This window comes from Apteryx mantelli, chromosome 30 (genome assembly GCF_036417845.1).
Source record: "Apteryx mantelli isolate bAptMan1 chromosome 30, bAptMan1.hap1, whole genome shotgun sequence".
Taxonomy (NCBI): Eukaryota; Metazoa; Chordata; class Aves; order Apterygiformes; family Apterygidae; genus Apteryx; species Apteryx mantelli.
The window spans coordinates 6,580,035-6,714,569 of record NC_090007.1 but is presented as its reverse complement, the minus strand read 5'-3'; the positions used below and the strand labels follow the sequence as shown (position 1 = coordinate 6,714,569).

The 134,535-nt window shown below is 58.8% G+C and overlaps 6 protein-coding genes across 9 annotated transcripts; 3 read left to right on the top strand and 3 right to left on the bottom strand.

The window, feature by feature from the left end:
* Window positions 1-60,825: 60,825 nt before the first annotated feature.
* EBI3 (Epstein-Barr virus induced 3) lies at window positions 60,826-62,173 on the bottom strand. The gene is made up of 5 exons (XM_067313097.1): window positions 62,056-62,173; window positions 61,842-61,959; window positions 61,553-61,725; window positions 61,097-61,260; window positions 60,826-60,978 (listed from the first exon to the last, which is right to left on the bottom strand). Exons 1-5 carry the CDS (start codon window positions 62,171-62,173, stop codon window positions 60,826-60,828), a joined length of 726 nt encoding a protein of 241 aa, XP_067169198.1.
* A 2,288-nt stretch (window positions 62,174-64,461) lies between these two features.
* On the bottom strand, window positions 64,462-74,551 carry ANKRD24 (ankyrin repeat domain 24). Its single transcript, XM_067312758.1, has 19 exons — window positions 74,516-74,551; window positions 71,912-72,042; window positions 71,675-71,763; window positions 71,177-71,241; window positions 70,794-70,851; window positions 70,646-70,716; window positions 70,316-70,422; window positions 70,050-70,237; window positions 69,391-69,419; window positions 69,133-69,225; window positions 68,343-68,447; window positions 68,140-68,184; window positions 67,881-67,979; window positions 67,709-67,781; window positions 67,421-67,542; window positions 65,915-67,339; window positions 65,159-65,296; window positions 64,975-65,040; window positions 64,462-64,737 (listed from the first exon to the last, which is right to left on the bottom strand). The coding sequence occupies exons 1-19, from the start codon at window positions 74,549-74,551 to the stop codon at window positions 64,660-64,662; spliced, it is 3,018 nt and encodes a 1,005-aa protein (XP_067168859.1). The 3' UTR covers window positions 64,462-64,659.
* A 910-nt stretch (window positions 74,552-75,461) lies between these two features.
* Window positions 75,462-83,462, top strand: SIRT6 (sirtuin 6). Of its 3 annotated transcripts, XM_013951993.2 has the most exons (8): window positions 75,462-75,586; window positions 76,923-77,050; window positions 77,431-77,613; window positions 80,168-80,227; window positions 80,832-80,927; window positions 81,905-81,985; window positions 82,335-82,458; window positions 83,009-83,462. In XM_013951993.2, exons 1-8 carry the CDS (start codon window positions 75,521-75,523, stop codon window positions 83,342-83,344), a joined length of 1,074 nt encoding a protein of 357 aa, XP_013807447.1. In that variant the 5' UTR covers window positions 75,462-75,520; the 3' UTR covers window positions 83,345-83,462. The 3 variants fall into 3 exon arrangements, with proteins under 3 accessions (XP_013807447.1, XP_013807449.1, XP_067168958.1); XM_013951995.2 differs by lacking the exon at window positions 80,832-80,927; XM_067312857.1 differs by lacking the exons at window positions 80,168-80,227; window positions 80,832-80,927.
* Window positions 83,463-84,335: 873 nt separating this feature from the next.
* Window positions 84,336-89,705, bottom strand: CREB3L3 (cAMP responsive element binding protein 3 like 3). Of its 2 annotated transcripts, none has more exons than XM_013951988.2 (10): window positions 89,609-89,705; window positions 87,974-88,098; window positions 87,509-87,764; window positions 87,045-87,160; window positions 86,437-86,568; window positions 86,212-86,318; window positions 85,935-86,003; window positions 85,679-85,763; window positions 85,043-85,139; window positions 84,336-84,968 (listed from the first exon to the last, which is right to left on the bottom strand). In XM_013951988.2, the coding sequence occupies exons 2-10, from the start codon at window positions 88,094-88,096 to the stop codon at window positions 84,640-84,642; spliced, it is 1,314 nt and encodes a 437-aa protein (XP_013807442.2). In that variant the 5' UTR covers window positions 88,097-88,098; window positions 89,609-89,705; the 3' UTR covers window positions 84,336-84,639. The 2 variants fall into 2 exon arrangements, with proteins under 2 accessions (XP_013807442.2, XP_067168866.1); XM_067312765.1 differs by having other exon boundaries at window positions 86,437-86,565.
* Window positions 89,706-92,379: 2,674 nt separating this feature from the next.
* Window positions 92,380-104,587, top strand: MAP2K2 (mitogen-activated protein kinase kinase 2). Its single transcript, XM_067312749.1, has 11 exons — window positions 92,380-92,524; window positions 94,309-94,519; window positions 96,295-96,441; window positions 97,138-97,215; window positions 97,730-97,781; window positions 97,881-98,005; window positions 99,877-100,090; window positions 101,229-101,293; window positions 102,225-102,286; window positions 103,051-103,096; window positions 104,144-104,587. The coding sequence occupies exons 1-11, from the start codon at window positions 92,439-92,441 to the stop codon at window positions 104,252-104,254; spliced, it is 1,197 nt and encodes a 398-aa protein (XP_067168850.1). The 5' UTR covers window positions 92,380-92,438; the 3' UTR covers window positions 104,255-104,587.
* A 5,711-nt stretch (window positions 104,588-110,298) lies between these two features.
* Window positions 110,299-134,015, top strand: ZBTB7A (zinc finger and BTB domain containing 7A). Its single transcript, XM_067312977.1, has 3 exons — window positions 110,299-110,384; window positions 126,811-128,015; window positions 132,404-134,015. Exons 2-3 carry the CDS (start codon window positions 126,826-126,828, stop codon window positions 132,849-132,851), a joined length of 1,638 nt encoding a protein of 545 aa, XP_067169078.1. The 5' UTR covers window positions 110,299-110,384; window positions 126,811-126,825; the 3' UTR covers window positions 132,852-134,015.
* The last annotated feature ends 520 nt before the right edge of the window (window positions 134,016-134,535 follow it).

Genomic DNA, 134,535 nt, shown 5'->3' with positions numbered 1-134,535 from the left:
GGCAGTTCCTTGCTAGGCGCCCAAGGAACACGGCGCTTTGCCTGACGGCGACGGCACGCGCAGCTTTGCTAGGCGCCCAAGGCAGACGACGCTTTGCTAGGCAGCGAGGCGGCGAACGCACAAAGCGATTTGCTCGGCGGTCATTCGCTGCCTCGCACAGTAGCTAACCACTGGGCATGTTGGCTGTCTCACAAACAAGCAGACTGCTGCGTCTCTTCGCTGCCTCGCCAACTAGCAAAGTGCTGCCTCGCTTCGCCTCCACGCCAAAAAGCCATCCGCGATGCCACTGCGCCACCTGGTGCACAAGCAAAGTGCTGCATCTCTTCGCTGCCTCGCACAAGGAGCAAGCACTGTGCATGTTGGCTGTCTCACAAACAAGGAGACTGCTGCATCTCTTCGCTGCCTCACCAACAAGCAAAGCACTCGATCTGCTCGCCGCCTCGCCAGCATGCAAAGCGCCGCGTCTCTTGGCCGCCTCGCAAACTAAACGCTGCATCTGTTCACTGCATCGCCAAAAAGCAGAGCGCTGCGTGTATTCGCTGAGTGGCAGAAAGCAAAGCACGGCGCCTGTTCGCTGCCTGGCCAACAAGCAAACCGCTCCATCTCTTCGCTGCCTCGCAAACGAAGGAAGCGCTGCGTGCCTTCGGCGCCTAGCAAAGCAGCGCGTGCCTTCGCTGCCTCGCCGCCTAAGAGAGCGCTGCGTGCCTTCTCGCCCTCGCCGCCTAGCAAAGCGCCGTGTGCCTTCGCCGCCTCCCCAATCGCTTCGTGCCTTCGCCGCCTAGCAAAGCGCCTAGCAAAGCGTCCTCAGCCTTGGCTGCCTAGCAAAGCTCCACGTCGGCTCGCCGCCTAGCAAAGCACTGCGTGCCCTCGCCGCCTCGCACAGCGCTGCGTCCTTGGGCGCCTGGCAAAGCGCTGCGTGCCTTCGCCGCCTCGCCGCCTAGCAAGGCGCCCTAGCCCGTCCACCACGATCAGATCGCTGCGTGCCTTCGCTGCCTCGGTGCTTAGCAAAGCGCCACGTGCCTTGGGCGCCTACAAAAGCGCCGTGTGCCTTCGGCGCTACTACGGCGTTTGCTAAGCGGCGAGGCGGCGAAGGGACGCAGCGGTGTGTGAGGCGGCGAAGGCAAGCAGCGCTTTGCTGGGCGGCGAGGCGGCGAAGGGCCGAAGCGATTGGGGAGGCGGTGAAGGGACAGGGCGCTTTGTTGGGCGGCGAGGGCGAAAGGGACGCAGCGCTTTCTTAGGCGGCGAGGCGACGAAGGCACGCGCTGCTTTGCTAGGCGCCGAAGGAACACGGCGCTTTGCTAGGCGGCGACGGCACGCGCAGCTTTGCTAGGCGGCGAGGCGGTGAAGGGACACGGCGCTTTGCTAGGCGGCGAGGGCGAGAAGGCACGCAGTGCTTTCTCAGGCGGCGAGGCGGCGAAGGCACGCGCTGCTCTGCCAGGCGGCGAAGGCACGCAGCGCTGTGTGAGGCGGCGAAGGCACGCACGGCTTTGCCAGCCGCCGAAGGCACGCAGCGCTTTGCTAGGCTGCGATGCGGCGAGGCGCCCAACGCAGGCAGTTCCTTGCTAGGCGCCCAAGGAACACGGCGCTTTGCCTGACGGCGACGGCACGCGCAGCTTTGCTAGGCGCCCAAGGCAGACGACGCTTTGCTAGGCAGCGAGGCGGCGAACGCACAAAGCCATTTGCTCGGCGGTCATTCGCTGCCTCGCACAGTAGCTAACCACTGGGCATGTTGGCTGTCTCACAAACAAGCAGACTGCTGCGTCTCTTCGCTGCCTCGCCAACTAGCAAAGTGCTGCCTCGCTTCGCCTCCACGCCAAAAAGCCATCCGCGATGCCACTGCGCCACCTGGTGCACAAGCAAAGTGCTGCATCTCTTCGCTGCCTCGCACAAGGAGCAAGCACTGTGCATGTTGGCTGTGTCACAAACAAGGAGCCTGCTGCGTCTCTTCGCTGCGTCGCCAACAAGCAAACCGCTGCACCTCTTCGCTGCCTCACCAACAAGCAAACCACTCGATCTGCTCGCCGCCTCGCCAGCATGCAAAGCGCCGCGTCTCTTGGCCGCCTCGCAAACTAAACGCTGCATCTGTTCAGTGCCTCGCCAAAAAGCAGAGCGCTGCGTGTATTCGCTGAGTGGCAGAAAGCAAAGCACAGCGCCTGTTCGCTGCCTGGCCAACAAGCAAAGCGCTCCATCTCTTCGCTGCCTCGCAAACGAAGGAAGCGCTGCGTGCCTTCGGCGCCTAGCAAAGCAGCGCGTGCCTTCGCTGCCTCGCCGCCTAAGAGAGCGCTGCGTGCCTTCTCGCCCTCGCCGCCTAGCAAAGCGCCGTGTGCCTTCGCCGCCTCCCCAATCGCTTCGTGCCTTCGCCGCCTAGCAAAGCGCCTAGCAAAGCGTCCTCAGCCTTCGCTGCCTAGCAAAGCTCCACGTCCGCTCGCCGCCTAGCAAAGCACTGTGTGCCCTCGCCGCCTCGCACAGCGCTGCGTCCTTGGGCGCCTGGCAAAGCGCTGCGTGCCTTCGCCGCCTCGCCGCCTAGCAAGGCGCCCTAGCCCGTCCACCACGATCAGATCGCTGCGTGCCTTCGCTGCCTCGGTGCTTAGCAAAGCGCCACGTGCCTTGGGCGCCTACAAAAGCGCCGTGTGCCTTCGGCGCTACTACGGCGTTTGCTAAGCGGCGAGGCGGCGAAGGGACGCAGCGGTGTGTGAGGCGGCGAAGGCAAGCAGCGCTTTGCTGGGCGGCGAGGCGGCGAAGGGCCGAAGCGATTGGGGAGGCGGTGAAGGGACAGGGCGCTTTGTTGGGCGGCGAGGGCGAAAGGGACGCAGCGCTTTCTTAGGCGGCGAGGCGGCGAAGGCACGCGCTGCTTTGCTAGGCGCCGAAGGAACACGGCGCTTTGCTAGGCGGCGACGGCACGCGCAGCTTTGCTAGGCGGCGAGGCGGTGAAGGGACACGGCGCTTTGCTAGGCGGCGAGGGCGAGAAGGCACGCAGCGCTTTCTCAGGCGGCGAGGCGGCGAAGGCACGCGCTGCTCTGCCAGGCGGCGAAGGCACGCCGCGGTGTGTGAGGCGGCGAAGGCACGCACGGCTTTGCCAGCCGCCGAAGGCACGCAGCGCTTTGCTAGGCTGCGATGCGGCGAGGCGCCCAACGCAGGCAGTTCCTTGCTAGGCGCCCAAGGAACACGGCGCTTTGCCTGACGGCGACGGCACGCGCAGCTTTGCTAGGCGCCCAAGGCAGACGACGCTTTGCTAGGCAGCGAGGCGGCGAACGCACAAAGCCATTTGCTCGGCGGTCATTCGCTGCCTCGCACAGTAGCTAACCACTGGGCATGTTGGCTGTCTCACAAACAAGCAGACTGCTGCGTCTCTTCGCTGCCTCGCCAACTAGCAAAGTGCTGCCTCGCTTCGCCTCCACGCCAAAAAGCCATCCGCCATGCCACTGCGCCACCTGGTGCACAAGCAAAGTGCTGCATCTCTTCGCTGCCTCGCACAAGGAGCAAGCACTGTGCATGTTGGCTGTGTCACAAACAAGGAGACTGCTGAATCTCTTCGCTGCCTTGCCAACAAGCAAACCGCTGCATCGCTTCGCTGCCTCACCAACAAGCAAACCACTCGATTTGCTCGCCGCCTCGCCAGCATGCAAAGCGCCGCGTCTCTTGGCCGCCTCGCAAACTAAACGCTGCATCTGTTCAGTGCCTCGCCAAAAAGCAGAGCGCTGCGTGTATTCGCTGAGTGGCAGAAAGCAAAGCACAGCGCCTGTTCGCTGCCTGGCCAACAAGCAAACCGCTCCACCTCTTCGCTGCCTCGCAAACGAAGGAAGCGCTGCGTGCCTTCGGCGCCTAGCAAAGCAGCGCGTGCCTTCGCTGCCTCGCCGCCGAAGAGAGCGCTGCGTGCCTTCTCGCCCTCGCCGCCTAGCAAAGCGCCGTGTGCCTTCGCCGCCTCCCCAATCGCTTCGTGCCTTCGCCGCCTAGCAAAGCGCCTAGCAAAGCGTCCTCAGCCTTCGCTGCCTAGCAAAGCTGCACGTCCGCTCGCCGCCTAGCAAAGCACTGCGTGCCCTCGCCGCCTCCTAGAGCGCTGCGTGCCTTCGGCGCCTGGCAAAGCGCTGCGAGCCTTCGGCGCCTGCCAAAGCACTGCGTGCCCTCGCCGCCTCGCACAGCGCTGCGTCCTTGGGCGCCTGGCAAAGCGCTGCGTGCCTTCGCCGCCTCGCCGCCTAGCAAGGCGCCCTAGCCCGTCCACCACCATCAGATCGCTGCGTGCCTTCGCTGCCTCGCTGCTTAGCAAAGCGCCACGTGCCTTGGGCGCCTACAAAAGCGCCGTGTGCCTTCGGCGCTACTACGGCGTTTGCTAAGCGGCGAGGCGGCGAAGGGACGCAGCGGTGTGTGAGGCGGCGAAGGCAAGCAGCGCTTTGCTGGGCGGCGGGGCGGCGAAGGGCCGAAGCGATTGGGGAGGCGGTGAAGGGACAGGGCGCTTTGTTGGGCGGCGAGGGCGAAAGGCACGCAGCGCTTTCTTAGGCGGCGAGGCGGCGAAGGCACGCGCTGCTTTGCTAGGCGCCGAAGGAACACGGCGCTTTGCTAGGCGGCGACGGCACGCGCAGCTTTGCTAGGCGGCGAGGCGGTGAAGGGACACGGCGCTTTGCTAGGCGGCGAGGGCGAGAAGGCACGCAGCGCTTTCTCAGGCGGCGAGGCGGCGAAGGCACGCGCTGCTCTGCCAGGCGGCGAAGGCACGCCGCGGTGTGTGAGGCGGCGAAGGCACGCACGGCTTTGCCAGCCGCCGAAGGCACGCAGCGCTTTGCTAGGCTGCGATGCGGCGAGGCGCCGAACGCAGGCAGTTCCTTGCTAGGCGCCCAAGGAACACGGCGCTTTGCCTGACGGCGACGGCACGCGCAGCTTTGCTAGGCGCCCAAGGCAGACGACGCTTTGCTAGGCAGCGAGGCGGCGAACGCACAAAGCCATTTGCTCGGCGGTCATTCGCTGCCTCGCACAACAGCTAACCACTGGGCATGTTGGCTGTCTCACAAACAAGCAGACTGCTGCGTCTCTTCGCTGCCTCGCCAACTAGCAAAGTGCTGCCTCGCTTCGCCTCCACGCCAAAAAGCCATCCGCGATGCCACTGCGCCACCTGGTGCACAAGCAAAGTGCTGCATCTCTTCGCTGCCTCGCACAAGGAGCAAGCACTGTGCATGTTGGCTGTCTCACAAACAAGGAGACTGCTGAATCTCTTCGCTGCCTCGCCAACAAGCAAACCGCTGCATCTCTTCGCTGCCTCACCAACAAGCAAACCACTCGATCTGCTCGCCGCCTCGCCAGCATGCAAAGCGCCGCGTCTCTTGGCCACCTCGCAAACTAAACGCTGCATCTGTTCAGTGCCTCGCCAAAAAGCAGAGCGCTGCGTGTATTCGCTGAGTGGCAGAAAGCAAAGCACAGCGCCTGTTCGCTGCCTGGCCAACAAGCAAACCGCTCCATCGCTTCGCTGCCTCGCAAACGAAGGAAGCGCTGCGTGCCTTCGGCGCCTAGCAAAGCAGCGTGTGCCTTCGCTGCCTCACCGCCTAAGAGAGCGCTGCGTGCCTTCTCGCCCTCGCCGCCTAGCAAAGCGCCGTGTGCCTTCGCCGCCTCCCCAATCGCTTCGTGCCTTCGCCGCCTAGCAAAGCGCCTAGCAAAGCGTCCTCACCCTTCGCTGCCTAGCAAAGCTCCACGTCCGCTCGCCGCCTAGCAAAGCACTGCGTGCCCTCGCCGCCTCGCACAGCGCTGCGTGCCTTCGGCGCCTGGCAAAGCGCTGCGAGCCTTCGGCGCCTGCCAAAGCACTGCGTGCCCTCGCCGCCTCGCACAGCGCTGCGTCCTTGGGCGCCTGGCAAAGCACTGCGTGCCTTCGCCGCCTCGCCGCCTAGCAAGGCGCCCTAGCCCGTCCACCACGATCAGATCGCTGCGTGCCTTCGCTGCCTCGGTGCTTAGCAAAGCGCCACGTGCCTTGGGCGCCTACAAAAGCGCCGTGTGCCTTCGGCGCTACTACGGCGTTTGCTAAGCGGCGAGGCGGCGAAGGGACGCAGCGGTGTGTGAGGCGGCGAAGGCAAGCAGCGCTTTGCTGGGCGGCGAGGTGGCGAAGGGCCGAAGCGATTGGGGAGGCGGTGAAGGGACAGGGCGCTTTGTTGGGCGGCGAGGGCGAAAGGGACGCAGCGCTTTCTTAGGCGGCGAGGCGGCGAAGGCACGCGCTGCTTTGCTAGGCGCCGAAGGAACACGGCGCTTTGCTAGGCGGCAACGGCACGCGCAGCTTTGCTAGGCGGCGAGGCGGTGAAGGGACACGGCGCTTTGCTAGGCGGCGAGGGCGAGAAGGCACGCAGCGCTTTCTCAGGCGGCGAGGCGGCGAAGGCACGCGCTGCTCTGCCAGGCGGCGAAGGCACGCCGCGGTGTGTGAGGCGGCGAAGGCACGCACGGCTTTGCCAGCCGCCGAAGGCACGCAGCGCTTTGCTAGGCTGCGATGCGGCGAGGCGCCGAACGCAGGCAGTTCCTTGCTAGGCGCCCAAGGAACACGGCGCTTTGCCTGACGGCGACGGCACGCGCAGCTTTGCTAGGCGCCCAAGGCAGACGACGCTTTGCTAGGCAGCGAGGCGGCGAACGCACAAAGCCATTTGCTCGGCGGTCATTCGCTGCCTCGCACAAGAGCTAACCACTGGGCATGTTGGCTGTCTCACAAACAAGCAGACTGCTGCGTCTCTGCGCTGCCTCGCCAACTAGCAAAGTGCTGCCTCGCTTCGCCTCCACGCCAAAAAGCCATCCGCGATGCCACTGCGCCACCTGGTGCACAAGCAAAGTGCTGCATCTCTTCGCTGCCTCGCACAAGGAGCAAGCACTGTGCATGTTGGCTGTCTCACAAACAAGGAGACTGCTGCATCTCTTCGCTGCCTCACCAACAAGCAAAGCACTCGATCTGCTCGCCGCCTCGCCAGCATGCAAAGCGCCGCGTCTCTTGGCCGCCTCGCAAACTAAACGCTGCATCTGTTCACTGCATCGCCAAAAAGCAGAGCGCTGCGTGTATTCGCTGAGTGGCAGAAAGCAAAGCACGGCGCCTGTTCGCTGCCTGGCCAACAAGCAAAGCGCTCCATCTCTTCGCTGCCTCGCAAACGAAGGAAGCGCTGCGTGCCTTCGGCGCCTAGCAAAGCAGCGCGTGCCTTCGCTGCCTCGCCGCCTAAGAGAGCGCTGCGTGCCTTCTCGCCCTCGCCGCCTAGCAAAGCGCCGTGTGCCTTCGCCGCCTCCCCAATCGCTTCGTGCCTTCGCCGCCTAGCAAAGCGCCTAGCAAAGCGTCCTCAGCCTTGGCTGCCTAGCAAAGCTCCACGTCGGCTCGCCGCCTAGCAAAGCACTGCGTGCCCTCGCCGCCTCGCACAGCGCTGCGTCCTTGGGCGCCTGGCAAAGCGCTGCGTGCCTTCGCCGCCTCGCCGCCTAGCAAGGCGCCCTAGCCCGTCCACCACCATCAGATCGCTGCGTGCCTTCGCTGCCTCGGTGCTTAGCAAAGCGCCACGTGCCTTGGGCGCCTACAAAAGCGCCGTGTGCCTTCGGCGCTACTACGGCGTTTGCTAAGCGGCGAGGCGGCGAAGGGACGCAGCGGTGTGTGAGGCGGCGAAGGCAAGCAGCGCTTTGCTGGGCGGCGAGGCGGCGAAGGGCCGAAGCGATTGGGGAGGCGGTGAAGGGACAGGGCGCTTTGTTGGGCGGCGAGGGCGAAAGGGACGCAGCGCTTTCTTAGGCGGCGAGGCGGCGAAGGCACGCGCTGCTTTGCTAGGCGCCGAAGGAACACGGCGCTTTGCTAGGCGGCGACGGCACGCGCAGCTTTGCTAGGCGGCGAGGCGGTGAAGGGACACGGCGCTTTGCTAGGCGGCGAGGGCGAGAAGGCACGCAGCGCTTTCTCAGGCGGCGAGGCGGTGAAGGCACGCGCTGCTCTGCCAGGCGGCGAAGGCACGCCGCGGTGTGTGAGGCGGCGAAGGCACGCACGGCTTTGCCAGCCGCCGAAGGCACGCAGCGCTTTGCTAGGCTGCGATGCGGCGAGGCGCCCAACGCAGGCAGTTCCTTGCTAGGCGCCCAAGGAACACGGCGCTTTGCCTGACGGCGACGGCACGCGCAGCTTTGCTAGGCGCCCAAGGCAGACGACGCTTTGCTAGGCAGCGAGGCGGCGAACGCACAAAGCGATTTGCTCGGCGGTCATTCGCTGCCTCGCACAGTAGCTAACCACTGGGCATGTTGGCTGTCTCACAAACAAGCAGACTGCTGCGTCTCTTCGCTGCCTCGCCAACTAGCAAAGTGCTGCCTCGCTTCGCCTCCACGCCAAAAAGCCATCCGCGATGCCACTGCGCCACCTGGTGCACAAGCAAAGTGCTGCATCTCTTCGCTGCCTCGCACAAGGAGCAAGCACTGTGCATGTTGGCTGTCTCACAAACAAGGAGCCTGCTGAATCTCTTCGCTGCCTTGCCAACAAGCAAACCGCTGCATCTCTTCGCTGCCTCACCAACAAGCAAACCACTCGATCTGCTCGCCGCCTCGCCAGCATGCAAAGCGCCGCGTCTCTTGGCCGCCTCGCAAACTAAACGCTGCATCTGTTCACTGCCTCGCCAAAAAGCAGAGCGCTGCGTGTATTCGCTGAGTGGCAGAAAGCAAAGCACAGCGCCTGTTCGCTGCCTGGCCAACAAGCAAAGCGCTCCATCGCTTCGCTGCCTCGCAAACGAAGGAAGCGCTGCGTGCCTTCGGCGCCTAGCAAAGCAGCGCGTGCCTTCGCTGCCTCGCCGCCTAAGAGAGCGCTGCGTGCCTTCTCGCCCTCGCCGCCTAGCAAAGCGCCGTGTGCCTTCGCCGCCTCCCCAATCGCTTCGTGCCTTCGCCGCCTAGCAAAGCGCCTAGCAAAGCGTCCTCAGCCTTCGCTGCCTAGCAAAGCTGCACGTCCGCTCGCCGCCTAGCAAAGCACTGCGTGCCCTCGCCGCCTCGCACAGCGCTGCGTGCCTTCGGCGCCTGGCAAAGCGCTGCGAGCCTTCGGCGCCTGCCAAAGCACTGCGTGCCCTCGCCGCCTCGCACAGCGCTGCGTCCTTGGGCACCTGGCAAAGCGCTGCGTGCCTTCGCCGCCTCGCCGCCTAGCAAGGCGCCCTAGCCCGTCCACCACCATCAGATCGCTGCGTGCCTTCGCTGCCTCGGTGCTTAGCAAAGCGCCACGTGCCTTGGGCGCCTACAAAAGCGCCGTGTGCCTTCGGCGCTACTACGGCGTTTGCTAAGCGGCGAGGCGGCGAAGGGACGCAGCGGTGTGTGAGGCGGCGAAGGCAAGCAGCGCTTTGCTGGGCGGCGAGGCGGCGAAGGGCCGAAGCGATTGGGGAGGCGGTGAAGGGACAGGGCGCTTTGTTGGGCGGCGAGGGCGAAAGGGACGCAGCGCTTTCTTAGGCGGCGAGGCGGCGAAGGCACGCGCTGCTTTGCTAGGCGCCGAAGGAACACGGCGCTTTGCTAGGCGGCGACGGCACGCGCAGCTTTGCTAGGCGGCGAGGCGGTGAAGGGACACGGCGCTTTGCTAGGCGGCGAGGGCGAGAAGGCACGCAGCGCTTTCTCAGGCGGCGAGGCGGCGAAGGCACGCGCTGCTCTGCCAGGCGGCGAAGGCACGCCGCGGTGTGTGAGGCGGCGAAGGCACGCACGGCTTTGCCAGCCGCCGAAGGCACGCAGCGCTTTGCTAGGCTGCGATGCGGCGAGGCGCCGAACGCAGGCAGTTCCTTGCTAGGCGCCCAAGGAACACGGCGCTTTGCCTGACGGCGACGGCACGCGCAGCTTTGCTAGGCGCCCAAGGCAGACGACGCTTTGCTAGGCAGCGAGGCGGCGAACGCACAAAGCCATTTGCTCGGCGGTCATTCGCTGCCTCGCACAGTAGCTAACCACTGGGCATGTTGGCTGTCTCACAAACAAGCAGACTGCTGCGTCTCTTCGCTGCCTCGCCAACTAGCAAAGTGCTGCCTCGCTTCGCCTCCACGCCAAAAAGCCATCCGCGATGCCACTGCGCCACCTGGTGCACAAGCAAAGTGCTGCATCTCTTCGCTGCCTCGCACAAGGAGCAAGCACTGTGCATGTTGGCTGTCTCACAAACAAGGAGCCTGCTGAATCTCTTCGCTGCCTTGCCAACAAGCAAACCGCTGCATCTCTTCGCTGCCTCACCAACAAGCAAACCACTCGATCTGCTCGCCGCCTCGCCAGCATGCAAAGCGCCGCGTCTCTTGGCCGCCTCGCAAACTAAACGCTGCATCTGTTCACTGCCTCGCCAAAAAGCAGAGCGCTGCGTGTATTCGCTGAGTGGCAGAAAGCAAAGCACAGCGCCTGTTCGCTGCCTGGCCAACAAGCAAAGCGCTCCATCGCTTCGCTGCCTCGCAAACGAAGGAAGCGCTGCGTGCCTTCGGCGCCTAGCAAAGCAGCGCGTGCCTTCGCTGCCTCGCCGCCTAAGAGAGCGCTGCGTGCCTTCTCGCCCTCGCCGCCTAGCAAAGCGCCGTGTGCCTTCGCCGCCTCCCCAATCGCTTCGTGCCTTCGCCGCCTAGCAAAGCGCCTAGCAAAGCGTCCTCAGCCTTCGCTGCCTAGCAAAGCTGCACGTCCGCTCGCCGCCTAGCAAAGCACTGCGTGCCCTCGCCGCCTCGCACAGCGCTGCGTCCTTGGGCGCCTGGCAAAGCGCTGCGAGCCTTCGGCGCCTGCCAAAGCACTGCGTGCCCTCGCCGCCTCGCACAGCGCTGCGTCCTTGGGCACCTGGCAAAGCGCTGCGTGCCTTCGCCGCCTCGCCGCCTAGCAAGGCGCCCTAGCCCGTCCACCACCATCAGATCGCTGCGTGCCTTCGCTGCCTCGGTGCTTAGCAAAGCGCCACGTGCCTTGGGCGCCTACAAAAGCGCCGTGTGCCTTCGGCGCTACTACGGCGTTTGCTAAGCGGCGAGGCGGCGAAGGGACGCAGCGGTGTGTGAGGCGGCGAAGGCAAGCAGCGCTTTGCTGGGCGGCGAGGCGGCGAAGGGCCGAAGCGATTGGGGAGGCGGTGAAGGGACAGGGCGCTTTGTTGGGCGGCGAGGGCGAAAGGGACGCAGCGCTTTCTTAGGCGGCGAGGCGGCGAAGGCACGCGCTGCTTTGCTAGGCGCCGAAGGAACACGGCGCTTTGCTAGGCGGCGACGGCACGCGGAGCTTTGCTAGGCGGCGAGGCGGTGAAGGGACACGGCGCTTTGCTAGGCGGCGAGGGCGAGAAGGCACGCAGCGCTTTCTCAGGCGGCGAGGCGGCGAAGGCACGTGCTGCTCTGCCAGGCGGCGAAGGCACGCAGCGCTGTGTGAGGTGGCGAAGGCACGCACGGCTTTGCCAGCCGCCGAAGGCACGCAGCGCTTTGCTAGGCTGCGATGCGGTGAGGCGCCGAACGCAGGCAGTTCCTTGCTAGGCGCCCAAGGAACACGGCGCTTTGCCTGACGGCGACGGCATGCGCAGCTTTGCTAGGCGCCCAAGGCAGACGACGCTTTGCTAGGCAGCGAGGCGGCGAACGCACAAAGCGATTTGCTCGGCGGTCATTCGCTGCCTCGCACAGTAGCTAACCACTGGGCATGTTGGCTGTCTCACAAACAAGCAGACTGCTGCGTCTCTTCGCTGCCTCGCCAACTAGCAAAGTGCTGCCTCGCTTCGCCTCCACGCCAAAAAGCCATCCGCCATGCCACTGCGCCACCTGGTGCACAAGCAAAGTGCTGCATCTCTTCGCTGCCTCGCACAAGGAGCAAGCACTGTGCATGTTGGCTGTCTCACAAACAAGGAGCCTGCTGAATCTCTTCGCTGCCTTGCCAACAAGCAAACCGCTGCATCTCTTCGCTGCCTCACCAACAAGCAAACCACTCGATCTGCTCGCCGCCTCGCCAGCATGCAAAGCGCCGCGTCTCTTGGCCGCCTCGCAAACTAAACGCTGCATCTGTTCACTGCCTCGCCAAAAAGCAGAGCGCTGCGTGTATTCGCTGAGTGGCAGAAAGCAAAGCACAGCGCCTGTTCGCTGCCTGGCCAACAAGCAAAGCGCTCCATCGCTTCGCTGCCTCGCAAACGAAGGAAGCGCTGCGTGCCTTCGGCGCCTAGCAAAGCAGCGCGTGCCTTCGCTGCCTCGCCGCCTAAGAGAGCGCTGCGTGCCTTCTCGCCCTCGCCGCCTAGCAAAGCGCCGTGTGCCTTCGCCGCCTCCCCAATCGCTTCGTGCCTTCGCCGCCTAGCAAAGCGCCTAGCAAAGCGTCCTCAGCCTTCGCTGCCTAGCAAAGCTGCACGTCCGCTCGCCGCCTAGCAAAGCACTGCGTGCCCTCGCCGCCTCGCACAGCGCTGCGTCCTTGGGCGCCTGGCAAAGCGCTGCGAGCCTTCGGCGCCTGCCAAAGCACTGCGTGCCCTCGCCGCCTCGCACAGCGCTGCGTCCTTGGGCACCTGGCAAAGCGCTGCGTGCCTTCGCCGCCTCGCCGCCTAGCAAGGCGCCCTAGCCCGTCCACCACCATCAGATCGCTGCGTGCCTTCGCTGCCTCGGTGCTTAGCAAAGCGCCACGTGCCTTGGGCGCCTACAAAAGCGCCGTGTGCCTTCGGCGCTACTACGGCGTTTGCTAAGCGGCGAGGCGGCGAAGGGACGCAGCGGTGTGTGAGGCGGCGAAGGCAAGCAGCGCTTTGCTGGGCGGCGAGGCGGCGAAGGGCCGAAGCGATTGGGGAGGCGGTGAAGGGACAGGGCGCTTTGTTGGGCGGCGAGGGCGAAAGGGACGCAGCGCTTTCTTAGGCGGCGAGGCGGCGAAGGCACGCGCTGCTTTGCTAGGCGCCGAAGGAACACGGCGCTTTGCTAGGCGGCGACGGCACGCGCAGCTTTGCTAGGCGGCGAGGCGGTGAAGGGACACGGCGCTTTGCTAGGCGGCGAGGGCGAGAAGGCACGCAGCGCTTTCTCAGGCGGCGAGGCGGCGAAGGCACGCGCTGCTCTGCCAGGCGGCGAAGGCACGCCGCGGTGTGTGAGGCGGCGAAGGCACGCACGGCTTTGCCAGCCGCCGAAGGCACGCAGCGCTTTGCTAGGCTGCGATGCGGCGAGGCGCCCAACGCAGGCAGTTCCTTGCTAGGCGCCCAAGGAACACGGCGCTTTGCCTGACGGCGACGGCACGCGCAGCTTTGCTAGGCGCCCAAGGCAGACGACGCTTTGCTAGGCAGCGAGGCGGCGAACGCACAAAGCGATTTGCTCGGCGGTCATTCGCTGCCTCGCACAGTAGCTAACCACTGGGCATGTTGGCTGTCTCACAAACAAGCAGACTGCTGCGTCTCTTCGCTGCCTCGCCAACTAGCAAAGTGCTGCCTCGCTTCGCCTCCACGCCAAAAAGCCATCCGCGATGCCACTGCGCCACCTGGTGCACAAGCAAAGTGCTGCATCTCTTCGCTGCCTCGCACAAGGAGCAAGCACTGTGCATGTTGGCTGTCTCACAAACAAGGAGACTGCTGCATCTCTTCGCTGCCTCACCAACAAGCAAAGCACTCGATCTGCTCGCCGCCTCGCCAGCATGCAAAGCGCCGCGTCTCTTGGCCGCCTCGCAAACTAAACGCTGCATCTGTTCACTGCATCGCCAAAAAGCAGAGCGCTGCGTGTATTCGCTGAGTGGCAGAAAGCAAAGCACGGCGCCTGTTCGCTGCCTGGCCAACAAGCAAACCGCTCCATCTCTTCGCTGCCTCGCAAACGAAGGAAGCGCTGCGTGCCTTCGGCGCCTAGCAAAGCAGCGCGTGCCTTCGCTGCCTCGCCGCCTAAGAGAGCGCTGCGTGCCTTCTCGCCCTCGCCGCCTAGCAAAGCGCCGTGTGCCTTCGCCGCCTCCCCAATCGCTTCGTGCCTTCGCCGCCTAGCAAAGCGCCTAGCAAAGCGTCCTCAGCCTTGGCTGCCTAGCAAAGCTCCACGTCGGCTCGCCGCCTAGCAAAGCACTGCGTGCCCTCGCCGCCTCGCACAGCGCTGCGTCCTTGGGCGCCTGGCAAAGCGCTGCGTGCCTTCGCCGCCTCGCCGCCTAGCAAGGCGCCCTAGCCCGTCCACCACGATCAGATCGCTGCGTGCCTTCGCTGCCTCGGTGCTTAGCAAAGCGCCACGTGCCTTGGGCGCCTACAAAAGCGCCGTGTGCCTTCGGCGCTACTACGGCGTTTGCTAAGCGGCGAGGCGGCGAAGGGACGCAGCGGTGTGTGAGGCGGCGAAGGCAAGCAGCGCTTTGCTGGGCGGCGAGGCGGCGAAGGGCCGAAGCGATTGGGGAGGCGGTGAAGGGACAGGGCGCTTTGTTGGGCGGCGAGGGCGAAAGGGACGCAGCGCTTTCTTAGGCGGCGAGGCGACGAAGGCACGCGCTGCTTTGCTAGGCGCCGAAGGAACACGGCGCTTTGCTAGGCGGCGACGGCACGCGCAGCTTTGCTAGGCGGCGAGGCGGTGAAGGGACACGGCGCTTTGCTAGGCGGCGAGGGCGAGAAGGCACGCAGTGCTTTCTCAGGCGGCGAGGCGGCGAAGGCACGCGCTGCTCTGCCAGGCGGCGAAGGCACGCAGCGCTGTGTGAGGCGGCGAAGGCACGCACGGCTTTGCCAGCCGCCGAAGGCACGCAGCGCTTTGCTAGGCTGCGATGCGGCGAGGCGCCCAACGCAGGCAGTTCCTTGCTAGGCGCCCAAGGAACACGGCGCTTTGCCTGACGGCGACGGCACGCGCAGCTTTGCTAGGCGCCCAAGGCAGACGACGCTTTGCTAGGCAGCGAGGCGGCGAACGCACAAAGCCATTTGCTCGGCGGTCATTCGCTGCCTCGCACAGTAGCTAACCACTGGGCATGTTGGCTGTCTCACAAACAAGCAGACTGCTGCGTCTCTTCGCTGCCTCGCCAACTAGCAAAGTGCTGCCTCGCTTCGCCTCCACGCCAAAAAGCCATCCGCGATGCCACTGCGCCACCTGGTGCACAAGCAAAGTGCTGCATCTCTTCGCTGCCTCGCACAAGGAGCAAGCACTGTGCATGTTGGCTGTGTCACAAACAAGGAGCCTGCTGCGTCTCTTCGCTGCGTCGCCAACAAGCAAACCGCTGCACCTCTTCGCTGCCTCACCAACAAGCAAACCACTCGATCTGCTCGCCGCCTCGCCAGCATGCAAAGCGCCGCGTCTCTTGGCCGCCTCGCAAACTAAACGCTGCATCTGTTCAGTGCCTCGCCAAAAAGCAGAGCGCTGCGTGTATTCGCTGAGTGGCAGAAAGCAAAGCACAGCGCCTGTTCGCTGCCTGGCCAACAAGCAAAGCGCTCCATCTCTTCGCTGCCTCGCAAACGAAGGAAGCGCTGCGTGCCTTCGGCGCCTAGCAAAGCAGCGCGTGCCTTCGCTGCCTCGCCGCCTAAGAGAGCGCTGCGTGCCTTCTCGCCCTCGCCGCCTAGCAAAGCGCCGTGTGCCTTCGCCGCCTCCCCAATCGCTTCGTGCCTTCGCCGCCTAGCAAAGCGCCTAGCAAAGCGTCCTCAGCCTTGGCTGCCTAGCAAAGCTCCACGTCGGCTCGCCGCCTAGCAAAGCACTGCGTGCCCTCGCCGCCTCGCACAGCGCTGCGTCCTTGGGCGCCTGGCAAAGCGCTGCGTGCCTTCGCCGCCTCGCCGCCTAGCAAGGCGCCCTAGCCCGTCCACCACGATCAGATCGCTGCGTGCCTTCGCTGCCTCGGTGCTTAGCAAAGCGCCACGTGCCTTGGGCGCCTACAAAAGCGCCGTGTGCCTTCGGCGCTACTACGGCGTTTGCTAAGCGGCGAGGCGGCGAAGGGACGCAGCGGTGTGTGAGGCGGCGAAGGCAAGCAGCGCTTTGCTGGGCGGCGAGGCGGCGAAGGGCCGAAGCGATTGGGGAGGCGGTGAAGGGACAGGGCGCTTTGTTGGGCGGCGAGGGCGAAAGGGACGCAGCGCTTTCTTAGGCGGCGAGGCGGCGAAGGCACGCGCTGCTTTGCTAGGCGCCGAAGGAACACGGCGCTTTGCTAGGCGGCGACGGCACGCGCAGCTTTGCTAGGCGGCGAGGCGGTGAAGGGACACGGCGCTTTGCTAGGCGGCGAGGGCGAGAAGGCACGCAGCGCTTTCTCAGGCGGCGAGGCGGCGAAGGCACGCGCTGCTCTGCCAGGCGGCGAAGGCACGCCGCGGTGTGTGAGGCGGCGAAGGCACGCACGGCTTTGCCAGCCGCCGAAGGCACGCAGCGCTTTGCTAGGCTGCGATGCGGCGAGGCGCCCAACGCAGGCAGTTCCTTGCTAGGCGCCCAAGGAACACGGCGCTTTGCCTGACGGCGACGGCACGCGCAGCTTTGCTAGGCGCCCAAGGCAGACGACGCTTTGCTAGGCAGCGAGGCGGCGAACGCACAAAGCCATTTGCTCGGCGGTCATTCGCTGCCTCGCACAGTAGCTAACCACTGGGCATGTTGGCTGTCTCACAAACAAGCAGACTGCTGCGTCTCTTCGCTGCCTCGCCAACTAGCAAAGTGCTGCCTCGCTTCGCCTCCACGCCAAAAAGCCATCCGCGATGCCACTGCGCCACCTGGTGCACAAGCAAAGTGCTGCATCTCTTCGCTGCCTCGCACAAGGAGCAAGCACTGTGCATGTTGGCTGTGTCACAAACAAGGAGACTGCTGAATCTCTTCGCTGCCTTGCCAACAAGCAAACCGCTGCATCGCTTCGCTGCCTCACCAACAAGCAAACCACTCGATTTGCTCGCCGCCTCGCCAGCATGCAAAGCGCCGCGTCTCTTGGCCGCCTCGCAAACTAAACGCTGCATCTGTTCAGTGCCTCGCCAAAAAGCAGAGCGCTGCGTGTATTCGCTGAGTGGCAGAAAGCAAAGCACAGCGCCTGTTCGCTGCCTGGCCAACAAGCAAACCGCTCCACCTCTTCGCTGCCTCGCAAACGAAGGAAGCGCTGCGTGCCTTCGGCGCCTAGCAAAGCAGCGCGTGCCTTCGCTGCCTCGCCGCCGAAGAGAGCGCTGCGTGCCTTCTCGCCCTCGCCGCCTAGCAAAGCGCCGTGTGCCTTCGCCGCCTCCCCAATCGCTTCGTGCCTTCGCCGCCTAGCAAAGCGCCTAGCAAAGCGTCCTCAGCCTTCGCTGCCTAGCAAAGCTGCACGTCCGCTCGCCGCCTAGCAAAGCACTGCGTGCCCTCGCCGCCTCCTAGAGCGCTGCGTGCCTTCGGCGCCTGGCAAAGCGCTGCGAGCCTTCGGCGCCTGCCAAAGCACTGCGTGCCCTCGCCGCCTCGCACAGCGCTGCGTCCTTGGGCGCCTGGCAAAGCGCTGCGTGCCTTCGCCGCCTCGCCGCCTAGCAAGGCGCCCTAGCCCGTCCACCACCATCAGATCGCTGCGTGCCTTCGCTGCCTCGCTGCTTAGCAAAGCGCCACGTGCCTTGGGCGCCTACAAAAGCGCCGTGTGCCTTCGGCGCTACTACGGCGTTTGCTAAGCGGCGAGGCGGCGAAGGGACGCAGCGGTGTGTGAGGCGGCGAAGGCAAGCAGCGCTTTGCTGGGCGGCGGGGCGGCGAAGGGCCGAAGCGATTGGGGAGGCGGTGAAGGGACAGGGCGCTTTGTTGGGCGGCGAGGGCGAAAGGCACGCAGCGCTTTCTTAGGCGGCGAGGCGGCGAAGGCACGCGCTGCTTTGCTAGGCGCCGAAGGAACACGGCGCTTTGCTAGGCGGCGACGGCACGCGCAGCTTTGCTAGGCGGCGAGGCGGTGAAGGGACACGGCGCTTTGCTAGGCGGCGAGGGCGAGAAGGCACGCAGCGCTTTCTCAGGCGGCGAGGCGGCGAAGGCACGCGCTGCTCTGCCAGGCGGCGAAGGCACGCCGCGGTGTGTGAGGCGGCGAAGGCACGCACGGCTTTGCCAGCCGCCGAAGGCACGCAGCGCTTTGCTAGGCTGCGATGCGGCGAGGCGCCGAACGCAGGCAGTTCCTTGCTAGGCGCCCAAGGAACACGGCGCTTTGCCTGACGGCGACGGCACGCGCAGCTTTGCTAGGCGCCCAAGGCAGACGACGCTTTGCTAGGCAGCGAGGCGGCGAACGCACAAAGCCATTTGCTCGGCGGTCATTCGCTGCCTCGCACAACAGCTAACCACTGGGCATGTTGGCTGTCTCACAAACAAGCAGACTGCTGCGTCTCTTCGCTGCCTCGCCAACTAGCAAAGTGCTGCCTCGCTTCGCCTCCACGCCAAAAAGCCATCCGCGATGCCACTGCGCCACCTGGTGCACAAGCAAAGTGCTGCATCTCTTCGCTGCCTCGCACAAGGAGCAAGCACTGTGCATGTTGGCTGTCTCACAAACAAGGAGACTGCTGAATCTCTTCGCTGCCTCGCCAACAAGCAAACCGCTGCATCTCTTCGCTGCCTCACCAACAAGCAAACCACTCGATCTGCTCGCCGCCTCGCCAGCATGCAAAGCGCCGCGTCTCTTGGCCACCTCGCAAACTAAACGCTGCATCTGTTCAGTGCCTCGCCAAAAAGCAGAGCGCTGCGTGTATTCGCTGAGTGGCAGAAAGCAAAGCACAGCGCCTGTTCGCTGCCTGGCCAACAAGCAAACCGCTCCATCGCTTCGCTGCCTCGCAAACGAAGGAAGCGCTGCGTGCCTTCGGCGCCTAGCAAAGCAGCGTGTGCCTTCGCTGCCTCACCGCCTAAGAGAGCGCTGCGTGCCTTCTCGCCCTCGCCGCCTAGCAAAGCGCCGTGTGCCTTCGCCGCCTCCCCAATCGCTTCGTGCCTTCGCCGCCTAGCAAAGCGCCTAGCAAAGCGTCCTCACCCTTCGCTGCCTAGCAAAGCTCCACGTCCGCTCGCCGCCTAGCAAAGCACTGCGTGCCCTCGCCGCCTCGCACAGCGCTGCGTGCCTTCGGCGCCTGGCAAAGCGCTGCGAGCCTTCGGCGCCTGCCAAAGCACTGCGTGCCCTCGCCGCCTCGCACAGCGCTGCGTCCTTGGGCGCCTGGCAAAGCACTGCGTGCCTTCGCCGCCTCGCCGCCTAGCAAGGCGCCCTAGCCCGTCCACCACGATCAGATCGCTGCGTGCCTTCGCTGCCTCGGTGCTTAGCAAAGCGCCACGTGCCTTGGGCGCCTACAAAAGCGCCGTGTGCCTTCGGCGCTACTACGGCGTTTGCTAAGCGGCGAGGCGGCGAAGGGACGCAGCGGTGTGTGAGGCGGCGAAGGCAAGCAGCGCTTTGCTGGGCGGCGAGGTGGCGAAGGGCCGAAGCGATTGGGGAGGCGGTGAAGGGACAGGGCGCTTTGTTGGGCGGCGAGGGCGAAAGGGACGCAGCGCTTTCTTAGGCGGCGAGGCGGCGAAGGCACGCGCTGCTTTGCTAGGCGCCGAAGGAACACGGCGCTTTGCTAGGCGGCAACGGCACGCGCAGCTTTGCTAGGCGGCGAGGCGGTGAAGGGACACGGCGCTTTGCTAGGCGGCGAGGGCGAGAAGGCACGCAGCGCTTTCTCAGGCGGCGAGGCGGCGAAGGCACGCGCTGCTCTGCCAGGCGGCGAAGGCACGCCGCGGTGTGTGAGGCGGCGAAGGCACGCACGGCTTTGCCAGCCGCCGAAGGCACGCAGCGCTTTGCTAGGCTGCGATGCGGCGAGGCGCCCAACGCAGGCAGTTCCTTGCTAGGCGCCCAAGGAACACGGCGCTTTGCCTGACGGCGACGGCACGCGCAGCTTTGCTAGGCGCCCAAGGCAGACGACGCTTTGCTAGGCAGCGAGGCGGCGAACGCACAAAGCCATTTGCTCGGCGGTCATTCGCTGCCTCGCACAAGAGCTAACCACTGGGCATGTTGGCTGTCTCACAAACAAGCAGACTGCTGCGTCTCTGCGCTGCCTCGCCAACTAGCAAAGTGCTGCCTCGCTTCGCCTCCACGCCAAAAAGCCATCCGCGATGCCACTGCGCCACCTGGTGCACAAGCAAAGTGCTGCATCTCTTCGCTGCCTCGCACAAGGAGCAAGCACTGTGCATGTTGGCTGTCTCACAAACAAGGAGCCTGCTGCGTCTCTTCGCTGCGTCGCCAACAAGCAAACCGCTGCACCTCTTCGCTGCCTCACCAACAAGCAAACCACTCGATCTGCTCGCCGCCTCGCCAGCATGCAAAGCGCCGCGTCTCTTGGCCGCCTCGCAAACTAAACGCTGCATCTGTTCACTGCCTCGCCAAAAAGCAGAGCGCTGCGTGTATTCGCTGAGTGGCAGAAAGCAAAGCACAGCGCCTGTTCGCTGCCTGGCCAACAAGCAAAGCGCTCCATCTCTTCGCTGCCTCGCAAATGAAGGAAGCGCTGCGTGCCTTCGGCGCCTAGCAAAGCAGCGCGTGCCTTCGCTGCCTCGCCGCCTAAGAGAGCGCTGCGTGCCTTCTCGCCCTCGCCGCCTAGCAAAGCGCCGTGTGCCTTCGCCGCCTCCCCAATCGCTTCGTGCCTTCACCGCCTAGCAAAGCGCCTAGCAAAGCGTCCTCAGCCTTCGCTGCCTAGCAAAGCTCCACGTCCGCTCGCCGCCTAGCAAAGCACTGTGTGCCCTCGCCGCCTCCTAGAGCGCTGCGTCCTTGGGCGCCTGGCAAAGCGCTGCGTGCCTTCGCCGCCTCGCCGCCTAGCAAGGCGCCCTAGCCCGTCCACCACGATCAGATCGCTGCGTGCCTTCGCTGCCTCGGTGCTTAGCAAAGCGCCACGTGCCTTGGGCGCCTACAAAAGCGCCGTGTGCCTTCGGCGCTACTACGGCGTTTGCTAAGCGGCGAGGCGGCGAAGGGACGCAGCGGTGTGTGAGGCGGCGAAGGCAAGCAGCGCTTTGCTGGGCGGCGAGGCGGCGAAGGGCCGAAGCGATTGGGGAGGCGGTGAAGGGACAGGGCGCTTTGTTGGGCGGCGAGGGCGAAAGGGACGCAGCGCTTTCTTAGGCGGCGAGGCGGCGAAGGCACGCGCTGCTTTGCTAGGCGCCGAAGGAACACGGCGCTTTGCTAGGCGGCGACGGCACGCGCAGCTTTGCTAGGCGGCGAGGCGGTGAAGGGACACGGCGCTTTGCTAGGCGGCGAGGGCGAGAAGGCACGCAGCGCTTTCTCAGGCGGCGAGGCGGCGAAGGCACGCGCTGCTCTGCCAGGCGGCGAAGGCACGCCGCGGTGTGTGAGGCGGCGAAGGCACGCACGGCTTTGCCAGCCGCCGAAGGCACGCAGCGCTTTGCTAGGCTGCGATGCGGCGAGGCGCCCAACGCAGGCAGTTCCTTGCTAGGCGCCCAAGGAACACGGCGCTTTGCCTGACGGCGACGGCACGCGCAGCTTTGCTAGGCGCCCAAGGCAGACGACGCTTTGCTAGGCAGCGAGGCGGCGAACGCACAAAGCCATTTGCTCGGCGGTCATTCGCTGCCTCGCACAGTAGCTAACCACTGGGCATGTTGGCTGTCTCACAAACAAGCAGACTGCTGCGTCTCTTCGCTGCCTCGCCAACTAGCAAAGTGCTGCCTCGCTTCGCCTCCACGCCAAAAAGCCATCCGCGATGCCACTGCGCCACCTGGTGCACAAGCAAAGTGCTGCATCTCTTCGCTGCCTCGCACAAGGAGCAAGCACTGTGCATGTTGGCTGTGTCACAAACAAGGAGACTGCTGAATCTCTTCGCTGCCTCGCCAACAAGCAAACCGCTGCATCTCTTCGCTGCCTCACCAACAAGCAAACCACTCGATCTGCTCGCCGCCTCGCCAGCATGCAAAGCGCCGCGTCTCTTGGCCGCCTCGCAAACTAAACGTTGCATCTGTTCAGTGCCTCGCCAAAAAGCAGAGCGCTGCGTGTATTCGCTGAGTGGCAGAAAGCAAAGCACAGCGCCTGTTCGCTGCCTGGCCAACAAGCAAAGCGCTCCATCTCTTCGCTGCCTCGCAAACGAAGGAAGCGCTGCGTGCCTTCGGCGCCTAGCAAAGCAGCGCGTGCCTTCGCTGCCTCGCCGCCTAAGAGAGCGCAGCGTGCCTTCTCGCCCTCGCCGCCTAGCAAAGCGCCGTGTGCCTTCGCCGCCTCCCCAATCGCTTCGTGCCTTCGCCGCCTAGCAAAGCGCCTAGCAAAGCGTCCTCAGCCTTGGCTGCCTAGCAAAGCTCCACGTCGGCTCGCCGCCTAGCAAAGCACTGCGTGCCCTCGCCGCCTCGCACAGCGCTGCGTCCTTGGGCGCCTGGCAAAGCGCTGCGTGCCTTCGCCGCCTCGCCGCCTAGCAAGGCGCCCTAGCCCGTCCACCACGATCAGATCGCTGCGTGCCTTCGCTGCCTCGGTGCTTAGCAAAGCGCCACGTGCCTTGGGCGCCGACAAAAGCGCCGTGTGCCTTCGGCGCTACTACGGCGTTTGCTAAGCGGCGAGGCGGCGAAGGGACGCAGCGGTGTGTGAGGCGGCGAAGGCAAGCAGCGCTTTGCTGGGCGGCGAGGCGGCGAAGGGCCGAAGCGATTGGGGAGGCGGTGAAGGGACAGGGCGCTTTGTTGGGCGGCGAGGGCGAAAGGGACGCAGCGCTTTCTTAGGCGGCGAGGCGGCGAAGGCACGCGCTGCTTTGCTAGGCGCCGAAGGAACACGGCGCTTTGCTAGGCGGCGACGGCACGCGGAGCTTTGCTAGGCGGCGAGGCGGTGAAGGGACAGGGCGCTTTGCTAGGCGGCGAGGGCGAGAAGGCACGCAGCGCTTTCTCAGGCGGCGAGGCGGCGAAGGCACACGCTGCTCTGCCAGGCGGCGAAGGCACGCCGCGGTGTGTGAGGCGGCGAAGGCACGCACGGCTTTGCCAGCCGCCGAAGGCACGCAGCGCTTTGCTAGGCTGCGATGCGGCGAGGCGCCCAACGCAGGCAGTTCCTTGCTAGGCGCCCAAGGAACACGGCGCTTTGCCTGACGGCGACGGCACGCGCAGCTTTGCTAGGCGCCCAAGGCAGACGACGCTTTGCTAGGCAGCGAGGCGGCGAACGCACAAAGCCATTTGCTCTGCGGTCATTCGCTGCCTCGCACAGTAGCTAACCACTGGGCATGTTGGCTGTCTCACAAACAAGCAGACTGCTGCGTCTCTTCACTGCCTCGCCAACTAGCAAAGTGCTGCCTCGCTTCGCCTCCACGCCAAAAAGCCATCCGCGATGCCACTGCGCCACCTGGTGCACAAGCAAAGTGCTGCATCTCTTCGCTGCCTCGCACAAGGAGCAAGCACTGTGCATGTTGGCTGTCTCACAAACAAGGAGCCTGCTGCGTCTCTTCGCTGCGTCGCCAACAAGCAAACCGCTGCACCTCTTCGCTGCCTCACCAACAAGCAAACCACTCGATCTGCTCGCCGCCTCGCCAGCATGCAAAGCGCCGCGTCTCTTGGCCGCCTCGCAAACTAAACGCTGCATCTGTTCACTGCCTCGCCAACAAGCAGAGCGCTGCGTGTATTCGCTGAGTGGCAGAAAGCAAAGCACAGCGCCTGTTCGCTGCCTGGCCAACAAGCAAACCGCTCCATCTCTTCGCTGCCTCGCAAACGAAGGAAGCGCTGCGTGCCTTCGGCGCCTAGCAAAGCAGCGCGTGCCTTCGCTGCCTCGCCGCCTAAGAGAGCGCTGCGTGCCTTCTCGCCCTCGCCGCCTAGCAAAGCGCCGTGTGCCTTCGCCGCCTCCCCAATCACTTCGTGCCTTCGCCGCCTAGCAAAGCGCCTAGCAAAGCGTTCTCAGCCTTCGCTGCCTAGCAAAGCTCCACGTCCGCTCGCCGCCTAGCAAAGCACTGTGTGCCCTCGCCGCCTCCTAGAGCGCTGCGTGCCTTCGGCGCCTGGCAAAGCGCTGCGAGCCTTCGGCGCCTGCCAAAGCACTGCGTGCCCTCGCCGCCTCGCACAGCGCTGCGTCCTTGGGCGCCTGGCAAAGCGCTGCGTGCCTTCGCCGCCTCGCCGCCTAGCAAGGCGCCCTAGCCCGTCCACCACGATCAGATCGCTGCGTGCCTTCGCTGCCTCGGTGCTTAGCAAAGCGCCACGTGCCTTGGGCGCCTACAAAAGCGCCGTGTGCCTTCGGCGCTACTACGGCGTTTGCTAAGCGGCGAGGCGGCGAAGGGACGCAGCGGTGTGTGAGGCGGCGAAGGCAAGCAGCGCTTTGCTGGGCGGCGAGGCGGCGAAGGGCCGAAGCGATTGGGGAGGCGGTGAAGGGACAGGGCGCTTTGTTGGGCGGCGAGGGCGAAAGGGACGCAGCGCTTTCTTAGGCGGCGAGGCGGCGAAGGCACGCGCTGCTTTGCTAGGCGCCGAAGGAACACGGCGCTTTGCTAGGCGGCGACGGCACGCGCAGCTTTGCTAGGCGGCGAGGCGGTGAAGGGACACGGCGCTTTGCTAGGCGGCGAGGGCGAGAAGGCACGCAGCGCTTTCTCAGGCGGCGAGGCGGCGAAGGCACGCGCTGCTCTGCCAGGCGGCGAAGGCACGCCGCGGTGTGTGAGGCGGCGAAGGCACGCACGGCTTTGCCAGCCGCCGAAGGCACGCAGCGCTTTGCTAGGCTGCGATGCGGCGAGGCGCCCAACGCAGGCAGTTCCTTGCTAGGCGCCCAAGGAACACGGCGCTTTGCCTGACGGCGACGGCACGCGCAGCTTTGCTAGGCGCCCAAGGCAGACGACGCTTTGCTAGGCAGCGAGGCGGCGAACGCACAAAGCCATTTGCTCGGCGGTCATTCGCTGCCTCGCACAGTAGCTAACCACTGGGCATGTTGGCTGTCTCACAAACAAGCAGACTGCTGCGTCTCTTCGCTGCCTCGCCAACTAGCAAAGTGCTGCCTCGCTTCGCCTCCACGCCAAAAAGCCATCCGCGATGCCACTGCGCCACCTGGTGCACAAGCAAAGTGCTGCATCTCTTCGCTGCCTCGCACAAGGAGCAAGCACTGTGCATGTTGGCTGTCTCACAAACAAGGAGACTGCTGAATCTCTTCGCTGCCTTGCCAACAAGCAAACCGCTGCATCTCTTCGCTGCCTCACCAACAAGCAAACCACTCGATCTGCTCGCCGCCTCGCCAGCATGCAAAGCGCCGCGTCTCTTGGCCGCCTCGCAAACTAAACGCTGCATCTGTTCACTGCCTCGCCAAAAAGCAGAGCGCTGCGTGTATTCGCTGAGTGGCAGAAAGCAAAGCACAGCGCCTGTTCGCTGCCTGGCCAACAAGCAAACCGCTCCATCTCTTCGCTGCCTCGCAAACGAAGGAAGCACTGCGTGCCTTCGGCGCCTAGCAAAGCAGCGCGTGCCTTCGCTGCCTCGCCGCCTAAGAGAGCGCTGCGTGCCTTCTCGCCCTCGCCGCCTAGCAAAGCGCCGTGTGCCTTCGCCGCCTCCCCAATCGCTTCGTGCCTTCGCCGCCTAGCAAAGCGCCTAGCAAAGCGTCCTCAGCCTTGGCTGCCTAGCAAAGCTCCACGTCGGCTCGCCGCCTAGCAAAGCACTGCGTGCCCTCGCCGCCTCGCACAGCGCTGCGTCCTTGGGCGCCTGGCAAAGCGCTGCGTGCCTTCGCCGCCTCGCCGCCTAGCAAGGCGCCCTAGCCCGTCCACCACGATCAGATCGCTGCGTGCCTTCGCTGCCTCGGTGCTTAGCAAAGCGCCACGTGCCTTGGGCGCCTACAAAAGCGCCGTGTGCCTTCGGCGCTACTACGGCGTTTGCTAAGCGGCGAGGCGGCGAAGGGACGCAGCGGTGTGTGAGGCGGCGAAGGCAAGCAGCGCTTTGCTGGGCGGCGAGGCGGCGAAGGGCCGAAGCGATTGGGGAGGCGGTGAAGGGACAGGGCGCTTTGTTGGGCGGCGAGGGCGAAAGGGACGCAGCGCTTTCTTAGGCGGCGAGGCGGCGAAGGCACGCGCTGCTTTGCTAGGCGCCGAAGGAACACGGCGCTTTGCTAGGCGGCGACGGCACGCGCAGCTTTGCTAGGCGGCGAGGCGGTGAAGGGACAGGGCGCTTTGCTAGGCGGCGAGGGCGAGAAGGCACGCAGCGCTTTCTCAGGCGGCGAGGCGGCGAAGGCACGCGCTGCTCTGCCAGGCGGCGAAGGCACGCCGCGGTGTGTGAGGCGGCGAAGGCACGCACGGCTTTGCCAGCCGCCGAAGGCACGCAGCGCTTTGCTAGGCTGCGATGCGGCGAGGCGCCCAACGCAGGCAGTTCCTTGCTAGGCGCCCAAGGAACACGGCGCTTTGCCTGACGGCGACGGCACGCGCAGCTTTGCTAGGCGCCCAAGGCAGACGACGCTTTGCTAGGCAGCGAGGCGGCGAACGCACAAAGCCATTTGCTCGGCGGTCATTCGCTGCCTCGCACAGTAGCTAACCACTGGGCATGTTGGCTGTCACAAACAAGCAGACTGCTGCGTCTCTTCGCTGCCTCGCCAACTAGCAAAGTGCTGCCTCGCTTCGCCTCCACGCCAAAAAGCCATCCGCGATGCCACTGCGCCACCTGGTGCACAAGCAAAGTGCTGCATCTCTTCGCTGCCTCGCACAAGGAGCAAGCACTGTGCATGTTGGCTGTCTCACAAACAAGGAGACTGCTGAATCTCTTCGCTGCCTTGCCAACAAGCAAACCGCTGCATCTCTTCGCTGCCTCACCAACAAGCAAACCACTCGATCTGCTCGCCGCCTCGCCAGCATGCAAAGCGCCGCGTCTCTTGGCCGCCTCGCAAACTAAACGCTGCATCTGTTCACTGCCTCGCCAAAAAGCAGAGCGCTGCGTGTATTCGCTGAGTGGCAGAAAGCAAAGCACAGCGCCTGTTCGCTGCCTGGCCAACAAGCAAACCGCTCCATCTCTTCGCTGCCTCGCAAACGAAGGAAGCGCTGCGTGCCTTCGGCGCCTAGCAAAGCAGCGCGTGCCTTCGCTGCCTCGCCGCCTAAGAGAGCGCTGCGTGCCTTCTCGCCCTCGCCGCCTAGCAAAGCGCCGTGTGCCTTCGCCGCCTCCCCAATCGCTTCGTGCCTTCGCCGCCTAGCAAAGCGCCTAGCAAAGCGTCCTCACCCTTCGCTGCCTAGCAAAGCTCCACGTCCGCTCGCCGCCTAGCAAAGCACTGCGTGCCCTCGCCGCCTCCTAGAGCGCTGCGTGCCTTCGGCGCCTGGCAAAGCGCTGCGAGCCTTCGGCGCCTGCCAAAGCACTGCGTGCCCTCGCCGCCTCGCACAGCGCTGCGTCCTTGGGCGCCTGGCAAAGCGCTGCATGCCTTCGCCGCCTCGCCGCCTAGCAAGGCGCCCTAGCCCGTCCACCACGATCAGATCGCTGCGTGCCTTCGCTGCCTCGGTGCTTAGCAAAGCGCCACGTGCCTTGGGCGCCTACAAAAGCGCCGTGTGCCTTCGGCGCTACTACGGCGTTTGCTAAGCGGCGAGGCGGCGAAGGGACGCAGCGGTGTGTGAGGCGGCGAAGGCAAGCAGCGCTTTGCTGGGCGGCGAGGCGGCGAAGGGCCGAAGCGATTGGGGAGGCGGTGAAGGGACAGGGCGCTTTGTTGGGCGGCGAGGGCGAAAGGGACGCAGCGCTTTCTTAGGCGGCGAGGCGGCGAAGGCACGCGCTGCTTTGCTAGGCGCCGAAGGAACACGGCGCTTTGCTAGGCGGCGACGGCACGCGCAGCTTTGCTAGGCGGCGAGGCGGTGAAGGGACAGGGCGCTTTGCTAGGCGGCGAGGGCGAGAAGGCACGCAGCGCTTTCTCAGGCGGCGAGGCGGCGAAGGCACGCGCTGCTCTGCCAGGCGGCGAAGGCACGCCGCGGTGTGTGAGGCGGCGAAGGCACGCACGGCTTTGCCAGCCGCCGAAGGCACGCAGCGCTTTGCTAGGCTGCGATGCGGCGAGGCGCCCAACGCAGGCAGTTCCTTGCTAGGCGCCCAAGGAACACGGCGCTTTGCCTGACGGCGACGGCACGCGCAGCTTTGCTAGGCGCCCAAGGCAGACGACGCTTTGCTAGGCAGCGAGGCGGCGAACGCACAAAGCGATTTGCTCGGCGGTCATTCGCTGCCTCGCACAAGAGCTAACCACTGGGCATGTTGGCTGTCACAAACAAGCAGACTGCTGCGTCTCTTCGCTGCCTCGCCAACTAGCAAAGTGCTGCCTCGCTTCGCCTCCACGCCAAAAAGCCATCCGCGATGCCACTGCGCCACCTGGTGCACAAGCAAAGTGCTGCATCTCTTCGCTGCCTCGCACAAGGAGCAAGCACTGTGCATGTTGGCTGTGTCACAAACAAGGAGACTGCTGAATCTCTTCGCTGCCTTGCCAACAAGCAAACCGCTGCATCTCTTCGCTGCCTCACCAACAAGCAAACCACTCGATCTGCTCGCCGCCTCGCCAGCATGCAAAGCGCCGCGTCTCTTGGCCGCCTCGCAAACTAAACGCTGCATCTGTTCAGTGCCTCGCCAAAAAGCAGAGCGCTGCGTGTATTCGCTGAGTGGCAGAAAGCAAAGCACAGCGCCTGTTCGCTGCCTGGCCAACAAGCAAACCGCTCCATCTCTTCGCTGCCTCGCAAACGAAGGAAGCGCTGCGTGCCTTCGGCGCCTAGCAAAGCAGCGCGTGCCTTCGCTGCCTCGCCGCCTAAGAGAGCGCTGCGTGCCTTCTCGCCCTCGCCGCCTAGCAAAGCGCCGTGTGCCTTCGCCGCCTCCCCAATCGCTTCGTGCCTTCGCCGCCTAGCAAAGCGCCTAGCAAAGCGTCCTCAGCCTTCGCTGCCTAGCAAAGCTCCACGTCCGCTCGCCGCCTAGCAAAGCACTGTGTGCCCTCGCCGCCTCCTAGAGCGCTGCGTGCCTTCGGCGCCTGGCAAAGCGCTGCGAGCCTTCGGCGCCTGCCAAAGCACTGCGTGCCCTCGCCGCCTCGCACAGCGCTGCGTCCTTGGGCGCCTGGCAAAGCGCTGCGTGCCTTCGCCGCCTCGCCGCCTAGCAAGGCGCCCTAGCCCGTCCACCACGATCAGATCGCTGCGTGCCTTCGCTGCCTCGGTGCTTAGCAAAGCGCCACGTGCCTTGGGCGCCTACAAAAGCGCCGTGTGCCTTCGGCGCTACTACGGCGTTTGCTAAGCGGCGAGGCGGCGAAGGGACGCAGCGGTGTGTGAGGCGGCGAAGGCAAGCAGCGCTTTGCTGGGCGGCGAGGCGGCGAAGGGCCGAAGCGATTGGGGAGGCGGTGAAGGGACAGGGCGCTTTGTTGGGCGGTGAGGGCGAAAGGGACGCAGCGCTTTCTTAGGCGGCGAGGCAGCGAAGGCACGCACTGCTTTGCTAGGCGCCGAAGGAACACGGCGCTTTGCTAGGCGGCGACGGCACGCGCAGCTTTGCTAGGCGGCGAGGCGGTGAAGGGACACGGCGCTTTGCTAGGCGGCGAGGGCGAGAAGGCACGCAGCGCTTTCTCAGGCGGCGAGGCGGCGAAGGCACGCGCTGCTCTGCCAGGCGGCGAAGGCACGCCGCGGTGTGTGAGGCGGCGAAGGCACGCACGGCTTTGCCAGCCGCCGAAGGCACGCAGCGCTTTGCTAGGCTGCGATGCGGCGAGGCGCCCAACGCAGGCAGTTCCTTGCTAGGCGCCCAAGGAACACGGCGCTTTGCCTGACGGCGACGGCACGCGCAGCTTTGCTAGGCGCCCAAGGCAGACGACGCTTTGCTAGGCAGCGAGGCGGCGAACGCACAAAGCCATTTGCTCTGCGGTCATTCGCTGCCTCGCACAGTAGCTAACCACTGGGCATGTTGGCTGTCTCACAAACAAGCAGACTGCTGCGTCTCTTCGCTGCCTCGCCAACTAGCAAAGTGCTGCCTCGCTTCGCCTCCACGCCAAAAAGCCATCCGCGATGCCACTGCGCCACCTGGTGCACAAGCAAAGTGCTGCATCTCTTCGCTGCCTCGCACAAGGAGCAAGCACTGTGCATGTTGGCTGTCTCACAAACAAGGAGACTGCTGAATCTCTTCGCTGCCTTGCCAACAAGCAAACCGCTGCATCTCTTCGCTGCCTCACCAACAAGCAAACCACTCGATCTGCTCGCCGCCTCGCCAGCATGCAAAGCGCCGCGTCTCTTGGCCGCCTCGCAAACTAAACGCTGCATCTGTTCACTGCCTCGCCAAAAAGCAGAGCGCTGCGTGTATTTGCTGAGTGGCAGAAAGCAAAGCACAGCGCCTGTTCGCTGCCTGGCCAACAAGCAAACCGCTCCATCTCTTCGCTGCCTCGCAAACGAAGGAAGCGCTGCGTGCCTTCGGCGCCTAGCAAAGCAGCGCGTGCCTTCGCTGCCTCGCCGCCTAGCAAAGCGCCGTGTGCCTTCGCCGCCTCCCCAATCGCTTCGTGCCTTCGCCGCCTAGCAAAGCGCCTAGCAAAGCGTCCTCAGCCTTCGCTGCCTAGCAAAGCTCCACGTCCGCTCGCCGCCTAGCAAAGCACTGTGTGCCCTCGCCGCCTCCTAGAGCGCTGCGTGCCTTCGGCGCCTGGCAAAGCGCTGCGAGCCTTCGGCGCCTGCCAAAGCACTGCGTGCCCTCGCCGCCTCGCACAGCGCTGCGTCCTTGGGCGCCTGGCAAAGCGCTGCGTGCCTTCGCCGCCTCGCCGCCTAGCAAGGCGCCCTAGCCCGTCCACCACGATCAGATCGCTGCGTGCCTTCGCTGCCTCGGTGCTTAGCAAAGCGCCACGTGCCTTGGGCGCCTACAAAAGCGCCGTGTGCCTTCGGCGCTACTACGGCGTTTGCTAAGCGGCGAGGCGGCGAAGGGACGCAGCGGTGTGTGAGGCGGCGAAGGCAAGCAGCGCTTTGCTGGGCGGCGAGGCGGCGAAGGGCCGAAGCGATTGGGGAGGCGGTGAAGGGACAGGGCGCTTTGTTGGGCGGCGAGGGCGAAAGGGACGCAGCGCTTTCTTAGGCGGCGAGGCGGCGAAGGCACGCGCTGCTTTGCTAGGCGCCGAAGGAACACGGCGCTTTGCTAGGCGGCGACGGCACGCGCAGCTTTGCTAGGCGGCGAGGCGGTGAAGGGACACGGCGCTTTGCTAGGCGGCGAGGGCGAGAAGGCACGCAGCGCTTTCTCAGGCGGCGAGGCGGCGAAGGCACGCGCTGCTCTGCCAGGCGGCGAAGGCACGCCGCGGTGTGTGAGGCGGCGAAGGCACGCACGGCTTTGCCAGCCGCCGAAGGCACGCAGCGCTTTGCTAGGCTGCGATGCGGCGAGGCGCCCAACGCAGGCAGTTCCTTGCTAGGCGCCCAAGGAACACGGCGCTTTGCCTGACGGCGACGGCACGCGCAGCTTTGCTAGGCGCCCAAGGCAGACGACGCTTTGCTAGGCAGCGAGGCGGCGAACGCACAAAGCCATTTGCTCGGCGGTCATTCGCTGCCTCGCACAGTAGCTAACCACTGGGCATGTTGGCTGTCTCACAAACAAGCAGACTGCTGCGTCTCTTCGCTGCCTCGCCAACTAGCAAAGTGCTGCCTCGCTTCGCCTCCACGCCAAAAAGCCATCCGCGATGCCACTGCGCCACCTGGTGCACAAGCAAAGTGCTGCATCTCTTCGCTGCCTCGCACAAGGAGCAAGCACTGTGCATGTTGGCTGTCTCACAAACAAGGAGACTGCTGAATCTCTTCGCTGCCTTGCCAACAAGCAAACCGCTGCATCTCTTCGCTGCCTCACCAACAAGCAAACCACTCGATCTGCTCGCCGCCTCGCCAGCATGCAAAGCGCCGCGTCTCTTGGCCGCCTCGCAAACTAAACGCTGCATCTGTTCAGTGCCTCGCCAAAAAGCAGAGCGCTGCGTGTATTCGCTGAGTGGCAGAAAGCAAAGCACAGCGCCTGTTCGCTGCCTGGCCAACAAGCAAACCGCTCCATCTCTTCGCTGCCTCGCAAACGAAGGAAGCGCTGCGTGCCTTCGGCGCCTAGCAAAGCAGCGCGTGCCTTCGCTGCCTCGCCGCCTAAGAGAGCGCTGCGTGCCTTCTCGCCCTCGCCGCCTAGCAAAGCGCCGTGTGCCTTCGCCGCCTCCCCAATCGCTTCGTGCCTTCGCCGCCTAGCAAAGCGCCTAGCAAAGCGTCCTCAGCCTTCGCTGCCTAGCAAAGCTCCACGTCCGCTCGCCGCCTAGCAAAGCACTGTGTGCCCTTGCCGCCTCCTAGAGCGCTGCGTGCCTTCGGCGCCTGGCAAAGCGCTGCGAGCCTTCGGCGCCTGCCAAAGCACTGCGTGCCCTCGCCGCCTCGCACAGCGCTGCGTCCTTGGGCGCCTGGCAAAGCGCTGCGTGCCTTCGCCGCCTCGCCGCCTAGCAAGGCGCCCTAGCCCGTCCACCACGATCAGATCGCTGCGTGCCTTCGCTGCCTCGGTGCTTAGCAAAGCGCCACGTGCCTTGGGCGCCTACAAAAGCGCCGTGTGCCTTCGGCGCTACTACGGCGTTTGCTAAGCGGCGAGGCGGCGAAGGGACGCAGCGGTGTGTGAGGCGGCGAAGGCAAGCAGCGCTTTGCTGGGCGGCGAGGCGGCGAAGGGCCGAAGCGATTGGGGAGGCGGTGAAGGGACAGGGCGCTTTGTTGGGCGGCGAGGGCGAAAGGGACGCAGCGCTTTCTTAGGCGGCGAGGCGGCGAAGGCACGCGCTGCTTTGCTAGGCGCCGAAGGAACACGGCGCTTTGCTAGGCGGCGACGGCACGCGCAGCTTTGCTAGGCGGCGAGGCGGTGAAGGGACAGGGCGCTTTGCTAGGCGGCGAGGGCGAGAAGGCACGCAGCGCTTTCTCAGGCGGCGAGGCGGCGAAGGCACGCGCTGCTCTGCCAGGCGGCGAAGGCACGCCGCGGTGTGTGAGGCGGCGAAGGCACGCACGGCTTTGCCAGCCGCCGAAGGCACGCAGCGCTTTGCTAGGCTGCGATGCGGCGAGGCGCCCAACGCAGGCAGTTCCTTGCTAGGCGCCCAAGGAACACGGCGCTTTGCCTGACGGCGACGGCACGCGCAGCTTTGCTAGGCGCCCAAGGCAGACGACGCTTTGCTAGGCAGCGAGGCGGCGAACGCACAAAGCCATTTGCTCGGCGGTCATTCGCTGCCTCGCACAGTAGCTAACCACTGGGCATGTTGGCTGTCTCACAAACAAGCAGACTGCTGCGTCTCTTCGCTGCCTCGCCAACTAGCAAAGTGCTGCCTCGCTTCGCCTCCACGCCAAAAAGCCATCCGCGATGCCACTGCGCCACCTGGTGCACAAGCAAAGTGCTGCATCTCTTCGCTGCCTCGCACAAGGAGCAAGCACTGTGCATGTTGGCTGTGTCACAAACAAGGAGACTGCTGAATCTCTTCGCTGCCTCGCCAACAAGCAAACCGCTGCATCTCTTCGCTGCCTCACCAACAAGCAAACCACTCGATCTGCTCGCCGCCTCGCCAGCATGCAAAGCGCCGCGTCTCTTGGCCGCCTCGCAAACTAAACGTTGCATCTGTTCAGTGCCTCGCCAAAAAGCAGAGCGCTGCGTGTATTCGCTGAGTGGCAGAAAGCAAAGCACAGCGCCTGTTCGCTGCCTGGCCAACAAGCAAAGCGCTCCATCTCTTCGCTGCCTCGCAAACGAAGGAAGCGCTGCGTGCCTTCGGCGCCTAGCAAAGCAGCGCGTGCCTTCGCTGCCTCGCCGCCTAAGAGAGCGCAGCGTGCCTTCTCGCCCTCGCCGCCTAGCAAAGCGCCGTGTGCCTTCGCCGCCTCCCCAATCGCTTCGTGCCTTCGCCGCCTAGCAAAGCGCCTAGCAAAGCGTCCTCAGCCTTGGCTGCCTAGCAAAGCTCCACGTCGGCTCGCCGCCTAGCAAAGCACTGCGTGCCCTCGCCGCCTCGCACAGCGCTGCGTCCTTGGGCGCCTGGCAAAGCGCCGTGTGCCTTCGCCGCCTCCCCAATCGCTTCGTGCCTTCGCCGCCTAGCAAAGCGCCTAGCAAAGCGTCCTCACCCTTCGCTGCCTAGCAAAGCTCCACGTCCGCTCGCCGCCTAGCAAAGCACTGTGTGCCCTCGCCGCCTCCTAGAGCGCTGCGTGCCTTCGGCGCCTGGCAAAGCGCTGCGAGCCTTCGGCGCCTGCCAAAGCACTGCGTGCCCTCGCCGCCTCGCACAGCGCTGCGTCCTTGGGCGCCTGGCAAAGCGCTGCGTGCCTTCGCCGCCTCGCCGCCTAGCAAGGCGCCCTAGCCCGTCCACCACGATCAGATCGCTGCGTGCCTTCGCTGCCTCGGTGCTTAGCAAAGCGCCACGTGCCTTGGGCGCCTACAAAAGCGCCGTGTGCCTTCGGCGCTACTACGGCGTTTGCTAAGCGGCGAGGCGGCGAAGGGATGCAGCGGTGTGTGAGGCGGCAAAGGCAAGCAGCGCTTTGCTGGGCGGCGAGGCGGCGAAGGGCCGAAGCGATTGGGGAGGCGGTGAAGGGACAGGGCGCTTTGTTGGGCGGCGAGGGCGAAAGGGACGCAGCGCTTTCTTAGGCGGCGAGGCGGCGAAGGCACGCGCTGCTTTGCTAGGCGCCGAAGGAACACGGCGCTTTGCTAGGCGGCGACGGCACGCGCAGCTTTGCTAGGCGGCGAGGCGGTGAAGGGACACGGCGCTTTGCTAGGCGGCGAGGGCGAGAAGGCACGCAGCGCTTTCTCAGGCGGCGAGGCGGCGAAGGCACGCGCTGCTCTGCCAGGCGGCGAAGGCACGCCGCGGTGTGTGAGGCGGCGAAGGCACGCACGGCTTTGCCAGCCGCCGAAGGCACGCAGCGCTTTGCTAGGCTGCGATGCGGCGAGGCGCCCAACGCAGCCAGTTCCTTGCTAGGCGCCCAAGGAACACGGCGCTTTGCCTGATGGCGACGGCACGCGCAGCTTTGCTAGGCGCCCAAGGCAGACGACGCTTTGCTAGGCAGCGAGGCGGCGAACGCACAAAGCCATTTGCTCGGCGGTCATTCGCTGCCTCGCACAGTAGCTAACCACTGGGCATGTTGGCTGTCTCACAAACAAGCAGACTGCTGCGTCTCTTCGCTGCCTCGCCAACTAGCAAAGTGCTGCCTCGCTTCGCCTCCACGCCAAAAAGCCATCCGCGATGCCACTGCGCCACCTGGTGCACAAGCAAAGTGCTGCATCTCTTCGCTGCCTCGCACAAGGAGCAAGCACTGTGCATGTAGGCTGTCTCACAAACAAGGAGACTGCTGAATCTCTTCGCTGCCTCACCAACAAGCAAACCACTCGATCTGCTCGCCGCCTCGCCACCATGCAAAGCGCCGCGTCTCTTGGCCGCCTCGCAAACTAAACGCTGCATCTGTTCAGTGCCTCGCCAAAAAGCAGAGCGCTGCGTGTATTCGCTGAGTGGCAGAAAGCAAAGCACAGCGCCTGTTCGCTGCCTGGCCAACAAGCAAACCGCTCCATCTCTTCGCTGCCTCGCAAACGAAGGAAGCGCTGCGTGCCTTCGGCGCCTAGCAAAGCAGCGCGTGCCTTCGCTGCCTCGCCGCCTAAGAGAGCGCTGCGTGCCTTCTCGCCCTCGCCGCCTAGCAAAGCGCCGTGTGCCTTCGCCGCCTCCCCAATCGCTTCGTGCCTTCGCCGCCTAGCAAAGCGCCTAGCAAAGCGTCCTCAGCCTTCGCTGCCTAGCAAAGCTCCACGTCCGCTCGCCGCCTAGCAAAGCACTGTGTGCCCTCACCGCCTCGCACAGCGCTGCGTGCCTTCGGCGCCTGGCAAAGCGCTGAGTGCCTTCGGCGCCTGCCAAAGCACTGCGTGCCCTCGCCACCTCGCACAGCGCTGCATGCCTTCGGCGCCTGGCAAAGCGCTGCGTGCCTTCGCCGCCTCGCCGCCTAGCAAGGCGCCCTAGCCCGTCCACCACGATCAGATCGCTGCGTGCCTTCGCTGCCTCGGTGCTTAGCAAAGCGCCACGTGCCTTCGGCGCCTACAAAAGCGCCGTGTGCCTTCGGCGCTACTACGGCGTTTGCTAAGCGGCGAGGCGGCGAAGGGACGCAGCGGTGTGTGAGGCGGCGAAGGCAAGCAGCGCTTTGCTGGGCGGCGAGGCGGCGAAGGGCCGAAGCGATTGGGGAGGCGGTGAAGGGACAGGGCGCTTTGTTGGGCGGCGAGGGCGAAAGGGACGCAGCGCTTTCTTAGGCGGCGAGGCGGCGAAGGCACGCGCTGCTTTGCTAGGCGCCGAAGGAACACGGCGCTTTGCTAGGCGGCGACGGCACGCGCAGCTTTGCTAGGCGGCGAGGCGGTGAAGGGACACGGCGCTTTGCTAGGCGGCGAGGGCGAGAAGGCACGCAGCGCTTTGCTAGGCTGTGATGCGGCGAGGCGCCCAACGCAGGCAGTTCCTTGCTAGGCGCCGAAGGAACACGACGCTTTGCCTGACGGCGACGGCACGCGCAGCTTTGCTAGGCGCCCAAGGCAGACGACGCTTTGCTAGGCAGCGAGGCGGCGAACGCACAAAGCCATTTGCTCGGCGGTCATTCGCTGCCTCGCACAACAGCTAACCACTGTGCATGTTGGCTGTCTCACAAACAAGCAGACTGCTGCGTCTCTTCGCTGCCTCGCCAACTAGCAAAGTGCTGCCTCGCTTCGCCTCCATGCCAAAAAGCCATCCGCGATGCCACTGCGCCACCTGGTGCACAAGCAAAGTGCTGCATCTCTTCGCTGCCTCGCACAAGGAGCAACCACTGGGCATGTTGGCTGTCTCACAATCAAGGAGACTGCTGAATGTCTTCGCTGCCTCGCCAACAAGCAAACCGCTGCATCTCTTCGCCGACTCACATAAAAGGAAAGCACGGCCTCTCTTCCGTGCCTCACCAACAAGCAAACCACTCAATCTCTTCGCCGCCTCGCAAACTAAGCAACTGATGCGACCCTTTGCCGCCTGCAAAAGCACTGCGTCCCTCCGCTGCCTTCACCGCCTAGCACACCGCGGCGTCACCTTTCCCCCCTCTCCGACTCTCATATCGCTTCGTCCCCTCGTGCTCGCCGTCTACCAAAGCACTGCGTCCCTCCCGCCCTCACCGCCTGGCAAACAGCTGCGTCCTTCAGTGCGTTGGTGCCTCGCTGCATGGCAGCCTAGCAAAGCGCTGTGTGCCTTCGCCACCTCGCCGCCTAGAAAAGCACCGTGTCCCTTCAGTGCCTCTCCAACTAGCACACCGCTGTGACCCTTCGACGCCTAGTAAAGCAGCACGTGTCTTTGCCGCCTCGCCGCCTAAGAAAGCACTGCGTCCCTTTTCGCCCTCGCTGCCTAGCAAAGAGCCATGTCCCTTCGCCGCCTCCCAAATTGCTTTGTCTCTTCGCTGCCTCGCCACCTAGCAAAGCGTTGTCTGCCTTCTCCACCCAGCAAAGCTCTGCGTCCTGTCACCATCAAGCAAAGCGCCATGTCCTTCGGCTCCTAGCAAAGAACTGCGTTCCTCCACCGCCTTGCCACGTAGCACAGCGCTGCGTCCCTTTTCTCCCTCGCCACCTCTCAAATCACTTCGTCCCCTTGCGCTTCGCCGCCTAGCAAAGCGCTGCGTCCCTCTCCCCCACCGCCTGGCAAACGGCTGCCTCCTTCGGCGCCTCGCCGCCTCGCCGCCTCGCCGCCTAGCAAATTTCCGTGTCCCTTCACCGCCTCGCCGACTAGCACACCGCTGTGACCCTTGCCGCCTAGCAAAGCAACGTGTGCCTTCACCGCCTCACTGCCTAGCAAAGCGCTGTGTCCCTTCGCCGCCTAGCAAAGCTCCGCGTCCTGTCACTGCCAAGCAAAGTGCCGTGTTCCTTCTCCGCCTCGCACACCACTGCGTCCCTTCGCCGCCTCACCACCTAGCAAAGCACCGTATGCCATCGACGACTACCAAATCACTTCGCGGCTTCGCTGCCTCGTGCCTTTAGCAAAGCGCCATGTGCCTTCGCCACCTAGAAAAGCGCTGTGTCCCTTCGGTGCTAATACGACGTTTGCTAAGCAGTGATGCAGCGAAGGCACGCAGTGCTTTGCCAGGCGGCGAGGGTGGGGAGGGACGCAGCGCTTTGCTAGGAGGCGAGGCGCGAGGGGGACAAAGCGATTTGAGAGGCGGTGAGGGGGGGAAAAGGGACACAGCGGTGTGCTAGGTGGCGAGGCGGCGGAGGGATGCAGTTCTTTGCTAGGAGCCGAAGGAACATGGCGCTTTGCTTGGCGGTGACAGGACGAGGAGCTTTGCTTGGCAGAGCTAGGCGGCGAAGGGACAAAGCGATTTGGGAGGCGGCGAAGGGACTCGGCACTTGGCGAGGCAGCAAAGGGTCTCGGCTCTTTTCTGGGCAGCGAGGCAGCCACGGGACTCGGAGTTTTTCTGGGCGGAGAGTCGGCGACGGGACTCGGCGCTTGGCTTGGCGGCGAGGTGGCGACGGGACTCGGTGCCTGGCTTGGCAGCAATGATGACTGCTTTTTGCTACTGGGCGAGTCGGCGAAGGGACTCGGCTCTTTGCTAGGCAGTGAGGTGGCGAAGGGACTTGGCGCTTTGCTAGGCGACAACGGGAGAAAATGGACGCAGTGGTGTGCTAGGCGGTGAGGCGCCGAGGCTGCAACCAGACACGGCGCTTTATGAGGTGTCGAGGCGGCGAATGACACAGGTACTCACTAGGCATCGAGGCAGCAAAGAGACATGGTGCTCTGCTCAGTGGGAGGCGAAGAAGGCACGCAGCGATTTGGTAGGCGGCGGAGGGACGCAGCGCTTTGCGTGGCGGCGAAGGGACTCGGCGCTTGGCTAGGGGGCGAGGCGGCAATGGGACTCGGTGCTTGATTTGGCGGCAAAGGGTCTCAGCGCTTTTCTGGGCGGAGAGGCGGCTATGGGACTCGGCGCTTGGATTGGCGGCAAAGGGTCTCGGCTCTTTTCTGGGCGGAGTGGTGGCGATGGCACTCGGTGCTTGGGGAGGCGGCGACGGGACTCGGCGCTTGGCTTGGCGGCGACAGGACTCAGCGCTTGGCAAGGCTACGAGGGGGAAAAGGGACACGGCGCTTTGCTAGGCAGCGAGGGGCCGACACGCCGAGGCTGCGACCGGACATGGCGCTTTACTAGGAGTTGAGGACACGAAGGGATATGGCGCTTTGCTATGCGGTGAAGGGATGCAGCGCATTGCTGGGCGGCAAGGGGGAAAAGGGACCCTAGGCGGCCAGGTGCCTACGCACCAATGTGACAAAGGGCCTCAGCACTTTGCTAGGCGGTGAGGCGGCAAAGGCAGACGGTGCTTTGCCAAGGGGCAGCAGGACACGCAGCTTTGCTAGGCGGCGAAGGGACTTGGCGCTTTGCGAGGAGGCGGGGGGATGCAGCACTTTGCGAGGAGGTGGAGGGAGGCAGTGCTTTGCTGGGTGGCAAGGGGGAAAACGGACACGGCGCTTTGCTCAGCGGGAGGCAACGAAGGCACACAGCAATTTGGTAGGCGGCGAAGGGACTCGGCGCTTTGCTTGGCGGCGACGATGACGGCTCTTTGCTAGGCGGCGAGGCGGCGCAGGGATGCGGTGCTTTGCTAGGCGCGAGTCGGCAAAGGGACTCAGCACTTTGCTAGGTGGCGAGGCGGCGCAGGGACTCGGCACTTTGCTAGGCAGCGCAGGGACGCAGTGCTTTGCTAGGCGGTGATGGGACTCAGCGTTTGGCTTGGCGGCGACGGGAGACGGTACCTTTCTGGGCGGAGAGATGGCAACGGGACTTGGCACTTGGCTTGGCGGCATCAGGACTCAGCACTTGATTTGGTGGCAAAGGGTCTCAGCACTTTTCTGGGTGGAGAGGTGGCTACGGGACTCGGCGCTTGGATTGGCGGCTACGGGACTCGGCGCTTGGACTGGCGGCAAAGGGTCTCGGCTCTTTTCTGGGCGGACTGGCGGCGACGGCACTCGGTGCTTGGGGAGGCGGCGACCGGACTCAGCGCTTGGCTTGGCGGCGACGGCACTCGGCACTTTTCTGGGCGGAGAGGCAGCGACGGGACTCAGCCCTAGGCTAGGCGTTGACGGGACTTGGCGCTTTGTTTGGCGGCAATGGGACTCGGCGCTTGGCGAGACGGTGAAGCGGCGATGGGACTCGACGCTTTGTTTGGCGGCAACAGGACTCGGCGCTTGGCTAGCAGGCAAGGCGGCAACAGGGATGGCCCTTTGCTGGGCGGCGAGGCGGCAACGGGACTTGGCGCTTTTCTTGGCGCCAAGGCAGCGACGGAACTTGGCGCTTGGCTTGGCGGCTACGGGAGATGGTGCCTTTCTGGGCAGAGAGGCAGCAATGGGACTTGGCGCTTGGCGAGGCGGCGAGGCAGCAATGGGACTCGACGCTTGGCGAGGCGGTGAGGCGGCAACGGGACTCGGCACTTGGCTTGGCAGCGACGGCACTCGGCGCTTTTCTGGGCAGAGAGTCGGCAACGGGACTCGGCGCTTGGCTTGGCGGCGAGGCCCCGACAGGACTCAGTGCTTGGCTTTTCCGTGTTTGGACTCGGCGCTTTTCTGGGCGGCTAGGCGGCGATGGGACTCGACACTTGGCTTCGCGGCAAAGGGACTCGGCGCTTTGCTAGGCGGCAAGGGAGAAAAAGGACGCAGTGGTGTGCTAGGCGGCGAGGCGCCGACGCACCGAGGCTGCGATCAGACACGGCGCTTTACTAGGCGTCAAGGCAGTGAATGACACAGCTACTCGCTAGGCTTTGAGGCAGCGAAGGGACAGGGTGCTTTGCTTAGCGGGAGGCAAAGAAGGCACGCAGCGATTTGGTAGGTGGTGGGGGGACGCAGTGCTTTGCGTGGTGGCGAGGGGGAAAAGGGAGACGGCGCTTTGCTCAGCGGGAGGTGGCGAAGGGACGCAGCGCTTTGCTAGATGGCGAAGGGACTCAGCGCTTGGCTTTGCGGCGACGGGACTCGGCGCTTGGCTGGCGGCAAGGCGGCGACGGGACTCGGTGCTTGGCTAAGGGGCGAGGGGCGACGGGAGACGGCCCTTTTCTGGGCGGAGAGGCAGCAACAGGACTCGGCGCTTGGCTAGGGGGCGAGGCCCCGACGGGCCTCGGCGCTTGGCTTGGTGGCGACGGGACTCGGCGCTTGGTGAGGCTGCGAGGGGGAAAAGGGATGCGGCGCTTTGCTAGGTGGCAAGGGGTCAACACGCCGAGGCTGCAACTGGACATGGCACTTTACTAGGCGTCGAGGACACGAAGGGATATGGCGCTTTGCTACGCAGCGAAAGGATGCAGCGCATTGCTGGGCGGCAAGGGGGAAAAGGGACCCTAGGTGGCCAGGCGCCTACGCACCGATGCGACGAAGGGCCTCGGCGCTTTGCTAGGCGTCGAGGCGGTGAAGGCAGACGGTGCTTTGCCAAGGGGCAGCAGGACGCGGAGCTTTGCTAGGCGGCGAGGGGGAAAAAGGATGCAGCGGTGTGCTAGGCACTGACGCGCCGACGCTGCGACCGGAAGCAGCGCTTTACTAGCCGGTGAGGCTGCGAAGGGAGAAAGCGCTTTGCCAAGCGGCAGCAGGACGCAGAGCTTTGCTAGGCGGCGAGGCGGCCAAGGCACGTAGTGATTTGGTAGGCGGCGGAGGGAGAGGGCGATTGTTCGCTGTCTCACAAACTAGCAAACCGCTGCCTCTCTTCGCTGCCTCACAAACTAACCAAACGCTGCCTCTCTTTGCTAACTCGCAAAATAGCAAACCACTGAGACTGTTCACTGCGTCGAAACAAGCAAACCGCTGCGTTTCCTCAGTGCCTCGCAAACTAAACACTGCGTCTGTTCACTGCCTTGCAAAAAAGCAGACCGCTGTGTGTATTCGCTGACTCGCAAAAAAGCAAACCACGGCGGCTGTTCCCTGCCTCGCGAACAAGCAAACCGCCATATCTCTTCGCCGCCTTGCAAACAAGCAAACCAATGCATCTGTTCACTACCTTGCAAACTAACCGACGACTGCATCTATTTGCTGCCTCGCGAAGAAGCAAACCGCTATATCTGTTCGCCGCCTCGCAGAAAAGCAAACCACGGCGACTTCGCTGACTTGCGAACAAGAAATTCGCTGCCTCGCTTCGATGCCTCACAAACTACCTAACTGCTGCGGTGGCACACTTCCTCACAAACTAAATAACTGCTGCGTCTCTTCGCTGCCTCACAGACTAACGGAATGCTGCGTCTCTTTGCTAACTCACAAACTGGCAAACTACTGAGGCTGTGCACTGCCTCGCAAACAAGCAAACCGCTGTGTCTCTTGAATGCCTCGCGAACAAGCAAATTGTTGTGTCTCTTCGCTGCCTCGCAAACAAGCAACTGCTGCATCTGTTCACTGCCTCGCGAACAAGCAAACCACTGCGTTTCTTTGCTGCCACGCGAACAAGCAAACTGCTACATCTGTTTGCTGCCTCGCAAGCTAACTAAACTCTGTGTCTCTTTGCTGCCTCTCAAAAAAGCAAACCACTGCGTCTCTTCACTGCCTGGTGAACACGCAGACTGCTGCGTCCATTCGCTGCATCACAAACTAACTAACCAACCACTGCGTCTCTTCACTGCCTCGCAAACTAACTAACCGATACATCCATCCACTGCCTCTCAAAAAAGCAGACCGCTGCATCTCTTCACTGCCTTGCAAACTAGCAAAAAGCTGCGTCTCTTGGATGCCTCGCGAACTAACTAACCTCTGCGTCTCTTCACTATGTCACAGAATAACTAACCACTGTGGATGTTGGCTGTCTCACAAACAAGCAGACTGCTGAATCTGTTCGCTGCCTCGCCAACTAGCAAAGTGCTGCGTCTGTTCGCTTCCACGCGAAAAAGCAAACTGCGATGCCACTGCGCCACCTGGTGGACAAGCAAAGTGCTGCGCCTCTTTGCTGCCTCACAAACTAACGGAACACTGTGTCTCTTCCCCTCCTCATGAAGTAGCAACGTGCTGCATCTGTTCGCTGCCTCGCGAACAAGCAAACCACTGCCTCTCTTCGCTGCCTCTCTTCACTGCCTTGCAGACTAACCACTGCGACTGTTCGCTGCCTCTCAAAAAAGAAAACCACTGCCTCTTCGCTGCATGGCAAACACGCAGACCACTGCATCTATTTGCCGCATCACAAACTGACTAACCACTGCCTCTCTTCACTGCCTCGCAATCTAACTAACCGATACATCAGTCCGCTGCCTCATGAACAAGCAGACCGCTGCGTCTCTTCGTTGCCTCACGAACTAAATAACCGCTGCGTCTCTTCCCCTCCTCACAAAGTAGCAACATGCTGCATCTGTTCACTGCCTCACAAACAAGCAAACAAATGCATCTGTTCGCTACCTTGCAAACTAACCAACGACTGCATCTATTTGCTGCCTCACGAAGAAGCAAACCGCTATATCTGTTCACCGCCTGGCAGAAAAGCAAACCACGGCAACTTCACTGCCTCGCAAACAAGAAATTCGCTGCCTCTCCTCACTGCCTTGCAGACTAACTAACCGCTGCGACTGTTCGCTGCCTCTCAAAAAAGCAAACTGCTGCCTCTCTTCGCTGCGTGGCAAACACACAGACCACTGTGTCTATTTGCCGCAAGGCATCCAAGAGACACAGAGGTTTGCTTCTTTGCGAGGCAGCAAACAGTCGCAGTGGTTTGCTAGTTTGTGAATTAGCAAAGAGACGCAGCGTTCCATTAGTTTGTGAGGCAGTGAAGAGACGCAGCAGTTTGCGAGACAGTGAACAAATGCAGCAGTTATTTAGTTCATGAGGAAGCGTGCCACCGCAGCAGTTAGGTAGTTTGTGAGGTATCGAAGAGACACAGCGAATTTCTTGTTCGTGAGGCAGCGAAGTCGCCATGGTTTGCTTTTCTGTGAGGCAGCGAACACATATCACGGTTTGCTTGTTCGTGAGGCAGGGAACAGCTGCCTTGGTTTGCTTTTCTGCGAGGCGGCGAACAGATATAGCGGTTTGCTTCTTTGCAAGGCAGTGAATAGACGCAGTCGTTGGTTAGTTCACAAGGTAGCGAACAGATGCATTGGTTTGCTTGTTTGCAAGGCAGTGAAGAGATATGGCGGTTTGATTGTTCACGAGGCAGGGAACAGCTGCCGTGGTTTGCTTTTTTGCGAGTCGGCGAATACACACAACGGTCTGCTTTTTTGCAAGGCAGTGAACAGACGCAGTGTTTAGTTTGCAAGGCACCGAGGAAATGCATTGGTTTGCTTGTTTGTGAGGCAGCGAAGAGATGCAGCGGTTTGCTTCTTCACGAGGGAGCCAAGAGACACAGCAGTTAGTTTGTGAGGCATCCAAGAGATGCAGCGGTGTGCTTGTTTGCAATGCATTGAAGAAAAGCAGCGGGTAGTTGGTTCGCCATGTGGTGAAGAGAGGCAATGGTTTGCTTGTTCGCGATGCAGTGAACAGGTGCAGCAGTCTGTGTGTTCGCGAGGCAGCGAACAGACACAGCGGTTTGTATGTTGGTGAGGCGGCAAACAGATATAGCGGTTTGCTTGTTTGCAAGGCAGTGAACAGATGCAGCACTTTGCTAGTTTGTGAGGAGGGGAAGAAATGCAGTGGTTAGTTTGTGACGCAGTGAAGAGATGCAGCGGTTTGCTTGTTTGCGAGGTGACGTAACGGCGCCGCATTTTGCTTTACCACACAGAAGCAAAGAGGTGCAGCGGTTTGCTATTTTGCGAGGCAGTGAACACATGCAGCTGTTAGTTAGCTTGCAAGGCAGCGAACAGACCCATAGGTTTGCTTGTTTGTGAGGCGGCGAACAGATGCAGCGGTTAATTCGTTTGTGAGGCAGCGAAGAGGTGCTGCAGTTTGCTTGTTCACGAAATGGTGAATAGATTCTGGGGATTGCTTGTTTGCAACTCATCTAATAGATGCAGCGGACTGCTTGTTCACGAGGTGGGAAGAGATGCAGCAGTTACTTACTTTGCCAGGCATCGAACAGACGCAGCTGTTTGCTTGTTTGTGAGGTGGCATAGCGGCGCTGCAGTTTTCTTTATCATGCGGAAGCAAAGAGATGCAGCAGTTTGCTTGCTTGTGAGGCAGTGAACAGACACAGCAGTTTGCTTGTTCGCGAGGCATCCAAGAGACGCAGCGGTTTGCTTGTTTGCGAGGCAGTGAAGAGGCACCGCGGTTTGCTTGTTCGCGAAGCAGCGAACAGACGCAGTCGATTGCTTGTTAGTGAAATGTCGAATAGACGCAGCGGTTAGTTAGTTTGTGAGGTTGCGAAGAGGCACTATGGCTTGCTTGTTTGCGCAGAATCGAACAGGTGCAGTGGTCTGCTCGTTTTCGAGGCAGCAAAGAGACACTGTGGTTTGCTTGTCCGTGAGGCAGCAAACACATGCAGTGGATTGCTTGCTTGAGAGGCATAGAATAGATGCAGCGGTTAGTTAGTTTGCGAGGTTCCGAGGAGGCGCTGCGGCTTGCTTTTTTGTGCAGAATTGAACAGGCACAGCGGTCTCCTTGTTGTCAAGGAGGGGAAGAGACGCTGCTGTTTGCTATTTTGTGAGGAATTGAACACATGCAGCGGTTAGTTTGTTCGCGAGGCAGCGAAGATATGCAGCACTTTGCTTGTCCACGAGGTGGCGTAGCAGCATCGCGATTTGCTTTTGGAGCGGACGCGAACAGACGCAGGGATTAGTTAGGTTGCGAGGCAGCAAACAGACGCATTGGTTTTCTAGTTTGCGAGGTGGCATAGCAGCCCCGCAGTTTGCTTTTTAACTTGGAAGTGAACAGACGCAGTACTTTGCTAGTTTGCAAGACAGCAAACAGACACAGCGATCTGCTTGTTTGCGAGGCAGTGAACAGACGCAGCGGTTAGTTAGTTCATGAGGCAGCGAAGAGATGCAGCACTTTGCTTGTCCGCAAGGTGACTTAGCAACATCGTGATCTGATTTTTCACGCAGAAGCGAACATATGCAGCACTTGGCTAGTTTGCAGGGCAGTGAGCACACGCAGCTGTTAGTTAGCTTGCAAGGTTGAGAAGAGACGAAGTGGTGTGCTTGTTTGCGAGGCAGCGAAGAGACGCAGCTGTTTGCTTGTTCTTGAGGCTTCGAAGAGTGTCACGGATTGCTTGATCATGAGGCAGCAGACAGGTGCAGCGGTTTGCTTGTTCTCAAGGCAGCAAAGATGCGCTGCAGTTGGCTTGTTTGCAAGGCAGCAAACACAGGCAGCAGTTAGTTAGTTTGCAAGGTAGCGAAGAGATGAAGCGGTCTGCTTGTTTGTGAGGCAGCAAAGAGATGCAGCGGTTAGTTAGTTTGCGAGCAGCGAAAAGACGCAACGGATTGCTTGTTTGCGAGGCGTCGAATAGACCCAGCGGTTAGTTACTTTGCAAGGTTCCGAGGAGGCGCTGCAGCTTGCTTGTTTACGCAGAATCGAACAGGCGCAGCGGTCTGCTTGTTTTTGAGGAGGTGAGGAGACGCAGCTGTTTGCTATTTTGCAAGGCAGCGAACACACGGAGCGGTTAATGTGCTTGCGAGGCAGCGAACAGACGCAGCAGTGTGTTTTTTCGCCAGGCAGCAAAGAGATGCAGCAGTTGCTTATTGTGCCAGGCATCAAACAGACGCAGTGGTTACTTAGTGCACGAGGTGGCAAAGAGAAGCAACGGTTTGCTTGTCTGCGAGGCAGCGAAGAGATGCAGTCTTTGATTAGTTCGCGAGGTGGCGTAGCAGCGCCGCGGTTTGCTTTAGCACGCGGAAGCAAAGAGCCACAGCAGTTCGCTTGTTTGCGAGGAGGGGAAGAGACACAGCGGTTCCTTATTTTGCGAGGCAGCGAACAGACGCAGTTGTAAGTTAGTGTGCGAGGCAGCGAACAGATGCCGAGGTGGTTAGTTAGTTTGCGAGGCAGCAAACAAATACAGCGGTTTGCTTGTTTGCGAGGTAGGGAAGAGCTGCCATGGTTTGCTTTTTTGTGAGTCGGCGAATAGACGCAGCGGTTTGCTTGTTCGCGAGGCAGCGAACAAAGGCAGCCAATTGCTTGTTCGCGAGGCAGCGAAGAGACGCAGCACTTTGCTTGTCCACCAGATGGCGCAGCGGCATCGCGGTTTGCTTTTTTGCGCGGAAGCGAACAGACACAGCACTTTGCTAGTTTACAAGGCAGAGAACAGACGCAGCCTTCCGCTTGTTTGTGAAGCAGCGAACAGATGCAGCGATTAGTTAATTCGCGAGGCAAAGAGCACACGCAGTGGTTTGCCCATCTCTAAGCAATGCATCATCGTCTAGTTAGACAGAGTCTTACCGTAGTTTTTTGAGGTGGCAAAGAGACGCAGTCCTTTGCTTGTCCACAAGGTCGCGTAGCGGCACTGTGGTTTGCTTTACCACATGGAAGCAAAGAGACGCAGCAGTTTGCTTGTTTGCGAGGAAGCGAACAGATGCAGCGGTTACTTAGTTTGTGAGACAGCGAACACATGCAGCGGTTTGCTTTTTTGCGATGTGGCGTATTGGTGCCACAGTTTGTATGTTCGCGTGGTAGTGAACAGACGCAGTACTTTGCTAGTTTGCGATGCAGTGAACAGATGCAGCGGTTACTTAGTTTGCGAGGCAGCAAAGAGATGCAGTGGTTTGCTTGTTTATGAGACAGTGAACACACACAGCGGTTTGCTTTTTTGTGACGTGGCGCAGTGGTGCCGCAGTTTGCTTTTTCACATGGTAGTGAACAGGCGCAGTACTTTGCTAGTTTGCGATGCAGCGAACAGACGCAACTGTCTGCTTGTTTGTGAGGCAGCGAACAGACACAGCGGTCTGCTTGTTCGCGAGGCAGAGAAGAGGCGCTGCAGTTTGCTTGTTCACGAAGCGGTGAACAGATTCTGCGGAATGCTTGTTCGCAATGCATCGAATAGACGCGGCTTAGTGCTTGTTCATGAGGCAGGAAAGAGATGCAGCAGTTACTTATTTTGCCAGGCATCAAACAGACACAGTGGTTTGCTTGATCACAAGGCAGCGAACAGACGCAGCAGTTTGCTTGTTCGCGAGGCAGCGAACAGATGCAGCCGTGTGATTGTTTGCGAGGCAGCAAATAGATGCAGTGATTAGTTAGTTTGCGAGGCAGCAAACAGACTCAGCAGCTAGTTAGTTTGTGAGACAGCAAACAGATGCAGAGACTTGCTTGTTTGTGAGGCAGCGAACAGACAAGCGCTTAGTTATTTTGCAAGGCAGCACAGGTTGGACAGGCTGGAGAGTACATCTGGCATCTCTCGTCTAACCTTCTGCTCAAAGGCTGGCTTCAGAGCTCCTTCGAGTTGATCAGGGCCTCATCCAGCTGAGATATGAATATCTTCAGGGATGGAGATCCCCCATCTCTCTGGTCTCTGTTGCAGGGCTGCACCGCTCTCACAGGGAAAAAGTTTTTCCTCATATTAAACCAGAGTTTCCCCTACTGCTGCTCATACCCGTCACGTCTTGTCCTGCCCCTGTACGAGATTTGAATCGTGCCCTAAAGAGGGGAAACTTCCATACAATATATCAGCTTGCTTGTTTTTTCTCTTTAAAAGCCCTTTAAGAGCTGTATCATGAACATGGAGAGTGTGCAAAATCCCATTTCTTGCTATTTGTTGCCAGCAGGTCGAGGGAGGTGATCCTCCCCCTCTACTCAGCCCTGGTGAGGCCACATTTGGAGTACCGCATCCAGTTCTGGGCTCCCCAGTACAAGAGAGATGTGGCACTACTGGAGCAAGTCCAGCGAAGGGCTACGCAGCTGATTAGGGGACTGGAGCATCTCTCGCAGCTAACAGAGGCAGCGAACAGACGCAGCAGTTTGCGCAACAGAGGCAGCGAACAGACGCAGCAGTTTGCGCAGCAGTTCGCACAGAAGGGCGCGCGAAGGAACCTTCGTTTCTGTTCCCTGTGGTGTACGTTTCCTCAAGTATGGTTGTGACACGCCACACAGCACGTTCCCCAGTGGCTGTTGGAGTTGCTGTGTCAGAGGCTGGGACCCAGACTGACCCTCTGGCGGTAGATGCGGCTCTACAGGTCTCAGGCTGCAGGGAGTGCTTGGGGCCTCTCCAGGAGGCCTGGGCTGGCAGTCAGCTCTCCTGCAGGAGGTGTGCTGCTGTTGACGAGCTGTGTCGTCAGGTAAGGGAGTTACAGGAGGAAGTCAGTAGGCTGCACAGCATCCGAGAAGCGGAGCAAGAGATAGACAGGGTATTCTCGGAGACTGTGCAGCTTTGGGAGTCCCAACCCCCCACAGCAGTGGAGTTGCCAGAGGGCTCTGTGACGTGTGAAACGGTACATCATAACATCGTAGAAGAAAGCTGGAAGCTGGTCACTGCTCGTGGAAGGAGAAAGGCTCCTACTCCTCCCAAAGACTTGCAGCTGAAGAACAGGTTTAGTGCCCTCCAGGATGAGGAGGAGATGGGCATGGCTGCAAGGGATGTACCTGGGACAACAGTCCCTGTGCCCTGCCAGAACGCCCGGAAGAAGTGGGTGATTGTTGTGGGGGACTCCCTGCTGCAGGGGACGGAGGCACCTATCTGCTGACCTGACCTCATGTCTAGAGAGGTTTGTTGCCTGCCGGGGGCTCATGTGAGAGATGTCATGGAAAGACTGCCAAGGCTCGTCCATGCTTCAGACTATTACCCACTGCTGCTCTTCCATGTGGGTGCCAATGACACCAAGGGCAAACTGGAGACCATCAAGCAGGACTTCAGAGCTCTGGGGATGGTGGTCAAGGGTCTGGGAGCCCAGGTCATCTCCTCAATCCTGCCAGTGAGGGGGATGGATGAGAGGAGGAGGAGACGGACTTTCCAAGTTAACGACTGGCTGCGCCGCTGGTGTTGGCAACAGGATTTTGGTTTCTACGACCATGGGACCCTGTTTGAAGATCGACAACTGATGGCAAGAGATGGGATCCACCTCACGAGGCGGGGCACGCGGGTCTTTGCCAACAGGTTGGCCAACCTGGTAAGGAGGGCTTTAAACTAGGAAGGACGGGGGAAGGGGAGAGTTATAGTGACAGGGTAGCTGGCAAAAGACTGCACAAGTCGGGATGCCTCCAGCAGGTGAATGCAGCCAGGGAAGTGCGCATGCCATGTGGCTATGGAGGATCCTCTTTTACCCCTCCTGGGAAACCTGTATGCTTGATCACCTCTCTGAAATGCTTGTACACCAATGCATGCAGCATGGGGAACAAACAGGAAGAACTAGAGATATGTGTGCGGTCGCAGGGCCACGATCTCATTGCCATTACAGAGACATGGTGGGATAGCTCGCATGACTGGAGTGCTGTCATGGATGGCTACGTGCTTTTTAGGAAAGACAGGCCAGGAAGGCAAGGTGGTGGAGTTGCTCTTTATGTGAGAGAGCAACTGGAATGTATTGAGCTGTGTCTAGGGATGGATGAAGAGCGAGTCGAGAGCTTATGGGTAAGGATCAAAGGGCAGGCTAATAGAGGTGACACTGTTGTGGGTGTTTACTACAGGCCACCTGATCAAGAAGAGGAAGTCGATGAGGCCTTCTACAGACAGCTGGAGGTAGCCTCACGATCCCAGGCCCTGGTTCTCATGGGGGACTTCAACCACCCTGATATCTGCTGGAAAGACAACACAGCTAGGCACAAACAGTCCTGGAGGTTCCTGCAGAGCATTGGTGACAACTTCTTGACACAGGTGGTGGAGGAGCCAACAAGGAGAGGTGTGCTGCTGGACCTCGTACTAACAAACAAAGAAGGACTGGTGGAAGATGTGAAGGTTGGGGGCAGCCTTGGCTGCAGTGACCATGAGATGGTGGAGTTCAGGATCCTGCAAGGAGGCAGTAGGGCACTAAGTAGGATCGCAACCCTAGACTTCAGGAGAGCAAACTTTGGCCTCTTCAGGGACATGCTTGGAGGAATCCCATGGGTTAGGACCCTAGAAGGAAGGGGTGTTCAAGAGAGCTGGTTAATATTCAAACATCACCTCCTCCAGGCTTAAGAGCGGTGCATCCCTATGAGTAGGAAGTCAAGCAAAGGAGGTAGGAGACCTGCATGGATGAGCAAGGAGCTCCTGGCAAAACTCAACCAGAAGAAGGAAGTGTACAGAAAGTGGAAAGGGGGACAGGCCACTTGGGAGAATTATAGAAACATTGTCAGAGTATGCAGGGATGTGACGAGGAAGGCTAAGGCCCGTTTGGAATTAAATCTGGCTAGAGATGTCAAGGACAGCAAGAAGGGCTTCTTCAAATACATCAGTAGCAAGAGGAAGACTAGGGAAAATGTGGGCCCTTTGCTGAATGGGGTGGGTGCCCTGGTGACGAAGGATGCAGAGAAGGCAGAGTTACTGAATGCCACCTTTGCTTCAGTCTTTACTGCTCAGGCCAGCCCTCAGGAACCCCAGAGCCTGGAGGCAAGAGAGAAAGTCTGGAGAAAGGAAGACTTTCCCTTGGTGGAGGAGGAGTGGGTCAGAGATCATTTAAGGAAATTTGACACCCACAAATCCATGGGCCCTGATGGGATGCACCCACGAGTGCTGAGGGAGCTGGCGGACATTATTGCTAAGCCACTCTCCATCATCTTTGAAAGGTCATGGAGAACAGGAGAGGTGCCTGAGGACTGGAAGAAAGCCAATGTCACCCCAGTCTTCAAAAAGGGCAAGAAGGAGGACCCAGGGAACTACAGGCCAGTCAGCCTCACCTGCATCCCTGGAAAGGTGATGGAGCAGCTCATCCTGGAGGCCATCTCCAAGCATGTGGAGGAAAAGAAGGTGATCAGGAGTAGTCAGCATGGCTTCACCGAGGGGAAATCATGCCTAACCAATCTGATAGCCTTCTATGATGGAATGACTGGCTGGGTAGATGAGGGGAGAGCAGTGGATGTTGTCTACCTTGACTTCAGCAAGGCTTTCGACACTGTCTCCCATAACATCCTCATAGACAAGCTCAGGAAGCGTGGGCTGGATGAGTGGACAGTGAGGTGGATTGAGAACTGGCTGAATGGCAGAGCTCAGAGGGTTGTGATCAGCAGTGCAGAGTCTAGTTGGAGGCCTGTAGCTAGCGGTGTCCCCCAGGGGTCAGTACTGGGTCCAGTCTTGTTCAGCTTCTTCATCAATGACCTGGATGAAGGGACAGAGTGCACCCTCAGCAAGTTTGCTGATGATACAAAACTGGGAGGAGTGGCTGATAAACCAGAGGGCTGTGCTGCCATTCAGAGAGACCTGGACAGGCTGGAGAGGTGGGTGGAGAGGAACCTCATGAAGTTCAACAAAGGAAAGTGCAGGGTCCTGCACCTAGGGAGGAATAACCCAATGCAGCAGTACAGGTTGGGGGTTGACCTGCTGGAAAGCAGCTCTGCCGAGAAGGACCTGGGAGTGCTGGTGGACACCAAGTTAAGCATGAGGCAGCAATGTGCCCTTGTGGCCAAGAAGGCCAATGGTATCCTGGGGTGCATCAGGAAGAGTGTTGCCAGCAGGTCGAGGGAGGTGATTCTCCCCCTCTCCTCAGCCCTGGTGAGGCCACATCTGGAGTACTGTGTCCAGTTCTGGGCTCCCCAGTGCAAGAGGGATGTGGCACTACTGGAGCAAGTCCAGCAAAGGGCTACTAAGATGATTAGGGGACTGGAGCATCTCTCTTATGAGGAAAGGCTGAGAGAGCTGGGCCTGTTTAGCTTGGAGAAGAGAAGGCTGAGAGGAGATCTTATCAATGTGTACAAGTATCTGAAGGGAAGGTGTCGAGAGGATGGAGCCAGACTCTTTTCAGTGGTGCCCAGTGACAGGACGCGAGGCAACGGGCACAAACTGAAACACAGACATTTCCATCTGAACATGAGAAAAAACTTCTTCACTGTGAGGGTGACAGCGCACTGGAACAGGTTGCCCAGAGAGGTTGTGGAGTCTTCCTCTCTGCAGATATTCAAAACCCGCCTGGACGCAATCCTGTGCAACGTGCTCTAGGTGACCCTGCTTGAGCAGAAGGGTTGGACTAGATGATCTCCAGAGGTCCCTTCCAACTTCAACCATTCTGTGATTCTGTGATTCTGCGATTCTGTCCTGCACACAATTAATACTTTCTCTTTTAAAATTATTGTTTAAACTTGACTGCATAAAGGGAAATGATCATTTGCATTCTGTGAGGACTTTCTGCCCAGGTCAGTCTGCTGCTACTTGTCAGTTAGTTTTGTGCCACCTGATGTCTCCCTGAAGAGTCTTTGCCTGAGGGAATATGGCACAGAGGTGTGCCTGCTCCTGGGAGGCCTCATGCCCAGTTCCCTGTGGTGAGCTCCAGCAGCAAATGGATCCTGACTATCAACGAAGTAGCTATGAAGGAGCTAAACCATCTGTCTGCAAAAGGAGGAGGAAGAAGATCGAGGACAATCTACGCTTTCTGCTTTCCCCTGCACCCCTCTGAAGAAGGCTCTACCCTCTGTTTCTCTGGGTATTTTAAAGAACAGGGAAATCTCTTCCCCCGTTGCCTGCGAAGAGCCTCTCTCTGTCTCCACCAGTGGAAGGGGCAGGCGGAAGAATGGCACTGCAGGGTAGAGTCTTGCCTGGTCCCTTGGCTGAGGGTTGGTGTTTGCTCTCTGCCAGATGCGTTGGGCAGAGCAGGAGCTCCTGCTGGCTCAGGCCTGTCCTGAAGACTTTTTCGTAAGGAGACATGCAGCAGGAAGCAGTGGTTTTACCCTTCAGTGGTGTTAGTAATTCACCAAAGATGTCAGCATCCACCCCAAGAGCCAGGGAAATGAAATCTTTGTGCAGTATGGTGGCTCGTTTCTATCCTCCAGAGGTACCATTTTCTAGAGGCGAATGCTCCTGTCCTTCTACATCCTCTGTGAGTGAGACATGCTGAGACTTGACTTTTCTCTGATTAGGGACAACTCTTTCAAAACCAGAAGAGAAGGGCCCCCTCATCATAATTCCAGTGGATAAAACTGGTGAAGGTAAATGCAAAGTAGTTTTATTCATTTTTTGTAAAGCTGCCCTTTATGACCTTTCTCACTTAGGTTAATAGTGAGCGCTAGTTTGGTCTTCCTGCCCACCTCTAAGCAATGCATCATCGTCTAGTTAGACAGAGTCTTACCGTATACAGCAGGGGCATCATTTTGGCTTTGTATTTGTTGACTTCGGAAGCTGCAACTCTTCTCCAGCTATTTGGAAGCTTGGTTTATGCCTTTCGGTTGGTTTTTCTGCAGCTGAAATGTATTGTGTGTGTTCAGCTGAAAGAGAGCAAACATTGTGTTTTTAACACAACCTCAGGGTCAAAGGACAGTCACCCACAGCCCCGGCTGCTGCACAGTGCAGCGTTGGAGTGGGTCAAAGCCTCAGCGCAAATGTTGCCTCTCCTTTTCCAGTGCTCTGCTAACGGAGGGGCACCTCCCCATCCCAACATCAGTGTTCTCAGCTGTCAAAGTTCAGACCATCCAGCCTGTAGGGCCTTTTTACCTTTCCAGGCAAGCCTTCTGCAGTGGGTCCCCAGCCTCCACAGGAGCAGAGCAGGGAGCTCAGCCCCTTCCATGGAGATAGGACAAGGCCGTGCTAAAAACGGAGCCCAGGAAGGAAAATAGCTCCTGCTTCCTCCCCAGGGGCTCCCCGGACACCAGCGGTTACTTGGGACTGATCTAGCCAGGGAGATCAGCACCATCTCCAGCTCAGTAGCTCCTGCGTGCAGGGTTGTGTGGGATATGAGGCCTCTGCTCCAGGGTGCCGGATCCAGCCCAGGGCAGGGGTCCTGCCCCCATGCCAGTCCGGAGGAACAGACTCAGCAAGCCCTGCTGGGGCTCTGCACCCCAGATCTTCCTTGGCACAAGCTGCAGAGCACTGTGTCCCAGGAGTCTGGATCAGCCTCTCCTGACCCAAACCAGCTTGCAGCTCTCATGTGCTGCAGCCTCGGATTTAGCACTCCAAAGCCTTGGCAGGGCTCAGACCAAGACTCCAAGGAGTTCCTCAGGATGGGGCCAAGGCCCTATTATATGGTCCTGCAGCTCTCAGCACCAGCAAGCTTCACTCCTGGAGTGAAGCGCCAGGCAGGACTAGCTGGCACAAGGGTGGATTCTGCTCAGATGATTCACTAGAGCAATGCCAGCAGCACAGAGGTGGGAAGATCCCCTGTGGAGCATCCATGGAGACCCCAGCCTGCAGGGATGCATTGCAGGCAGCACTGGGAGGCCATGCCAGGCTGGTCTGGTGTAGCCCCCTGCCCTCTCCCTGGAGGGGCTGCAAGGACCCCCTTGGCCCAGACCTCACCATCACCCTCACCTCCTTGCTTGGCCTACACTGAGAAGGCTACTGTACACAGACAAGAGAAACCTGTGCTCAAATCACAGCAAGCCTTGGTTTTGCCCAGCTTTGGCTCAAGCATAAAGCCTTTCGCCAGCTCTCCCAGGGGCAAGGCCAGGAAACCTGCTCGCCGTGCCCAGGGAACCCAGCAGTGGGGCACACTAGCAGGGAGACAGCCCCAACCACCGTCCACGTGCCTTGGCCCTAGCGCACACTCTCCGCAGCGCATACACCAGACTAATTCACACCAGACTCCCTGCACTCCTGTCGCATGGCAGGCAAGTGCTCCTGGCCCACGGGAAGGAGCAGGTGCAGGCTGCCACCACCGGACTATTTAAATGGGGTTACAGCTTGCTTCCTGAGCCAGAGAAAAAGCTTGCTGCCAACAAACCGCAGGCACTAACAACATGTGACTTCATGCAAGCTGTTCTTCTAAAAGACAAGAGAGACATCAGAATGAGGCAGATAACCTCCTTCACTCTGCTCACAGGCTCTCCACAAACCCAAGAGCTAATGAATAATTCACATCCCAAAGCCTTTGACAGCCATCAGTTAGTAATGGCTTCAGGGGTCTCTATCTCTCTGTAACCACAGTGGCATTTCCCTTGCAGTTTGAGGTTCATTAAATGCTGCCCGACCATCGCTGCTCAACACTCACTGCTGCATGCTTTCAGCTTGGATCGCTTGTTGGTCACTACATGCTTACAGCCTCTATTTCAGAGGGTTCTTCACAGGTTTTGGCAAGAGTTAAAAGCTGATTGTCCTGGGCTGCTCAGTCATCCGCCTTGGAATACGGACAACAAAGCACACAGAGGACCTGTGACTTTGCTGTCAGCACTGTCACAGCAACAGCTTCTCTCACCTACTGGAAGCACAGACCTCAGTGTCACAGGAGAAACTACTCCAAGATGCACCAGTCTTTCAGCCTTTGCTCTCAAGTGTCCTGTTTCCTAAGCCACTTCTTGTTACAAGGTGCTACAGCATCTGTGAGCTATGACAAAATGCACTTCCACATGTTTGTTTCTGTGCCTGAATACTTTACTAGCTCTTAAGCTAAAACATCTGAAACCTGCACTCAAAATTTTGGCTTGTGTAAGTCTTACCAAGCTCAGTGTTATGGGACGGTTCCTGCAGTGTGTTCTCAAAGCTAAGATATGGCTCTTACCAATTGTTTTAAAGCGGTGGTTTTTCACCTCTGGAACACCCCTTTGAAAGATTTTGGTCAAAGTGACATTTTCTACCTGTTTTAGCAGCTGGGGAAAAAGTGATAAGATTCAGACCATACTAATCACTGGCATAAATGCTGTTTTACAACTTGCAGTTCTAACTATACGATTCAACTTAGCATTGAAGTCTAAGGCCATCTCCTATTTGGTGCTGTCAAACCAACAATAATTGGTTTTAAATTAAACGATCATTAAAACCAAAGAGCAGTTTTCCAAACTGATGATCGAATGCTTCTCCAATTGGAGGGGTCTTTTCCCTCCAGGACTCTCTGGGAACCTGAAGGAGATAACAGTGCAGGAAGGAGAGCTGGGGACTGCAGGAAGGAGGAGGGGGCTTGTATCATTTCCTGAGAAAGCTGGGATGGGAAAGGAAGTAGTCTCAGGAGTTGATGGGAATGGGAATGGGAACAGAGCTGGGAAAAACAGCTTAGAATTGCAATTGCAACTCAATTTTAATCTGGTGTGGGCTATGTAATGGGCTGTGTAATCTGGTATGTATAGCAGGCTATGACCAGTCACAGTTACAAACCAGAATTAACCCCCACACACCTCTGATGGCAGGTACCAACATATCCCTAGCTGGCAGATAACAGGAGTTTGTTAAGAATCATTTCACAGACCTCCTTCTGTGGCCTCATGGACCATGGTGCAGCAGCACTGCTTTGTAACAGTTTGAAACACCATAAACAAAAAAAACACCTCCAACTTTTGAAACTAAGCCTAGAGCTAAGTGCCACATCCAAACAGCAATGGAAGCACATGATGACAAATTCTGTAGGGGTGCATGCAAAGTGGAGTATTTGTAGTGGTGGATTCAGATGATGCTTCCCCACTTCTCACTGCTGATGTCTACAGTAGTGATGGGGCATACAAAATTGTTAGCTGTAAATCCCCACCTTCCAGCTGTGGCTTCTCTGCAGCTGCACGTTGTATCTAGCAAACGCCCAGTCCAACCCAGAAGCAAGCTGACACAGAGAGGAGCCTGCCTGCAGTTTCTCGGGCAGGGAAAGGGATCTGAATGGGACACAGGCAGCAAGGGCTGCTGGAGCTGCTTTGCTCTGCCAGGCTGGACCTCAGGCACATGAGCATCACCCAACTATGTGGTTCTGCAGCATAGTCAGAAACCCCAGCTGTGTCACCATCACCTACTCACTTGCCAGCACAACTCAAGCTTATTTAGATGGATTCTGCTTCCAGATGATGTACTTGTTCCCCTTTGGGGACATACAGCTGAATTCTCTGAAAGATCACAGAGTACAAGGTCTGGATGTTTAACTGTGTGTTTATAAACCTGTGCAGAAATCTGATAGGAGGATGGAAGGAGCCGGACCCAAATGTTACAAGCACACATCAGTATTACTCAACAGAGGACAGGTCCCTAGTGAGCAGTATCGGCAGTTGCCACATCTCACTTTTCAGAGCAAAACATGGCAAGGAAGTCACACACAAGAGAGCTACACTAATGTAACACTGAGATAAGATTAAAGCTAACAGGAAAAAAGAATCATTATTTCCAAGAGCTTTGTATTTCAGAAGGTTGTGTGGTGACCTCTGTGTTTGGATGCTCGGGCATTAAAGTATGTCTGTAGGCGAGCAAAGCTTTTCCTTCCTGCAGTTCTACAGCCTGCAGTTGGTAGGTAGCGTATGAGGAGTTCACAGATAATTTTTGCACAAGCATTGCCATTGCATTTTTCCAGCTATATCACTTTGGCCTCTCTACATAAATCTTTCCTTGTGAGTGTTGAAGTACTGCAAGGAGAAGACAGCAGGAACCACAAGAACAGTAGGGCAAATCGATCATTTTTTTGTTAAATAGTAGGAAATAAAAGTGAAGCAGAAGAAAGCCATACCTCTGTCAAAGGCCTTGGTCTTCTCTCTACAACAAATTCACAGAATCACAGAATGTTTGAGATTGGAAGGGACCTCTGGAGATCATCTAGTCCAACCCTTCTGCTCAAGCAGGGTCACCTAGAGCACATTGTACAGGATCACGTCCAGGCGGGTTTTGAATATCTCCAGAGAAGGAGACTCCACAACCTCTCTGGGCAACCTGTTCCAGTGGGGCTCGCTGTTCTGTGGTGCCTTTTTAAGCTTAGTTGGCATTGAGGGCAGGCTGTTATGATTAGCCGAGCAGTTGTTATATCTATGGGCCATCCTTGAGCTGTACTTTCTTTTACTAAACCCTTTTCCCCTGAATGTCCTCACTGTATGTGTAGCCATTCTCCTAGTCGGTTCCACTCTGCTTCGTTTACTGTCACTCCTCTTACCCTCGACAACTTGTCAACTATCCCGTTCCATTGAGCTGTCAGACTTGCATCTGAGTTGTCGGCTTTCACCCACCCTATCGCCATAGACTGTTTCCTTCCTTCTTCCAGCAACTCTTCCCAGTCTGCTTGTTGCCATACCGGCACCTATTTATTTGCCATTTATTAGGTTCCCAGAACCCTATCCAATCTGTGGCCCCCTTGAACACTGCATACGAATCGCTATGCACTGTTGTTGCTCCATTTCCTGTGGAAAGTCAGACAGCCTTGAGTTCTCCTACTTGGGCACTGCCATCGCCGCCTTCTATTATCGTACAGCCTGTGCCTATTTCTAAGGCAACTGCTTTATAGTGCCACCCTGTGGCTGTTCTGCGCGAGGAGGCATCGATGAACCATACCCCATGTAGGTCAGACTTTTCAGTGAGTGGTTCAGCTGCTGCAATGGGAGATGTTGGGTAGCCCGGGATTGTTTCTGGGACAAGGCTTGTTAGGGGTAATTGGTATTTGGTTATCTTTAAAGGGTATTGTTTAACATTAGTTATCTTAGTAGGCGGCAGCGCGGGGGAGGTTTGCAAAAGTTTGATATTAACTGTTCCAAAGCTCCACCGGAGACCGTTTGGGAGTATCCAAGTTCTTTAGCCGGGTGGGGCGGACAGCAGAGTCCCCCTTTTCGCTTGTTCCAATTTGTTCACTATCTGTTCTATGTCCTCTGTTTCCTGGTTATGTAGCATGGATCTTGGGACACCTGACGCCAGGCCTGTCGCCACAATCTGTTTCGTTTCTTCCTGTCTTCCTGTGTAGTCCCTATTTCCTTATTGTGTCGCCTGGAGGGGGTGGGGGGAGCACGCCCTCTCCTTGGGGCAGACGAGGCAGTAGCCCGTCTAATGCGCTTTTCCCGTGGTTTGGTATCCATCCCCATCTCTTGCGCTGCTCAATGCACTTCTGACAAGGTATGCGCCCATGTCGGTATTGGCATGGGAGGGTGGGGGGGGAGGGCATTGAGGTTCTTGTGGTGGTGTGCCTCTGCAGCTACAACGCGATCTTGTATTGCTTGTAGCTTCAGCTTTAACGCTGCAGGCAATCCCCATATTAACGGTGTTTGGCTGTTTGGGCTTACCGGGGCTTGCATGGGGATGTCAGAGGCTCTCATGGTCTCCAGTTTGCCCTTGGTGTCATTAGTGCCCACATGGAAGAGCAGCAGAGGGTAGTAGTCCAAAGCATGGACAAGCCTTGGCAGTCTTTCCATGACATCTCTCACACGAGCCCCCGGCAGGCAACAAACCTCTCTAGATAAGAGGTCAGGTTGGCAGACAGGTGCCTCCATCCCCTGCAGCAGGGAGTCACCCACAACAATCACCCACCCCTTCTTCCGGGTGTTCCCGCAAGGCACAGGGTCTGTTGTCCCAGTTACATCCCTTGCAGCCATGCCCATCTCCTCCTCACCCTGGAGGGCACTAAGCCTGTTCTTCAATTGCAAGTCCTCGGGAGGAGTAGGAGCCTTTCTCCTCCTACGAGAAGTGCCCACCTTCCAGCCACTTTCTACGGTATTATGATGTACCGTTTCACATGGCACAGAGCCCTCCAGCAACTCCACTGCTGTGAGGGGCTGAGACTCCTGAAGCTGTACAGTCTCCAAGAATACCCTGTCTATCTCCTTCTCATCCTCTCGGATGCTACACAGCAGAGGCCAGCATGAGCCCACAGAACCCAGCACAAGCATGGCACAAGCCTGTATGAGCCCGTAGAGCCTGGCACAAGCCCATATGAACCTGTAGAGCTTGGCATGAGCCCGTCAAGCTTGGCACGAGCCCGTCAAGCTTGGCACAAGCCCATACAAGCCTGTAGGAGCCTGCATCAGCCCACACAAGCCTATAGAGCCTGGCACGAGCCTGTACAAGCTTGTAAATGCCTACACAGGCTTTTATGGGCCCTGGATGGGCCAATACAGATCATAAGAACTAGTCCAGGCTAAAGAAGGCAGTCTGGGCCATTTGGGCCAGTACAGGGTATAGGGGCCAGTCTAGACTATAGGGGCTAGTCCTGGCCTCAGCAGCCACTCTGGGCCATCAGGACCAGTTTGGGCCATCAGGACCAGTCGAGGCCATAGGAACCAGTCTGGGCTACTGGGACCAGTCCAGGCCATCGGGACCAGTACAGATCATAGGGAGCAGTCTGGGCCACAGGGACCAGTCTGAGCTACAGGGGTCTGTCCAGATCATAGGGAGCAGTCCAGGCCCTGGGGGGCCATAGAGACCAGCCCAGGCCATAGGAGCAATAGGGAGCATGGCCCCCGCAGCAGGTACCCTCTCCCTGCCCCACATGCTCACAGCTGCCCCTGTGGTGGCCACCATGGACCAGCTCCAACCCCAGGACCTGCCGCAACCCCTTGGCTCTGGCCCCTGATGGTCATTTTGTGGAGAACATAATAAATTCAGGATGGGGACAGGATCCTCAAGCTGGTTTATTGCCCAATTCTGGTCACGATGTGGCATCCCAGCGGGAAGTGCGGCCACAGCTCCACTCAAGGGGTTCAGTAGGGCGAGGCCTGGTGATGCAGGGAGAGGGACACCGGTGATGGGTCACCCCTGGTGCTGGTGGCTCAGCACTGCTTGTGACAGGGGGACAGAGGCGCTGGGGCATGCGGGGTCCCACTGCGCCGCTGTCACAGCTCCATCCACGGTGTCCCCGAGGCTGGCCGGCTCCAGGCACTGAACTCCCCGTAGTCTGTGAAGTCCTTTGCGGCCACCTGGATGTGGTGCAGGGTGCCTGGGCGCAACCCCGTTAGGGTGAAGGATGTCTGCTCATAGGGCCCGATCTGGGGACAGGACAGGGCCAGTGTTAGAGGAGACCCAGAGGGACAATCCCTTGGCCATGCCTCAATTTACCCCATGTGCGAGGACAGTGGCACGGCCTCAGCGGGGGCCAGACAGTACCATTTGGGGGCTGGAGCCCTTGTCCCGTGCATAGCGGATGCAGTACTTGAGTGGGAAGTACTCAGGGAAGGGCCAGGACCCCGGTGGGCTCCACTCCAGCAGCAGCTTCTTGGTCTCCCCAGGGATGGGTGAGACCCGCAGGTCCTCGGGGGGGTCCGGCTTTACTAACGAGGTAGGGAGATAGTGACAGTGTGAGGTGCTGGCTGAGGAGTCCCTGGCCCATGGGGACAGGGGACTCCGCATCTGCCTGCCAGGCTGACCGCGCTGTGCACGCCACGCTGCAGAGCTGGACTGAGACCCAGCAACTCGTTGCACTGAGGTTTCTGCCTCTCAAGCAGAAAATGCCTGGCACGCCCCTCCAAAGAAAGCCCCAGAGCTGGATTAAACCCAAGCATCCCACTCGACTGAAGTGTGATGGCACGTGCTGGAGGGCATCCAGCCGCCCGCAGCACTCACTGATGTCCTCCACGAGGAAGGGGAGAAGGTGCGAGGCAGTGCCCAGGGGGTTCACGGCTGTCACATTCAGCACATAGGGGCTGAGGGAGAACATCTGGATGTTGCCGAAGGAGCAGCTGCGGGGCCCCGTGCGGACACACTCGCCACTCCCTGTGGCCCCCCACACGCCATGCCTGGGGGAAGAGGGAAGAGGGAGCTGGGGGCTGGCGGGCAGCCCCAGGGCTTTGCTTTGCCTGCCGCCCCACTTGTGACACAACTGCGGCAGGTCTCAGCTGGGCACCTGCCTCACCTGTACGTGGCGATGTAGTCAGTCTCCAGCAGCAGCTCAGGCTCTGCGGCCCAGGAGCAATTCACTGCCTGCGGGTAGCTGATGGCCCAGCACTCGATAGCTGGTGGCGCAGGGGGATCTGGGGCAGGAGAACGCCTGCAGTCACCCCGCTGCCGGTAGCCCCCCCAGCTGGTGGCAGGGGATATGGGGGTGGCAGGGTGTTGGGGTCACTCACAGCCCAGGCGCAGGCAGACAGTGGCCCAGGTCTCGCCGGTGCTTGGGTGGTGGCAGCTGTAACGGCCCTCGTGGGCCAGGCTGGCGTTGGGCAGGGCCAGCCCAGGCGCGGGGTGCATCCCCAGGAAGGTGTCCCCCCAGCACCACGCGGCCGGGGCCCCCGCCGCTGCCGGGCACCGCAGCAGCACCTCAGTGCCCAGCACGCCGTGCTGCAGGGTGCAGCCGCCTGGGGGACACAGCAGTGGCCACGGGCTGGACCCCCCCCCACCCCCAGCCCATGTCCCCTCCCCAGCCACCAGAACTGTCCCTGATCTTCTCCCCCCCCCCAGCCATTTTCTCCTGTCTCCTTCCCCGGTAGGGACTTTCCGAGGCGCTCTCCCCCAGCCGGGAGCTGGGGCAGGTCCCTGTCCGCCCTCCACAGTCCCCTCCCCAGACTCCTGGCTCCCCTCAGGGCCTACGGCCCTCAGCAGGAGTCCAGGCAGGGGCGACAACGCAGCCAGGGCAGGAAGGGCTTGTGCCACTTGGACACCCCCATCCCCTGTTCCTCCAACCCTGCACCCCCGATCCCTCCTTTACTCCCATACCCAGTTCTCCCAGCCCCCTGTCCCTCCGTCCACGGTCTCCCCCATGTCCCCAGTCCCCCCAGTATCCCTAGACTTCCATTCCCAGTTTCCCCAGTCCCCCATATCTCCATCCACAGTCTCCCTCATGTCCCCATTCCCCCCCAGCATCCCTAGACCTCCGTTCCCAGTTCCCCCAATATGCCTAGACATCCATCACCAGTTCCCCCAGACCCCTCTACCTCCATCCTTGGTTCCCCCATGTCCCCCCAGTGTCCCCCTACCTCCATCTCAGATCCTCCCAGCTCCCGTACCTCCATCCCCAGCCCTCCTTGTACCCCCCAGTCCTGCTGTCCCCAGTCCTCTCAGCTACTCCCATACCTCCAGCCCCAGCCCCTCCAGTCCCTCCATCCCTGCTCCCCCAAATTCCCCCCATCTCCATCCCCATCACCCCCCATGCCCAATCCCTAGCTCCCCGTACCTCCATCCCCGGCGCCCCCCGCCGTGCCATTGCAGGGAGCAGTGCAGGCAGGTGTCACGAAAGCCACCACCCAAAGCCACTTCATGTCGGGGTGACCCAGCAGAGCTGCCCAGTGCCAGGGGCTGGAGACCTGCGGGGACAGTGGGCCAGTCACTCCCAGGGTAGGGGACAGCAGAGACACTGTGGCCACAGGGCCCCCGACATGTCCCCAGCGCCCTCCTGCAGGTGCTTGTCCCCAAGCCAGAACCTCAAACCCTTCTGCCCTGTCACAGGGCCACCCAGCGCTGCTGTGCCTCAGTTTCCCCTCCAACCTCACTGCATCCCTTGGGGACAGGGTCTGGTTTCTCCCCGCAATGGCCGGATCCTGCTGCCGGGAAGGAGGAGGGAGCGGAGGCGGGAGCGAAAGCGCCCTGCATGGCTGGGGTTTCCCGCGGGGGCCTGCAGCCGTCCTGCGGTCTCGTGCCCGGAATTGAGGTTTCGGGTGATTCCGGGCCTCAGATGCAGCTGACAGGGCTGGAGAAGGGGCCAGTGGTACCCAGATGGCCACCACCTTACCAGGGTGGCCGGAGAGGGACTGTCCCCACACAGGGGTCCCCAGAGACCCCCTGAATCCCAGCCTGGGGGGAGCTGAGCTGGGTTCCCCGCTGTGACCATGCCCAGCACTGCCAGGTCGTATGCTGCCCTTGGCATGGCCCACCCCAAGCACAGGTCTGGCTCAGCCCCAGTGCCAGCGACCATCCCTGCTGTAGGGGTCGTGCCTCAGTTTCCCCATGTCTAGGATGAGGGGCTCCCCAGCCGGGCACCATGGGGACGTCCCCAACCCCAGTGCCACCAGGTCTCCCCCATGCCCCCAGCCCCACCAGGTGCCCTGGGCCCCCTGGCGCTCACCGCAGCATGGCCAGGCATCCGGGCCAGGAGCTGGAGGCTTCGTCATCGCCAAGGCTCGGGAAGCCACAGCCCTGGCCAGCCGCAGCCCACTTCCTCACGCAGGAAATGCTGTCCCTGCTGGGGGACCTGCCACCGCCCAGTCCTGCAGGCAGCCCTGCAGTGGAGCAGGACCCCCTGTGGGGACGCACTTTTGGCTCTGACCAAGAGGGTTTCCAACCTTTCCCATCCTGTCGCCCCACGAAGGGCGCCCCATTTCCCACTTGGCTGGCTCAGTCCCCTCCTGGGGGTGCCAGCACACCTGGGGACACCAGCAGAGGTGTGTCCAAACCCCAGCACCCCAGCCACCCCCTGTGCCCCCAGTACCCATGGCCAGTTGTCCCCATCCCTGTCCTTTTCCACCCCCAGGGACGAGCCGCCCTGTAGGCGTGAGTATAAATATTTTATTACTGCTGTGCTGGGGTGCACAGAGCCATGGGGACATCGCCACGGTGTCCCAGACCCCAGTGCCGGCTACAGGGCCAGGTAAGCGTGGGTGATGCATGTGGTCGGCAGGCGCCTGCCAGCAACAGGGAAGCAAAGGGGCGGCGTGGCTGCCGGGGTAAAGCATGGCCTGGCCCCCGGCCGGTGCTGCTGGCTGTGTCCCTGGCCCCCGTGGTGCTGGCTAGGTGGCCAGAGCTCATCTGCCCTGTTCCTGCAGCCGCTGCATCTTCAGGATCTGGCACAGGAGCCTCTGCACGTCTTCATCCATGTGGCCCTGGGGGCAGAGGGGACATCGCAGGGGACAGAGGAAGGGACAGCAGGCTCTCCGAGCCTGGTCTGAGCGCAGCCAGCTTGGCAATCCCTGGATCCAACCCCTTGCTACCTCCCCATGCAAGTGGGCACTGATGTGCCAGCCTGGCGTGCCCCCAGCCAGTACCCTGGTCCCCGCAGCTGTGTCCCCAGTCCCCCATGGCAATGTCCTCAGTCCCCCAAGGTGGCAGCCCCAACTCACTTGCACTGCGTAGAGTAGGTGGCTCCGGTACAGTGTGACAACCTTGCTGTGCCGCGTCTCCATCTCCTGCGAGCCAGGAAGAGCAAGCGGGCTCAAGCGCGGGGCCGGGGGCTCACGGGACCCCCAGCCCCCCTGCGCAGGCACCAGTGCCCCCCAGCCTCACCATCCCCTCCACAATACCCACCGCCAGCTGCGCCTCCAGCGTCCGGATCCTGGCCTGGAGCACGGCAGTGTTGAGGGGCAGTTGTGGGGCACCCTGGGGCTCAGGAAGGGCATTCAGGGCCTCCTTCAGCTTGAAGACCTCTTTGGAGAGCTCAGTGATCTGGCAGTGCAGAGGGGTTACAGGGGCCCAGGGACCCCCCCCAGCCCCATCTCCACCCTGGAATCCCCCCACTGCATGGGGGGTTGCCGGGTGGGTGCCCATGGCCGTGCCTGCTGCCTCCCTGCCAGGACAGGGGCAGAGCAGGGGGTTTCCCACCCCTCCGCCTCCCTCTGGGTTTCGGTCTCGACTTGGAGAGGAAAAAGGGAAACGGCCAGGAGAGCAGCATGCGCACGCACGTGGGAAGGGGGGGGAGGGCATGTGTCTGCATGCATGTATTTGCATGTATGCATGCACATGCATGTGCATGTGTGGGAGCATGTTTGTGTATGTATGTGTGTGCAAGTGTGTGCACCTAAACGTGTGTGTTTGCATGTGTGTGTGCATGCATGTGTGTGTGTGCATGTATGTGCATTGAGGCATGCACGCATACATGCATGTGCATACATGCATGCATATGCATGTGTATGTGCATGATTTTCTGTGCAGGCATGCACGCATGTGCATGTGTGGCTTTCTCCTGAGACCCAGCAAACTCAGTTCACCCAAGCTGCACCCTGACCAGCAATTCCCCCCGCCTGGGGCCTCACAGATCCCCCACTGGCCCCGTGCATCCCCTACCTTCCTGTCCTTGTCCCTGACCAGCCGGGCCGAGTCCTCGACGTGGCTGTGGAGGTCCTGGAGGCGCCGCGCCTCAGCCCGCGCCTCCTCCAGCTGCTTGTGCACCCCAGTCAGGCGCTCCTCGGCTGCCTGCTTCTCACTCTTCATGAAGAGCGCTTGACGCTGCACCCTGAACACCTCCTCACACGTCTTCTCATGCCGCCGCGCCAGCTCGCTCAGGCGCTGCGCCAGCGCTGCCGCCTCGGCCTGCAGCCCGGCCTGCACTGCCTCGTGCTCGCCCCGCGGCACCGCCGCCTCCCGGGCCCTCACCAGCTCAGCCTCCAGCCGGGCAGCTTCACGCCCCTTGGCCTCCGCCTCAGCCTCCAGCCTGGCCGCCCGCTCCTGCAGTGCCCGCGCCTGCTCCTGCAGCGCCGCCGTGGCTTGGGCATGCTTATCCTGCGCCACCCGGCCCTCGGCCTCTGCCAGAGCCTGCCTCAGCCGTGTCAGGGCCTCCTCGTGCTCCTGGCGCGCCACGGGTCGGGCAGCCAGCTGCTCCCGCAGGGCATCCAGCTCAGCCTCCTTGTGGCCTAGCGCCTCCCGCAGCCGCCCCAGCTGGGCTGTCACCTCGCCGTGCTGCCGCGTCAGCTCTGCCAGCCGCTGCTCCAGCGCCCCGGCCTCCGGCTCCGGGCCGCCCACCGCCTGCCAGTCCCGCGTCTTGGCCTCCAGGCTGCGGCGCAGGGCCTCTGCCGCCGCCTCCGCCCGGCCACAGCGCTCCAGCAAGGCCGCTTTCTCCCGCGAGGCCTCCTCCAGGGATGCCCCCAGCGAGGCCGTGGTCTCCTCGGCCTCAGAACGGGCCCGGGGCCCCCCGGCTGCCTCACGAGCTTCCAGTCGGCTTTGCAGCTCCCTCACCCGCTGCTCCCGCTCCTCCAGGGCCTCCCGGGCCTGCTGCAGTGCGGCCTTTGCCGCTGCCAGCTCAGTGCCGGCGCCCTCGATGGGCTCCACCACTGAGAGGATGCCCAGCTGCATCTGCTCCCGCAGCATCTGCACCTCGGCCAGGGCCGCCTCGTACTTGCCCCGGGTCTGGGCCAGCTCCTCAGTGAGCTGCTCCACAGTGCTTCTCTCTCCAACTGCGCCGCTCGCCTCTGCTGGTCCCGCGGCCTGGTCCCTCGCTGGGGTCACCTCCCCAGGGACGCCGCCTTTCCTCAGGGCTTCCTGCAGGGCGCGGATCTGCCCCTCGTACTCAGCCTTCAGCTGCTCGTGTGCCTCAGCCGACACAGCCTTGCCATTGAGCCGACCACCTTCCAGAGCCTTCAAGGCAGCCTGAGCCTCGGCGTGCTGCTCCTTCAGCTGCTTCAGTTCGCACTTGAGGGAGTCATAGAGGCTGACGGGCACAAAGTCCCCCGAGGTGGCCAGGTTGCTCTCATCCCTCTCGTAGTTCTCCAGGATCTGCCAAGGAGAGAGTGAGGCAACCCAAGGGTCAAGGGGGAGGCAGGAGGGATGGCTGGAGAGATGGGCTGGGCGAGTTACCTGTATTTTCTCCCTCAGCTCCTTGTTCTGCATGGTGAGGGACTGCACTTGCCCTTGCAGCGTGGCCAGCAGCTCCTCAGTCGAGGGGCTCAGCGTCTTCTTGGAGAGCAGCAGCTCTGCCCCTGGAGGGAGACACAGAGCGCGTGGTGCCGTGCCCACCCCACATCCCGGGGCAGCAGCCTCCCTCCCCAGGGAGATCTCCCCATGAAATGTCTCCTCCCCAAAGGATGCCCAGCCCCAGCGAGCACCTGCCCTTGCGGGGGACTCGGGGGGCCAGCACAGCCCTACCTGGGAACTCGAGCAGCTCTCCCTCCTCGTCCTGCAGCGTCTCGATGTCGTAGCTCGTGTTCTCCTTCTCGTTCTGGGCACAGAGCAATGGGCGTCAGCACCCTGAGCCCCCTGGGCCTGCAGCTGGCCCTCTCCCCGGCCCACCAGCACTGCCAGCACTGCCCGCTCCCACCTCCAGCGAGGACAAGCGGCTTCGCAGAGCCTCCACCTCCTTGCCCAGACGTTCCTTCTCATTGTCACGTGCTGCCAGTCGCTGCTCCAGCTCCTGGATCTGCAGGGGAGAACAGAGGCGTGGGGACCCCTTTGCACTGACCCAGCACCCCAGTGGAGTGCCAGACGCCAATGCTGGCAAAATCCAGCCAGGATAGGGACCCCTCGGAGAGCCATGGCCACCCGTTACCTCCTTGCCAGGCACCGCCCACTGGGCTCACCTGCTTCTCCATGGAGCGAATGGAGCCCTCGTCCAGTTCTGCCCGCTAGCAGGACACAGAGAGACGATGGAGAGGGTTAAATGCCGTCCCCATCCCCTCCATCCCCTCCATCCCTGAGGACATGGTGGCATCTGTCCCGTGATGCCAGTGAGGTTTTGCCCCAGGGAGCCCCATGGACGGTGAGGGGGGATGTCTGCCTGTACCTCCCGTCTCTGCTTCTCCTGTTGCTCCAAGCCCCTGATCTTCTGCAAGAATTGTGCCCGTTCCTGCCGCAGCCTCACGATCTCCTCGTAGGCATCCCTGTCCTCCTGCAGGCGAGCGGCAGTCAGGCTCCGGGGCATGGGCCCGGCCCCTTCCCTGCCACGGCCCCACTCCCGGCCATTCTCACCGTGTGGACCGGGGCAGGCTGAGCCCGGCCAGGCTTGGTGGCGGCCATCTGGGCACCGCGTCCCGCTGAGGGTGAGCCGTGCTCTGGGGTGTGTGGGGCACTCTTCAACACCAGAGAGAGAAGGAAAGGCTCCAGTGGGCTCCCGCTCCCTGACATGGGCACAGAACCCTGGGCCCAGCCCCTGCCCACAGTGGCAGTGCACGGCTCCCCGCCACACCGGCGAGGGGTGTTTTGGAGCCACGAGGTTGGTGGAAACGGGCTGATGCCCAGTGCCCTGCAGGCAGCAGGGGCACAGGGGACGGGGGGTGATACCCAGCCTTGCTGTTGCTTTGTGCCTCAGTTTCCCCTCTCTGCAAGGGAGGCTCTGGGTCCCCCCTGGGGCTGGGACTCATCTGCTGAGGTGCAGCCCAGGGATAAGGATGAAGCCTCCATAGGATCTGAGCCCAGTCAGGAAGTGTCTCCACCGTAGAGAGGGACACCTCACGCAGCCCCGGGGCGGGCAAAGTGTGGCACCCAGAGGAGTTACCCCAACCAGTCACTGGCCAACCCAGGACCATGGTTCGGCTGCCCTATGCCAGCCATGCTGGAGGGAACCCATCTCTCACCTGGCTCAGGGTGCCTGGGGGTGGCAGGGGGGCTTTCCTCTTCCTTGGGGTGCTGCTCTTCTCCCTGCCTGTGGACTGGCTGGGCGAAGATGTCTGCAGAGAGACCAAGGCAGAGGGGATGTCACATCCACTCCAATCTCTCTCCTTCCTAACCCATCACCACCCCTGAGATCCCCAGGGACGTCCAAGCGCTCATCCTCTCCACGCTAGGGCCCGGCAGCCAGGCCAGCCCCGAGGAGAGGCCAGGCAGGGCCTTACCTGGGATGTCTGCTCAGCCGACTCCTCTTCTGTGGTGCAGAAAGGGAGGAAAGGGAAACGGGGAGGTTAGAGGCTCCCAGGGGTGGGCGCAGCAGGCATATCCTGGCGTGGGTGCAGGGGCACCGCTGAGGGTACTCACACAGGGATGCACACTCACAGGGACATGTGCATGTATGTGCACGCATGGGGATGCACACGCGTGTGCACACCTGGGGCACATGCAGACATGGGGAGGTACACATATGCAATTGCAGGGATGCGCACCCACATACAGACACAGGGAAATGCACATGTGCATGCACATGCAGACATGTGTATAGACACATTTCCTGATACACACATGCGTGCTTATACTCCCATGCTTGCAAACACATGTGCGAACATGCGTGTCCAAGTGCATTAAGACACTGGGACAGGCAGATCCAGGCCCAGCACCACTTCCCAGCCCTCGGCTGGTGACAGCATGGTGAAAGTACCCCAAGCACATGGGGAAAGGGGACTTGTGTCCCCTCAGCCCTGCTCCAGGCTGGCCATACTCTGCCAGCCATGGGCAAGACCTCCAGGAGGTACCTGCCCCAAAGCACCCTGCAAGGTGAAAACACATACGTGGGGCAGTCCCCCGAGGACGGGGAGCACCTGGGCCGGTGCAGCTGCCTTACCACTGGCCCAGGACCGGCGCTGGGCAGCCTCCTGCAGGAAGTGCTGGATGAGAGCGTTGCCCGTGGCCAGGCTGTAGTGAGCCGCATCATGGCCCGTGGAGTCCACCACGGCCACCCAGGCACCCGCGTTGACAAGAACTTCCACAGTCTCCACACTGCCATTTTCACAGGCCAGCATCAAGGCTGTTCTGAAGAGAGTGGCGAGAGGAGAGATGAGGGATCTGGTCCCTCCATTGGTCCCCCATCCCCATCACAGGGGGACTCACCTCCCTTGCAGATCCCGGCTGTTCACGGCTGCTCCACGGTGCAGCAGGTACCGGCACAGTTCCGAGTGGTTCATCTTGGCAGCAAGGATCAGTGGCGTGAAGCCGTCCTGGGCAAGGACAGTGTGTTTTCACAGCAGCACCCTGAAGACCCCAGGTGTCACCAGCTGTTAGCTGCTGTGTCCCACCCCAGAAGTGGCTGCGTTTCAGAGAAAGCCCCAGCCTGGCCCTTGACTGCTCTGCACAGCAGCATCCCCTGGCCCAGTGGAGTTTAATCACTGCAGGAGGACTCAACCCCCATACAACAGCAGGTGCTGAGCAGAGGGATCTCACCTTGTCCTTGATGTTCAAGGGAGCCTTGAAATCGCAGAGGATCTCCGAGCATGAGATGCAGCCGCTGACAGCTGGGGAGAAGGACAGAGGCTGAGTACCGCCTCCCATGGGGACGTGAGTAGGATGTGCTGGCACTGTCCCCACTCACCTGCATGGTGCAGCGCTGTCCGGCCGCTGCTGTCAGCCATGTCCACGGGGCAGGAAGCCTGAGGGAGAGGGCCTGGGTTACCGGAGGACAGAGGACAGCCAGCTGGACCACCCAAGGGGCCAGGACTGTGAGGCGCTCTGGGCTCCTTGGTGGTGGTGGAGCATCACCACCAGCACCAAACCACACAGCGCTGGGCAGAACCGGGCATCGCTGTGCCAAACAATGCCACCGTGGAGGGACAGGAGCGCAGCCACCTTGGGGATGTGGGGAGGATGAGGCAGGATGGGCCTGCCTGTGTCCCTGGAGTGAGGAGCTGAGCTGGGCATGGCACAGGGCACGGCACCCTCCCACCCTCATGGCACCATGCATCCAGGCCCCGTTACCTGCAGCAGCTTGCTCACGCATTGTGGATGGCCATGCTTGGATGCCAAGTGCAGGGCAGTGTAACCTGGGGAGAGGGACAGAGAGATGGATTAGAGTCAGACTGGTGGAGCAGTGGCAGATGGACGAGTTGGGGGACAGACAGACAGGCACGCAGGTGGTCATCCACAACCCTGTGTTCCTGCGAGCCCTGGGGAGGATTGCTGGGTGGCTTGGGGTACCAGGAGAGCCCAGCACCCTGCAGGGCTGGGGCTGAGCAGGGACAAGGCACCCCTGGGAACAGGATGGGCTAGTGCTTGGGTCCCTGTTGGTGGCTGAGATCCCCTCAGGGCATTGATTTACAGCCTGTGTGGTCCTCAGCTCCGTCCCCATGACCTCAGCATCTGCCGGTGGGGTGGGAAGTATTGGGAAGTGCCAGGGCTCCCGGGTGGTCTACAGCATTAGCCAGGGAGGCAAACGCAGGGTTTGGCGAAGCTGGGCGCACGTGGCTGTGCCCTCACCTGAGCTGTCCTTGGTCATGGCGTCCACACCGTGGGCCAGCATGGCTTCGAGGCAGTCCACATTCCCCCGCATGGCAGCCAAGTGGAACCTGCAGCGAGGCCCAGGGCCATCAGCCCCATGTCCCCAACCCTCAGCGAGCCCCAGGGAGCATCACTGGGTGGCTCAAGGCACCAGGAGAGCCCAGCACCATGTGCTGGGGCAGACACGGCGACATGGGGACACAAGACAGCACTCACGCAGATTTGCCCTCTGAGTCCAATTTGGTGGCGACCAGGCCCTTGCGGACGAGGAGTGATGTCACCCTCCCAGCATCATTGTAGTCCACAGCTTGCAGGAGCTTCTCATCATTCTTGGTCCAGTCCTGGCTCTGCAACAAAGCCGAGATGGGGCCGTGACGGGCGTTCAGTCCCCAGAGGCAGCTGGGGTGCTGGGCTGGGCTAGTGTCCCCATCCTCATCCCCATCCCTGCTTTCTCCTCCCCATCCTCATGCCTTGGGGTGGCCATCTCCAGACCAACCCCTTTGCCAGGTGCCATCTGACCTCTGTGTAAGGAGGGTTTAGCTGACTGGGACAGGGATCCCCTTCAGCCCCCCTAGATTTGCAGCCCAGGAATGTCCTAGTTTCACTGTGGACAGGCTGGGCTTTGACTGGCCAGGATTCGGGAATGGCCTGATGCTGCTCCATCACTCCTGCCCTGGGACTTGCTCCTGCCACTCCGCTGACCCTGCTGCTAAACACAGCCAGCACCCGCGAATGCCTGAGCCCCAACCCTGCCCAGGCTCTCCCCGTCAGCTGTGCACCTGACCCCAGCCCCATGGCCACCCCACTTTGCTGTCCACTGGGGATGAGGCCAGCCACGTGTGGGGCAGTGAGGCAGCCCTGGCTCACTGTGCACAGCTGGGCAGCGACAGCGGGTCCCTGGGGATGGCTCCAGGCTCCGGGGTTGTGTGGGACACAAGGACACCCCCTGCTCCTGCCCAAGATGGTGGCTGGATGGGGGCCAGAGGAGTGACCCGCAGCAGGACAGGACAGGGCTGGGACGAGTGTGGGAAGCCCCAGGTTCACACCACAGCTGGGCTGCGGCCAGGGGAGGCAGGAAATGGATGTGACCTTTCAGAGCTGCTCGCATCCTGTCCGTCGCCAGCCCACTGCCCAGTGCCCAGCATGGGGCCTGTACCACAGCTCCCACCCTGGTCACCCTGCAGCCTCCCTGACCCTGCAGGGCTGAAGGACAACGTCCTGGGGTGGAAAATAAACCAGTCTCCCGGGATTACTGGGCAAACTGGGAGTGCAATGCCCCCCCACCCTTGCCGTGCAAGGACAAAGCAGCTCGGAGAGGACGCAGCTGAGTCCCGGGGACGGGGATGGAGGGGGCCCGGGGCAGGTGCAGTGGGGGGTGACACGGCCATCCCCGGAGGACAGGAACCGAAGGGGACCAGGGACAGGAGGCAGGGACGTACCGCAAAGGAGGCAGCGGCACAGAGGCAGATCTGCTTCATGGTGTCGAGGAGGAGGCGGCGGGCGGCCATGCATCCCTCGCCCCCTGCCTGGGTGAGGGCAGGCCGGGGCGGTCGCAGACCCCAGCTCACTCCAGCACCACCGCCCAGGCAGGGGGCCGGGTCCTGCCGCAGTGGGAGCCGGGACCCGCCTCCCTCCATCCCTCTGTCCCTCCTTCCTTCCCTCCTTCCCTCCCTCCTCATCAGCAAGAGCTCCAGGCATCCCCGCATCCCTGCAGATGGAGTGAGGACCACAGCAGGACCGAGCACTGCCAGGCGCTGGTCCCAGTTAGAAAGGGAGGGACTGGGGGGGGGGGAATCATCTCCCCCAGGGTGAGGCAGTGGTGCACACCCAAATCAAGGATGGGAGCATCCTGCTGTCACCCAGACCCTGCCCTCAAAGGAGGAGAACGTAGGACCCGCCATCCTGCCCTGGGGGGCACAGACCCCACCTCTCCCCACAGTCCTGGGGCCAAGGAGGGGGGACAGGACCCCTGGCTGTATCCCAAGGGATTGGAGACCCCCTTTGAGGAGGGATCCCCAAAATGCTTATTGTCCCCAAGCATCTGTCCCAGGGTACTGCAGCCGCAGGTGCTCGGTGCTGCACAAAGCGGGGTGAAAATGCTGGTCCCAGCCAAAGGGGGGGCAGCGCCGAGATAGGCTGTGACCTCAGCATGCCAGGAAGGGTTGGCATTGGGGAGGGAAGGGGGGTAACCCCGGCCGGGGGAGAGCAGAGCTGCAGAGAGGGGCCCCTGGACAGGAGCAATCTGGGGGGGGCGCTGGGGCTGCTCAGTCCTCCCCACTCACACAGTGCCCAAGGGAGCTGGGCATGTGGGGAAACTGAGGCATGGAGCATCCCCGAACAGGGCAGCTCCCCAGACCCCATGGGAGGTCACACTCGGGGCTTTAACTTGCACAAAAAAAGGAGCTAAAACATTGCCACCTCCCCCCAACACCTCTGTGGGCATCGGGGATGGTACTGTCACCCCTGGCAGGGTGACGACCACGGTCTCCGCTGCCCGGTCCATCCACAGAGGACAGCGGGTGCCCCGTGCTGCCGTGCCAGGCCCCGCGGCGCGGCGCTGAATAATTGATGAGTATCGACGTGCCGTCTCCGAGGTGGGAACCTGATCGCCAGCTCAGGAAACCTGGCAGCCCTCCCGGGCGTCCCGCACCCCAGGCCAGCACCTGGGACCCATCGCCCTCTCCCCAATGCCCTTTTCCCCTTCTGTGCCCCGGTGTCCATCAGGCACCCCATCCTGCCTCCGTGCCCGTGGGCTCAGCATCGCTTGCAGCCACTGGCAGCCCGCAGCAGGTCCCCCACAGCCCCGGGGATCACACTCACGTCCGACTTCTTGAACTTGGCCTTGAGGCTCTTCATGGCGGCTCAACTCTCTGGCCCGCTGCGCCTAGACGTGGGAGACCGCAGCACAGTGAGGGCTAGGGTCCCCATCACTGCATGGGGACAGGCATGTCCCCCAGGCCCCGCTCCCCCCATGGGGATGCGCCATCACCTCCCAAAACCAGCTCCCCCCTGCAGCTGCCCCCAAAACCAGACCCGCGCGTGCCAGGGGTGCCCATGTCCAGGTCCCACCAGCCCCCTGCGTCCCACCCATGCCCGCTGCTCCCCGCAGACCCTTCCTCACCCCGCAGCCGCCCTGGGCCAAGCTGCCCCTATGCTTCCTCGCCGGCTGATCAGTGCTGGGGGGGGAAACAGGCACCGAGGGGGAGTTGTGTTACGGCTGCAGGGGAGTTGTGTTACGGCCACCGCTGGCTCCGGTTACACCTCCCCATGCTGAGCAGGGCAGGCCCGGCAGGGCCCCCCAGGTCCATTCAGGGCCTCCCTGAGGGCAGCAGCCCCTGGGCCCCAGTCACCCCACTCATTGCTCACGGGGTGACACGGGGCAGCCCCTGAAACACCTGGTGAAGGCGGTGGCAGGAGGGCGGCAAGGACTGTGGCATGGCCGGAGGCGGAAGGGGCCTGGGGGCTAGCTGGAGCCCTGCGGGACCAGGACCCCCCATCCCTCCCTGGGGGCTGGGGACAGTGTGGGGCAGCACAATGTGGGGCAGCACAATGTGGGGCAGGGCTGTGCCCAGGCCTGGCAACCCCTGCTCAGGGCCTGTATCTGGGGAGGGGGGGAAGAGGCCTGAACAGGGGAAGGGCAAGAGAAGGGCAGGTGCCCTCCCTGCCAGGCACCAATATGGCGGCAACGCCCTCACTTTTCCCCGCCCATCCTGCCTCGCGCATGCGCGCTGCGCCCGGCGGCTTCGTTGCGCGCTTCCGCCCTTCCGCGAGAATTGACAACAATGAAAACTTTATTGGTGCAGGGAGGCGCGGCGGGGCTGGACCATGGCGGTGAATTACGCGGCCGGGCTCTCGCCGTACTCGGACAAGGGCAAGTGCGGCCTCCCCGAGGTGAGCGAGGCGCCGCGGGGCCTGCCCGGCCCGCCGGCTTCCCCCGGCAACCGGGGCCCCGGTTCCTTCCCACCCCGGGTGGAGCCTCCCAGGGTCCCCCCCGGTGTCCCCCAGCAGCGAGCCCTAGCCCAGCCGTGTCGTTCTCCCCCCCTACTCCAGCCCCACGGGCCCCCTCTGTGTCCCCCCTCCGTGTCTCCCCTCCAGGCCCAGCCCCACGGACCCCCCTTTGCGCCCAGGCCCAGCCCCGCGGCTCCCCTTCATGTCTGCTCCCCCCCCCCCAAGGCCCAGCCCTGTGGCTCCCCTTTTTGCCCCACCAAGCCCAGCCCCGTGCTCCCCTTCTTGCCCCCCCAGCAGGGATCCCCAAGCCCCATGGCCCCCCTTAGTGTCCCTTAGCAGGGATTGCCCCTCACCCCACCTACCCCCCCCAGCAGGATCCCCATTTGCCTTTCTCTCTGCCCCCCCCCATCTCAGCAGGGGCTCCCCCAGTCCCATGGCCCTGCTCTTGTGTCCGCCCCCACCCCCAACCCAGTCCTATGATCCCCTCTTTGTGTCCCCCAGCAGGGACCCCAGCGCTGGTGCCCCCTTGAGGTCCCCCCTATTTCAGAGCAGCCTGTTGCCTGCTGAGGGGCCCATCCTAGATGTCGCTGCGGGGATCCTAACGTTGTGCCCCAGCAGGGCACAGCAGTGCTCAAGAAGGTTTGGGGGAATGGGGATGCACAGGGGCCTGTCCTGAGTCTGCCTTGGTGCACAGGGATGGGATATGCGGGGGCCAGTCCTCGTCAGCCCACGTCCTCAGGGGACCAGGCTGGAGGAGCATCTTGTGGAAATGAAATTCTGTGTCCGTAACAATCGCCCATGCTAGAAAGCGGGATGGTCCTACAGCTACAGCGGCTCTGGCTCTTCCATCTCTGTGGCTTCCCTTTTCTTCCCTCATGGCTTGTGGCCCTGAGCCCTGTCCTGCCTGCGGAGCCCATGGCTCTGCCAGGGAACAGTGCCGGAGATCAGTGCATCTGGGCTGGCCCCAGGGTCACTCCCTTCCTCCTACTGCTCCACAGTGCCCTTGAGCCAAGATGCTTCTCTGGGTATCAGGTACCCATTGGCAAGGGCAATAAACATCCTCTTCTGCATAAGGTGTTTTAAGCCCTTATGCTGTGTAGGGACTGATTATACAATGCTGTTTCTCTCCAGTTAAATGCTTTTATCATTAAGCAATGTGAAATCTTGTTTCCCACCTACAGTTTTCTTTGTGGATAAGAAAGAATGGTTTACTGGGTCTCTGTGCCTGCTGTGGGGGTGCATAGCACCTCCATTCTCACTGTGGTTTGTTTCTTCTCAGATTTTTGACCCTCCAGAGGAGCTGGAGAGGAAGGTGCGTGAACTGGCAGACTTGATAAGGAGTTCCTCAAATGTAGTTTTTCACACGGGGGCTGGAATCAGTACCTCCTCGGGGATTCCCGACTTCAGGTAAGGACTGTGGGAAGGGGAGCAGAATAGCAGGTGAGGGGTGGAAGGCGTAGCACCTCCTCCTGGGCCTTTGCACTTCTCATAAAGGTCTGGACTGTGCTCCCTGCCACCCCGTCCTGCCTGCAGCAGGACCCGGTCCTGTATCCAGTCACCGCCTAGCAGAAACTACCCTTTTCCTCTTGCAAGTTGCTGTTTGACATTAAGCTGTACCCGCAGAAACCCTGCGTGTGTTCTCCTTGCATCAAGGATGGAAATCTCTGGTAACGAGTGACCTTCATTTAGCAGAGTCTTGCTCTTACCCTGTTGATAGGGCTCATGATGCATTTACAAGCATCTTCTTAGATTCTGCGATCATCACTTTTCTGTCCCCTCTGCCACAGGGGGCCGAATGGTGTCTGGACTATGGAGGAGAAGGGGCTCTCCCCCAAATTCGACACCACCTTTGAGAATGCCAGGCCCTCCAAGACTCACATGGCGCTGCTGGGGCTGCAGAGAGTTGGCATCCTGAAGTTCCTGGTCAGCCAGAATGTGGACGGCCTTCATGTCCGTTCGGGATTCCCACGGTACTGCTTCTCCCACCCTGCATCTGAGTCCCTTCTGCCTGTCCCAGCACCAGCCACCGCTGCATGGCTGTTCTTGCTGCCTGATTAGTGTGGTCACATATGCAAATACTTACCAATGCTCCTAACAAAATGAGCCAGCTAATTTTCTCTTGACACTGGGGCTTGAATGCCTTGCTTCCAAGAAATGTCTGGCTTAGAAGCTGTCTGCCCACTGATACAGGGAGGGGAAAATGGGATGCATTTGTCGGGGAAGGGGATGTAAACCAGCTTGAATTCAGAGAAGAGAGGTTATGGCAATAAACTGGAGGGTAATGAAATGAAATCAGCCTCAGGTGATGTTCTTTAGAAGTTCACCCAGCCAGGCATCAAGGGTGCTCACAAGCAGAACAGGCAGACAGTGCTGTAGCACGTTACCGGCTGTCAGCTGAGCTGTGGTAGCTGACTGAGCAGTCGAGCTGTGTTACACAACTGCCCGGGGATCATAGCCTGTCCTGCTGTGGAGGGAAACATCAGCTTCACGTAGGGCATGTGCTCCTGGCGGCAGAGGACAGGGACAGGCCTCAGGGCTGGGGTCAGGGCACACGGTCCCCTCCGCTGCCTCTGCTCCCTGGCAGCAGCACCCATCAACATGGGGGTGAATGCACAGGAAAGGAGACAGGAGCATCTGAAACGGCTCCAGCTGCTCGCAGAGATTTATATCCCCCTGTTCTACCAGCACTGCTAGAGCTGTCCCAGAGCACTGCATTTTGTGCTATTTTAGGATTTGCTTAAACTGAGTTTCTTGAGAGAAAATTATTAAGGGCAGTGCTGCCTTGGTGATGAAGCCATGCCTGGGTCCAAGATAGCCTTAAAAGGTACTTTGTCTCTAAGTAAATTTGCCAGACTCCTCCAGGAGGATGGCAGGGTGGAGAGAGTCCCGCAGTTAGAACTGATCTGACTTACCGGCCGTGGTCTCCGATTTCCTCGCCAGCTGCGGTGGGGTCAGGGATCCAGCATAGCGGCATTCCCACTGCTGGGAGCTGCGACGTGCGGGAGCCGAGGGTATGAGATCTCTGCTCCCTGCGTGGGTGGAGACTGAAGTGCATTTAGCTGCACAGCGGCCATTTCAAAGATGTCCTCAGAGGAACCCGCCTTTCCATTAGCGCTAGCTGCAACAGACCCTTCTCCCTTCAAGAAACTTCAGCCCACAATAAAACCCATTTCCAGCACTTAAGACCAGCAAGTGATTGTCTTGTGAGCCAAACTGCTTGGAGCTGCCGGGAAGGGAAAGGAAAGGGAGAGCAGCTAAATTTAAGTAAGAAAATGAAATGAGGGGAGTTGGGATGAGAATGAGGAGCATGAATGGGACCTTGGAGAAGATTCATCTCTCAGATGGCTTCAGCCAGCACTGACCAAGCAGAGAGCTGCCTCAGGGAGATATTTCTCGTTGCTCATTAGCCCTGAGTTCTGCTTCCTGCTCCTAACACCACACTTGTCTTTTCACATTGAACAACCATGATATAAAGAATAGGAAATAATCATGAGACCAGAACTGAGCTGTGCCCCCGTCAGCCTAGTGCCACTGGCTTGCACTCTGGTCTAGCACAAGCTCTTCCGCCCAAGCAAAGCACGTACTTAAGTAACTGCTGCTGAAATGGGGTCAAAGTGGTTCAGCGTTGTGGAAATCAAGTCAGTCCTGTCTCCGTTCACCCTGGAGGAGGTTCTCAGTCATCCTGGGACTTGCAGGAAAAGCACAGCCTTGTTTTCCGCTAGCTTCAGCACTTTGAGGCTGGCGCTGAGCATGAGAGAAGTTTTAGCTAAAACAAGCAGTGTCCTTTCTGTAGTAAAGGGCTCTGCTGGGAGGGTTGGATCTCGTGAGAGCAGTGAAGGTGCTTTCCAGGGTGCTTGGCAGCCCTCATGGATGACAGCTGCTCTTGCTAAGTTGGTGGATAGAGTTAGTTAATGGCCAAGGACTAGAACCACGCAAAGACAGAGAGAAAAACATTGCATGTTAAGGAAAGCAAAAGCTCAGGTTATTACTGGATGTGAACAAGACTTGAGGCTGGGGTCAGAACAGGGGCTAGAACTGGTGCTGCAGCTGGAAGCATTTAAAATTAAAAAGCCAGGACATGCTGTCCCTCCCCTTGGTCCAGACTGTGGTTGTAGCATAGTGCCTCTCGTGGTGGAAATGAAACTGTGTGCAGATGGCCTCTCCCCAAGAGCCTTCTGGGCCCTGAGTCATTTTCTGGGTCTCGCCTTTGCCACAACAAGGTGTTTTTCATCTGGGGAGGAGGGAGGTAAATCACACTAATCTGAAGGTGCCACTAGCAGGTAGGTTAAAGTAATGTGTTTTCCCTCAGTGCTGCCCCCACACTGGGCACTGTCCCAGGGCCATAGTGCTGGGTCCCAGCCACCCTGCATCTCCTGGCATCGTAGTCCGGCAGAGTTGGCAACTGGGGAGGCCCCCGAGGTGCAGACACTGGTGTTCCCCACACCCCAAGAGGAGAGGGGTTTGGGCAGCTTCCCCCTCCTGGGCCCCCCCTTCCCTGGCTCACCTCTGCCATTTCTTCTGCAGGGACAAGTTGGCCGAGCTGCACGGGAACATGTTTGTGGAGGAGTGCGTGAAATGCGGCAAGTATGTGAGCCCTGAGCCCGGGGTGGAGGCTTCACTGCTCTCCCCGGGGAAGGCTGGAGGCCCTGCCTATGCCACAGGGATGTCTGCCTGGCAGGGCTCTAATGTGGAGCGCAAGGGGGTCGCTGACAGGTCTGTCCTGTCTGAATCCTTAACCCCATCAAGTAGAGGGAAATGAGCATTTGAGGAGATCTCCATCGTCTGGGAGCCACTCCTCAAATCCTGCTTGTCATGGTGAGGCCCACGTGCCAAAAGGGCTGCCTGCAGCAGGGTGCCTGATAGAGAGAGAAGAGGAGGTTGCTACAAGTTGGATTTTCCATCCTGGTTTGTAGCAGATCTTTGTGGCTCTGGAGTTGTTGGTCAGAGCTCCCTGACTGGGAAGTTGCCATAGGTAGAGATGAAGGCCCAAATCGGCACAGGACTGAGAGACCGAACTGTTATTCTTAGTGGTTCTGAGCCATCCCCTGCTCCCCCTAGTCTGGGGTGTCCTCGGTGTGAGCTGTGCCATGCAAGGCTGTTTCACAGCTGTGCCACCTCTCTGCGTGTGACTGCTGTAAACTGCTCTGTGTCTTTGACCCAAATGGCACCGGCTCTCTTGCGTGCGCAGGCAGTACGTGCGGGATGCGGTCGTGGGCAGCATGGGGCTGAAGCCGACGGGCAGGCTGTGCAGCGTCGCCAAAGCCCGAGGGCTGAGGGCCTGCAGGTATGTCTCCACTGGGGTGGCTCCGTGAGGGGGGCTGCTGGCCAGGGGCTCCCCTGGGGATGTGCCCTGGTGGCCTGCTGGGCCCTACAGTGCCTGACTGCAGGCTGAGCACCCGGGCAGGGAGGAGCAAGTGATTCTGGTGCTCGGACTTCACTTTGCAGGGTTGGTCCCACAGTCCCTCCAGTTCAGGTGAATAAGCAGCAGCTGTAGGGGAGATCCTCAAAGGCCCAGGTAGGAGGCCAGTGCCCGAGTCTCTGAGTAGTCCCAGCTGCTAGCCACACAGCTTCCTCTTGGGCATCTTCCCTTGTTGATACCTGAGCATGTCCCTGTGCCGGAGAATGCTCTGCTGTAGGATTACAGCCTTAGACACCCCTTCCCCTGCAGCAGGATACGACCACTGCTCTGCCCTGCTGTCACTTGCCTTCAGTAGGGAAACAGATAGTGTTTCCAGCTCTGCTGCTCCAAAGCTGGCGGTGTCCTAGTGTGATCTGGCATCTAGACCCACTCTGCATGCCGCTCGCATGCTTCTGCACCCAGGCTGATTGGGATGGGGGCCCAGCCCAGCTGGTTTTCCCTCTCTCTCTGCATCCAGGCTGGCTGCAGTGTCAGTGCGGCAGAGCCAGGGACACAGGCCATGAGGCAGAGCTGTGCTGACCCACCTCTGATGTTGGAGAGTTAAAGACACACCCCAGCTCTGAGCTGGGCCAGCAGAACAGCTGGGGATTTGGTGACTTTTGGTGGCATTATGGCACCAGCCACAAAATGCCTCTTTCAGGCAAATTCTGTATTTCCCTCATCTGTGGGGTCATTACTGCCAGGACCTCTGGCTGGGCTAGCTTGCTCTTGTCCCTCTGCAGTGCTGGGCCAAGGAGGGTGCAATGAGGGTCTGGGCTGCCAGAGCTGTCCCATTTCTCCCAGAGCAGCTCTGCTGCCTGTTCCCACCTGGCAGGGGTAACTGTGGTCCATGTGTTTTCTAGAGGGAAGTTAAGAGACACCATTTTGGACTGGGAAGATTCCCTGCCTGACCGCGACCTCATGCTGGCAGATGAAGCCTGCAGGTACTGTGTTTGGGCCCTTCCGACCATTGTGGCAGCACAGGAGTGGCTGCTGACGCTTGCGGCTTGCAGATGCTCCTGGAAGGCTGCCCATGCTCCCTGCCCTCCACCAGGACTGCAGCGGCCCTCATGCTGCCCCTACCTGGCTTTGTTTGGCGTGTTTTGTGCCTCACAGCTCTGGCAGAGAGCAGCTTGGGGCTGTACCCCAGAAAAACTGCTGCAAATTCTGGCCATGGCTTTGCTTTACTGGCTGGGAAGCTTGTAGGGTCCAGGCTAGGGCAGGGTGAGAGAAACAGCCTGGAAACAGCCATGTTTTTTTCTCTGCCCTGCATATTTTGTCTCCTCCTTGCAGGAAAGCTGATCTCTCCATCACGCTGGGGACCTCTCTGCAGATCAAACCTAGTGGCAACCTCCCGCTGATCACGAAGAAGAGAGGAGGGAAGCTGGTCATAGTCAACCTACAGGCGACCAAGCACGTGAGTGAGGGCATCCTGGCTGGCCCGCTGTGCTTGCAGCGGTTTGCTCTGTTCTGCCCCTTTCCGCTTGTGTTACTTGCTTCAACCCCAGTGCGGGCTGGTCCTTGCACCTCATCCCCACCAGAGCAACCAGCCAGAGGAGAGGGACCTTACTTAGCAAGCGAATGGGCTGAACTTCTGTAGTTGCAGGGATTAAACCTGCAACTCTGCTTAAACACCTAGAAATGGAAGGTAAATTTTAAGAGTGGAGTAAAAACCAGCCCCAAAGCTTGGGGTATCCTCTGTATCCCTCATCCCTATCTGACTCTGACCTGGGCCCACTTGCCCAGCTCTGTGCTGGTGTCCTCTCTTCTGGACTATGTTTAAAGCCCTGTCTGCCTGCAGCGTAGCTGGGGAGTGGTGCCAGACAGTCCCGTGGTGTCGGGGTCTCGGTTCATGTTCCTCCAGGGATGATATCTCAGGGACGGGAGCCCTGGACTTGGTGTCCCCAGGTGCTCTCCAGGAGCAGACATTTGTCCCCTAACGCCACTCTTGTCCTTGCTTGCCCCAGGACAGACAGGCTGACCTGCGCATCCACGCCTACGTTGACGATGTCATGACAAAGCTGATGAAGCACCTGGGGCTGGAGGTGCCAGAGTGGACGGGGCCGGTGGTGGTGGAGAGTGCTGAGCTCATCAAGCCTGAACAGCTCTTCAAATTCAACCCTGGGGCTCGGGGGTCGCTCAAAGAGGAGCCCATCTCCCAGTGCAACGGCACGGCCGGGGTGCGCCCTGACCTTGGGACCATGCTCGCAGAGCGCCGTGACAGTCTGAAGCAGGAGTGTCCCAGCCCAGACACAGGGCCGACAACTGCAAAGAAGATGAAGGTGGAGTCTCTCCTCACCTGACCCAGACTGCTCCCTGGCTGTCTAGACACTAGTCTGTGCCACTTTTCCTACCGACTTTTTTATACCCTTAAATATTGTCCCCTTTTTTTATGTAAGTATTAAATACACTTGAATTGTGTGTGTCTGTGCAACTGCACCTGCCAGCCTGATAAGGGTGATCCATCCCCTGCTTGAAACGGGCTGAGCAGGACCCAATTCCTTCTCTGCAAGGAGATGGCAGCGGGGCCCAGCTGTGCCCTGCAGCCTCTGAGGGGCTGGAGAGCTGGGGCTGCCGGGGCAGGAACTGAACCTGGAGCAGCACAAGGAGATTTGCTCAAACGCAGAGCAAGACGTGGCCTGCAGGAGCAAAGATCCGAGGGATTCCCTGCATTCCCTGTGCTCTGTGCCAGTGCCAGGCTCCTGCAGAGCCCCTGCTTGGCCTTGGAGCTTTCCTTCGAGCCTCATGCTCATGGAGCTTTGTTCCTCTCCCTCTCATGGGGGCTCCAGGGCTTTGGGACACTTATTCCCACCTTGGGTGGGGGTGCACGCAGGGTTTGAATGCTTCCAGGTGCAGCCATGGCTGGTGTCTGCACATGGGAACTAATTCCTTGCCCTGCCTTATTCTGGATGAAAGTAACTGTCCTCCTGCATCATCTATCCCTTCTTTCCTCTTTCTAGCCCTTGAACTTGGGTTGGAGAGAGACCAAGGGAGAGACCCTGGTGTGGCCAGACCTCCCTCATCATCCCGGAGATCCTGGTGGCTCAATGAAGGGCTTTCTCCAGATCCTGGCCAAGCACTGGGAGCTGTGAGATAGTCCCTCTGCTCTTCCCCTCCCCTGTGCCTCCAGCAGTGCTCCCTGCTCAGCTCTGGGCAGGATCTGGCCCCCTGCATCCCACTCATCCCCTATGACTCACCCTGTACTCAGCTAAGGCAGTGGGTTTTTTGTTTTTTTTCCAAAATACCTTTTATTTAGAGATGAAAATGAAACTTAAAAAAAGAACAAAACCAACAAGTTGCAACATCAATGACCAACCAGCCCAGGGCCCCTCTGGTCCCCTTGTCCCCATCCTGGGGGACCCAGTGTCTCCCTATAACTCCTGCTGCCCGTGGGGGTGAGAGCAGCCCCTTCCCTCCCAGTAAGGCCAGTGGGAACCAATTGCCCTGTCCCAGTTCACAGATACGAGCAAAGCCAAGTGGGTCCAGCCTCTGTCCACGCCTGGAGGGGGGATGCCAGCAGAGCCACCCCGAGGGCCTGTCCCATAGGGGATGGGGTGCTGAGCCACCCCATTGCATCCCCTGCGGTCCTAGGTGCTGCTTAAAGCTCCTCAGCCGGCTCCAGCACCGTCGGCCCACCGTGGCTGGCCTTGGTCCAGGCAAGCGGTGGCGCGGCACTGTCCCCCTGCGTGGTGCCATCCCCATCACTGCGGCTCAGCACCGCTGGGGCGAGCGGCTGCGTGCTATTGCGAGGGGAGGCTCTGTCCAGGCGTGGGGGGAACGTGTGGCTGCCAAAGGCTTCGTGAAGGGTCTCAGGAGCTTCGCCTGGGCGCTCTGGCCACAGCGGCTCTGGGGGCTTCTCATCCCCAGGATGGGGCTGCGCGTAGGCCACGCGTGAGGCGGCCGCATTGTGCAGGGACCTGGAGAAAACTGTGCACAAAGCAAGGTCAGGGCCCGCTCCAGTACCCCATACGCCCATGCACCACCCTTCTGGCCTTCCTCACCTCGCACTGGCCCGAAGTCACCGTCCGGCTCAGCCTTGCTGGGGGCGAAGGGGCTGATGGAGGGGAAGACGATGAGCGCGAAGGAGAGCAGCAGGACCTGGGGATGGGGGGGGGGACATCATCATGCAGAGGGGGACCAGACTCTGGGACATAGCTTGCAGCAGAGCCAGGACTGCATCCTGTCATTCCTCCCTGCCTATGTGCCCCCACCAGCACACCTCCATTCATCCCTTCCTCCATCCATTCATCCTCACACGCCTCCAGCCTAGCACATCTCCATCCCTATTCCATCCAACCATGCTTATGTGCCTCTATTCCTCCATCCTATCACACCCTCTATCCCTTCTTCCATCCATCCATCCATCCTTGGAGCACCTGTCCCTCCCTCCTATCACACCTTCATCCTTTCTCCCATCCATCTGTCCTTGCATGCCTTTATCCACCCCTCCCTCCTTGCACGCTGCTGCCCACACATCTCCATCTACTCCTCCATCTCTACACCCCTTCTTCCCTTCCTCCTTCCCTCCCTCCAAGCAGGATGGCCACAGAGGGTGTTTGGGACCCAAAAGGAGGATGGGGGAGTTGGGGCCGGGGAGTTTTGGGGTCCATGGCTGAGGAAGTGAGGGGACAACGCACTGCGATGCAGGTGCCTGTCTGTGCTGCCTTGTTGGTCGACTGCACCACAAGGGCCTGGAGCTTCTTCAGCTGCTCCAGGAGGGACCTGGGGACACAGAGACCCCATTAGCACCCCGAGGTCCAGCCAGGCTGGGACCCTCCTCCGAGCCCCTCCTGCCCCCAACAGGACTTGTCCAGGAGGGTCCTCACCCCCCACAATCCTATCCTGGTCCCCATGTCTCTGTCGTGCCCCTCTTGTCCCCATTGGGGCACCTACGAGTTCTGCTTCTCCAGGTGCAGGACCTTCCTCTGCAGCTCCTGGTTCTGGGCCGTGCATGCAGACATCCTGGGGGACAGGGAGAGGGGGACACGATAAGGGGGGGGGCCCTGACCCCAGCACCCAGCACCACCCAGCTTGGGGCACTGCTGCCAGCTGGGCACCCCAGGCTGGGTGCACCCAGGGGTGCCTGGGGCAGGATGTGGGTGCAAGACTGGGAAATTGGGGTGCAGCCACCCCAGGAGCAGGGTGCATTCAGGGATTTTGAGGGCCATACCGGCTCTCCAGCCCATCGATATACTCCTTCTTCTTCTTGCGGCTCTCCTGAGCTGACTGCTTGTTCCGGATCTTCCTCCGGATCTTCTTCAGCACCCGCTCCTCATACTGGGGGAGACGGGAGTCAGAGTGGCCAGGGGCACCTTGAGCCCGCTGGCCCCAGGGACGCAGGGGCGCCCAGTGGCCATGGTGCTGGCACCCTGTGCCTGGCTGCTGTGGGACCCACCTTGGTGAGGGGCAGCTGCATGGGCAGGGACACCCCCTCCTTCGCCAGCAGCTTCTTCTCATCCTCCGTCAGCATGAGCTCCTGGCACTGCCCATGGCTCTGCCGCAGCAGGGAGCTGGGCACTGGCAGCTGCTGTGGTGCCACAGATGGGTGACATCCCTGGGCTGTGGGGTCACCCCACACCCACCCCGAGGGATCACGAGGGTCACCAAGGCCCCAGGGGAAGTAGCGAAGCTGATGTTGGGGATGGGACCATGGTCCAGGAGGGGACAGGGACAGAGATGGGGATATGGATGGGACCATGGTTCAAGAAGTGACAGAGATGGGGACAGGGATGCGGATGGTGCCATGGTTCAGGTATGAAGATGGGATCATGGTCAAGCGGGGGACAAGGACAGGGATGGGACTATGGTTCAGGAAGGGACAGGGATGGGAACAGGGATGGGGATGGGATCATGGTCAAGCAGGGACAGGGATGGGGACGGGACCATGGTTCAAGGATGAAGATGGGATCATGCTTGAGCAGGAAACTGGGATGAGAACAGGAATGGGGATCAGACCATGGTTCAGGGAAGGCCAGAGATGGGGACACAGGGACAGGGACTCACAGGGTCAGAGCTGCCTGAGAGCAGCAGGTCCTTGACAGTGAGGGTGCAGGATGTGGGCGCAAGGGCCACAGGTGGGTCTCGACTCTCCTCCAGGAAGTAGCCAGGGTGCCATATGTCTGGGCAAGGGAAGAGTGGGTGCCATCAGCAGCGCCGTGTCTTGTGTCCCCTCTGTCCCCCGTGCAGGACCCCTGGCCAGCTCCTCCAGCCCCATTAAACCCAGTCTGCCCAGTTCCTCACAGGTCCTCCCAGTTCCCCAGTTTTCGCCAGTCCCCCAGACCTGCCAGTTCTCCCCAGCCTGCCCAGTCCCCTCCAGTCCCCCCAGCTCCCCCACCTACCCCAGTACCCCTGAATGCCCCCAGCTCACCTGTCCCTCTCAGCTCCCCCAGTGCCTCCAGTCCACTCCAGTGCCCCCAGTCCACTCCAGTGCCCCCCAGTCCCCAGACTGGTCTCTCCCCACGGCTCACCCAAGTCAATGGAGACCTCGGGGCGTGGGGCCCCGGGCACCCCCAGCAGGGGCAGGGGCTGGCTGGGGTCAGGGTAGGGGTACGGGGCCTCGCCGGGCCCCCCGTCGCACCACCCCAGGGGGCTGTCGAGCTGGTCGGAGGGGGGGTCCTCGGAGACCCCGCTGTCGCTGGCAGCTGGCGACCAGCTGGGAGAGTCCGACACTGAGTCCCCAGAGCCCAGGATGGAGCTGAGGAAGTCCTTGCTGTCCTGAGCATGCTGCGGGGACAGGGGCACCCATCACCATGGGGAACCCATGCCCACAAGGCGCCTGCAGGAGCTGCCCTGCCAGGCTGGCCCTGTGCACCTCCCCGGCTCTTGTGCAAGCGCTGGGGATGTGGCCCTCGTGCAAGGTCCGGGGTTTGGGCTCTGGTGCAAGCCAGTGCCACCAGCTCTCATGCAAGGCAGGGTGCCCCGCCAGGACTCACCACGTTCTCTTGCCAGGAGCCCACAGGCATCCGCAGCTCCACGCCACGGAGGATCCCATCCTCGCGGTCGAAGAGGAGGTCCAGCAGGTCAAGGCTGTCAACGCCACCCACACTGGAGGCCATGGCTGGGGTGGGTGGCAGGGTCAGACCAGCTGCGGGTGCCACTGGCCCTGGTTCCCTTGTGGGGATATTGTCCCCCAGCTCCGCAGTCACTGCTGGCCTCTGCCTGGGGCCCAGCCACACCCCCAAACCACATGGCCCCGGGGCTGGGGTGCCTGAGGACACCCCGAATCACGGGGCAGGCACAGGGCCGGTGCAAGGGACATGTGTGTGAGACTGTGGGGATGTGTCTCCACACATGTGTGCACAGTTGTGACTATGTGGACACATGTGGAGGACCATGTGGATGTGTATGTAGGTGGCTGTGCACATGCATGACCGTGCTGACGTGTGTATGTGTGTGGACATGTGCATCTGTGCATATATGCAAGTGCGTGACCACGTGGACATGTGCACACGTGCGTGTGCACATGCATGGCCATGCAGCAGTGTGTGTGTATATCTGGACACACATACCCATGTGCCAGCCCTTGTATTTGTGCGTGTGTGAGCACATCTGGGCAAGCCCAGGTCTCCGCATGTGCACATGTGGGAGGCAGAGCACATGCATGACCGTGCATGTGTGTGGGCTATGTGCATGCACTGACTCAGTGACCCACAGATGGCCCTGCTGGGGCTGGGTTCCCCCTCCATCCCTTTCCAGTGGCTGAAAAGTCCCAATTACCATATTTTTTTCCCCCAAGAGAACTGCAAGGCCAGGGCTGACCCTCCCCATGGGCACACACTCACCCCAGGCCCCCCCGGGGCAGGAGGACGAGGAGCACCCAGACCTGGGCACCCACTCTGCTTCCCCAATGGACCTGTCCGCCGCATGCGACATGCTCAGGCACTCAGGAAGATCAGGCTAATCATTTTGGATGGCTAACGGGGTGGGGGCGGGGCTGCTACTGTTGGCCGGCCCCGAGGAGGGGACTCAGCCCTGGTCTGCCAAGAGTGTGCCAGTTATCAGAAACTGTTTGATACCCCAGACCCAACCAGCTGGCCAGTGGACTGGGTGACCAACCAGCTGATCAACCCACTGGCTGACCAACTGGCCAACCAGTTGACCAACCAGCCAACCAGTCAGGCAGCCAAATCAACCAACTGACCAATCAACCAAGCAACCAACAAACCAAATGGCCAACCAGCCGGACAACCAGTTGATTGACTGACTGACTGACCAACCAGCTGGTCGACCAACCAGCTGACCAACCAATCAACCAACCTGTTGACCGCATGACCGACCGACCAACTGACCGACTGACTAATCAACTGACCAACCAGCCACCCAACCGACCATCAAACCACCACCCAGTCACCTGACCCACCAGCCCTCTGACCCTCCCAACCTACCAACCACCCACCCAAGAGTGCTTCAAGCCTGGTTTGGGGACATAATGTTTGGCCAGCCGTCCCCAGGACGGGGGTTCATCACTCCCCGTCACTCTTGCTCTGTCCTGCCAGCAAGCCCTGTTGGCCCCGTGCTAACAGAGGGGCTCAAGTGCCTGGTGGTGGGTGCTGGCAGCCAGGACCTACCTGTGCTAGATCCCAGCCCTAGCAGAGCAGGGTGCTTGGTTCGTCCTGTCCTTCGAACCTCCCCGGCACACAGAGGGAATGGGGCGGACGCCGAACCGAGCCTCCTCCTCCTCCGCGGTGTCCTGACCCAAGTGGCAAAGTTTAAACTCCAACCACACAGAAATAGCATCAAGGATTGCAAAATCACCTGGGCCCTGATTGGGGATTGGCGCTGAGTGATGGCTGGGCCACAGGGAAGGACCTGCACCACTCCGTAACTCATTAGCTAAATGTTTTTGTCCTCCTCCGCTAAGGGGGGGTGGGGGCAGGAGGGGCTGGGGCTGATGGGGCAAAGTCCTGGCTGCCGCGGCTGCCCATGAACTTTCACCCATTTCGGGTCCGATTTCCCTTTTTTTAGACTGGCATATCAGCATTAATCGCGTTTTATAGGTGTCGAGAACAACATCCAGGGAAGACGTTGACTCAGACTCCACTACTTATCTCATGTTCCACAGCAAACGTTGGCCCCTTCTGGTCCCCGGGGCCAGGGCAAGGGCAGCTGGCCCAGACACCTGGGTGTTGTTGCTTGCCCCCAGCACTGCCCTCCCGCGAGGGCTAGCCCCTGCTCTCTGTGCCTTAGTTTTCCTGCTAAGGGTTGGAGCTTGTTGGCCACTGTCTTCCCTCATTTCCCTTGGCCCGTGGCGAGGGTGTCAGCCCAGAGACACATCAGCCGCGGCACCCTCCATGCCTTGAACCCAAACTCCAGTGGAGCGGAAAAAAAACACGGGCCTGATGCCCTGGGGCGGCAACTGCACTCAGACAGCCCTGCTTTAGAGTTTTAATGTCATGGCACATATTTATGTTTTCCTGGGCATCCTCCTTCCTTACCCCAACTGGGTCCTCTTGGCCTCCAGACCCCACCTAGATGCCACCAGAACTCCTTTGTGCCACAGGGCTCCCCCATTCCCTTGCTGGTCCAGGTGTTAGGAGACTCATGGCCTGATCCTGCTATCTGTCAGCACGCAAACCCCCCCCAAGATCCCTCTCTATGGGGAGAGACACCCTTGGGAAGAGGAGAACCAGCCACGGCCTGAGTTGGGCCAAGTGGTGCAGCCAGACCACAGTGCAGAGAAGGGAAGGATTTGGCAGGGTAGGGAAGAATTTGGTGGGGAAGGGAAGGATTTGGCAGGGAAGGGAAGGGTTTGGCCTCTCACAGCTCCCCATGCGGCGGCCCAGCAGCGAGCCAGGAGCCACAGTGAGTAAGAAAGCGTGTGACCGAGGTGTGGCAAGCAGGGCGGCAAGGACAAGGCCACAGGCCCGGCAACCGCTCACTGCCTGCAGCCGTTATCTCACTGCATGCTGCACGATGCCCTCTGATTAGGCATGGCGGCCCAATCCAGTGGGGCACCTGGTGCTGGCTCGGCTTGGCCCAGCCACAGGGGCACCCTCGAGCGAGGAGTGCCCCGGCAGGGCAGGGGCAAGATGGCTCGTCCCCATGCCTGTCCTCGGGATCAGGGCGTCACAGCAGGTCCTGGAAGCCTGAGGCAGAGGCGGGTGCAGCAGACACCAAGCTGAGGGGCTTTGCCCTCAGTGAGGAGGGGGAGAGCCGGGTGAAAGAGGGGGCCGGTGGCACTGGGAACGGTGCTGGGAGCCAGGCTGGGTGCAAGGCTGCAGCTTCGCCCCTCTGCCCACCTGCTCCTGCGGTGATGCAACCGCTCCCAGCCCCGCCACCCGCCTTTATTGCCCTGCTGCTGGAGAAAGGAACCCCCTGGCACCTGAGCAAAGGGCGCACAGCTCGCCCCGGAGCTGCCGGCATCCCAGCCCCAGCACCACCCAACAGCCGTAAATCCGCCACCAGCCCCTCTTCAGCCTCCTGGGGCCACGGCCAGGAGACGCCAGACAGCTCCTCGGTGGTGGGTGGCACAAGGGTGAGGCTGTCCGCGGGACCACAGCTGCTAATTGCCCCGCTTCATTAAGGCCCTTGAACGTTACCCTCGGCCTTTGCTCAGAGCGTGGGGCTTGGCATGCGTGGAGCTGGGGAGAGCGATAAAGGGCAGGGGCAGAAAGCGCAGGGCGCGGGGGCACAGCGCAGCCGCAGCGCCCCAGACACAGGGCTGGGAAGCCTGCTGCTCGTTGGGGTTGTTAATGACTAAACGCCTGATTAACACTCCTTCCCCCGATGCATTTGAGCACTGTCCCATGTTGCCTCCCAGCTTCAAGCTGAACAGCCTGGTTCTCCCTGGCTCGGCTGGCTTTATCTCCTTGGCTATGGTGTCCATCCCCACCAGTTGCCCCTGCCGCCATCCCCCTCTCGGAGCACCCTCCGTCCCCCTTCTCCTGCTCCACATCCCTTCATCTCCTCTGTCCCGGCCCCTTCCTTCCCTCACCCCACGCCTTCATCTCCTCCCTCCGCCCTCACCCTTTCGTCCACTGTCCCCTCATGCCCTCCGCCCTCGCCCTTTCCCTCATCTCCTCTGCCGTCACCCCTTCCCTCGCCCCACGCCTTCACCTCGTCTGCCTCATCCCGTCCTCCGCCCATCCCTCATCCTCTCATCTCTCCCTCCCCTCATCCCTCCATCCCTCCCGTCCACCCTCGCCCTTTCCCTCAGCCCCGTCGCCCCCGCCCCGTCCCTCGCGCGCTCCCGCGGGCGGGCGCGCGCTCTCGCGACATCTGCCCCGCGCTCTCGCGAGACGCCGCGGCACCGCCCCTTTCCCCTCCCGCCGCTGCCCTGCCGCCGCGCGTGGCTCGGCGCGGCGCCTTCGCCCCGCCCCCGATAGACCCCGCCCCCGCGCGCGCCCCCGCGGCCATGCGGCCGCGCCCCCGCTAGGCCCCGCACGGCCCGGCGCGGCCATGCCGGCCAAGAGGAAGCCGGTGCTGCCGGCCCTCAACATCGCCCCCAGCCCCGCAGAGGGGCCCAGCCCCGACGGTTCCGCCGAGTGAGTGAGTGGGGAGCGGCGGGCGCGGCAGCGGGCCTGCGCCGTCACGGGGCTGGCACCGGGCCTGGGGCCGGGACCAGGACCGGGGCCGGGGCCGGGGCCGGGGCCGGGCCGGCGGGCAGGATGGGCCCAGTCTGGGGATGGGGTTGGAGAGCCGGGGGCGGGTGGGGCAGGACGGGGCAGGGGCTGGGGTGGGTGGAGACAGGATGGGGCTGGGGTAAAGGTAGAGGTGGGGACAGGTCGGGGCAGGGCATAGGGGCAGGACAAGGCAGGGGCAGGGACTGGGACTGGGTAGGGGTGGGGGCTGAGTGGAGGTGGGGGTAGGATAGGGCCGGGGTAGGGGCGTGGGCAGGTGGAGGCAGGACAGGGCAGGGCCGAGCTCGGCCTGGGGCAGGGACAGGGACAGGGGCTGGTTTGGGGTAGGGTAGGGGCAGGTGGAGGCAGGAGAAGGCTGGAAGGGGGCCTGGGTAGGGGTGGGGGCTGGTTGGGGTTATGGGGTAGGGGTGGGATAGGGCCGGGGCAGTGGAGGCAGGACAGGGCAGGGGCTGGTTAAGGGTGGGGCAGGGGGGCAGCACTGGTCCAGTCCCCAGCATGGCTGGGATGCAGGTGGGGAAGGCAGGGGGAGTCTGGGCAGCGCTGGCTGGGGCACAGCTGGGGGACTCAGGGGAGGTGGGGTGGGGGACCAGCCCTACAAGGGAAGAGCAGGGCTGACATGGGGAACCTGGGCTGGGGGGCAATTTGGGGGAGCGACTAGGGCTCAGGAGCAGGAGGAGGGGGGTGCAGCATCCCAGTTCCATGCGCCTGGGGTAGGGGGGCCGTGGAGTGGTGAAAGCAGGGGGACAGACAGTGCCATGGTGGGCTGGGAGAAGGCAGAGCCGCCCGTGGAACCCAAAGCCTGGTGGGCCAGGCGGCAAGGGTTTGGGTGCGACCTTACCACTCTCGTCCCACGCGCGGGACCCGCAGTGAGCCTTGGGGGGCGAGTGACCCACGTGCGCGAGGGTGGCAGAAGAGAAAGGAGAGGAGGCTCAAAGGCTGGAGCCAGGTTACAAGGCGCATAGGCCGCTGCGGCCCGAGTCTGCGCTGGGTGCCGGGAGCCCAGGCAGCAGGTGCTGGGGGAGCACAGACATCCCTTTGTGCTCAGGGAGCGGAGGGGCGGCTGGTTTGGGCAGGGTGGCCGGGCGTGTAACGGAGCAGGGGGATTTGCTGGATGCCGTGGAAAGGCCTTCTCGTGTTTCGCAGTGAAACCCAAGCTTGGCTCCCTGCGTTTGGAAAGGGAGAGGTTGCTGGTGCTGTCGCTCTCTCCAGGCTAAGCTATGCTGCCACTTTAAGGGTTGAATGATTTTTCCCCACTCCTTGGGGTTTCCTGAAACAGCTGACTGTATTAAAAAACCTCTCTGGAAGAGATGCAAGTGTTGGGCAGATATTGCATCACTGATCTTTGCTGCCCGCATGTCCCTGTCAGCAACATAGCCAAGCCTTGCATCTCTCCTGAGCTTTGTTTTAGTCTCGCTGCTATATCATGGTTTTGGCCTGATTATGCATAAGATGTTTTCTGTTATTTCCCTCTCCTTCCCTGCAATGCCAAACATTTTTCACTAAATGGTTTTGGGAATCTCTTCCCTCTGGCTTTGCTGGTCCTTGTGCCCTCCTTTCTAACCGATCATGAGCTGTGCTTTCATTTTGCCTCTGCTGCTAGAGCAAAGGACAGGACAAACCCTCTTTCTCTGGCATTGGCCTCACAGACTCCTAACAGTTTCTCCTTTCCCCTCCTTGTCTTTCTCCAGGGCGAACCTAGTAGATCTTCAGAAGAAGCTTGAGGAACTGGAACTGGACGAGCAGCAAAAGAAGCGCCTGGAAGCTTTTCTCACCCAGAAAGCCAAGGTCGGGGAGCTGAAGGATGATGACTTTGAGAGGATCTGTGAACTGGGAGCTGGCAACGGCGGCGTGGTCACCAAAGTGCAGCACAAACCCTCAGGACTCATTATGGCACGAAAGGTAACGGAGGGGCAGGTGCCTGGGGCCTGCTGGAGAGGCAAGCTGCAATAGCATATTGCCCTCATCCCAGCCCCAGGAAAGCAGGATTCAGGTGGGATCTCTCTGCACTAACCCATTCCCATGCTGAACTGAGTGTTACTACTGTGAAATTGCTTTCTGTCTTGGTTGTCAGCTCTGGAGACTCTCTCCTGCCTGCCCTGGGAATAGATGTGGCTCTTTGAGATGTCAGCCCAGGGCGGCTGTTGCGCATAACAGAGGGAGGGGAATTTGGTTTCCTGCACCTTCTTGCCAAACCTGGCAGCCAGGTAATGTTTGTGAGATGGGCTCCGCTCTGCCCTGCAAATTTGCATACAAACTTCTTCACCTGGGTTGGTAATGACTGTCCCTGCTGCCCTGAGCTGGGTTTTGTGCGGAGCCTCTCTCCCCTTGTCTCTTAGCAATCCAGCTGTTTTGCCCTTCACCGATCTCCTCTCCTGGGAGAGGCAGCACACTCCGCAACAGATCCCTGGAGTTTTGCGACACGTTTTGTGGAAATGCAAGTTTATTCTTTTTCTATCAACTAAACTGGATGGAGAAAACAGGCAACAGAGTCCTAGGCTGTGGCTAATGAGGACTGAAAATTGCTGGTGGAAATCATAGAGAGGATTCCCTGTGAGCACAGCAGCTCCCCTACTGCAAGCCCAAGCATTCAGCTGCTCCTGCACAGACAAGAGAAATTTGTGTGTGCCAGGCTGACTTCTCAGCTTCCATTTAATTGATCCCCAAGATAGTTCCAAGCAGCCTTGCAAGTCTATCATGACAATGGTTTCTCTCAGACATGGGTTTATGGGAGTCATCTCTTATTGTGACGCTCTGTAATAGAAAAGTAGGAGATGTTTTATCTGCCTGTTAGAAAAGCCAGTGCTCAGTGAGGGAATAGCACAACTGCTAATCCACAGGACAGCTTCCTTGAAAGTCTCTGTTCCCACCTGCTGTGGGAGCAGTTTACAATGTAGTGGTAAAGCTCAGTGGGTCGCATGAGCAAAACACATTTCTCTAGGCCGCTTCCCTTGGAGCTGACATCTCTGAGGTCTTCTGTTGTGGCATTTGATTTGGGAGCATTAAATGTAACTGGTTTTGAAATTATTGGAGCTCAGTGTTTGGAAACTGAAGCCCAAGGCAAGCTGCAGCATTAGGCAGCACAGTGCTGTGCGTCCCTGCAGAGACCAGCCTTTGTGGCCCTGTAGGAAGGACAGAAGTCCCTGGTGATGGGAGTCTTAGAGTTTACAGTAACAGTAGCTGCTTTTGTAACCTGGCATTATGTTTTCTAGCCTCTATGGCTTCCCTACCCACATCTTCATTAGCTGACTCTACATGAAGCCCAAGAAATAATGCATTTGGTCTTTCAAGTGCATAATCTTCATGTTTTTTACTTTCTGTGGTTTCCTTGATATTAGAACACCTCTTATATTCTTACAACACCTACAGAGCTTGAGAAAATGTTGTGTGCTGAGTCAGATCTGCACCCAGCTTCTGAGTTATCTTTCTGCTCTGTATCCTGTGCCATCTCAGTATGTTACTTGGGCCTGCAGTTGCTTCATTTGCTAACAGGCTGTGCAGCATGCTGGTTGTTCCCTTTATCCTTAATATTTAGTTTGCAAACAATAAAGTCTAGGTCAAAGCAGAGCTTCCTCGAATGCTTTTTCATTTCTTTCCAGCACTGAGGACATGCTCACGTGGTCCCATAGTTTTTTTCCAGGTACTATACTTTGATCTTATTTTTTCTTTCTTGGCAGCTGATTCATTTAGAAATCAAACCGGCCATCAGGAATCAGATTATCCGTGAGCTGCAGGTGCTGCACGAGTGTAATTCCCCATACATTGTGGGTTTCTATGGAGCCTTCTACAGTGATGGGGAGATTTCCATCTGCATGGAGCACATGGTGAGTCCACATTCCTCCTCTGCAAATTGCTGCTCCCCACTTCCATGTTCTGAGTCAGATCTCCCCGAGATTGAATTGCAGGCAAAATGGAGAAGCCTGCCGGCGCTCTTAACTGGCAGCTGCAATGACTTCTTGCTCTGGCTGCTTTGAGTGCAGCAAGGCCATTCAGCTCCTGTTAGGAGCTGCGCAGTCCTCCTTGGGCATCTAAATGATGGAGAAGTCCGCTTTCTGGAAAGCGGAAGCAGAGGTTTGGGGGCTGGCCAAGCGGAAATGTTGTAAACCCGCCACTCTACAGAACTCCCTGAAGTGCAGTGTGCATTTTCTGTTGTCTCTGGCAGGGAAGAATGTTGTTTCTCCTCCAGATCAGTGCTGACAGCATCATCTTTGTGTTGACCTCTGAGTTTCGGAAAGCATGCTAAAAACTAACAGCAAGAAGTAGAGATGATGGACGACAGCATTAAAATAGTTTTCAGTGAGTCAGTTTTAACAGAGAAGTTTAAGCTCAGATCATCAGAGATCTTTTTCCTTGTAATGGGACAGTTCTTGGTACCAAATTGTTGCTGACAGCTGAGCTGGGATTCTGTGTACTTCTCCTATACCAGTTAACCTCAGTGGGCACGCTAAACTGTATCGCCAGCTACTCTGCTTTTTTGCTGGGCTTTGGTGTGTTAATAATTTCTTTGTTCTTCATTTAAGGATGGTGGCTCTCTGGATCAAGTGTTGAAAGAAGCCAAAAGAATTCCTGAGGAGATCTTGGGGAAAGTCAGTATAGCGGTGAGTTACGCTTCAGGCTTCCAGAAAGTATTTGCTGGGCACTTTTGGGGAATGATGCTTGTCCTGCCTTATATGGGGGAATGAAGAAAGCCTACTATTACTTTTCTGTCCTGAACTAGGGTAATAGGCAGTGGTACATGAGTGATGGGAAGGAGGAATCTATTTCCAACCACTTTCTGTAGCTCTGGCCCCTTGCAGTGAGAACACTGCACCAACCGGTGTTGGCCTCTCCTGGAAAAGTTTCAGGTGAAACTTTCTTGAACAGTAAACCCAAGGTTTGCGACTGACATGGTAGAGGTTGTTTTGCTCTCTGAGCAGATCTAAACAACAGCCATTGCTCACTCTAGTCCATGGTGATATATTGCAAAACCTGAAACACTTAGTCACTACAGGGAGGCTTTCCTAGTGAAGCTGCAGTATGGCAGCTCCCGAAGTTTATGCAAAGTGCCCTGCTGAAGGGAAAGCACTTCCCTTCCTAGCCTCTTATTTCATCCCGTCTTTGGTTTCGTTGTAGGTTCTGAGAGGTTTGGCATATCTGAGAGAGAAACACCAAATCATGCACAGAGGTGAGAGGAGGAACCTAAAAATAACTTCTTGTGGTACAAGAGCCCTGGATTATTTTTACCTAGCATTGTGTTAACGCTCTTCTCTTTTGCTGTTCTTAGATGTGAAGCCCTCTAACATCCTGGTGAATTCCCGAGGAGAGATTAAGCTGTGTGATTTTGGGGTCAGTGGTCAGCTCATTGACTCCATGGCAAACTCTTTTGTGGGAACTAGGTCCTACATGTCTGTAAGTTCCTTTCAACTTTCGGGTGGGTTTTTACAACTTGGGTTCAACTCAACTTGGGGTGAGGGTTAAGCACTCTTACAGTATTGGTGTGTAGTGTCCCATTCGGTCACAGTTTTGCTCCGTGTTTCCACCCTCACCTGGACTGTCCTGTCTGGTTTTGGGCACTGTCTGACCATGCCCATTTATCAATATCATATGCTGAGGGTTAGACCAGAGGACGCTTGTCCTGTGTAATAGAAGCAAGTGCTACTGTCTCATCCTGAGGAGTCAGTGTCCTGTCAGGTCATGGTTTAACAACCTTCTCTGCTTCACCTGAGCTGCGGTAGCTGTCAGTGTGCTTGTAGCCTGCAGCTCGCCCGAAGTAATGGGACTTCCCTCTACTCTCGCTGCAGCAAAGCCAGCTGAGAGGCCTGCAGGCTGGAGCTGGCTGCGGTGCTGCTTCCCAGCAGTTACCGCAGGGCAGCGAATCAGCTCTGACCTGTGCCCAGGCAGTGGTGGCGTGTGTGGAAGCAGAGAGAGACTTGCAGAGAAAGAAGTTCTGATCCTACAGATACTTCCAATTTCTTCAGCTGGTTGTGGGTTCAAAAATATCCTCTCCTCTTTCTGTAAGTGAAAATCTATCCAAATGCAAGAAATAGAGTGCTCTGATGAGGAGGGGACACTGACGCTGATACACACACCTCCTCCACTGTTCTATGTGTGCTAGCCTGCCAAAGGGGTGTCAAACCTGTATAGTGCAGGTGCACTGCAGAAAGAGCTGGCTGTGCCTCCTCTTTAAAAGAGATTCATAATCAGCATTAGCCCAACTGCAGAATGGGGAAGAGTTTGGTTTGGAGGTCTGCGGAACCACGGGTTATTTGATACCCTTGGGCTAATGCTGTATATCCAGCCCAGTGTGGTGGCAGTGACAGTGCCGTGGACAGTGTTGGGTAGACTCCCCTGTGCCCAGAGGGACTCTGTGCTCTGTCTCATGTCCTTGGCTTTCCTCACTTTCAGATGCCGTAACAATAAAATTACCTCCCAGCTAGCGCTGGGCCCCCAGGTCCTGCTGGCTGCAGAGCACTGGGTAGGGTGGGTGTCTGCTCCCCATGTTGCGTACGGTCGTGGCTGGGAACCAGCAATTGGTTATTAGGAAAGTCATCAGCCTACACTACTGTACAGAGCTCTGAGCTGCTCTTGTATTTTGGGAACAGTTATTAAAGTACAGTTATAGTTAGACAGTGTCTATTTAAAAGCAGCGTCTCCTTCACGCTCAGCCATTGGCTCTGCACAGCTGACTCAAAGCTACCGGTGTAGATGACTTGTGTTGATTTTTTTGCAGGGGTAAGAGGCTAGACTGGATTTTCTGCTCCTCAGATTCCTCTTGGGATTTAAAAGGAATGAGCAGAAAAAATATTTTTTTGGTTAACTGAGTTCATCAGATCTCAGCTCACTGAGAAATAGACTCTTACTGTGTACTCTGGACTCCTGAGTATAACCAATTGTAAATGCTACTCAACCATAGCTGTTGATTAGATGTGTACGGGTGCTTTATATTTGCACACGACCTTTCCAGGAAAGGGACCCCCACCCCGCACACACTTCCTCTGCACACATTAATGCTTCTGGCAGCCTTCAGGAGTCTTGGGCCCTTGGAGGACTCCTGCTCGTAAAAAGGATGCTTCGAGTTTCCATACAGCTTTGCCCCTGCTGCACATCAGCCCTGTGGGGGAAGTAATATGGCTTGTAAGAGCCAGACCTTTCCCTTGGAGAGGGGGGTCAGGGTATAGAGTCTCAGTTCAATTTCAGGATATGATTTTTATATTAATCTGCATACTGAAATGCTGCATCGTTACTAACATTTTTTTTTTTCCTGTGGTCTTTCCTTCTAGCCTGAGCGGTTGCAGGGCACCCATTATTCAGTCCAGTCTGACATCTGGAGCATGGGTCTGTCGTTAGTGGAGCTGTCTATTGGAAGGTACCCAATCCCCCCGCCAGACTCCAAGGAACTGGAAGCAATATTTGGCCGTCCTGTGGTGGACGGGGCAGAGGGAGAGTCTCACAGCATCTCGCCGCGGGCCAGGCCCCCAGGACGCCCCATCAGTGGTAGGGGCTGTCGTATGCATTGAAAGCAACACGTAGATGTGGGGGCGAAGGGGTTGAATGTTGTTTGCGTGGCTGGGTTAGCAAAAGGCAATTTTAGATGAGGTTGGGGAGGGGGTGGCGAGTGTTTCTAGGGAGGGCTCTTGCATCACCCTTCTCTGCAGAGCAGACTAACCTGTGTAAGTGCACCAGCAGAATCCACTCCTACGGAGGAGTTTTGTAATTCCTTACAAATAGACATGGGATTCTGGTCTTGTGTGGGGAGCTGAGGCTACTGCTTTCAGGATACTGTGAAGGAACAGATTTGGAGTGCTCAGCCAGGATGTATTAAGGGTATAGTGTTTTGATTTGGAAGAGGTCAGTTTATTAGGGTGCCATGGGTTCCTTTAGCCCATGTTGTGGCCCACAAAAAGGCCCAAAAAATCAGGGTAGCGAGCTCTTTGTGGGATCCAAGTTGTAATTGTCACCCTTCCAACAGTACAATGTTCTTTATGTCTATTCTGAGCTTCCCTTTTGGGAGGGAGGAGGGCTGTTTTAGGTGCCGGTGAGGCAAGCTCAGGCCATACAGCAAAGCTGTCTGTGTTGGAGACGCTACAGGCCTTGGCAGGGTGAACTGCCCCCAGGGTGTGGACCCCTTTGAGGAGATGCTTCGAGGGGCAGTTGATCACGGCCCGTGTTGCTCCTTGGGCTCTGCCCATGCTGCCGAAAGACTACTTTCAAGCTAGGGCAGCTTTACTGGGAACAACTTAGCTGGGAGCTCTCATGAAACTACCAAACTTGTACAGGCCTCGGCACAGCAGTGCTTGGGTGATGTTGGAGGCAGACTTCATTTGACCCATTTGTTTGGAAGCAAAAGGCTCTGCAGCTGCTTCCAGTCTGCCAAGCCGTATGGTCTGGTACTCTCCACGCACTTCCAGCTAGGAAATAAATCTGGCCTATAGGACTGGTGATAGAAATCCTGAATTTCGGAACGTTTTTTGGTTTTCTTTTGTTATTTTTCAACCACAAGTTAGTTCCCAAGTTGGTCGCCTCTGCCTCTCCCAGCAAAGCCCCACAACACACATTCTGTTCACTTGAAATGAAGCCCTTCACTGTCCCTGAACAATATCTCACCATTATTTCTGTCATGTTAACCATGCAGGCTATGGGATGGACAGCCGGCCTGCAATGGCCATCTTTGAACTGCTGGACTATATTGTTAATGAGGTGGGTATTTCTTTGCTGCCAGCTCTGCCAGGCTTCTCTGAGGGTACCAAGGGAGGGCGTCATGCCTGCTCTGCTTGCTCAGGATAAGCTCAAAAACCTTTGCTTGCCAGTTAATAAGAACTGAAGGTTTCAATAGAGCCTCTCCGCTGAGTTACATTGAAATCTTTTGCTTGTCCCCATTCCCTGCTTTCTCCTCCCATCTCTTTGTAGCACAAAAACACCTCTGGTTTTGGAATAAGGCTCTGCAGGTGGAAGTTTGTAATACCCTTGAAAGTAGCAGCGGGAGAGCAATGAGGAAGGGGAGCTCTTGGGTGTAATGACCTGTTCCTTCTGCAGTCAGCCATTTTGAATGCACTCCTCTCTAGATCTGCCAAGGACGAACGCTCCCTCTGCGCAGACGCTGAGGTCGCACGTGTCTTCTCAGATCAAGGCCTTTGAATAAGGGTGATCCGAAAGTTGGCCAGTGCTAAAATCCCAGACTGAAGTGTCTTGCCAGTCTTTCGTGGCAGGATCTGTCCAAGCAGGGCGTTGATGAGTCTGGGGAAAGAGCAGCTTCCCCTTTTAAGGTGGTAGGAGTTGGCCTCTAATTACTGTTTTTTTGGAATGCTTTCATCTACCATAGGTGTTGACGGAGCTGGGATTTGCAAGGTTGGATCCAGAACTCTGATGCTGCAGTTTTGGACTGCCAGCTTTGGCAGTAATTCAAAGCTGCCACCCCCATTTGCACTCTGGTGCTGGGGCAGCAGTTTCCTGCCGGCCCTGCCATGTGCTGCCGGAGTAGAAATGGAAGGTAGCAGTTTCCTGGTTTTAAAGGGTAGTTCTCAGGAGAAAGGTGGTTTCGGAGCCACAACTTTTCTGTGGTAGGTGACATTGAGCTTCTTAACCCACTAACACACAGTGATGCAGAAAACCCTTTTCCTTCTTTCCACAGCCACCTCCCAAGCTGCCGAATGGAGTTTTCACGCAAGATTTCCAGGAGTTTGTAAATAAATGGTAAGGATTTCTGCTTACAACTGAGTGTGGAGACCTGTATGTACTCGCTAATGGCTCAGCAAGCTCTGTTTCCAAGCAAAAAATATTCAGCATAACCCAGTGTTCTCCACGCTCTTTAGGCGATCTCTCCCTCTTCTGGCTGGCTGCAGTGACCTGTGTTGTGCTGGAAACTCCTTCCTTGTGAAGGGTTGGAATAAAAGCAGTTTATTTGTGGTTACGCTTTGCACTATCACTGCAGCCTCCAAACGTGACCTGTGCTCCAACGTGGCAGTGAGACAGCAGGGCAGATTGTTAGGGGTGCTGCAGGCGCAAGTTTGATGGGGCCATGCTGTGGCTGGAGGTTTTGGCCGTGACTCAGTCTGCAGTCTTGCAGGCACCAGGCCTGCTGTTGATTTTTGAGACTCTCTGATACTGGGGACCTACATGAATATACTGCTGCAGCCCCCCTTAAAGCAACAGTGCAAAATGGACATTGCAAAATCATAATCCCTGAAAAACAATAGGTCCTTTTCTCTGTTTGCAGGGGTCGGGGAGGGAGCAGTTCATCCACAGTCTAGAAGAGATGGATCTTACAGCTCCGCCTAAAAGCTGGGGTGTTAGAAACGATGCTTTCTGAGCCATTTCCGTGCTGCCAGTCTCCTGGGGAAACCAGACAGAAGGACGGGTGGTTTTCAGTGAAGCTGGAGACCTCTCCAGCCAGATAAGCAGCTTCTCACAAGAAGTGTCTCAGTGCTGGTTTTGCTCTTTTGTTCTTCTCATTTCAGCTTAATTAAAAATCCAGCAGAACGGGCAGATCTGAAGATGCTGATGGTAAGTGGGGAGAGCAATTTTCTTTCTACAGTGGGTGGCACCAGATCTGCAGACTGCTGCTCCATCCCATCCCTCTGTGCCTCCTTTGCTCAAAAGCCTGGAAACTCCCCAGCTGAGCCCAAGAAGGGCCAAACAAAGCTGGGGAGAGAGAGTGACTCACTTACCTTTGATTCAAAGGTAATGATGTTATCTAGCCCATGCTGAGTCTCTGCTGTCCCTCCCCAGCAGAGCCCAGGATGGGAACGGTATGGTTCTAACACCATCCAGTTTCTGAGAAGGTGCCTGGGACAGGCAGAGGAGTCCAGCTTATCCATGTTAAGCCCAGTTTTCCTCCTCAGTGTGATGCTGAGCTCCAGCTGTGTGCTCCCTGCCACCCTGGGCAGCGGGCAGTGGTCCTTGTGATCCCAGCTGCCAACCTGCACAGGCCACATGCCCTTGCGCGAAGGTCGCCCTGTTCTGCCCTTCATCTGTTACCCTTGGGGGAGTTGTCCCCAAGGCAGCAGTGTTTCCTTCGAAAGGGCAAACGAAACAACTGCATTGAGCACAGGAGGGCTCCAGCCCCAAGCCCACACCTTGCTCTGCCGGCCTGTCTGCAGAGGCAATACGGTCTGCTGCAGGCTTTGCTCTCTCCTTTAACTCTTCGTTATGTCCCGTGCGTGTGTATCAACCGATCAGAGCGCTGCGTGGCCAGTGCTTGTGCCAATGCACTGATCAAAAACCCAGTCACGTGGCTGAAAATAACATATACTTAGAAATTGCTCTCAAAATGTGGTTGCGCTGCCTGAGAGCAGTCTGAGTTGCAGCACCGGGGATCTGTTGGCCTTGATAGGGACCTGTCCGCAGCAGGGACCTTTCTGGGCTTGGAGGGGGTGTTGCCTTGGGCCGATGCCAGGCAGCAGTGTGAAGCTGCCCTGAAGGGTTAGAGCTTTGAGAAGGGATTGGGGACAGTTTTTAGTGTCCGCTTGCTATTGTGGGGAATCAAGGAAGGTCCAAGGAGCAGCAACGCGCTGAAGAGATGTTCCTAACCCTGCCTTGTTTTTATTTCAGAATCACACCTTTATTAAGCGCTCCGAAGTGGAAGAGGTGGATTTTGCCGGCTGGCTGTGTAAAACACTGCGGTTAAACCAGCCCAGTACTCCCACCCGCACTGCCATGTGACCGCCGAGCTGACCGCCTGGTGTCAGTACATCTGCCTATCTGTCACCATTTCCTGCCCTTCAGTAAATGACAGAACCACCCTTCTTCCTTGTCCCTGGCCCCTTCTCACCTCACGTCCAAACGGCAAAGCACCATCACTCGGAAATGTCTGCCAGCTGACCCCCGAGAGCGAAAACGGGCTTCATTTCTTTTGGTTTGGGGGTGTTCCAGGCCTCCGCTCCAGCTCCAATCAGTCTCTGGAGCTCCTGACACTTGGGAAACGTGGTGCTGCTTATGTTAATTTTTCTCTTTTGGAAACATGTTCACTTGGGTTAAAAAAAATAATAATAATCACGTGTGCGCGCTTGCGTGTATGTGTGAGAAGGTGGCAGGGGTACGGGGATGAGGGATTGGAGATGTTTCATCTCCTTGGTTTTTCGTGTGGGCTTGAAGGTGGTTAGCAGAGAAATCTGTGCCACTGGGAAGGGAGAAACCTCCCGGGTCGGAGCAGCCAGCTGAGGGGCTCGTCCAGGCCCCAAAATGGTGCCGTCGTCTCGCATGTACTGGCAGAGAGCAGGGGAGGCCATGGGCCTCGCCGAGAGCTCGCTGGGGGACGTTGGCAGGTGCACTGCAAACCCAGGGAGGAGGTCTGGGGTATTATTTTTAGCTTAGTTAGAGAAGAGTGTAGCAGGGAATTCTCTCCCACCCTCTTCCAGCCGGGTGCCTGGCTATGCCCAGGAGGGCTGGCGGTCAGTCCACGGGTAGAAGAGATGTGTGTTTTTTGTTTTTTAAAAAATGGTCGTTTTTAAAGCCTATTCTTGTCATGCACTGGATATTTAGTGAATTGTCTTGATCTGTTGGACTTCAGGCCGAGCTCTCGGCTTGTTACGGAAGAGAAATAAGGAATAAGCTGCCCTGTAAGGGGCTTGGCAATCCTGGCTGGCCCCCGGAGCGGCGCAGAGCTCCCGGGGCTCTCCGTCGGGTCTCAACTGCACCTCGGAGCTTGGCAGAGCCCGGGAGTGTGCCCTGCTCCTTACTGCTTGGCCTCGGCGGGTTTTCGGCACTCGTTGCGGGCGTTCAGCGGGGCCTTGTGTGAGCCACATGAGAGAAGTGGGGAGATGCGGATAAGCTCAGCTGCATGTTCCAGTCTGCTGGGAGGCAAATGAAACCCACCCAGCAAGGCTCGCTTTGCCCGGGGCTTTGGGAAAGGGGGTTTTCCAAAGGGTCTCTAAGCTGGACTGACGGTGTTTTCAGGTCCCTCTTTGCCTTTGCAAAACTCCCCCGGTGGCACCACGCCAGCAAGCACCCAAACCTGAGCTGAGCACCCGCCCCAGCGCAGCCCACTCTGCTCCATGGAGGAGCTGGCCGCGGCGCTTGCACGCTCTGCAGCGGTGCCTGAGCTGCTTCTCACCCCGGTCTGGCACCCGGCATCGCGGCAAGGTGTCTCTGCCATGCGGGTCTGCCCATGGGGACGGTGCTGGTGGTTGTGCGGCAAGGGTAGCTGTTCGCTGCCGTTGCAGGGCAGCCCCCGAGCCGATCTGGCTGCGGAGCCAGACAGCAGCTCCCCGCAGCGCTGCCCTGAGCTGGGTTTGTCTTGTGATTCTCAGCCATATTTTTATATACATATATATACATATATATATATATGTATGTGCATGTATATAAAAAAAATGGTTTTCTTCCTTTCTGGAGTTTGCCAAGTGAATATATCGGATATTTCCCTCTGTTAGGGCAGATCTGGTTCTTATTTCCTTAAGGGAAAGGAATCAAAGCTTAAATAACGTAAAACAGGCTGCTCACTTCTTACCAAATCCTGCTTCTCTTGAGCTGCCTCTAGCGTAGCGAGAGATTAGGTACATACCTTAACGGCCGCCGGGCACGCGGGGAGGCTGGCTCTGGCGTTGGACTTCGCCGCAGGGCGGGCGTGAGGATCTCGTGGCTGGGGTCAGCCCCTCGTGCTGTGTCGGGCTTTATTCTGTTTAAACATCCCCCTTCTTTTCCCGTTCGATGTAGAAACAAGCCATAGGGGCGGCTCGTTCCCTTGCCCTCCCCGCGTTGCAGCCCCGGATGGTGAATCCCCAAGCTGCGGGGGTGAAGGAGCTAATGGAGGGGGGGGGGGGGATTTGCGAAGCTTGATGCTTTTTGTTGTGTTTTCCCTCTTTTGGGGCCGCTACTGCATTTGAACAGGTTCTCGCCCTGTCGGGTCGGCAGCCCATGTGTCCCCATCCGCCGCACTCGGGTCCTCCCCTTTACCCACTGCAACATCCCCCTGAAACGGGGGCGCGTTGACGCGGGACCTGCTAGCTCGCGCCAGCCGTGTTGTGTCACCCCTTCCCTCTCCTCCTCCCCGGCAAAGGGTGAAATGGCTGCGTCAAGCCGGAGCTCGGCGCGAGCGAGGGGAGGCAGCATCCCCGCTGTGGTCAGTGCCGTTTACACCGCCGCTTGCGATTCGGACGCGCTGCCTGTTTCGACAGCAAAATAGGGGGCAAAAAGTCAAAAACCCGAGTGGATCGTGCTCATTTTCTCGAGTCGGTGCTGCAGGCACCGATGCTCCTACATTTTGAAAACCTTTTTTTTAACCCCAGCGTTCCCTGATTTTTTGATCCGGATTATAAAGGGCTTTCCTTTCGCAGGTCCTGGAGAGGCAGTGCGCTCAGCCAGCCGGCCGGGGGGCTCCGCGGCCCTTTCCGCCTGTCTCCCGCCAGCCGGACGGAGGGGACTGCGCGCTGGCTTCTGCTTCCACTCCGGTAGGCAGGAAAGTAGAAACAGAGGCAGGATCCATCTGCTCCGGCAGCCTGTAATTAAGAGAAGGAGACCAGGTAGGGTTTAACAGCCCGAACAACGTCTTTGCCTGTGACGGCCAATAAAGATTTGAGACCTCGAATCTGTGGCGGCGTTCATGGGCCTGGTCCCTGCCCCGAAGCCCATTTTCTCGTGTCGGAGTGCTGCTCTGTGCCGAGGAGTCAGGATAAACATCCCGCTCCGAAGCGTCAGCCGAGCTGGCGGCGAGCAGCACGATGGGTCGCGGGCGGCTGCGCTGGGTTGGTCACATGGGATTCAGGAGGTGCTGGGGCAGGGGCGGTTATTCTATTTTGCCTCTTATCTAAGTGAAAGGGAGTTGGACGATTAAAAAGCTTTAGGGTATTTTGGGGTTGTTTTGCTTTGGCACTTGGTTTTTGGAGGAGGAGAAAGTGTATTGAGTGTTTTGTTGGTGCAATTTTTTTTAACTTGATATTTTCATCATGGAGGAGAAAAAAAAATAAAATAAAATAAATGGCACTTTACATTTACAGGCCTTTGCTCTTCTTGTTTCTATCGCAAGCAGGCTTAACCTGCGCTGAACTGAAACCTGAAACTTAACCTTGGTGTGAGCAAACCCCAGCAACAGCCCGGGGGTGAAGGCTGGAGCTGGGGTCCCACCACCGCCAGCCTGGGCCACAGCTGGGATGATTCCCAGCCGGAGCATCGCTGGGACCAGCCGCGGGCTGTTGCCGCCTTGCCCGTTCTCTGCCTCCAGGGGAAGCAGGAGCGAACTGAATTACCGGTGCAGCTCCTGCCTTAGCAGCGAGGGCTGTGGTGGCTGAGGAAGGTGCGTGTGGCCCTAAATCCCGGGAGTCGGGGCGCGCGTGGGCTTCGCCCCCTCCCAGGCAGCGGATCCCAGGGCAGTGGCGCCTCTCGAATATTTGGGGTTGGTCGCTTGAAGGAAGGGGAGGGGGGAGACTGTACCTGGAAGGGGTAAATTTAAGCATGTCAAAAAAAGCCTTTTGTTTTGTAAAATTATTCAGGTGCTGAATGGAGCTGGGCGATGGGGATGGGGGGGAAGCAGCGTTTGACGCCCATCTCCGCTCGCTCACTGGCTCCCACACTGGCACGTCCCTGTGCAAAACCCCCCCCTCCCACGGTTGCGGGTCCGGCTCTAGGGCGGGAGCTTCCTGGGCTGTGGGGCGACAGCCGTGGTCTGCGGCGCTGGAAGGGGCTGCCAGCAAGCAAAAGCAGCCCATGGGGGCCAGGGGGAGCCTGATGGCGCTTGCCATAGGGGCAGAGACTGGAACAAACTCATTTTACGTGTGGGAACCACATGCTTTTCAGTTGCCTCGGTGGGAGAGGCGGTGGCATTGGGGTTTTAACGGAGCCTGAATGCCGCAGCGAGCTGGGGTGCTGGTGGGGGAGCCCCAAACGGAGCTGCACTGGGGCTGCTGCTGGCCGCCCCCGCACAGGGCCCAGCTCCGGCATGAGCGTTGCCAGCAGTGCGAGCACGCGGGTTTTTGGTGGTGCCCCCAGCTCCAGCTGCGGGGGCTGCGCGAAGGGATTCAACCGCCCCAGGGCCGGGAGAGCTCCCGATCTGTCTTGCAAAGGGTTTGGGGGCCATTTTGGGGCCTCGCCATGGCGCAGGGAGGGCCGGAAAGCGGCTTTCCGGCGGGGACCGCCCCAGGGCCTCGTCTGTCGGGTGCAGGGGGGGCGTTTCGGGCGCTCCCTGGGGCCCACGTCAGCACAGGGGCAGGCGGCGGCAGAAAGCGAAAGCGAGCGCGTGGCTGCGAGCGCGTGGCAGTGGGCGCCGGGGGGTGCAGCAGGTGCCCGGGGGGCTCTGAGGCGGGTGCCGGGGGCACCCTAGGGTGCTGCCCCCCACCTCTCCCAGGTGCAACCCCCGGAGGCACCTTTGGGGCACCTGCTGCAGCCTCTGCGCCCCAGTGCTACATTCCCCATGCACGCAGAGCCCCCCCTCCATCACAGCTCAGCTCACAGCCTGTTTTTCCTTCCTTCGCTGCCTAGTTTCCCCATCTGCAAAATGGGGCTAACAACCCTGAAATCCTTTAAAAGCCTCCTGGGTCTTCCCAAGGCTCTTCACTTGCCTGTGCTGGACATGAGCACATGTGCATGCAGGCGGCTGGTGTGCGTGAGGTCGCAGGGCCCGGTGGGGTGCGTGGGCAGGGGCGAATGCCCCGTGCGGGACCCTCGTCTCCCCCACAAGGAGTCGAGTGCAACGAAAAAGGGAAGAAATGGTAAAATCCCCATGGTGGCAGGGGTCTCCCTGGGGCCATGGCAGGTGGGGCAGGAGCTCAGCCCCCCATCCCTGCTCCAGGCTCCCAACCCTGCCAAGCTCTTGCTGTAGGACCCAACCAGGCTCAGTAGTGTTTGATTCAAGCTTTTCTCCTTTTTTTCTTCTTTAACTGTTTTTTAGTCAAATTCTCCCATTAAATTTCACCTGGGCTGGGTGCCTCATGATGCGGGTGTTTCATATGGATAAGCCTAGCAGTCTGCAGAAAACAGGCCAGAGGGAGCTGTTCACTCTGGAGCATAATGGTGGGCATCAGGGTGGGCAACTCTAAGGGACCTATAGCTCCGTTGCCTTGGCGGGGGGACAACAACTGGGGGCCGTGGGAGCCGCGGGGGAGCCACCTGCCTTATTCCCTGGGCTGCGACCTCGGGGCGGGTCTTGGAGGCGGCGTTTCCTGCAGGTAGGTTTGTCCTCTTCCCTCTCCCCTGTCCCTGGTTGGGCGGGCTCTGGGCTGACAGGCGACCTTGGGCAAACCCAGCCCTTCCTTTCCCCTTCCCAGGGTGGCATGGGGTGAGGGGACATAGGCGGGATGCGCGGTGGGCACAGAGGGGTGATGGGGCAGGGGGTGTGACAGAGGGATGTCACACAGGGGCACAGAGGTGACACAGGGAAGGGTGACACATGAGTGGGGTTAAGGGGGAGGGGTGAGACACGGGGGCACCCAGCAGAGGCAGGTGGGGCTGGAACCCCCCTCCTGGCCGCTGTGGCCACGTGGGCCCGTGCAGGGGTGTGTGTGTGCGAGTGTGTGTATGTGTTGGGGAGGGGGTATCCCCCCCCGCCCCGCGTCCCCCCGCGGATGCGGCGCGCGTGCGCTGAGCCCCGACGCGCTCGCTGCAGGGGTGGTGCGCGGCGCCGCGCGCGCGCGCGCGGGGGGGGGGGCGGGGGGGGGTGGGGGGGGCGCGGCGGCGGCGGCGCGGCCCCTTTAAGAGCGGGGCGGCCCCGGCCGGAGCAGGAAGGAGCCGCATACGGGCCTCGGCGAGCAGTTCCCGCGGGGCGGCCAGAGCCTGCTCCGCCCGCACGGCACGGCTCGGCCCGGCACGGCACGGCTCGGCCCGGCACGGCCCGCTCGCCTCGGCCCTCTCGGCCCCCGCCCGGGTACGGCCCGCGCCGCGGGGGGGCGGCGGGGGGGCAGGGGCGCGCGGGGGGGGCAGAGGGGCAGGGGCGGGGGGGGCAAGGGCTGGGGGGGTCCCTTGGGGCGGGGGGGGGTAGTGCGGAGGGGGGGGCAAAGCCGGGAGGGGCGGCGTGGGGGGAGTTAGGAGTTTTCCCCCCCCCGGGGGGGGCCGTGACCGTGGGGGGGGTACAAACTGGCGGGGGGGGGACTGGGCCCGGGTGGGGGGCGCGGGCCGGGCCCGCTCTCCCCCCCCCCCCGCCTGTTCCCCCCCCCCCGCCTGTATACGTTGTACTTGGCCGGGCCGCGCTGGGGGGGCTCTAAGAGCGGGGAGGGGGAGGAAGGGCCCTGCGGGGAGGGGGGGTGCGCGGCGCGGGGGCTCCTGGGAGTCGTAGTATGCCCGCCGCGCGCCGCCCTGCAGGTGCAATGGGCGCGCGGACTACGGCTCCCGCGCTGCCCTGCGGTCGCCGCCGCTGGGAGGCGTGTTGATGGGCAGCGGGCGGGGCCAATCGGGGCGCGCCCTCCGCCCCGCGCGCCCGCCCGCCGCCGCCTGGCCCAATGGCGGGCGGCGCGCGGGGTGTGGGGGGGTGGACGAGGACAAACGCGGTGGGGGGGGGGGGGGCGCGCCGGGCGGGCGGCCTGCGGGCGCCTTGCGCGGCCGGCTCCACCGCGGCGCCCCCCCCCCCCCCGGGCCCGCCCGCGCTTCCGCCTTCCCCGCGCCCCCCCGCCCCTGCCTGGGGGCGCCGCTGCCTGGGGGCTGAGGCGGGGCGGCGGGCAGCGCCGCCAGGCGAGGCCGAGGCTTCGGCGCGGCCTACTCGGAGGAGGGCGCGGGTGGCGGCCGCGGGGCCGGGGCCTCGCCTCCGCGCGCCCCCCCGGCCCCTCCCCGCCCTCCTCCCCCCCGCCGACCGCTCCGGCCTCCATTGGTGGCGGCCCGCCCGGGGGAAGGGGTGGGGTCGTGGCGCCCGGCCAAGGCTCCCTGTGGGCCCCACCGCGGGGGGGCCGCGGGGCTGGGCCGACCCCGGGCGGGGGGGCCCGGCCGCTGGGTGGGGTCCCCCGGGGCCTGCGTCCTGCCAGGCCGCGGCGCGGCGGGGAGCGGGCCCGGGGGCGGCGGGCCGGGCCGGGCCGGGCCGGCGGCTCCCTTGCTGCCCTCCCGGGCCGGTGAAATCCCCCCCATGGCCCTGTTCCCGGGGGGTTTCCGTCCCCCGCCCCGAGGTGGCCGCTGCTGGTTTCGCTCCCGGTCAGCCTCCCCTGCTGTCGGGTGCTGGGGCCGGTTGTGGGGGGAGGCAGGCCCCACTCGACGGGTGTCGTCACAGAGTTTTGTTTTGCGGGGTTTTTCCACCCCTTCCTCTTCTCCCCCCACCATGCACCCTGCAGCTGCAAGGGTAGAGGGCGATCAGAAAGCAAGCAGCAGTTCACAGTGATAATCTACCCGCAGTTGTTAGGGGCCTTGAAGGCCATCGGCTTGGCCCTGCCCTGCCCAGAGAGGAGCCACGGAAGAGCCATGTAGGATAAGCCTCTTTCTCTGCCCGCTGGACCTGTGTGGCAGTACAGGCAGGCAAGTTGCTGCGGAGGCTGACATGCGGAGACCCAGCTGGCAATCGAAGGGGCAGCTCGCCTTTGCCGAGAGCGCAAGGGCACACCTGGCTGCTTGTCCAGTATTTTGATGCTTCCTTGCCTCCCTTGACCCCCTTATCAGGTCTCAGTGAATCCTTCGAGTTTGAGGTGGTGGGTCGCGAATCAAACCTGTGCTTCAGGCCTTGAGTCAGTATCCAAAGCTCCCTTGCTGAGCCCCAGAGATAGAGCTGAAGGTTACTGTGTGTTTCTCCAGGACCGCTGCGTTTGTGAGGCTGATTGCAGGAGATAGTGTCGTGAGCAGATTGTTGTGGTGACCATGGTTTGAAACTGGAGGCAAGCTGGCAGCTACATGGGCGAAAAGGCTTTGTTAGACGCGTTGTTTCAATGGTGTGGAGAAAGTTAACTAATTGGTTGGACCTGCATGTAGCGCAGGACTCCCAGCATACAGGGGCTTCCTCTTACCAGAACTCTTAAATCCCTGAGTTTATATGTTGAAACTACCAGTTATGGTTATGTCATGCTGGCGATCAATATGACTGCTTATATCTCCTTTTGCTATCTGATATTCTTAGCAGGCCTCCTGGCCTCTCCCTGGAGGTCCTGTTACTTGCAGAGCTGTAGGAGGCCAGAGAGCAAAAGTTTCTTTCTGCTTGTAATGGCCTCTTGGTAGGAGTTTGCTGCTGGTCTGTGTTCAAGATTAGCCACGATCCCTGCGCTGTTAATTGTCTTGGCTATTGAGAGCATTGCTTATATAATAAGTACTTTATAGACATCTGTAGAGAAGGTCTCTGCCTGGAAGAATTTACAGTCTAACCAGGGTTGAAGTTGTGTGCAGCATAGCTGCAGAGCTAAAAGGTCATCTTGTGATTTTTTTGAAGTCTTGTTGTTTTTTAAAAAGGGGAATCTTGTTCTATTTCTGAATGTTTCTGCTGGTTCTGGCTGAAAATTGCAGCATATGGGCACTTCTGAGGACTGATCAGGAAGACACAAAGCTGGCTTAAGAATTCTGATGGTTTGCTGGAGATGTTGTCTTTAAACAACTTTAAAAAAGCAGTTTATTAGAGAGGAGCCGCTCTTGTTTAATATTCATTCTGGCCCCTGTTTAGGCTTGTTCTGGGGAAAGAGGGAGTGAAGAGGCACAACCCAAACATGGATGAGACGGTGGGATTTTTCCACCAAGCTTTAATTGCGTTAGTAACTCGGGGGAGGGTTTTGCAAGGCAAGAGTTCTTAATAAATGTGGTGGTGAATAAAAGTAGTTCTCCATTTTCTGCTGGTCCTCTACTCTTCTCTTATGCCTTTATTTTTATTTATTTCTTTTTTTTAAATTTTTTGCTCCTATTTGTGCCTTGTTGCATACTGTGGTCCCGGGCTGATGATCTTTAGCCATATTGTATGCTTAAAGAGAAGGTTTGCTTTGTAGAGGTGCTGGCCAGCCACTGCTGTGTGGAATTCATTTGGTGCAGTGAATGCAGTGGGTTCGCTTGTATTTCACGACTTTGAAAGTAGAATTGAAAACTCTAGTTGTTTCCCAGGCGTGGGAAAATGGATTTCGGCAAGGGACGCAAATGAGTTAAGAACCTTATGCTTATATCAAGATGCTATGATACTTTGGTTGGACTGCCTGGCTTACCCCAAACTTCATTTAGTGAATAAAGTGCTGTCTGAGCCAGGTTTTTGAATCTGTAAAATCAAGTTCCCCACCACCAGTGTCAAGCCTTGAAATTTAGGCCTGTGAAATTCCATGTCCACACTTGAGATGGAGCCAAAATGCTTGAGAGCTGTGGTTTAATCTTGATTAAAACTGACACTTGAGGTTTTTTTCCCAGTCTCAGGATGTTGCATTTATCGAAAGAGAAGACTTCAGTGGCAAACAATTAGACTCCTACTTGTTATCTTCCTTAGTCAAAGCAATAAACAGTTGCTCTTAACTACGTTCTCAACCAGCCTTAACCTCAACTTTGAAGAAACTAGCTTCAATCTGTAATTAAAAGCCTTTTGATGAGTAAAATCCAGAGAAAGGGAGAGAGAAATTTGTTGTGTAGGATGAAGAGAAGCATTTGTACCAAGTCCCATGACCCTTTGATCCAAACTGGCACATTTTTGCATTTAGTGCTCCCTTTTGGTTGGTGCAGGCCGAGCCGGTCAGCGGTGTGTCCGTCCTCAGTACCCGTGCCTGGAGCGTCCTGCTAACCCTGGAGGAGCTCCAGTAGGACGTCAGAGCGGGAGTAAATGAGGTCAGACGAGCGTTGGGATCCTCCGCGAGTATCCAGGGATGATTGTTTCTTGTCAGCCTCCCTGGCCATATCATCTTCCATCTGTGCACAGTTTCGATTTCCATGCCACCCTGGTGTCGTTGCTGGCTCCTGTAGCGAAGCTGGGACACGTTTTATTTCACTGTGCGAATGGAGCTACGCCTCTCCTCTGCCTTGGGTTGTAGCGGGCTCCAAAGTGACTCTCAGATGCTTCCCTTAAGGGCCCTGCTGTGTTTGGAGACTTGTAAAACTTCCTCTAAGATACCAGGCAGTGGCCCTGGCTGTGGATGGAAGGAAACTATAGGGATCAGTGTCCTCTCTTAATGTGACAAGGTGTGAGAAACTGGAAACTGCTGTGAGCTGCCCCGTGGCTGCAGGTGGGAGCCAAGGCCGCGTTGGTGAGATGAACTGCAGATCCCCTGGCACAGCGGCTTTCAGCCGCCTTTGCTTTGCAGACCCCTTAAAAAATGTGTACGGGCGCGCAGTCCTGCCTGACTGTCACGAGTCTAATCTCCCCGATGCTGCTTTCGCGAATACTTTTTGCCGATGACTTAGAAGTCGCCTGCAGATCCCTCTCATTCTCGCTGCCGCCCCCCAGGGTGAGGGACCCAGATTGAAAAGCACCGCTCTGGTGCCTGGTGGGTGGTTTCTTTGCCTGTGAATGTTTAGCACCTTCAGGACTGTTTTCATTCTGCTTTCCACCCCTGCTGTTCTGTAATGCCCATCTGAAACCGCATGAAATCCTCTCTCTGCCTCGGGAAGGACCGGTGCCCTGGTTTTCCCAGCAGATGATGCCCCCGAACAGCCCTTTTGATTGACTACGCTTAAACTTTGTGCTTTCTGTTGGGGAGCGTTTCATTTCCTTCCTGGTTCGTGCACCTACTTATTTCCCACTGGCAAACTGGAAACCAATAAGTAGATTGCTTTTTTTTTTGGTTTGTTTGTTTGTTTGAGTGCCTACCCATTGCCGAGCTGGGGAAGTGTCTCACGTAGGCTTGTAGCTACAGGTTGCCGCTCTCTACTTACTGGAGCCTCCTGCCTCAACAGGCAGAGCACACGCGGTACCGGTTCAGCGCTCCCTCCCTTCGTACCCATGCTATCAGGTTGTGTGCTGAAGAGGGAAGGAAAAAAACTTCATGGGCAGGACAGCATTCCCAGGAATGACTTGTATGGCATGCTTACTCTTGGGATTCACTTTTACATGTCGCGTGGAGTCGGAAACAGCAAGACAAGAGCTATCTGTTTATCCACAAACTAGGAATTACATAAGTGACTGCCCTGCCTGGTATTCTCTGCTTTGTCAGTAAACTCCAATCTTATTCTTTTTTCTTTTTTCTTTTTTTTTTTTTTTCTCTCCTCTCCTTCCTGGTGTGGAAAAGATTACTGGTCTTAGAGGTGCCATTTGAGGCAATTAAACTAATGCTAGACCTCAGACATCGAAACGCTGAAGGCAGGGGGAGCAGGACAGGAAATGTCATGCTTGTTAGAGGAAGGGTTTTGATGGGGGGGGTGGGGAGGGCTCCAGGACTGCACAGGGGAATCTGTAAAATGGCTACAGTATTGAAGAGGGTCCGAGTTTGACTTCGGGGCTTGGGGGAAAGGCTGGGGGCAGCTGGGTTGTCGGAGCAGCTCTGGAGAGCTGGGCGCACGTGCGGCAGTTGGGGAGGTGCAGGGGAGCTGGGGGAAGCTATGGAAGGGGTATGAGATGGGGAGGAGAGGTTGGGATTTGAGTAATTCTTATTGTTGTATTGGTTTCTGAGATGGAAATGGAGTGGATATAGGGGGAGGGTCCCTAGTCTAAAGGTGCCAAATTCTGTAGGCCTTACTCAGAGAAAAGGCTGGTGGTGACCCAGGGGGTCTGAGTTTTTTTGCCTGAGTAGGGAGGGCAGAATTTGGCCTCTTGCTGGTCTGTCTTCATGCCTTGCCTTTGAAAGTGAGGCAGTGAAAACATGACCTGCAGAGGCTCTCGTTTTCATCCGGTTTCGAGTGGCTGGAATGCATTGCCTGACTTTTCCCCTTCGAAATGTGCTAGCGTCCCTCTGCAGTGGCCTGCCGGGCTGCTCCTTTGTTTGTGTTTTGCTGAGTAGTGGGTTAACGCTGGAGGCTGTTTCGGTTTTCAGTGCAGCGTTTTCGGTTGCTTCATTTGGCAAAGGGGCATTATGTTGTTTTTTTGAAATATTGGCAGCTTATTTCTGCATAGGACTTGGTTGCCTCCGGGTTTACGGAGCTTTCAAGTTTAAAAAGAAATCTTCCTCTTCCGGATACACTGAGCTTCCAAAGCAAAGAGTAGTTCTTTAAAGCAGGATTGAAACAAATGTAGTTTCATGTTTTGTTTTTTTCCCTTCATACACAACTTCTGAGGTTTTCAAAAGTATGTAGGAGAACTAGGGGCTGAATACTGCGGGTTTGGTATTCTGCAGGATCTCTCGAAAACCCCGCTGTGGTTTTGCAGGGAGCTGATCTGTTGCTATATGGCAACAGCAGAGCTATGTGGGAGAGAACCTGTTAGAGGGCTGCAGCAACAGGCATGTGGGCACATTTGGGCTTGGCTTTTGAAGAGTTTGATTCAGCAGCAAAACAAGCACTTTCCATTAACGCGAGGGTGGCTGCCCTTCCTGACCCCATAAACCATGCTCCAAAATTTTCACAAGCCCGCGGGAGGTGTAGGTGGGCTGTGTAGCTCAAAGAGACGAAGGCAAGAGGGAGACCTGGGAGTAATTCGTATGCCCAAGGTAACTGCAGCTTCGCTGAAGTGCCACCGCTCCCGCGGTTGGAGTGAAGCCGGGTCTGCAGCGGGACCCCAGGTTGACGAGGCAGTTGTCAGCCTCAGCGGTAGGTGTTGGCTCATCTCCCAGCATGGGGAAATTTGGATTACCCCGTGGCTGTCAGTGCAGAGCCCTGCTGTCAGGTGTCAGTCCCAGCACAGACACCACACTTGATTGGCTCGGGACTGACCATCCTGTATTTGAGAGCTGCTGCAGTGGTGTGGGCGATAGAGGGGTTTTAGTACAAAAGTAAATCCATATGCACGTAGAGGCTTGATGTGCACACAGGCCTTGAATCTGTTACTACACAGTCTTGAATCAAGGCACATTCCTACTGGATTAAATATGGTCTCTGATGACAAAGGAGAAAATTGGCAAGAAGGTCTGGGTGGAGTAACCAGTTAAGGCTAACCTTGCAACATAAGAGAAGTTTTAATATGTCCTAGTTGTTACTGTCAGTGGTGAAAATGGCTGTGTGTTGATTTGGTGCAGGACCATTGCTATGGAGTTAGCAGGATGGGTAGCCTTTGTATTTTGCTGCGTGGAGGCCGCCTCTCTCTGATGTGCCTTAACAGGTTCGGTAGAGGACAAACAGTGCTGCCTCGCCATGTGATTTGGCACGCAGGAGCAGACCACTGGTGTCTATTAAGGTCTGATCCTGCTTCTGATTTTTGCCAGTAGTTGATGCTGCAACGGAAACTGAACTTCCCCTTACACTTTGTGGGTCTGTGTTGTGCCCTGGAAGGAAATCTCTTCCCATTTATAGACATCAATAAAGATTTGCAGTGTTGCAGAGTATGGAATTTGGTCATCCCGAATTTGTTTCCATGATCATAAAAGTTAGCCGCTAGCATCTTTGGAAAAGAGAAACAGTACAACTCTATTTCTACGCAGTGAACTCCATTACAGTTATCTAAAAACATAGGCCTTATCCTGAGAGGTGCAGAGCACTCACTCCCACCAAAGCATTCGGGGTATGTTGGAGTGGGCCCTGTGCAGGGAGCTGTTGCTAGCGACTTTGCCTTTGCTCAAGATTGTTTCAGTTTAATTCTCTTCGTTAGCAGTAGTAATATTGTTTGTGTTACGGTTGCATTTCAGGGTCTGAGTTCAGGTCCGTGTCCTGAGTCTAAATGGGGGAGGCAAAGAAAAACCAAGGAGCAGCAGGGATGGGATTGCTGAAGGGTCGGTTAGCTGGTTGGAGCAGGACTTGGCCAGCCAGACCCTGACTTTGGTGTTTACCCTTGTAGGTGTGAGCCCTTTCCTCCACCTGTCCTTTTCTTGTCCATATGCCTGAAAAGACCTCCTCCGGTCAGTCCTTTCTCTTCTTGGCCATCGTGTGAAAAGCATTTCAGTTTGAACGGTTTCAGAAAGCAAAGAGGAAGAGCAACAAGCCTTTTTCTTCCTGGTGGGCTCCGTAGCAGTGTCCCTAATAATCTCCTCTAGCACAATGAGGAATTGCAGACCTCTAAGATCTTGTTAACTCCTAACAGAACCGCTGATACCGGCTCCGACTGGGTAGTAATTATCTCCCTGCTTCATTGCGCTCACGCCATCTCTTCTGCAGCTTGTTCTGCAACCTGGAATTGCCAGCAGGATTCAGGAGTCCAATTCCAATTCCTCTCGCTCTGATCATGGCGCTGCCCTACCGTGGCAGCACGGACAGCTGTTTCACGCAAACAGGCCTTGTTACGCAGCCAGGGTGTCTTTGTGAAGTTGCCCTTTGGTTCCTTCTGCTGCCGACATGGTGGTAAGGGCTGGGAGGGGAGAGTTTTTGAATGCTAACAGGGTTTTAAGCAGGCTGAGGTGTAAATTTTAAATCAGCCTCTTGTGCTGCCATAATTTACCCGAGCTAATGGGGCATCGCTGAATTGCCCCCAAACCCTGACCGAGGGTGACTAGGTGATGTTCACCATTAACCTGGTGCTGGGGGTTTCTGGTGGTGGTTATTTTGTAGCTCTGGCATCTGCCTACCATGGTTTTAATATTTGAGCTGAAACGCTGGCATAACGCGGACTGTGGGTTTGGGACTTCTTTATCCCAAGTCTTAGATACAGCTCTTCCAGACCGATTTAGATGCTCTGCCAAATATATCAGACCTACGCAGGCTGCTCTGAATGAGCACAGGATGCAGCCGTTCCTGAGCTAGGAAATGGCCGACTGGAGTCGGAGGGAGGGTTGTCCTTGTTCCACCGGCTCTGCAGAGCTGCCCCTTTTGGGCAGCCCGTGGAGAGGAGAGCACCATGGCAAAGCCGACTCTTGGCACTGCTTGTTCCTCCTGGTGCTCCACTGTTAGAGGTAATTTTTTTTAATATGAAGTAAGATCAAGGTTCTTTATTACTTGTGGTCATTAAAGTTCCCACGGTGCTCATTGAGGGACCAAGGGGCGTTCAATTCCAGTGCTCTGTCCAAACTTCAATTGGAGCAATTACCATATATTCTTCCTCCCAAAGTTCCCTTGGCAGCGTTAACAGGATGTGGGATTCTCCTTTCCTCCCGCTCCCCCTTCCTGTCCGAACCTCTGTGTGGCTAAATCGTTGTGCGTCCCACTCCAGAGACTGTTGTGTTTCTGTGGTGTGTAAGGTGTTTCCGCTATGGCAATATATGGCTTGTAAAGTGCTTTGGAAGAAAAGGCTCTTCTAAGGTGAGGAAAGCTTTGCTAATCTGCGCTGAGGGATTGGCAGCTGATGTATCCGTAGGTTTTGGGGAGAGTTTCCTTTTACGTTGGGTATGAAGCAGTCCTGGAACAAGGATTGACTGCGCTGGAGCTTCCTCTGCTGCCCAGGCACATTTCTCTAGATGGCTGGGAGAGGCAGACTTCCCTGGCAGGTCAGACCTGGCAGTGGCAAGAAAAGCCCCAGCTGTTTTGCTTACCTGACGCAGGTGCGAGTTCATCAAGTTGGGTTGAAAGGAAGGGCTGTTACTTGCCATAACTGAGGAGCTCTGGCTGCCTTATCAGATACTGTGCCGGCATCTCAGTTGCTTCAGCTTTAGTTTATGTTCAACCTGAGATGCTGAAGCGCACTGCTCAGAAAGCTCTGCCATGTTTGCATCTTTGGAAGGCTCCAAACAAATGAACGAGCCTCCTTTTGGGGGACTGGTGGTTGGAAAGAGCATTCCCATCTTGTGGTGCGGCAGTTTGACCTGACCAGAAGCCCCGAACCTCCTCGGGAGCTCAGTGGATCCGTCTGATGGTGGTCAGGCTTCTTCCTTAGACCAGCGTTCGTGTTGTGAATCCAGCAACCGGAGCTGCGGGTAGCTGAGGGCCTGCTTTGAGAGCTGTGGCTGAGGCACGAGGCAGTGAGAGGCTTCCCGGAGCAGGCTCCTTCAGAAGGGGATTTATGGGGGGCTGGAGGGGATACCCGTTGACAGAATACAGAGCCGTTTTGTCTGTGAAGAGGCCACAGATATTTGCAGGAGGCTAGTTCTGCTCTGCTCTCTTCCCTCAATAGCTGCATGGTCGTGTCATACGTATCCTTCTCTTTTTTTACCCCGGATGTGATATCCAGTTAAGATCTAAGAAAGCTGAACTCGCTCTTTTTGCCATAGGTGGCTCAATTACCTCTACAGCATGAAAGATTTTTTTCCTGCTACATTACCAAAACAATGGGTGTGTAAAAAAAAAAAAAAAAAAAAAAAAAAAAAAAAAAAAGGAAGAAAAAAAAAACCCCTACACTTTTATTTTTTATTCTTTTTTTAAACATGCCGTTGGTTTCTGTTGATGTGGAGGGTCTTCATCTCAAGAACTTGCATCTGTTTTGCAGGTCCACATAATTCGGATAGTTTGGCACTAAACTGCCGACAGCACATTCCTTCTAGAGAGCAGATGAATTTTAATAGCACCATAGAGTAGCTGAAATAGTGACTTCTCCCAAGCAGGCAAAACACCCTCCTTCATTTCCTCCTGCCTACCATCTTCCCACCTTTTGGCTTGATGCTTCTGCGTGCTAGCTGTGTTTCCCCAGGCCTCTGCATAGTTTCGGGTGGATCCTGGGCAGGGGGAGGCCTGCCGGGGCTTGTCCGTGTGATGTTGCAGAGCTTGGTGTCAACAGAGATGGCTCATGCTCCCCATGGCCTGAGAGCTGCGCTTTATCTTGAGGGATCCAGGCTTGCAGACGTGTCCACACAGCTGGAAGAAGGAAGGGGGGAACTGGGATGATTGCTCCCTAAATATAAATTGAAGAGACAAGGCCTCGCATTGTGTGCCCTATAATTGGGGTGAGCTATTCATAGGGAAAAAATGCCCATTTCTCCAGTTGGTGGTGAGTGAGGGATAGGATAATGTTTGGGCCTTGGGCAGCAAACCACTGACTTTTTCTTTTTTTTTATAGCAACATTTTTTTTTTTAATAATTCTTTTGCAGCACAGCAGCAGTGCTGCTGCAAAGTCTGCTTTGATACTATAATATCTGCATTTCCTCTGAAAAATGGAACCTAGCAACTTGCAATCGCCATTCTTTGGGCATGTGGAGATGCAGGAGGCCAAACACCATGTGCCTTCTGACCCAAAATGCAGTTATTCCCAGGAAACCTTGTGCTGTGGATTGGAGCAATGAGGTGCCCTAAAGCCATTTTGCCTCGTGCTCGGTGGATAAGGTGACGATAATTCTCCCTTTCTATCCGGAGTGGGTGTGTAATGTTAGTAAATGTTAGTAAAAGCTTCTTGTCCGTATTGTTGGAGTGGGTGGCACCTCCGCGGGAGAGGGAGAGCCCTGTCTTTGTGAAGTGATTTGGGATCTTTCCGGATGAAGAGCACGTTGAAAACATTTGCTGTTACTGGCTAACCAGCTGTGACTTATGCTTTTACACCCGATACCTGCATATTTCAGAGCCCTCTTTAGCTACTCAGGTTCCTTTGTTCACCCAGCTAAATTTTAAATAACTGCAAAGAAGTAAAAGGTGGGGGGGGGAAACACTGAGGGTATGTGGAAAACTAGTAATTAAGGAGTGTTTTGTCAGCAGTTTTGGTTGTGATCCCATCTTAATGTGGTCGTCTCATTTGAATGTAAATGTCAAATTCCAGAACTCCTGTAAGAACCCGATTCAATGGCAATCAATTAGAATCACATTCAAGTGCTTAGTCAGGGGTTTGGGTTTTTTTTTTTTTAGTTAACTCTGTCTTCTGCTCTTTTGCAGTTTGTCTGCTAGGTCTGAAAGGAGTGAGTCGATAACTTCAGCTTAAGAAAATAAAGCAACCTTTTAATGTTGTGGGGTGGCATCAAATTAAAATCGGCCTCAGGATGAACCCGGTCTGTCCTAGAACAGCCAAGATTGTTGCAAGCAACAGCTCAAGGGAGGGTTTCTTTGCTTTTCCGTATATTCAACAGCATTTCTTATAGAAAAAAGTGACGCTCTTCCCTCTGTAGAATCAGGCTCTGTATTGGACTGACTTGGGAACCTGGTGATAGCGGAACTGAAGCTCAGTTATATTGGTGTTTTGGAAATGCAGAATAGGCTTTGTATTGATAAAACAAAGTTAGCCAACTAGTTAGGGATGTGTGTTTTATTATGCCAGTTTTTTAAATAAAGAGCAGGCCAGTCCTTGGTTTGCTTCCCTGCTTGTGTGATTGATTTGAGAGCTCCTGTGTTATGTGAAGCGTTTCTTTCAAATTGACTGTATTTCAAATTGACAGGGTCCCTTCAACTGCCACAAGTTATATGTGAGGGCAATTTCCGAACTTCTGAAAGGCAGCCACTTTGGGGTGAAATGTGGCATCTTCACAACAGCGCCGAGACACGCAGTCTAGGACAACAAGTGTATAATGGTTTTTTAGGCAGCTGGGGTGTGCAGAGAGAGAAAAGAGCTGCCTGGGAAATTTAGGTCACTAGTTGAAGTTCCCCCTTGGTGGCCTATTCAGACCTTATTCTTGCCAGCAAGGGGACTAACTGGCAGCAGTGCCGATGGCTTTTGTCCCTTGTCACCTGTCCATCAGGAGCTCCTTTCCAAGCGTATTTCATCCAACCCGCCGCTGTGCCGTCACACCTTGTGCCTGCTCCTGCCACGAGCAGCTTTTTCAAACCTGTAAAGGTGAAAGGCTCCATATCTTGTTACTAAGCTGCCGAGCCCTCAGGTCCTGTGCATGCCTTAATAATCTAGCTATTCAGACCTCTGAAAAGGGAACAGTGTGTGATTTCTGCTTAAAAGAGCCCGGTGCCTGTACACGGGGAAGCAGCCTGGTGGCCTTTGGCTGGGGGTTGAGCGTTCTGGTGCCGAGGCTGTTCCTCAGAGGCTCGGAGCGGCTCCCCTGCGAGCGTAGCCTGCTTGCCCCCTCGCTGGTCTCGGCCCCCGTAAATCTGAACTGGGGACGGACACAAAAGGCATGTTGTGCGAGGAGAACGAGTTGTGAAGTTGTATGACTTTCCATGCCAACCCCCGGCGGTCTCGTGACCCTGCAGCCATTCCCACACTGTCCAGCTGGTTGTCCCGGCCCCCCCACCCTGGGCATGCCGGGGTTAACTCTCACCAGCACAGCCTGACTTGCTCCCCAGGCCCCCCCGTCTGCCCTAGAGCTGGGCAGCACAAGAGCTGGGCAGCACAACCGACAAAGCCCAGTTGTGTGGGTGATGAAGCTTGGCTGCCCAAGAGATTGTTGCCTGAAGCTTCAAAATGCTTTGCAGAGCTCAAATTCTCTTTAGAGAAGGGGGGAAAAAAGCTCCCTAAAGTGGGAAAAGGGGGGGGGGGAACCTCTAATGTCATTTGTGGTGTGGGCAGAGGTAGCAGCCTTGCTTTTTGGGAGCAGGGTGCTGAGTTGCCCATGCCGTGGTGGCTGAGGACGGTAGGGTTTCTGTAGAGCTGTGGGATTGCCCCTAATGGGATTGGGGCAAGTGATGCTGTAGCCAAAAATCTTGCAGTTGGGCCTTGGCTGGTTAAAAGCAAAAGCCTGTGAGGTCATGAAGGATCGCTTCTACCCTCTGTAGATAGAGATGAAATGACCTTGCCCAAGGTCACCCACAGAGCCCATGTCAGAGCTTGGAGCAACGCTAGTTTTAAAACAGCCTTTTGCTCCCAAACAAGGCGCTCTTCTTTTCTAAAAACCTGTGAAACACAGCTTTGAGTTCAAAGCCTGCTGTCACACTGGTTTTTCGGAGCTGATGTCCTGCCTGCACTGGGGTCGAGGGAAAGCCTTCAGCCTAACCAGGTGGGATGCTGCATACGGCGTGAGTGGTTGCAGCCCTGCTGGTCCAGGGTGGTTGCACCCAGCGTGTGGGAAGAGGCCTTGGTTGGGTGGTTGGGATTAGTGGAAGCATTTCCACAGGCTTTACTGGGAATCCATCCCAGCTCTTCTGGTGCTTCCCTCCCACCCTGACCTGCCGGCCCATTTGCATGATGAGTCTCTGGAGCATTTAAGGCTGATTTATGCATTACTGCTATTTAATATTGAGAGTTTTGCTTCAGTTTGGTACTTCATGGTCTCTATTAAAATAGACTCGAAGCTGCCTGTTTTCCCATTGCCGATTTCTCTAGTAGGGTGTCACTTAACCCTCCCTCCAAGCTCAGCTGGCTGCCCCACTCCAACAGATATTTGAGTGGGGGCGGGGGAAATGTGGTAAGATCTCCTGTTGTCTTGTTTTCTTTTTGTGAAATAAAAAGATGCAGAATTTTCTTTCTCCTTGGATTAAAAAAAAGCTTTTAAAAACTAAGAGGTTTGTGGAGAACTACTGAGAGAGCTGCTAAAAAGCCTAAAATGAAGGGGGGGGAGGGCACGAGGGCGGGGGTCATGCCAGGAAATGAATATTGTTTTGCAACCATAGGTACTGCGGCTCGTTGCTAGCTGCCCATGCTATAAAGTAGTGCTATGAATTGCTTCCTGTGTAATTAATCCTGCTCTGGATGTGCTATTGACTCACCCCTCCCATTGCACGGAGCAGGCCACTTCCCATCTCGGTGCCTTGCTTTCCCCATCTATAAACTGGGGACTTTGATACTTAGATTTGCGTTACGGCGTCTCGTGAGCCTTCTTATTTGTGCACAGACGCACTGCTGTCTGTGTTAGCCCCAGTACCGCCAGTGCTGCTTTTGCGCCAAATATATTGATCTACGGGCAGAGAGCATCTTGGCCCCAAGGGGTTCAAGGATTTGCTGCTCGAGACGGAGGAGGGAAACATTATTCCCATTTTAGAGATTGGAAGGCTTGCACCGAGAGAAGTTAAGGGACTTGGTCAGGGAACTGCGGAGTGTGGTGAAGCTGGGCAGGTCTCATTACTGCTTGCATTTTGCCCTGGTCTAACATCTCATCTCATGAACCCGTAGCTGGCAGCTTGCGTCCCTGCTGAATGGAAGCATGTGAGCACCTGGCTGTTTGGTTTGCTTTGGGTATTTTAGCCTTTGAGGAGAGGATGTATTTAAAGTCGAGTGGATCCATTTTGCCATGCTAGTGCATCAATGCTGATTTTTTTTATTATTATTATTATTTTTTTTTTTTGCCAAACAAACCTTCAGTGTTAGAAGGAGCTGCTGCTTTTGGTGAATAGCATTTATGGGATTGGTACGCGGGGGGCAAGAGCTGGGCCTTCAGGCAGTGCCAAGCCTGCTGTCAGCATTTTGTGAAACTCTCAGGAGCAGCCGAGCTGCTGCTCTCACTTCCTCCCCTGCCACTGCCGAGGTGTCTGGGGAAGGTGCAGCTGGTGCCTTGGTGGAGGGCTGGGGTGGCCCAGGTGCGCTGGGCCCTGGCAAGGAGTTGGGATCCTTGCCACCCCATGGGCCTGCTGGCAGTTTGGGGGGCAATGCGCCTTGGGACTGGCGTGGGAAGAGCCCCCTTGGAGGGACCCAGCAAGACTGACCGCGGGCAGGACGCTGGGGAGGGAAATGCTGAATCCGAGGCTGCTGGTGGAACCATGTTGTGGGTGCAGCACTGGGAACCCAAAATGCTGAGAGTTGTTATGTGTTGAAAACTACAGCGACTGGTAGTGTCCAGCAGCTTCAGCAGTGAACTCTTTTCTCCCCACCTGCCTAACACAAGGCTAACTACTGTCTCTCTTCAACCCTGCTAGACAGGCCCCATTTACAGGGACTACAGAGCCTTCGAGTGTCTGCGCATGGCTCTTTGTACAATGTCTTTAGCAGCAGGCTGGGGTGGTCTGTGTTCCCCTCTTCTTGCACACCGGTGCCCTCGAGTGCTGGGCTTGCTGCTGTGCCCTCTCCAAGGGTGGTACCAGCACCCTGCCAGCCTCTCGTTGATGGTGTCTGTGCCCTGGGACCCCAGGAACAGTATTCCCCGTGATTGTGCGATTGCGTCAGGAGCTTAGCTGTCCTGAGCTAGACTGGATGAGCAGGGGATCTTTCCGGTGGAGATGGTGGGATTGCGAAATGCTCCAGGTGTGGTTGCACCAAGAAATGGGTTGGGGTCTGCTAGTGAAGCTCAAGCCAACAGAGCACAATGCCAGGCATGCTTGCCGGCTTGGTCCAGATGCTGTCTGGCTGTGTTAGCCTGACACCGGGCCTTGCCAAGGCTTGCTAGCTCTGGCCCTGATCTGTGCTAATTCAGCTGTTCTTCCAGACTCTAGCTTGAGTGTACCTGGACTGTTTCTCCTCCTCCTTCCAGGAGTGAAGGTGAGCATGGCTCTGTCCTCACCTGCCAGTGTGGGCATGTCTTAAATTCCCAGCAGGACAGCAGGCATGATTACTTTGGAGATGTTTAAGGCAGGGGGCATGTGTCCTGCCACATAGTGCTCAGTAGAGAGCACGCTGGTGTTGGCGAACAAGCACTTGCCAGGGGCCAATGGGCAATTTTAAGCTCTGTGTTGGGAGCTTCTGTGTGATGCAAATGTCTCCAAACAGCAAAGGCCTGTGTGACTCATTGCATTTTCTCTCTCCTCTCTGTAGCCTTTTGCGTCAAAGATGGCGGGTGGCGTGGACGGCCCCATAGGGATCCCGTTCCCTGATCACAGCAGCGACATCCTTAGCAGCCTGAATGAGCAGAGAAACAATGGGCTGTTGTGTGACGTGGTCATCTTGGTGGAAGGCCAGGAGTTCCCCACCCACCGCTCTGTCCTGGCAGCATGCAGCCAGTACTTCAAGAAGCTCTTCACCTCAGGGTTAGTGGTGGACCAGCAAAACGTGTATGAGATAGACTTTGTTAGTGCGGACGCCTTATCGGCTCTGCTGGAGTTCGCTTACACCGCGACCCTTACTGTCAGCACTTCAAATGTCAATGACATCCTCAATGCCGCCAAACTGCTGGAGATCCCGGCGGTAAGGGATGTTTGCACGGATCTCCTGGACAGGAAGATTCTGGCCAAAAATGACCAGATGGATACAGTAGATCAAATTGATCAAAGGAACCATCTCAGAGCAAAAGAGTACCTGGAGTTCTTCCAGAGCAACCCCGTCAATGGCCACCAAGGCAGCTTTCCATGGACCAACCAAGAGTTGAGAGACCTTCAGAGACTGAACTTCCGAGGCCAAGAGGAAGAGGAGGAGCCGGACTGCAATGGCATGGACTTCTACTCGCAAGCCCCCCTAAACGAAAGACCAAAGGTGAATGACTGTGATCCCGACAGCAACCCAGCCATGTGGTTGGACAGAGAAGAGGAGGAGGCCCCTGGGTCCTTATTTTCACCTTCTCAGAACGGACATTACAGCGGCCGTGGCCTGCAGACACCAGGAGAAGAGGAGGCAACTCCAGGGGGTCCTTTGGACCAGCAGGAAGCCGGCGACTCGCCCAGCTTCGTTCCTGCCGGAGCGGAGACGGAGGACGCTGATGCGAGGGAGGTGGATGGCTTGGCTGCTAGTGCCCTGCTGCAGCAAATGATCAATTCCGTGGGGAGACAACAGCTAGGGGAGGACGACCGAAAGGATGACGACGGGGTCATGGATTATTACTTGAAATACTTCGGCAGTTCGAACGAGAGTGACATGTATCCGTCCTGGTCCCAGAAGGTTGAGAAGAAGATCAGGGCGAAAGCATTCCAAAAGTGCCCCATCTGCGAGAAGGTGATCCAGGGGGCTGGCAAGCTGCCGCGCCACATCCGCACCCACACTGGCGAGAAGCCTTACGAGTGCAACATCTGCAAAGTCCGATTCACCAGGTAAGGAGTGGGCCACGCTGGTGTCTGCTGTGATGGGGGAGGAGAAGGGGGCATTGCACAAAACTGGCTTTTTGCTTTTGCAGGGGGGTCGGCATGGGGCTGGTCTTGTGCAATTTTAACTCGCCCACTCACCTGCAGTGACTGATTTCCGTCTTAACAGGCAAGTTGGATATAAAGGCCAGAATTTTCCAAAAAAACGAGCGGTTTGGGTGTCCGACTCTTTCTTGAGGTGTTTCAAGGGGCCTTTCTTAATACCCAATTCCTACTGACTTTGGAAACCCCACCCTTTCAGGTGTCCTGAGTTGCTGACCTCTCCTGGAAACCTGGACAAACCCAGGCTTCTGCAGAGATCAAGTAACATGGTCGGTGAAACGGAGGTGCAGGCCTTTGTATTTTCATCATGGCTGAAGTGCTTGGTTTTGGCCGTGGAGCCTGGGATTGAGGCAAGGGTTGGAAAGTGGTTTTAGAAGTGGCTCCATCTGATGACTGAAACGGCCGTGGCTAGTAGTCTTGCCAGGTGGTTAGGAACAGGCCGAACTCTGCACTGTTAATGTCCTCTCTCAGTGGACCATCGCGAGCTGAGCTGCTGCCACCATACCAAGGGGATGGGATCGGGACAGTACCTCCTGAGCTTGCATGTGTTCATGCTCCCACCCCAGCCCTTAAGAAAATACACAAATCCAGCAACTCAGTACAAATCCCTGGGGGCATTTGCCTCACCACCGTTTCTAATCAGGGTTCCTCTGCTCTCCCCTCTGCCATGGGAATGCCAAAGAAAGGGGATATTGTTTGGACTCCTCTGGTTCACTTTAGTCCAAGCCTTACAGCGCGTCCTCCTCTTTCTAGTCTTCGTGTCTGTGATTACAGTGAAAGGCTGAAGGCGGGGGTTCCACCCAGGTCCGTCCTTGCCGTGCCAAGAGATTGTGTGGGCTGGCTGACAAAGGAGCCAAATTGCCTAGCCCGCTCCGCCTGCTTTCTGCATACTTAAATATTCCCAGCCTCGCAAGTGCTGACTGCTTCGCTTCCAGGGCAGGCTGGCCCTTCCAGGGAGCTGCTTCCTGGAGTTGGGGGCTGGGGGAGGCGGGAGGCAACAGGGCTGATTCCTGTCACAGGCGGCCCTGTGGAAATTGAAGAAGTGGCTCCAGTGTAAAGTCAACGGGTTCAGGACGTGGGCAGGAGGAGGGGAGAGGCGGTTGCGGGGTTTGGCTCCGCCGGGCTTGGGAGCTGCGAGAAGGCCGAGCTGCCGAGTGCTTTCCAACCTGTCGAAGGTGGGAGTCGAAGACGATGGGTTTGCGCTCCTCTGCTGGCTCGAAACTCGAGGGCAGCAGCAGGATCGGGCCTCGTGCTCGTGAGGCTGCTGGGTCGCTGCCCTGCTGCCTCCTGCCCAACCGGCCCCCTCTCTCCGCACGTCCTTGTTTCCCCCCCCCCCCCCCGCCAAGGGCAGGCCCATTTGCATTGAAAGCCGTGCCCAGATGTGGCGCGGGGCCGCACCCAGGCAGGCAGCAGCGAGAGACCCACATTCGATAGCTGAGGAATGCAGATAATGCCGGGGGCAGCGTGCCAGCTTTATACCACTCCTCCACCCCCCTGCACCCTGCCTGCTGGCTCGCGGGACCAGGCCTCGCGCTGGCACCGCAGCCCTGGTGGCACCTCCCTGCCCGTTGCTGGATCTGCCCCTGGCGGGAGGGGAACAGCATGTGCCTGGGGCCCCTCGGGCCGCCTGTACTTTGCGCGCACACACCCCGCTGCTGACTCCAGCCCCGCGACCGCGCTCGCCACACCTGATGGGGCCAAGGTTCTCGCTCCTATGAGAAGCCCTCAGATCCCCGGCCGGGATTTCCGCAAGGTGCCAGGCCCGCCATCGAAGACGGAGGTGGCAGCGTGGGGAGTAGAGGTTTATGGCAGGCATTGCTTGCCTTGCAGAGCCGAGGTGGGGTTTTTTTGGGGAGGAGGAGGAGTTCAGTGAGGCAGTGCCACCTCATCATTTTTTGATCTCTCCCTCCTGCTGCACTGCTGCGTTCTCCCTGGATTTCAGCCTGCAACCCATTGCCTGCTCCCTGCAGGCTCACAGAAGGGATGAAGGGTGGTTTTTCTTTTTTCTTTTCTTTTCTTTAAATGCAGAGAACGGGATGGAAACTTTGTCCTTATCCCAGCCTGAAGTTATAAACAAGGCCGTTTCATAATAGGCTCGGACCATGTTATTTCCAAGCCAAAATCACCCCCCCCCCCTTCCTCCCCCTGGAAGCCTGTATTTGGCCACAAAAAAAGCCCCGATTGGGACAGTCCAAGCTGCCTCTTGCCCTGTTCTCCACCTTGCCGGCCCGGCTGCCCTTTAATTGCCTGCCCTATCTTACGCCTGCCTGGCAAAGACCTGCTGCTGGTCCTGCTTTTTTTATGGCAGCCGTTTACTGACCTCAGAAGTGCTGACTCAGGCGTACGCCCCAGTTATGGAAAAATCTTCCTTGAGGTTGCAGCCCAAAATCACAGCTGGTTTCCAGCTCCCGCTCGCCTCTGCTGGTTTGCCGCGGGTGTGCCGGCCTGTTGCCCCTTGCGCTGCCCACTGTGGGGTACTGGCCAATTTTAATAAGCTCAAGCTGCCAGCCCCCGTTCTTGCCTGCTGCGCTCTGTGCTGCTCCCGGCGGGAACGGGTTACGTTTTGCCGCTTCTCCCACAGCATCCGAGCTGTGCCTTATGGGGAAGGCTCCAAAAGTGAAAACGGGTGGACCTGACCAAGTGCTCTGCTATTCTGTTTTTCCTACAGTTTTGTCATTCTGTTGTATTTACTCGCTGTTTTGTCCTCGAAGAAGCATCAGCCAGTGAAAGGTGGTTTATTAAAAATAACTTTCCTCCCTGCGTCAGTGATAATTCTCTGTATCGCGGTTGGCTCCAGAAATTTAGGCAAACAGAGCCCTGTTTGGGCCAGGTGCTGCTTAGGGCAAAATGCTGCCTGCTCTTAAGGAGCTCTTGGGTCTAAAGGCAGGAGGAAGAGGGCCGAAGGCCGCCCAAGGCCCGACGGGGAAAAGCCCTGCTTACGTGACGGAGGGGTGCAGAATCTGCCTTGCCCGTGGCCCAGTCCTCCCCCCTCCCGCTTTGCTAACGCTGTGCGTTTTCCTCTGCTCGCCTGGCCTTTTTGTGCTGGGTGGTTCCCTTTCCGCCCCCTCGCCTCAGCAGGCTTACAGAAAGCCCTTCTGTCAGGTTTACACTGATTTTTGGTCCCTTTCGCTTCCTGGTTCCTCCTGGTTTGCCTGGGGAGGAGCAGTGACGTTGCTCTTCAAATCTCCCGAAAGAAGGGAAGAACAAATTTTGTAAAAACAAACGTGGAAAAAATCTGCTTTGATCTGCTGCTACGTACCATGCGGCTTGCTTTAAATCAGGCCCAGCTTTTCAGCCCCTTTGGGGATCTGCCTTAAAACCAGTGGTGGACACAACCTCAATGCTCTTATCCTTCCCAAAGCGTTAGGAAAACTTCTGGCCTTGGGCTGACTTGGCACGAATTTTTAGCGGATTAGGAAAGTTGGGGGTTGCTGTTCCTGCTGCGGGGCTCTCCCTTCGCATCTCCCTGCTGGGTGCTGCGCTGGGGGTTGTTTCCTGCCATGGGCCTCTCGGGTTGCAAGCGCTTAAGAGCAGAGGATTTTTGCCCGGCTGAGGCAGCCGGCACCGCAGCTCAGCAGTGGCACCGCAAAAGGGGAGGCTCCGTGTTGTGACGCTCGAGTGGTTCCTGCGTGCCTCGCCTGCCGGCCCAGGCGGCGGCGGTGCTCCTAGCCGCCTGCTTGCCCGTGCTGCCCTGCAGTGTGCTTCGTGTCCGATTTTTCTCCAGGAAGAACCAAGAAAACTCTGGCTCACGTGGCCATCTTGGCATCTGGCCCAGCTGCTGAAACTGCCCTCCACTGGCTTGTGCTGCGTTAGCTGCAGCAGCGGGTTTTGTAACGCTGCTTCTGCCACGAGCTGCACCAGCTCCTTTCTCATGGGCCGGGAAACGCGTTAGGCAATGGCGAGTTTTGCTTGGGGAAAGTTGTCTTTTGCTCTTTGCAGTAAGCCGTGGGCTCCTGGTAGCCTGTCCACTGGCCGTTAGCCTGCTGAAGCAGGAGGAACACGAGGGCTGTATGTGGCAGCCTGGCTTCAGCCCAAGCCCTGTGCCTGCTGCTGCCCATAGCTGGTCCGAGCGGAGGGACTGGATGCAGCCCCTAGGACCCGCAGGGCTTTGGTGGAAGCTGGATTTGGGCCGGCCAGCGAAACGCTGGACGGGAGAGTGACGGTTCCCCCTTCAGCCGGGCCGTGCAGGGCGCGAGGACCGTGGCAAAGCCTGGGCGAGGTGGCGTCGGCGCAGCAGCACCCGGTGGCCCGGCCCCCTGCTGACGTGCCCCCCCTGTCCTTTCTCTCCCACGCAGGCAGGACAAGCTGAAGGTTCACATGAGGAAACACACAGGGGAGAAACCTTACTTGTGCCAGCAGTGTGGAGCTGCTTTTGCTCACAACTACGACTTGAAGAACCACATGCGCGTTCACACCGGCCTGCGGCCCTATCAGTGTGACAGCTGTTTCAAGACTTTCGTCCGATCTGACCACTTGCACAGGCACCTTAAAAAAGATGGTTGCAACGGCATCCCATCCAGGAGGGGCCGCAAGCCCCGGGTGAGGGAGGCGGGGGGCCTGCCCACCCCCACGGGGAACCCTGAAGACGGAAGCTTTCCGGCCGGCGGGGAGAGCCAGGAGTCAGAGGACACCGTGGAGAGAAACGGCCAAGAGCAGCACTTTGAAGATAGTTCTAATAATGAAGCGTCGAGATTGAATGTAGCAGGAGGGTCATCTGAGGGTAACACGCAAGGACTCTCCTAAACCAAAAACAAACAAAGTGTCACAAAATCTAGTTAGTACTTTTCCTCCAATTTTCTCTTTAAAGATGTTTCTCTCCCTTTTTTTAAGAAAAAGAAATATATATATATATTATGTTTCCAATCTTCCCATCGTAACTGGGGTTCCCCTGAGGATCCCTCAGTAGCCAAGGACCTTTTCTTTGAAAGGCAGTTGCTAGGAAGCATGGGGTGGGGATGGAAAGTGGCTCTGTCGCATGGAAAGGAGCTTCCATGTAAATCCAAAGCTTTATTTTGTGTCCAGACACACGTTAAAAAAAAAAAATTTTTTCAGAGAGATATCTATTTAAAAAAAAAAAAAGCAAAAATAGAAAAAAATGGTAAGAGTTGAAGGGCTCTTTCAGGGCGGGCAGTACACACGGTGCCTCGGAGGGCTGGCCTGGGAAGGACCAGGCACAGCATTTTCCCCTCTGTCCTTGCAAAGTTACAGCTCCAGCTGTGCGAGATGCTCAGTCGTTGGGGCATCCTGGGGTGAAGATTAGTCTTTCCAGCGTGCTGGACAGATTGGTTTCGTTTTGGGGTAGGGATGGGCCCTTAAAGCTAGTCCAGGTGCAAAACCGGCTCTTGGTGGCGAGAGGGGAGCTGGAGGTAGGGCTCGTTGAAAATTGCCTAATCATGTGAGTGGACAGACAGGATTTTGCAGGGTTGCTCTCAGCATCAGGCACAAAACACCCAGGCTGGAGCCCATGGCTCATGCCGTTGGCTTAGCCGGGACTCCTGGGTTTGTAGCCTGGCTCTCCTCTAAATCAGTGTGCGCTCTTGGGTCGAAATAATTTCTCTTCTGCAGGCTCGGCTTCCTGGGCTGTAAAACAAGGCTGTGTTTGCAGGCAGCTTTGGAGATGGGGGAGTCTCTGGCGCTATAGAAATGGGACCTAGTCTCCTTGGCAGGCGGCTAAAGCAGTGCAAGGTTTTCTGGGTCAAGACCTTAAAAGTGGTCTTTTCTGTACAGGGATCTCTATGCCCCTTCCCCCCCTTCCCAAGGATTTTTGTCTAGTCTTTAACCTAAAGTTTGCTTTTCCCACCAGCTGCGTGTTGCCTGCATGTTCCCCCTGCTCTGCTCCAGCCAGGCTGGAGAGAGCGCGCTGCCGCATTGCCGGCTCTCCCTGGACAGCAGCACTGAAATCAACCCCCCCCCCCCCCCCCCCCCCCCCCCAGTGCCCGAAAACCCTCAGGGATCGGTGCTCGGACCGCGGTTGATCCAAGCAGGCCTTAAGCTGGGCAGTTCAGCCTCGCTCGCTCGCTCGCGGGGCCGGGCTTGGCAGCGGCGCAGGGACGGTCCCCGCCGGGCGCCCGCGCCAGGATGCAGCACTTCCAGCCGTCCCTGTCCGGTGGCGCTGGGTCCTCCCGCAGTGCTCGCCCCGGTGGCTCACGGAGGAAGTTCTTGGGATGGGGATAACCCCCCCTTCCCGAGCTTTTTGGCACTTGATAGAGCGTAGTGTTCCTGCACACCCGAAAAAGCGCCTAAAAATGGCAGATTCCTTTTTAAAAAGGTTATTTGAGGTCTCCCTTAAAGGGGAAGGAGGCCTCGGGCAGGGAGAGCAGGAGGGGCAGAAACAAGCGGCGGCCGGTCCTTGATGGCACCGGGGCCGGGTTGGCCGCGTGGCGCAGGGCGGCTGGGGGCTGCCGCAATGCGGGTGCCGTGTTATTTA

What these genes read in the sequence shown, in the direction of transcription:
- MAP2K2 (XM_067312749.1), top strand. Translation starts at nt 92,439, where the DNA reads ATGCCGGCCAAGAGGAAGCCGGTGCTGCCGGCCCTCAACATCGCCCCC. An exon ending in GACTCATTATGGCACGAAAG is followed by an intron (nt 94,520 to 96,294) that starts GTAACGGAGGGG and finishes CTTTCTTGGCAG; the next exon opens with CTGATTCATTTAGAAATCAA. An exon ending in TGGGGAAAGTCAGTATAGCG is followed by an intron (nt 97,216 to 97,729) that starts GTGAGTTACGCT and finishes GTTTCGTTGTAG; the next exon opens with GTTCTGAGAGGTTTGGCATA.
- CREB3L3 (XM_013951988.2), bottom strand. Translation starts at nt 88,096, where the DNA reads ATGGCCTCCAGTGTGGGTGGCGTTGACAGCCTTGACCTGCTGGACCTC. An exon ending in TGCAGCTGCCCCTCACCAAG is followed by an intron (nt 86,319 to 86,436) that starts GTGGGTCCCACA and finishes CGTCTCCCCCAG; the next exon opens with TATGAGGAGCGGGTGCTGAA. An exon ending in ATCGATGGGCTGGAGAGCCG is followed by an intron (nt 86,004 to 86,211) that starts GTATGGCCCTCA and finishes CCTGTCCCCCAG; the next exon opens with GATGTCTGCATGCACGGCCC.
- SIRT6 (XM_013951993.2), top strand. Translation starts at nt 75,521, where the DNA reads ATGGCGGTGAATTACGCGGCCGGGCTCTCGCCGTACTCGGACAAGGGC. An exon ending in GAGTGCGTGAAATGCGGCAA is followed by an intron (nt 80,228 to 80,831) that starts GTATGTGAGCCC and finishes TTGCGTGCGCAG; the next exon opens with GCAGTACGTGCGGGATGCGG. An exon ending in CTGGCAGATGAAGCCTGCAG is followed by an intron (nt 81,986 to 82,334) that starts GTACTGTGTTTG and finishes TCCTCCTTGCAG; the next exon opens with GAAAGCTGATCTCTCCATCA.
- EBI3 (XM_067313097.1), bottom strand. Translation starts at nt 62,173, where the DNA reads ATGCACCCCGCGCCTGGGCTGGCCCTGCCCAACGCCAGCCTGGCCCAC. An exon ending in GACTACATCGCCACGTACAG is followed by an intron (nt 61,726 to 61,841) that starts GTGAGGCAGGTG and finishes CTCTTCCCCCAG; the next exon opens with GCATGGCGTGTGGGGGGCCA. An exon ending in AGGGCTCCAGCCCCCAAATG is followed by an intron (nt 60,979 to 61,096) that starts GTACTGTCTGGC and finishes TCCTGTCCCCAG; the next exon opens with ATCGGGCCCTATGAGCAGAC.
- ANKRD24 (XM_067312758.1), bottom strand. Translation starts at nt 74,551, where the DNA reads ATGAAGAGCCTCAAGGCCAAGTTCAAGAAGTCGGAC. An exon ending in AGCCGGGATCTGCAAGGGAG is followed by an intron (nt 70,238 to 70,315) that starts GTGAGTCCCCCT and finishes CACTCTCTTCAG; the next exon opens with AACAGCCTTGATGCTGGCCT. An exon ending in CGCTGGAGGCGCAGCTGGCG is followed by an intron (nt 65,041 to 65,158) that starts GTGGGTATTGTG and finishes CCTGGCTCGCAG; the next exon opens with GAGATGGAGACGCGGCACAG.
- ZBTB7A (XM_067312977.1), top strand. Translation starts at nt 126,826, where the DNA reads ATGGCGGGTGGCGTGGACGGCCCCATAGGGATCCCGTTCCCTGATCAC. An exon ending in TGCAAAGTCCGATTCACCAG is followed by an intron (nt 128,016 to 132,403) that starts GTAAGGAGTGGG and finishes TCTCCCACGCAG; the next exon opens with GCAGGACAAGCTGAAGGTTC.